Below are 144179 nucleotides of genomic sequence, written 5' to 3'. Positions count from 1 at the left end.
TGAGGGTAATGGGATGTTACTATGCTGAAAAAAAGCCACATGGTAAATACAGAGAAACAGGGAAGACCTATAAACTGATGCAGAACAGAATAAGCAGAACCAGGAAAACAAGCTATACAATGACTATAAATGGAAGGAATGAAGACAGCAAAACAATCAAAATCAAACTACATTGAACTCCTTGGCGTCTCATAAAACACATCCTACGTGGCACATGGGATAGAAAGATGAACTTTGACTCAGAAAGACCAGAGTACAAATCCTGCCTCAAGCACTTACTGGTTGTATGACCCTAGCCGAGCCACTTAACTCCCGTTTGCCTCAGTGTCCTCTTCTATAAATAGTCCCTTCCAACTCTAAATTTGTGACTCAGTGTAGGCTGTGAAATTTCAATAACCAAGGTTGACCCCAAAGAAGTTGAGGGGAAGGTTCTATGCATATGGAAGATTATGTACAATGTCCATTTTTTTTTATGTTGGCTAGTTTTGCTGAACTGCCTTTTGCCCTCTTTTTCATTCTTCGTTATAAGAGATGGCTCTCAGTAAGGGGAAATGTAAGTGATGTAAAAGCAAAGATACCAATTAAAATGTAAATTGATTTATGATGGAAAAGAGGGTGGGCAGGTCATGAAACAAGAATTGTTGTTCGTTGTTGTTTGTTCTCAAAGAGGACCTATGACATCATGAGGGTGACGTCTTAGATTGGATGTAAGTGAGGCAGGGCTGCGCAGGGTCACTAGCCTCACTGTCTCCTCCAGAGTCCTCAGAATCCAGTGCCAACACAAAAGTCAAGATGACTGGTGACGGCCCAGCTGAAGCAAGAGGGAGGCAGGACAGGAAGATGAGTTGTCAGCCCTGGAAGGAAAGCAGAACGAGGGGAAGGGAGGCCTCCTGCACACTGGGAAGATCCTCCAAGGAGGATCCTTGGGAGAACATGGGCAAGAAGCACAGAGTGTAAAGGATGGGAGAGGCGGGGCATGGGGGGGCCAGTACCCACATTGGTGAAATGGACTCCCTCTAATAGAATAGGAGTCTGGCCTCTACCTCTTCTGCTGCTGCTTCCATTCTTCCTTCCAAGGTTAAATACCGTAATAGAAGTCTAATCTCCCCTTCCCATGATATCCCTTCAGTATTTGGTGCTTTGCAGACCTTCAAACACTTGGAGGCAGCTATTACATTCTTTCCCTGTCCCTAAGTCTTGCCCTTTCCGTCTCCATTCCTCCAAGTGATCCTCTCATAGCTGTCTTCAGATCACCTTCAAGCCGAAGCTGTGCATAGCCCTGTCAATGTCCTGTAATTCTTACTGAAATCAAGGCACGCCTCCACAGTCCTGAAGGAGGAGCCGCTATCCCCTTGCAGTTGTCTTTCCTTTTCCACCAGGGTCTCTTGCTGGCTCCAGAGCTGTGGGTGGGGCCAGGGTTAGCGTTGGCTGTAAACTGAGGCTGGGTACTTTCTGTTGCATCAGGGAAAGGCTTCCTTGTTTAAAGGAGGGCGAAGTGCCAAGTTTGAGAAGCTTCTGCATAGGGAGAGCCTCGAAGCATCATGCTGAAGAGCCGAAGTCAACTACCTGGACATGGGCCATGGAGTTGAAAGTCCGGATGTGGGAAGCAGGGTGGAGAGCTGAGGGTCAAAATCCAGAAGAGAGACAGGCAGGCAGATGGACAGATAGAGAAGAGAGAAAGCAAGAAGGAAAAAGGGGAGAAAGGGAAAAGGAACAATACTAAAGGAAGAAAGAGTAGGAAAGAAATGATGAAAGAAAAAAGGAAGAATAGAGGAAGAAAGGAAGCAAGGAAGAGAGGAGAAAAGGAAGGAAGGAAAGGAAGAAAAGCTCAGCAATAGAAGAAACTTCAGATGTAGAAGGGAACATAGAACAAAATCATTTTTTGCATCTCTAGCACATACTTGAATCAGATTCAGTGCCGATACATGCTGACTCAGTGACCTTAGGTAAGTCACTTAACTCACCAGAGTTCCAGGCAGTTCTTTATGATTAACTTATAGATGAGTTGCTGGTCTGCATCTCTGGATGGAGTCCTGCATTGATGAAATCATGGATCTAAGCATACAATCAAAAATCTCACTTTCATTGGCTGTTTTTGGTAAATTATTTAAAATGAGTGTGCAAAACTATTTATTTTAAGTTTTACAGGCAAATCAACAAAACATCAATCCAATTGAGGACTTCCATTCTTTTCCATTTTAATGGAAGTTTTCAATACCTTAACATTTATATTTTCCAGTAAAACTAATTGTTTTAGCTGAGCAAATAATCAAAGTAATCAATTGATTTTTGGAATTATGTGTTCTGTATGATGGTATTCTAGTTTGTTTGTGGCTATGTAGGGCAGATAATTGTCTTGGCTCAATAGGTTGTATGTAAAATGCATCTCATTGTAATTGCATTTTGCCCAGTGTAGTTTAACTGGCAATGAAGAAATTGGAATTTGAAAATTTAAAAAAAAGTTGAAACTTTTGTTTTCACCATTAGATCTCAGAAAATCAGTCAAGGGCATAATAAAAACGAAGTAATTTAGCTTACAAGCATAAATATAAAATGCTTCACTTATTTAGCATTTAAATTAAGACCATGAGACTTAAAACTCTGTTCAATAAACCCATCAAATACTAAATTGTGTATTTCAGTTCTAAGTTGTATATCAATTAAGATAAAGAGCAGGCAAAAGAGAAAGGCTGTGAAATGGAGAGACCAGAGGCACAAAGATAGAGATTTTCATTGAGTGATACCTCTCATTAGGGTCATTGAAGATATTCCCACTAAAGACTTAATGTTGTACTATATTGTTGTGACTCTAGACATAAAGAGAAAAAATTACTTTTTGCTATAGTGCTGAATTTAAGTCATAGGTGAGAAGTGCCTCTTTTGATGAGCTTAAATTGTTGTAAACATTCTCTTGGAAGAAGAGGGGAAGGGCTAATTAGTGAAGAAGAGTGGCTCTCTATAATGGTTGAAAGAACACAAGACTGGAGCTTGGGTTCTAGTTCTAATGGTCAATAATGTGGTGCCTCTCTAGGAAACTTCCCCAATTCCATCTTGATTTACAGGGCCTCATTTCCCAAAGGGTGACTGATGGCCACTCTTCAGCATTTTAGGGATAATTCAGAAATACTAATGCTTCTAGTACTGTCACTCATGAGCCCCCATCTATGGTGTTCCCCATTATAAATTTCCCAGTAAATTTCTATTAGCTTTTACAAAAGGCATTTACTGAGAATATAACATGAACAGTAATTACAAAATTATACCCCCCAAAACTGGGGACATTATTCCTCCCTCCATACATAAGTACCTGGGGAACGTGGGCTCAGATATAAAGCACAAAGGTAATGAGTCACACATGTAGAGAATACATGTGACCAAGGGGTACATATTGACTCTTGGTCCTGGAAATCCTTTTCTTCTTTCATGGAGTCCTCATGAAATTATCCTAAGGTATAATTCTCTCACAGGCTCCGAGTGTTGATTTCTATATAGAGTCTAAAATCAACATTTTTCTCCTTTAAGAAGGTTTACAATCCCTGACTCCACCATTATCCTTAGTGATGATCTTTCTGTTTGTCTTCGGAACATCCCTTATTATTGGTCATTGTTCTGCCCCTGGTAGACTCTGCTACGGATTCCAGTTTCTGATGAGACTTCTGAGGAGATTATACACACATATACACATATGCATATAGACATATATTTATATACATATATGTATATATGTATTTGTATATATATACATACACATGTGTTTTGCAAACCTTAAAGCAGTATATAAATGCTAATTATTATTAATATAATTATTTCATGACCTTCCAGGGCTTACAAGGTCCTAACATGGATAATTATAGATACTCAGTTTAAAAGCAGGAAAGAACAATCACAATGCAAACAGAATCACCATGTGCTCATAGATACATGGTATTTAGGTGAGGAATTCCCCTTGCTTACCCTCTCCCACTTGACAAACCTCAAGGAGCTTACAATCTAATGGATTCCAACCAGGACTTGAAAAATGATCATTTCTGAAACAAGAGGTCATGTAGCCTTTACTTAAAGATTTCAGTGAAGGGTATCCTACTGCTTTCTGAGGCATCCCATTCCACTTTTGGATAGCACTCATTTTTTAAGAAGCCCTTCCTAGGGGTGACTAGGTGGTGCAGTGAATAAGTTCAAATCTGGCCTCAGAGACTTAACACTAGCTGTGTGACCTTGGGCAAGTCACTTAACCCCAATTGCCTTGCTTTTGCCACTCCAAAAAAAGAAAAAGTCCTCCCAACATCAAGCCTAACTCTGCCTCTTGGCAACTTCTAGGGGCTGTTCCTCATTCTGCCCCCTGAGGCCAAGGAGAATGAAACTAAGCCCTTTTTTAGAACATCTTGAAAATTAGGCTTGTTCGTACTCTTTTCCCAGATTTGAAGGACAATTTCCCATTTAGTCTGGAGGGAAACACAAAGGATACCTTTTCATCTGTTATATTAGCCTGATGGTGTCGCCTAATGACATCACAGCCACAACTTGGCAAACCAGTTCTCTGCAGATTTGGGAGGGAAGAAGCAGACTGGCTTCATCTTGGAAAAGAAATAGAGATGCAATTCAAACTGGGGTTTGCCACATTGGCCCTGAGGGCAAAATACAAGGGAATCTGCTTTATACTGGATTAGGAACAAAAGAGCTATGAACAAGCAGCTCCTTTAAATTCTTAGGAAAGCCGCTCCTTGGAAAATTCCGGGTGATCTAATGAATACTCGCCCTGAAAATGTAGAGTCTTCATTTTCATAGCCTTTTTTTGATAGGGGCAGGGGAGGATGTGTGTACAGGAACCTGCGCCTACTTTGTGCTTAGAATTTTCATGGTCTTCAGAAATACATTTTATAATGTATTTGAATAGGATAGAAATGATTCAAATGGAGCAGAAGTCTCAGTTTTTGAAAACATGGATACATCCCAGGCATTTCCTGATATAGGTCTCATTCTATGCCCCAGCCCTCATGTGGGCCTTCCCTTCTAACAAAGAGCCAGAGTTAAGCGAAACCAGCCACTAGAGTGAATGTGTCTGACAACCATAGGCCCCCATCTCACCAAGGAGAGAAAGACCCTTCTTCATAGGTTTTGATGGTGAGAAGAGGGAATGGATGGTAAGGTCTGTGTTGAGCCTTTAACTAAATGTGGCACCTCCGAAAGGGCACTATATTTGGCATCAGAGGACCTGGGTTCAAATCCTTCCTTGATCACAATTGCCTTGGGCAAGGCAGGTCAGTTCTCTGGGACTTCGATTCTTCATCTCTAAAATGAGGGAGTCAGACTAGGAAGCCTCTGAGATCTCTTCCAGCATTAAATCTACGATCCTACAAACTAAGCTGAACCATCAGATGCTTTGATGAGAGGGTGATTTAATAGTCAATCAACCAATAAATATTTATTAAACATCAAATAAGGGTGAAGCACTGTCCTAGGTACTTTAAAGTGATATAAAGAAAGCATTTTATGTGGTCTGGGCCTCTGAAAGAACTTACACTTTAGTTGGAAACATCAGATTGATGTGTGAAACTCCAACCTGCACCGATTGTCCTTCTGAGGGACTCAGGAAAGGGAGAGATAGCAGGGACCCAGCAGAGGTGACATCATGAAGATAGGGAGTCTAATTGGGCTTTGAAGAATCTGCAGAATTTGGATCATGGAAGCCAAAGGAGAAGCATGGACAAAGAAATAGAACATGGGGGACAATTGAGCAAGAGTGTGGAATACTGGAAGATTTGGCATCAGGAAGACAGGTTCAGACTTCAACTCATTCTTACTCGCTGTGGGATTATGGGTGGGTCACTTAATATTTCCGAATCTAGATGTCCTGATCTTAAAGGTGGGAATGATAATAATCACTGTATGTTGTATTATTTGATAAAATTGCTGTTGTTGCAGGGGTCTGGGAACCTTTCTGTTGGTTCAGAGCTACCGAGACTGTCCTGCAGACAGAGAATGAATACTGTCCACTGGTGAAGGGCAGTGCTGTTGTTGCAGGGGTCTGGGAACCTTTCTGTTGGTTAAGAGCTCCTGAGACTGTCCTGCAGACAGAGAGTGAATACTGTCCACTGGTGAAGGGCAGTGCTGTTGTTGCAGGGGTCTGGGAACCTTGCTGTTGGTTCCGAAGCCCTGAAGAAGGATTTTCTTGTTGTATGTTTACAGAAATCCTGGGAGAAGGTTTTGCTAATGTTTTCAGGGGTTCTAGAACTGTTCTGCAGACAGAGGATGAATTAATGAAGAGACTGGCAATGTATCTTGTGGCCTTGCTAAGCCTTGTCTCCCCAGGAACTAAGATTGCTGAGAATTTGCCTCCTGTCAAGATGAAGAAAAGACCTCCATTTGGTATTAAGTGCTGTGCTTAAACTTGATGTAACTCTGGGATAGATTCAATTGTGATCCAGGGGTGGGGAACTTTTGACCTTTTTGTGTTCTATGGTTGAACAAATGAATGTACTTTACTTATGTTTGGAAACTAATCTCCATTTGAGAAGATGGGTTTTGTGATGGACTAAATGAAGGTACAGCCTAGGGGTGGAGTAGTATTTAGAACAGGGACTTTGTAATTGATTGAATGAATGTAAGGTCCTGGGGTGGGGTAGTACTTGGAGATTATCTAATCACCCTTAGTAAATGCTGTATTTTGAATGATGTCATGTTTTGATCTTCTCTGTTCTTGGTTTGTCACTGAGTAAAATGGAGAGCATCTATGCTGGTATTTTGAACCTTGGGAAGTTGCCTTTCCTTGGCATTAAATTACACTAATAAAACAAATTTTAAAAAATACAACATCCCACCTTACAACTCAGTTAATATGTGGCCCTGCAGGTGTCCTTATGTACAGATTAGTGGCCCCCATTTCTATTTGAGTCTAGCCCTCTCATTTTAACTGAGGGAAGAGACATGCCCAAAGTCATACAGGCGATAACATCAGCTCATACTGATAATAGTGCAATAAGGTTAAGAGAAAACAAAACAACTCTTCCCTCACCGTGTGACCCAATGCGGCCACTGCTTCAATTATTAAGCCCATTTTCTCTCTGGACCAGAGGTGTCATGGCACTGGCATAGGGATTTCCACTGAGGACATCCTTTGTCAACACAGAATGGCAATTGTTCTGTAAATTAGTCTTCTGGACTTGCCTGGGATCCTGAGAAGTAAAGTCACTCACCAGAGGTTACAATGTGTATCAGGGACCGGACTTGAACTCAGGTCCCCTGAACTGGAGGAAAGCTGACCCTCAGACCAAGCCACCTCCTGCTCCTTTGACTACATCACGCCGCCTCCTAACTCTCCTCTGGACCCCCACAGGTGCCATGTTTCCAGGAACCTATTATCTTGTTCGCAGTGATTCTGCTTCGTAGTCAGAATCTCTCTCTTCCTGGAAGGATTCTGATGGCTTGCTCTGTTCATTCTGAAGGCATCAGCAATCTTTTTAGAGTTCTCAGAGAAAGGCCGGCAGTGACCAACTGGGGTCCAATAGAGTCCAAAAGTTTGGAAATATAACCTGTATGAGATGTGGATCACGTCACAGAAGAAAGGAAGAGAGAAAATGTGCATTTAATCTCATAGTTGGAGCTGTGTTTTTTAACCTATGCTGAGGTGCCACATAAAGTCACCCTGACATTCCTTTTCATCACTGCATTTATTAGATTTCAGCTGTTGGCAGCCTTCTATGGTATTCATTCCTGTGTTTGTCTCGGCATCTAGTAATGACTTGTTTATATGAAGGCACTGACCTCATTTCTCAGTATGAGAGCTGCCCTTCCCAGGGCTGTATTTTAAGGCAGTATAGATCTTTTGTTTTCCTTTTTAAAATGAACCACTTTTAACAGTCATGGGCTCAAGAACTGAAAACAGATGGACCCTGAGACGCCACTAAGTAGAATGTAAGATTCTTGAGGGTAAAGACCATTTTGTGTTTGACTTTGTATCACCAGAACTTAACATCATTGTTAGAAACATCTTTCAGGGTTAAACCTTCACATTTGATACTATGTAATGACTGTGTAAACTTTATATTTGCTCATCTATGTATGTGTGATATTCTCCCAGGAGAATGTAAGCTCCTTGAGGGCAGGGACAGTTTCATTTCAGTCTTTTTAACCTGAGAGCCTAGTATTTAGTAAGTGTTTGTTGAATTGAATCAAATCAGTTCATTTCCCTAGTCCTCAGCAGGGTCCAATAATGCAACCCATCTCAAATAGAAAATAAACAATTTTCTTTTTGTAAATGCACAGGGGAGATAGCTTTTTTTAAAAAAAAAAGCAATAGAATATGTGCATCTGATTTCAATTCAATTTAGCAAGCATGAGTAAGTGCCTCCTATATTCTAGGCACTGGGAAAACAAAGTCCCTTCCTCAAGGAATTTACATTCTACTGGGAAGAGCGATTATGTACAAAATAAGTAAGCATAAAGTTTATGCAAAATAGATACTGACCATAGAACATGGGGATACAAGCACAAGTTATATATACTATAATTTTTAAAAACAACCTGAAAATATATATGAAATCACAGAATAACTGTAGTGAGATATTCAGGCACCTGGTATTTTACAGAATAAAAGAATTCTCCAGAGTATTCCTGGGACCACATCCTCCTGTCCAGTTTCTGAAATAGGGACATTCTCTGGAGATGTCTAGATAATCACTTGTGTCCCCTTTTGGACTCATTAGTCAGCCTGTTCAACCCCAAACAGAAAATTCCAATCATGAGGAAAACCTGAGATGGGTTTCCTCCTTGAGCTGTCTTTATGAGAGAGCAGCTGTCTTTGTGGGGTTAAATTACGCTATTTTTCAAGTTAATGAATAGTCATGTAAGAAGAGGAGGGAAAAGGAATAGAGAATTAAAGACCTGTGATAGTCACAGTCATACAAGGTTAGCTGCTGACAGATGAATTCTGGCTTCTTAGGAAAACAAGAAAGTTGCCTGGACTTGCTTCATGAAGCAAAGAACTTTCAGTAGAGGGAGCAGAATGAAAGCTCAGAGCAAACGTAGGAAACGACGTTGCCTGACTGAGCTTAGCTAGTTTTGGCCTTCTTGGTCTATTCTGGTTATTGTTTGTCCTTCATTCTCAAAGAGGACCATGACATCAGGAAGGTGATGCCATGACATGCAAGTGAATTGGATTTAAGTGAGGGAGGGCTGCTCAGTCACCAGCCTCACTTTCTCCTCTAGAGCCACCCAGGTCCAGTGGCAAGATATAGATCAGGAAAATGGAGGTGGCCCTGAATGCAGTGAGAAATCTTGGCCTTTTCAAGCTAAAGTCTTAACAGGTCTCTGTTTGACTGAGGCAATACCCATTCAGTGACTAAGTCTATTCTTGTAGGCATTTCCTGGAATGTGCCTCACTTGACACATTACTTTTTATTCCGACTGTGGTTGGTAACTGAGACTTATGTCTTGTTCTCCTTTCCATACCTTCTCCTCATATTCAATTCAGTTTAACAAAGCATTTGTTAAGTACCTACAACATGCAAAAATGTGGAAAGCAGATGAAAATGAAAATTCCTATTCTCAAGGAGCTTATATTCTATTTGTTCATTTGACAAGCATTTTTATTAAGCTCTTACCATGTTTCAGGTATGGTACTAGGGATTGAGATAATAAAGATGAAAATCAGAGAGCTTACATTCTATTAGGGAAATATGCCATGAACATAGATAAGTATAGTGGAAGATAGAGTATGGTAGAGGACAATGGTAAATTCTCTAAGAAAATTAAGAGAGGGAGAAAGTAATGGCAGCTAATGTTCTGAGGGAAGACTACATGGAAGAGGTAGCATTAGGGCTGAGAGGGAGAGATGAGGAGGGACTGCATTCCAGGCAAGGAGGATGGTGTGTGAGAATGAGCAGAGAAGGTAGAAATGTCCATTTCATGTACCAGCAAATTTGGTTGGAAGTAATAGGAAGTAGTATGAGTGTTGAATTTGGAGTTAGAAGACCCAAATTCAAATCCCTGTTCTGCCATTCATATGATGTTGGGCAAATCCCTTCAGTTCTCTTCTTCTGTAAGATGAGGGTGTTGGGTGGGAGGAACTCTGTGGTCTCTCACCACTCGAAATCTACAGTCCTAGGGTCTCATTCTCCTGCTCTCATTTGAATTGCCCTGAAAGCAGAGGGGCTTCTAGATCTAGCTCTAGAGCTGAACGAGAGGCCCAGTAGGTAGGAAAAAAGTTTAGTTAAGCACTGTCTTATAAAAGTGATAGAGACAAGGGTTTACTTTATGTCTGGGAGGTAAGAACCACAAATGTTTTAATGACATCATGTACAATAAGTTTATAAATCCTGCTGAGTGGTAGGGTTTGCTTTATTGTACTCCGGTACTACCAGTTGGATTAAATTCCATCCCTTGTAAGAGATTGGCGAGCACTTAGAAAGCACGTTTAATAATAGGATGAATGTTGCTTATAGCTTGAAGGAAGAGAGTTATTAATGCCAAACCATGTGTCCTGCCCAAGGGAGGTGGGTCATTCTTGACTTTAATTTAATCCTTCCTCTATACAACTGAGAAAATGATTTTCCCAATGCACATGTCTTGTCATCTCACTTCCCTGATCAAAAGCCTTCCATTTTTCACCATTGGCTACAGAATAAAATGTAGGCTCTTTGTTTTGGAATTTAAGCCCCTTCACAATCTGACTTCAACCAATCAAATTGTCCTGTCAACTGAAAGAAAGAAGATCTTCGGAGGAGCATGACATGACAGCGGCATTTACGTATTTACAGGACTGTCTCCTAGGGGAGGGATTGAACATGTTCTTCTTGGCCCATAAGGCAAAACCTGGGCAGCTGTTTCAGAGGCAAATTTAGGCTTGTTATAAGCAAAAAATTCCTCAACATCAGCACAATCTGAAGTGGAATGGGCTTCTTTGGGAAGTGCCTCAAGCCAAGAAGTCATGGGTTTCTCTTTAGTTGAGGTATTCAAACAAACAAGGTCTTCAAGAGTTGGTAGATGGATTTCAAGAGCTACCCTGGGCTAACTGCCTATCAATTTGTGTCTAACCTGGTGTTGAATGTCTTCAGATTTAGGTTGGTCTAGCCCCATACTAATTAGTCCACTGTTCATGAGATGATGTATGTAAAGGGATAGGGACTAGAAATGTGATTTCATGAGTATAGGTATAGGCATAGATAACTCCCAGATGAGGAAGCTCCTTCTACCAATGCAGGTCAGTATTGAGAGGTCAAGTGTCAGAGGAAAGATTTGAATTCAGGTTTTCCTGGCTTCACAGTTGGTTCTTTTTCCACTCTGGATATGCACAGATGTACGTAGGGCATTTTGTTAACTTTAACAGCATTCTATAAAAGTCAGCTATTGTGGTTATTACTAATTACATACTAATTAACCTTAAATAGCTCAGACTGGGAAGAAGACTGCAAGTAATCCACAATGTCTTTGCGTATAGTAATCAGGTCAGGCTCAGCAAAGAGAATTAAAGATTGGCTGGACACCAGTTAAGAGGCCATTTCCCATCCACAGCTCTGCATTGGCTTTTTCCTTTCTTTTCTATCTTCACAGACACTTGTAAGAATATCTCAGATTTTTATCTATTTATTTTCTATGCTCGTATTGACTGCAGCCAGTAGGTTTGCCTAAGCAACTACTGAGTACAAGGCATCATAGGCTCCTGGAAGGCATCTAAGAGATGCCTTTTTCTTCCATCTCTGCCATTCTTTTCCATCTCCCTCATTTTAGAAATGAGAAAAATAGGACTCAGAAAAGTTCACAGTCTCATGCTGCTTGGATGCAAAGTACAAAAATTTCCAGGGAAGACACTGTGAATATAACAAATCTCAATGTTGAGAAGCCAAAAAAAAAATGAGTAGAAATGAATAAATTTGTAACAAATGATGCCGCTGCAGTGTCACTCTTGATTGTGGTCTTTTGAAAAGTTCCCTAGGTAGGTTCTAGATAATACGTCGGAGGCTTGCCTCATTTTCTTCTGCCACCGAGAGGCTCAGGCTGCCCACTTGTCATCCATTGCCAGTCCCATTGTCTTTTCCTATCATACGTTTCAGTCAGTAAAAACAATAATATTTATGAGATTATAGGTGGTGCAATGGATCAAACTTGGGACTTGGAGTAAGGAAGACCTGAGTTCAAATCCTTCCTCAGACACTAACTAGTAGTATGTCCCTCAGTAAAATTTAACCCTTCTCAGCCTTAGTTTCCTCATCTGTAAAATGGGGAAAATAACAGCACCTGTTTCCCAGGGTTGTTGTGAAGATCAAATGAGTTAACCTATGTAGAGTGCTTTGCAAATCTTAAATCTCTATGCAAAGGCTAAGCTATTATTATTATTATCTAGAGGGGAGGGAGGAAAGCAGAGATCAACTGGTCCAGCCCCCTCATTTCACAGATGAAGAAACTGGGCTGGAGAGATGAGTGACTGCCCAAGGACACAAAAGTAGCAAGTTTCAGAGGTAGAATTTGAACCCAGGTCCTCGCCTTTGGGGGATGGCAAAGTGCTTTCTAGACATCATCTCATCTGATGCTCATGACAAACTTGTGGTGTTCAATGCTATGACTATCATCTCCATTTTATGGATGAAGAAACTGAGAGGAGGTGAGGCCACTTGCCCAGAGTCACACACATTTGCAAATGTCTGAGGCCACATCTGAACCCAGATCTCCCTGACTCTGAGACTTTCTCCATTGTGCCACACTCTTTTCCTGATGCAGTCAGTCCTGTGCTTTAATTCTGCCCACTGTGGGGAGGATAGGTCAATGTGTCAAGGACCTGTGGTTTCAGGGAGAATTAGGACCAGTGGGAAGGAGTGCTTAGACATTCACCAACTGGTTTCTTGAGGAGTGGTGTCTGTTGAATCATCTAGACAAATTTGAGGACATGTGGGTGTTCCTTTGCCAGTCAAAACAGGCAGAATCCTGGGGCAGAGTGGTAGGGTAGGGCCCTTCTGCAGCAAGGCACTGGAGGCAATCTGTGCTTATTGTGAAGCAGCTAAAAAGCCTAGACCCAGTTGGAGTTCATCTCCTGATGGGGAACAGGGTGCTGCATTAGGAGCTCCAGAAGAACTGAAGTTTCCAGAGATCCTTTTTGGCCCTAAACAAATCTTTCTAGGCCAGTGGCGGGGAGGGGAGGGAAGGGGAGGGGAGGAATTGGCATCCCTAAGAAAAGCTGGTCTTTGCTCTGGCTTTTTATCATTCAGGGTGGATCTCTGACATGGCACTGGAAGATAGAAACAAAATTCTGTGAAAGGCGATTGGACAAGTGAGCGAGAGGTAGAACCAGTAAGGGAGAGGCTCTGCCAAAGCATGACCTCATCCAGCCTTGGGGGAGCTACTCAGGCACACTTGCTAGCCCAGGTCTGCTGAGTGGTTACCTTTGGACCAGTATTAACAAAATCTACTTTGATCAACCACGTGGAGACAGCTGGCAATGGCTACCACAACACTGTAGGTTTAGAGAGGAAAAGGCAGGCCTGAGGAAGCATCTTGGTTTATTTGCTCTCCAGAGGCATGGTACAAAGAAGAGAGAGTCAGACTTGTTATCAGGAAGGGCTGGGTTCAGAGCCCACCTCTGAGACCTGCTGATGGTGTGACTGGGCGAGGAAGTCAGTCCACCTTTCTAGGCCTTAGTTTCCTCCCCTGTAAAGTAAAACAGTTCATGGTCTCTGCCATCCTTTCCAGCTCTAGAGCTATCAGCCATTGAGGACAGTAATGCCCCTTGTACCTTCCTCATGGGAAGTTCCCCCCCTCACCCCCCCTTAAAAATTATTACCTAGGTGACCTTGGGTAAGTCATTGTACCTTTACCACTCTGATGCTCAGTTTCCTTATCTAAAAAATAAAGCAGTTGACTAGATGTGACCTTTTTTTTTAAAATAAAGTTGATTGATGAATAATTGAATAATCATAATGACCAATCCCAGAGAAGGCATGAAGAAGCATGTCCCTCTTTTCAGTACAGAGGAAGGAGGCTACAGGTGCAGAATGGTACATACACTGTCAGATGTGGCTGCTGTGTCAATTGATTTTGCTTATCTGTTTTTGTTCTTTTTGTTTGTTTGTTAGCTTGTTTATTATAAGGGAGGCCAGATACAGTGGGATGTATCTAGAAATGACTATGATGTGAAAACAAAAGCCAGCAATATCACTTGTTTAAAGTTTATTATTTGGAACTTGAAGTCCAAAGGAACAAAGGTTATAAAGGGTGGTTAGGTTAACAGACTAGTACGCAAAAGACATTTTAGTCAATGGTATACCTCAGAGTACTGAAGCATTAATACCCTCGCCCAGAAGTGTTCTTATTGGTGTTCAATCATTTCAGTTGTGGCTGACAACTTATTACCCCATTTGGGGTTTTCTTGGCAAAGTCACTGGAGTATTTGTCATTTCCTTCTCCAGTTCATTTTACAGATGAGGAAACTGAAGCAAACAAGGTGAAGTGACTTGCCTAGTAAGTGTCTGAGGCTGAATTTGAACTTGGGTTTTCCTGGTTCCAGGTTGGTGCTTTATCCATTGAGCCTCCCTAACTACCCTACCCATAAATACTGCTTAATAACTTTGGACCTAAGGTATTCGTATTTAAAAAACAAAAAAATCTAATCACCATGTGCACTGATGGTTAGTGGGGGATTTTTCCCCACTCTGCGTCAATGGTGAGTTCAAATTTTCACCTCTCCTGCTTTCAGTGGGGTGACCTGGGCTATGTAGATTTTGAGGTCCCTTGCAATTCCAATTGTGCAATGGAGAATCAGCCCCCCAGTTCAACCACTGATGGGGCTTCCATGGTCCGTCCAGGGGGCAAGATGGCAATGGGAATTGATGAAGAGTAAGGTATGAGGAAAGTGGTTTCAGGGCATCAAGGGCAAGGCGCCAGGGCTTCCTGCTCAGATGGAGATCTGGAAGAACGTTCTAGCCCAGTCCAGCTGCTTCCCCAATCTCCTTCTTGGTCAGAGACTCTCATGATATGATGTGCCTTAGTCCACTTGGGCTAGATGTGTTTCTCTTAGTTCATAGTTACCATGTAGGAAACTTGGGTAAACAATACCTATCATAGGTCCCATTATTCCTGCCATTCCCACCATCTTCCTGCTTCCAGCCATTCTGAATATTGCCTTCAACTCAGTAGTATATATATATATGTCCTCCATAAAGGTGAGGACAAGTCTCTTGGGGCTCATTCTGATCCTCAGGTGTCACTGGTCCCTGCTTTTTGGCTCCTTTCCCTCCCTCCAGTTTCACTCTTCATTGGAGAATGGCAAGAGCTTAGCTTTTTGTGGAAATGTTTAGCCTCGTATAAACATCAATGGAGAGGGGAGCTAGTATTGCCAGCCCTTGACTCAAAGGGCCAGTTGTATGACACTCTCTCCTTGTTGATGAAGATAGGTCACTCAGTGCCCAGCACCTGTGTGAGGGTATGGTGGAGTTGGTGAGAGCTATAGAGAGATCAGATCTCTTCTGACTTCCAGAGAAGTCATGCCATTCCAGATTCTCTTCAGATCCCTAAAGGGAGAAAGACTCTTGGAAGACAGCACGTAGCATGTAGAAGGAGCTGGCAATCTTTATTATGTCTAGCTTGTAACACTAGAGACTTGAGGGAATTTTCCCTTAGGTGAGATCTGGGACCCTCTTGGTCCAGCTGATTGATCTCACTCAAAGGGAAAGCCCTTTTCTCTGTGTAGCATACAGCATAAAGTCTCATATGTATACTTTCTCTGATTTCTGTTGGGGTAAATGGGTTTATTTGCTATGTGTGTTTAGGTGGGAAGGAAGTCACATCTAGGATATAGACCTTGAGGCGCTCCTTCACTGTTAAGGGACAGCAACCAGGAGTACAGGTTGAGCCTAAATACGATTTTCCCCATACTGATACTATTTAAGTGAGCAGACAGATATAATTCTAGCCTGACTGCCCATCCCTCTAAGGGAGGAGAATGACCAGCCTCTGGCCCCAAACTGTTCCCCTTCCTAGAGAAGGGAAGGGGGAGGAGAAGCTAGAGAAGTCTATCTAGACAGACCCATGTGGATATACATAACCTAGGTGGACAAAATAACAAAACAGCAGCACACGCATACACACACATCGTTATACCAGAAAAATAAGAAAATAGGATCATCAGAGCATTTTAAAACATGCACAAAGAGACCCAGAAGAAAGTTCAGAAGGAAACACAAGTTTCAATAAAGCAAGAGAGCTTTGAAAGTAACATGTGAATTTATTTAAAAACTCAAGCTGTACAAAACAGAGATTCAAAGTTTTATATATACACTCCCTTTTCTGTTCTGCTTTGTAAATGGAAATGTTATTTTTGTGTGTAGTTAAGATCAAAATTTTTAAAAAGGGCTTTAAAAGAAATCCTTCAAAATAGCTTCTTCAATTTGAGAGTATAATTCTAAAGAGTGGCCCTCCAGGAACATGAGTCCTGATTTTCTGAGAGAAGAATGGGGATGGATTCACTTTCCTTCATCCAGTTAGACCTCTGTTGGCCCAAAGTCACGTGGAGAGAACAGAAGAGAACAGCCATGAATTTTACTGTCAGCCAGGTAACAAAAATAGTGATTTTACACACTATTGGGTTACCCAGAAGCTCTGTGGGCTTCTCCATAGAGAAGATGATAAACCATGCTTTTCCTCAATGATCTGAGCTCCAGGAATAGAAGGGCCGGAGAAAGGAAGAAGGTGGTTATTTTGCCCTTCAGGAGAGGTGAGGAAGAAAGAAGACTTGTGGCTTATGTCTCACCTCCCTCTTCTAGCCTTCTTAGACACACAGTCCTAACCATGTTCCTTTTTACAGTGTCTGCTCCTCAGTTGCCCTGAGGGTCTGAGACAACATCAAACCTTCTGTATTACAAGCTTTATCCCAGGTCTGGAGGTACAGAGGTTGTTTCCCCTTTTCAAGGGATATCATTTTTCAGTCAATAGACTCTGTTAACAATAGAAAGTTCCCAATCCAGTCACATGGCTTATTGCAGTCTAACTATTGTTCTGAATGGAGCTGATGAGCAGGGCAGGGACAAGTTCTTATGCTCCCCATTCCAAATAGCTAGAAGGCAGCTCAATGTCAGGAAAGCAAGGAAGATGGAAGGCTGTTGTTAGCAGCATTCTCTTTTCTACAGCATTAAAACACCGACTCTTTACTCCATATCTGAAAGGGTCATTTGACTGAAGATGCTGCATGTAGGCTCCTAGCAAAGGAGGGAGGAGAAAGATACTCAGCTAAAGGTATAAGACAGGGACTATGCAAAGACTAAAACAGAACAAAACAAAACAAAACAAAAAAACAGTAGTGTGGTGGGGCATGCAGTAATTCTCAGAGGAAAAGTAAAATGAAAAGGGTCTGGGATGGTGCTTCTGACTCCACAAGTCTTTACAACAGTGCACATAGCAGGCGTTAAAGAAAGCAAACTTGGGATTTAACAAAGGAAATCAAATCACTAAGACTTGAAGGTGTGGAATCCTTGGGAATAAGTGTCTTACTCAGAAGAAGCATATATAATATAAAGTAAAAGGGTTGGTGCACATCAAGAAGTTATGCCTCCAAATTAAAAAAAAAATGTTTGAAAAAGATGTTTGGTTCCTACCCCAAAGCCTACAAACCTCTGGATAGTTGGGATAATCTGGATGAAGATGAAGGAGAAGTGGGGGAGGGTGTGATTTTGTTGTGGAAAGACACTCCTAAACTGCCAGCTTAAGGATGTAACCAATGTTGTCCTCAGAAACTTGGCACTGAGGTGAAATATAGTGGACGGAGAAGACATGAAATATCTGCTGGAAGTCTCACCCTACTTGGAGTAGAACATCTGGTGGAGTTTGTTTGTTTGTTTCTTTTAAACTCGGCATGCTTTAATCTCCATCTTTCAGATATAGAAAGCAAAGGAGGGAAATTGTTATTTTTTACCTAAGTCTGACCAATAGACAGCTAGTTGGGGATTTTGGAGACCATGCCTGAGATTCATTGGCCCATTGGTTTAGAGCTGAGAGGGACTTCAATGAGTTCAACCTCCTTATTTTTCAGATGAGGAAATTTGAGAAACAGAGAGGTGATTTGACTTGCGTAAGGTTACTCAGGGAGTCAGTAGATTTAATCCCGAGATCTGTTGCCTCTCCACACTGATTTAATTGATTTTTTTATAGTTCTTGCAGTGTAACTTCCTTCTCTTCATACCTGTATTTCTGAGTTCTTCATATTTATCAATCTTTGTGCTGCAGTAATAGCTATCACTTTCCTATACTATGATTTGTTGAACCATTCTCCAATCAATGGGCATGTATTTTGTGTATTTCCTGGCATCCTGGATAATTCATCTATAAATAACTTTTACATGTATGGTCTCTTCTTGCTTTCAGTAACCTCCTCAGCACACAGTACCAGCAGGAAGATCTTTGGATCAGATAACAATCTAGTAACAATTCTTGTAGAATTCCAAATAATTTCCCAAATTGTATGAAACAGTTCACAGTTCCTCTAGCCACGAATGAGCATGCCTCTCTTCCCACAACTGTAGCAATGAGTTCCCTATCTCTTAGCATCTTTGTCCTTAGATATCTTCCACAAGTCTCCATTTATTCTGACCTTTATAGGTCCAAGTTCCTCTTTTGTATTCCTGGTGACGTGCCTTCCTTCTATGGTGTGGGAGCAGCAGAGGAAGATTTATCTTATTATATGTCATCAACTGATTAGAAAGCAGATTCCTATACAAACTCCAGAACTACAAAAACATGTCACCCCTGAAGTCAGGCCAGCCTTGCTGTCTGGTGTAATGGGAATGTAAATTTTTAAGATCTTCCCTGCCCCTAGGCTAAAGTGCACCTGGAGCCTGGGGTGGGAGGCTTGTTTTTCAGTAGATACTTTTTGATTGGCCAGTGGGTCCAGAAGGTTGTTACATTCTCTGAGCCAGGAGAAGGCTATATAAACCCTGATTTGAGGCTTTGTTTTGGGGCTCACTTTGAGAAGTGTTCTGTGATTTGATCAGATGAGACTCTGGGAAGCCATTGTTGAGAGCCCCCTGGCTTTGAAAAACCCAGATGTTGATTTGGTATGGATGTAATGGTTGGGCAGTTTGGAAACCTGTCTACTTGATCTGTTTCTCTGTCTTGATAATTCTGTCTGTATACTCTGAAGTTTGGGGTGCTGACCTTTTCCCCCTGAACTAGGTAAATGATACATATTTGACTGATTAAAGTAAGCTTGTTAACCCATTTTGAGTTGCTTTCCTTTAACAAAGCAGATCTAAGAACCTGTGTGGGCAGCCACCCTAGGGACACTTGGGGTGCTTGCTGCTACATCTGGAAACTCTGACTCCTGTAGCATAATGTCATTTCATGTCTAAAAGACATATGGCCAAATGTCTTAGGCTGCTGGGACAAGGTTTTCCTATTGACTCCTGCTCTCAGAAAGGGCTAGATAGCCAATGTGTTGGTTTGTTGTTACCTCTGAGGGTTCTATTTTCCAAAAAGGGGGTGGGGGAATTATTGAAACATGACAGTGATGCTTTTTTAAAAAAATCACTACAACTCTTAAAAAAGATGTTGGCAAAGATTTCCATGTGGAGCCCAGAAAAAGCTGTAAATGATCGGCACTTTGCAAGTCACTTACCTCCTCTGGCTGGTTTGCTCATCTGTGAAATGAGGTCATTGGACTATCTGATTTCTTAGTCTCTTCCAACTCAAATAGTCTGAGTCTGTAAGTCTTAAATCCAACATTTTGACTATATAGACCCAGCTTATGGTGTCAAAAATAAAGATAACAAAAATCTTCTACCCACATTAAAATATAGAGTTTTACTTTTAAGCACTTTCTTTTTCTTTTTTAAAGGGAAGACAGTAATGCTTTGGAAACCTATTGCTAGCCAGAAGTGACTCAGGGTTTTTAGTGGAAACAGCAGTTGGAGGTCTGGCATCTCACCAGGATCCAAAAATATATGGTGGGGCCTTCCTTGTCTTCTCCATCTGATCTGTCTGTAGCAGCACTGGATGTGGCAGTGGGCATGGGGCTGAAGATACTGAAGAGGCTACCTCACTAGACCTGTTAAGGAGACCTGCTATGGGTCTAGGGGGATGGGAGGCATACTGGGAGGTGTGCCTGAGATCACCCAGCTTCATGCTTTCACTCTTGCCTAAGGATGCAGAAAAAGCAAGCAAGACATGCTCTGCTTATATTCTAATAAGGGGGAGATAACACATATTACATAAGGCTACTGATTGACAGGAATGGACATGCTGATTTGATCACTCTTCCTATAACTAGTGTTAGAAAGCAGGGCACGAATGGCACTTGGGAGATGGCTGGAAGGGGCATCTTGTCACTTCTGCCACCACAACATTCTTTCTCTTTCCTCTAGTTTAAGGCCTTATTACCTCTAGAAGGACTACCACAATAGTCCCCTAATTGGTTTTCCTGCTTCCAGCCTTTCTCCTCTATCTTTCCCATAGCTTCTAAACTAATATTCTTTTATTTTCTTTTTGCAGGGGGAAAGTCAGGGCTATTGGGGTTAAGTGACTTGCCCAAAGTCACACTGCTGGTAAGTGTTAAGTGTCTGAGGCCAGATTTGAACTCAGGTCCTGCTGACTCCAGGGCCTATTTACTGCTCTATTCACTGCACCTCCTAGCTGCCCCTAAACTAATATTCTTTAAACTTAGATCTGACCATGTTATCCCTCTACTCAAAAATATTCTGTGGCTCCCTATTCCCTCTAGGGTAAAACAAAGAATAATCAGCATGACCTTTAAAATCCTCCACAATCCAGCATTCACTTCTCTTTCCAGATTTATTTCACATTATTCCCCTTTGCAAACTGTCCACTGCACTCAAACTGATCTGCTCGCCATCTTTCGTGACTCACCTCTCCCTTCTAGAATTCCTTCAAATGGAGCTCCATATCCAATGTGAGAATTCCTGATTCATCCAGGTGTTAAGGCTCTTTCACTCTTGAAATTCCTTTGTACTTAGTTTGCATTTACTTCCCTGAGAATATATTGTATTCCTCACCCCTATGCTAAAAGCAGTAATTCTCAAAACATTTTGATAGTGGTTAAAAAATAGACCATAATGGGTCAGATTGGTTATGCCACATACAGAAACAAGGAAACCTAGAATCCTAATATTCAATAAACACAAAGACCCTGGGATAAAGATACATTAAGTGATAAAGACTGCTAGCAAAATTGTACAGCAATATGGAAGAAATTGGATTTAGAACAATACCTCCCACCTTATACCAAGATAAGCTTTGAATGGAAATATGACCTAGATAGGAAAGATCATATCATAAACAAATCAGAGAAACTCAGGAAAAACTGCCCATCAGGTCTGTGAATGGAAGAAAGTTCATAACCAAACAAAGGAGAGAGAAAATGGACAATTTTAACTATATAACATTAAGGTTTTGCACAAACAAATGCAATGAAGCTAATATTAAAAGGGAATCAATTAACTGGGAAAAGAATCTTTACAACATATTTCTCTTATAAGGATCTCACTTCCAAGATTTAAATTTACAAGAATAAGAGTCAGTCTCCAACTGATAAATGCACTAAATATTTGAATAGGCAATCCCAAAAGAATAAGCCTAGGCTAGCTATAGAGATAGGGAAAAAACTTCAAATCGCTACTAATTAGAGAAATGCAAATGAAAGTATTTCTGAGATTCTATCTCACACCCTCAAACTGGCAAAGATGAAAAAAAAAAGGAACATGATAGGTGTTAGAAAAATACATAAAAAGTTACTGTTTACAATGCATGCCTTTTGACTCACCTATACTACTGCAGGGTCTACACCCAAAAGAAATAAAAGAAATGGGAAAAAGTCCCATATGTACAAAAATATTTATAGCAGCCCTTTTTATGGTGGAAAAAATGAAAGTGAAGGGATGCCCGCCAATGGAGGAGCAGCTGAATAAACTGACATATAGATGTGATGGAGTGCTATTGCTCTGTAAGAAATGAGCAAAGACATGGTTTCAAAGAGACATCGAAAGATTTATATGCACTGATGCAAAGGGAAATGAGCAGAGCTAGAACAACTTGTAAAAGGGAACAATTTTGAAGATTTTTATGAATTGATGAAGAATGAAAGGAGTGAAACCAGGAAGACAATTTATGAACATCAATATTATAAAAAGGAACAATTTTGAAGATTTTTATGAATTGAAGAAGAATGAAATGAGCAGAATCAGGGGAACAATTTCTACAATATAACTGTAAAGATGAACAATGTTGAAAGCTGTAAGATCTATGATGAAGACAATGGCCACCCATGGTTCCAGAGGACCAAGGATGAAAACTGCTGTCTTCTGATGGAGAAGGGATGGATTTGAGGTGCAGAATTATATATATTACACACAGAGACACATGCACGTATGTCTGTGTGTATGTGTGTGTCTTCTTGTATACAGCTAATGAGGGAATTTGTTTTGCTTAACTAAGCATATTTGTTTCAATAATTTGTTTTTCTTTTCTGTTTTTTTCCAATTTGGTGGAGGATGGAAAAGAGAGAAAATAGGTTTCTGTTAATTTTTAAAAAAACACTTTAAAAAAAATTGAAAGTTGGAGTAGAGTTACAGAGGTAGAATGTTGCATACTCTTTCAAATGAGATCACTATGTTTTTAGTTTTGCTTAATTGTTTATTTGTAATAAGAAACTTCAAATTGAGTGGGGGTGATTGGGAAATGTTTGTAATGCATAAACAAAACATATTATAAAACTTTAAAGAAAAAGAAGAAAGAGGGGAAGCCTCTTAAAAACATCATGCCTGCAGGACCATAGTGATCACTACCAGCCCCAAGGCCTAGAATGTCTCAGCTTTTATGTGCTTTTTACTGGCAGCTTCACAGTCAGAAACTGATGCCCTCATTAAGGACATTGGCAACAGCTGCTGCCTTCCTTGACTTCAGATCCAATGGCCTGCCTACTTGAGTGTGGTAGACCATGTACATTATAAAATAAAAGAGAACTATGCCCTGAATTCCCCCACATGGGTGGAACCCTGGTCTTTGACACAACTTAAGTACTGGAACAGTGCCTTTAGGAAGGACATCTTGATCGAGATGTCCCATAGACATCTCACATTCAATATGTCCAAAACAGAACTCATCCTCCCCACCCCACTCCCATCCTCCCCTTTACTAAACTTTCCTATTACTAATGAAGGCGCAACCATCCTTCCAGTTCCCAAGGCTCAAAGCCTTCGCATCATCTTCCATCCCTCACTCACACTCACGGGACATGAACAATCTGGTGCTACGTCCTGTCATAGCTACCTTCACATCTTTCTCATGTATCCCCTTCTCCTACTCACACAGTCACCCCTCTATTTTGGCCCTTGTCCCACCTTGCCTGGATGATGGCAATCACCTTCAAACCAGTTTCATGGCACATCTCTCCCTATTGCCACTCATCCCCCACTCAGGTGCCAAATGACTTTCCTACAACCCAAGTCTCACCATGTCACCTCCTACTCAGTGTACTCCAGTGACTCCCTGCTCCTACCAATGTCAAATTTAAAGTCATCTGTTTGGCAGATAAAGCCCTTCACAAGCTGACCCTTTCTCACCTTTTTGTCTTCTAGTCTTTTAAAAAAAATAATCTTTCATTTATTTATTTTTAGTTTTCAACATCCATTTCCACAAGATTTTGAGTTACAAATTTTCTCCCTGTGTTTCCCTTAACCCCCATCCCAAGATAGCAAGCCTACTGAATACCCTTTCCCCCAATCTGTTTGTGTCATATTCTTCCCCATTCCCCTCCTAACTTTCTAGTAGGGCAAGATGGATTTCTTTTTTTTTTTTTTTAAAGCAATCGGGATTAAGTAACTTGCTCAAGGTTACACGGCCAGTTATTTCTGGATGTGGTGCTGAGTATCTGAGCCCGGATTTGATCCAGGTCATCCTGACACTGGAGCCGGTACTCTTACTTGCTGAGCCACCTGGCCACCCCTAAGCAATTGGGGTTAAGTAACTTGCTCAAGGTTACATGGCCAGGTGTTTCTGGGTGGGTGCTAAGTGTCTGAGCCCGGGATTCGATCTCCAGGTCTTCTCAACACTGGAGCTGGTGCTCTTACTTGCTGTGCTACCTGGCCGCCCCCTGCAAGATGGATTTCTATACCCCAGTGCCTGTATATCTTATTTCCTAGTTGCATGTAAAAAAACAATTTTTTTAACATTTATTTTTAAAACTTTGATTTCCAGATTCTTCCTCTTCTTCCCCCTCACACACCCTCACCAGGAAGACATGCAATTCAATATAGGTAGTATGTGTATAGCTACAAAAAATGTTTCCATAGTAGTTATACTGTGAAAGACTAACTATATTTCCCTCCATCCTATCCTGCCCCCCACTTATTGTATTTTCTACTTTGACCCTGTCCCTTTTCAAAAGTGTTTGCTTCTAACTACCCTCTCCCCCAATCTGCCCTCCTTTCTATCATCCCCCTCTTATCCCCTTCCCCCCTACTTTCCTGTAGGGTAAGATACTCAATTGAGAGTGTACGTTATTCTCTCCTTAAGCCAAATTCAATGAGAGTAAGGTTCTCCTTCACCTTCCTGCTCTTCCCCTCCATTGGAACAGTTTTCTCTTTCCTCTTTTATATGAGATAATTTACCCTATTCTATCTCTCCCTTTTCCCTCCCATTATATTCCGCTCTCACCTCTTAATTTTATTCTTTTAGATATCATTCCTTCCTATTCAACTGATCTTGTGCCCTCTGTCTATGTATACATGTACACATATATACACACACTCACATATGCATTTATACACACATATACCTTCCTATACATATATATATACACACACATATATATTCCCTTCAACTATCCTCATACTGAGAAGTCTCATGAGTTACAGTGATCGCTTTTCCATGTAGGAATGTAAATAGTTCAACTTTGATAAGTTCCTTATGTTTTCTTTTTCCTGTTTACCTTCTCATGCTTTTCTTGCTTCTTGTCAAATTTTCTGTTTAGCCCTGTTTTTTTTTTTCAACAAAAATACTTGAAAGTCCTCTATTTCATTTAGTTACCATATTTTCCCCTGAAGTATTACACTCAGTTTTGTTGGGTAGGTGATTCTTGGTTTTAATCATAGCTCCTTTGAATCTGGAATATCATATTACAAGCCCTTCGATCCCTTAATGTAGAAGCTGCTAGATCTTGTGTTATCCTTGATTGTCTTTCCACAATACTCAAATTGCTTCTTCCTGATAGCTTGTAATATTTTCTCCTTGACCTGGGAACTCTGGAATTTGGCTATGGTATTCCTAGGAGTTTTCTTTTTGGGATCTTTTTCAAGAGGTGATCAGCGACTTCTTTCCATTTTTATTTTGCCCTCTGGTTCTAGAATATCAGGGCAATTTTCCTTGAGAATTTCTTGAAGGATGATGTCTAGGCTCTTTTTTTGATCATGGCTTTCAGGTAGTCCAATAATTTTTAAATTATTTCTTCTGGATCTATTTTCCAGGTCAGTGGTTTTCCCAATGAGATATTTCACATTGCCTTCTATTTTTTCATTTGTTTGGGTCTGTTTTATAGTATTTTGATTTCTCATAAAGTCGTTAGCTTCCATTTACTCCCATCTAATTTTGAAGGAATTATTCTCTTCAGTGAGTTTTTAAAATTCCTTTTCCATCTAGGCAATTTGACTTTTAAAAGTATTCTTCTCCTCATTGTTTTTTTTGGGCCTCTTTTGCCATTTGAGTTAGTCTATTTTTTAAGGTGTTATTTTCTTCAGTATTTTTTTGGGACTCCTTTAGCAGGCTGTTGACTTGCTTTTCATGATTTTCTTGCATCATTCTTATTTCTCTTCCCAGTTTTTCCCTTCACTTCTCTTACTTGATTTTCACAATCCTTCTTGAGCTCCTCCATGGCCTGTAATCAATTCATATTTTTCTTGGAAGCTTTTGATGCAGGAGTTTTGATCTTGTTGTCTTCTTCTGGTTCCATGTTTTGATCCTTTTTGTCCCCAAAAAAAGGATTCTATGATCTGATTGTGCTTCCTCTGCTTGCTCATCTTGCCAGCCAGTTACTTGACTTTTGAGCTCTTTGCCACAGTAGATCTCTGCTTCCAGAATAGAGAGAGCTGCGTTCCAAATTGCTGGGGTTTTCCCAGTTGTTGTCAGAGCTATGAGAAGGGGGCCCTTTCTATAGGCACCACAAACTCTGGCACACTGGACACACACCCCAGGACCACCACCCAAGACTATGACCCAGATCCAAGCAGGTCAAAGCAAGAGCAATTACCCTCTGTATGGTCACTTGGTCCCCCTATGATCTGCAGGCCAAGAGCCCTGGAGCCAGTTACATGGCAGCAGCTGCAGCTGCGTGCCTCCACCACCTCTTGCCCCAGGTAGGGCAGGGCCCAACCATGCTTTTCTGTCACCCAGTTCCAACAGAGTTCCCCACTGACCTTTTACTTTGTCTTTGGAGTTTATGGGTTGAGAAGTCTGGAAACCACCACAGCTGCTGGTGATTCACTCTCCTGAACCCTGCTCTGGCCAGTCTGGGCCGCTGGTCGGGGCTGCCCCAGATCTGGGCCCATTGGCTCACGCGGGACTGCTCAGCCCCCAACTTTGTGCAATAGACCCTTCCTATTGGCCTGCCAGGCTGCCTTCAGTGGGAGATTTGTTTCTCTCTGTCACTTTGTGGGTTCTGTAGCTCTAAAATTCGTTTAGAGTCATATTTTACAGGTATTGGAGGTGGTTGGAGCGGGAGCTTAAGTAAGTTCCTACTTTTACTCTGACATCTTGGTCTAGTCTTTCTAGTCTTATACTTTCCTCCTTTCTAAGCACTCAACAATCTAGCCCACTTGTTCCTGGAATAAAACCTAACTCTTTATCTTTGCCTTTTCTGTTCCCATGCCTGAACTTTTCTCCCTCCTCACTTCCATTTCCTGTCTAAACCTCAAATCCAAGAGTCATGTCCCTAGGATATAATTCTAGCCCAACAACCTGTCTTGGAAGTGGGAGGAGAAGTCTTCCAGCCTGTGTAGTTCAGGATCCTGCCTGACTGTCCCCTCACCTAAGTTGCTGGTGAGACAGACTCGTCTCTCCCAACAGAAATAGACCAGATTTCCATCATGTCCAACTAGGCCACCCATGAGCTACAACTGAACATCTATGTACTTAGACATCCCCACATGTTGATCCTATGTTTTATATGGACCTAGTTATTTACAGTTTGTCTCCCCTATTAGAATGTCAACTCCTCATGGGAAAAGACATTTTTTTTGCCTTGTTTTGTGTCCTCAGCACTTAATACAGTTCCTAGAACACTGTAAGCACTTAATAAATGCTTGTTGATGAACTAACTGACCTTTTCTCTCTTGTTCCTTCCTACACAGTATATCTACCCATGATAGCATAGGATTGATAAAACAAAACTTATCCCATTTCCTGACAGTATGGAAGACAAAGACCCTTCCACTGACCATCAAGGTTCCTCCCCACCCAAAAAAAATAACCTTTTCCCAGCCAAATGGGTTATAGGAACCCAAACCCCACGTGGGTTATTTATTTTTATTTTTTAAGCTTACCACTTCTACAGAACTGTTCTAAAAAAAAAAACCCCAACTCTCAAGTGTTGAGAAGGCTTATGCAATCAGTCCTTGTTGGTTTTCCCTTTGGCAAGGAAAATCCTGAAAGTAATTTAAAAATCTACTAAAACTATTACTAAATTTTCTACTAAACCAGGCCTCATTGGGGCCTAGAGGTGACTCTGGGGTCTGAGAGGCTAAGTCAGGGGGGTTACAAGCATGGAAAGGCCTTACCCAGAAAGAAAAGCTTCAAGTACGAGCCTGGAGACAGAAAGGACATTTATCTTATACAAACCAGTATGAGTAACTGAGTAACATCATCAATGGAAGGTTGACCACCAAGAGAGGAACACTCAGGTACAGTAACTCATGAAGGTATGGAATGGCTGTAATGTATTTTGAGAAAGAGAGCCCATGCCAATGAAATTAGGCATCTTTGGAAGTATCCAAGCAATCAATGAGTATTTATTAAGGCCGAATATAGGTTGCTTCAGATACTTTGATAAGCACTGAGGAAATAAAAGAAAAACAGTCCCTGCCCTGAAAAAGCTTACATTCTATTGTGGGAAACTATATATACATACATATGTGTGTGTATGTGTATATATACATACATATGTGTGTGTATATATATATATATATATATAGTTATTGTTCAGCCATTTTTTATTCTTTGTGACTCCATTTGAAGTTTTCTTGGCAGAGATAATGGAGTGGTTTGCCATTTCCTTCTCCAACTCATTTTACAGATGAGGAAACTGAGGCAAACAGGGTTAAATGACTTGCCCAGGGTCATTTAGTAAGTGTTTGAGTCCAGATATGAACTCAGGCCTTCCTAATTTTAGGCATCACCTAGCTGCTGATAGATAGGTAGATACAGACCTATGAATATATAAATTCATATATCTTAATTATACCCAAAATAAAATCAAAGTCATTTGTGGAGGACACACCAGCAGCCAGGGCGGGATGTGCAATGGCTTTTATACAGAAGGTAGAAACTTGTGCTGAGTTCTGAAGGAAACTGGGTATTCTAAGAAGTACAGATGGGAGTGGGGAGAACATTCCAGACCTGGGGCACAGCCAGTGCAAGTAAGGAAATCAAAGAGTGAAAAAGCTCACTTTCACCAAAGTGCCAAACCAGCCAGTAATCTCTGTTCTGGGCAGGAAAAATACCACATTGTAGAATTACCTGCAAACAGGGTTTGAGGGGAAAAGAAGGAACTAGAATCATTCCCTAACTCCAGTCTTGCTACTTTTGGTTCCCATCAGCTACTGAGGAAGATCCACCCCCACACCCCACCCCTACTGGAGTAATCACAAGGAGTTTCACAAGGGAAGTCACACTAGATGAAGTTATAAATGTGTAAATGAGATGGTTTAAGCTCCAGTGATCTCTTTACAAGGTGATAACCTCTTTGATTGGGTCAGAAGGGAACAGCTGATAATCTAACTGGCCTCAGAGGGCTTTAAATAGCTCCAGGAATTTGTGGAGGCTAGCCAGTCTAGCAGTGAAGAACTCCAGGCTCCCAGTATCTTGAGAAGACAGACCTTTGCACCTGTGCCTGGGCATAGCAAGGGTGGGGGGAGGCAGAGTGAGGCAGCAAAGAAAGCAAAGAGAGACGAAGTAAGAACAAACATGGACACAGAGAAGTCTGTCAGTGAACAAATATGCCTTAAACTCTTCTTGGCTGGCCCGCTGCTAAGTAAGTCCTGGGGACACAAAAACAAGCCTACAGAAAGGTAGTCTCAGCCCTCAAGGAGCTTAATTCTAATAAGGCAAACTGAAGAGGGGAATTTAAGTGGGAGAAAGAAAAAGGTGCCAGTCTGTAGAAATGGTAGAGAGAATCCTGAGAGTCAGGGGAGCACCCTAGAGAGGAGAGGAATGACTGGCCTTGTTGTCCTCCATAAAATGGAGGTTTGGAGAGGAACCAGTCAGTCTGAGGGAGAGGCCCAGGGCAAATTCAAGGAGAGTAACCTCTTGCCCAGAGGAGATACTGCATATGGACTCTAAAAAGGGCTTCTAGTGATGGGAAATTATGAGTTTATCCTTTGACCAGTTAGATTCTCAAGTTAGAGTCCATATCTTAGTGAACTCTAGAGTATGATCCAGATTTTTTAGGTAAGGAAAAGCAAGGCTTGTTTAATGCCTAAGGACCTTCTTTTGTACACCTGGTCACTGCTTAAAATCTGTGACAGACTGCTAAATGACCATCATTTATTATAAGCTATGGACAATCCAGTGTCTCATAAATTTACATAGGGAGTGCTGAGTGTATTTAATTCCTTTTTCCTGGAGAACAAGCAGGGTCCTTTTTGATACCAACACCTATATAAGGTTGCTTACCTGTTTAGTATTTGCCTGGTTGGGCAACTAGGTGGTACAGTAGAGAGAGCACTGGGCTTAGAATCAGGAAGACTGAGTTCAAATCCAGCCTCCTACACTTACTAGCTCTGTGACCCTGGGCAAGTCACTTCACCCTGTTGGCCTCAGTTTCCTCATCTGCAAAATGAATGGAGAAGGAAACGGCGTATCACTCCAGTATCTTTGTCAAGAAAACCCCAAATGGGGTCATGAAGAGTCTGACATGACTGAAACTGACTGAACAAAACAATTTATCTACCTAGCCTATAAACCAAAGTTTCCTTCTGGCATCTTGACTGACCTGAAATTCTTTAAGTGTGTCCCTATACCACCTCTCTTTGGCAGTGTAGTACTTTGGGATGTGGCAGCAGTGGTTTTACTAGCAGAATGTAACATACCAACCTCTCTTAAAAAAATGAGAACACTATTCCCCTATACCTTTGATGGCGCCTCCCATTACAGGCTTCCCTGGGAATAAATTATGCCCTGACTATATCACAGGCTTGTTATCAGGATGAAAATATGTCTGTGCTTTGTGAATTATAGAAGGTGCAAAAGGTAAGGGAGGGTTATTGCAACTTTAAATCCTTTACTTTTTTCTCTCACTGTTTTTCAGTACTTCAAAGGTCCACAATTTCATTAGAGTGAGACTGCACTGACCCTCTTAGCTACAAACAGGGTAGAGGCAGGGGTGTATTGGTACATGTTTAACAACTGGCTTTTTTTAGGGGGGTGTGGAATGTACATAAAGCACACTTTTAAGTTTAATGTTCTTTATTAATATTTTCTCCATCACTTGCCTAGACAATCAACACAAAAGCAAACCAGGCCCTGATTTGTGGGGTTTGTCAATTTCCAAGGCGCCTGTTTCACATGGAAAACTGATCAGGGTTGTTTGAGCTGGCTCTAGCATACTCCACAACAGAGGTGAACATTGGGTACTTCACTCAGACCCAGTAGGCATTTATGTTAATTCTACTTTGCCTGTAGTGCTGTGTGTCCTTGTCAGACCAGCTCAACCCTTGTGAGAGTTTCAGTTCAGTGCATTAAAAAATGAAGAAGGAGAAAGCTGGTAATATCTTGAGAAGTTTACAGTAGCTTGGATGTAGTAGTCAGAGATCTCTGTGACCCTGGCTCATGGGCCACCAAGACGGCAGTAAGTCTGTAACTGCTGTGACATGCATGCTTCTTTGGGGCTCTTCTTGGTCCGTGGCTGGCTTCTGAAGTACATAGGGGCTAAGACAAAAGATACCTCTGAAAGTGGGGCTGGGCAGTAATTAATTTATCTTATAGATTTGTTCTCAGACACATGGATCTCATCCACATTCAAACCCCAGTGATAAACATCTTTTGGCAGGTTGGGACATCAGTAGATTGCAGTCTTTTCTCACCTCAGTAGACAGTTTTTAAAAAATATCGTCCCCTGGTGATGTTGCCTTCTGGGTTGAGACTGTCTCTTTTAGAGAGGCTGGTCCTTCCTTGGACGACAGACACGTTCCTTTGACGGGCCTGTGCTGAAAAGCTCTCCAGCTTGGCAAGGCCTGCCTGTACTCGCTATATACTGGCCTAGCCTCTGAGAACCCAGAGTCACTTCATGCCACTGTGAGTCACCACAGTAGGACATCAGTATAAGATTAATAGGGGAAAAAAATCACAACGAAATCAGACATATTCAAGCTCCACCAACAGACATGAAGGTGCCAAAAATTAGTCATGTTTAAGATATTTGATTATGTTCAGCAGAGTTGGCCATCATTCTATAAAAACAAATACTATTGTTGATAAATTTAATATTTCCTGTAATTGTAAAGTTGTATTTAACACTTAGCACTCAACAGAATCGAGTGTCCTTAGCAGAGTGGAAATCAGCCTTTTTGACAACTAAGGGAAAGCTTCACCAAATATGCCTGGGACAATCAGCCTGAAAGATGATCTCAGATCAATTTTTTTTTTTTTGGCTTTTGGAGGGCAATTGGGGTTAAGCAACTTGCCCAAAGTTACACGGCTAGTTTTTTCTTTTTTGTGTGTGTGTGGGTGTTAAGTGTCTGATGTCGGAACCAAACTCGGGTCCTCCTGACTCTGGGGCTGGCACTTTACTCACTGCACCACCTAACCACCCCTCAGATCAATGTTTTAAGATACAGTCAGTTGAAGGGAATGAAGAGAAGACACTGGTATTACAAATATTTAGGGATCTCAGTAGGAGAGAGAGGCTTCTCTAAGTAGGGTAAACAAATAATTTTTAGACAGGGAAACTGAGGCACAGAGAGGTTAAATGATTTGCCCAGGACCACACAGCTAGCAGGCAATGAGGTGATGCAGTGGATATAGTGCCACAGACATCTTCCTAAGTTCAAATCTGTCGTCTGCACCCTGTTTGCCTGAGTTTCCTCATCTGGAAAATGAACTGGAGAAGGAAATGGCAAACCACTCTAGTATCTTTGCCAAGAAAACCTCAAATGGGGTCATGAAGAGTATGACTTGACTGAAATAACTCAATAACGACAACAACAACATAGCTAGTAAATCTCAGAGGCAAGATTTGAACTCAGCGGATCACCAGCAGCTGTGGCAGTTTCCAGAATTATCAACCCATAGATGCTAAGGACAAAGTGAGAGGTCAGTGCAGTGTGGACTTTGGGATCCGGTAGTTTGGGAGTATGGTCGGTCTTTGCCCCCTGGAGGGAGAAGCCATGGAGGTGCCGTGGCAGCTTCATCTTCTGGCCAGCAGATTGTAGGGGGACCAAGTCACCAGGCTGAGGGATAATTGCTCTTGCTTTAACCTGCTTGGATCTGGATTGCAGTCTAGGGTGGAGGTCCTGGGGTGTGCGACCAGCTTGCCAGAGCGTGTGGAGGCTTCAGATAGGGCACCCAACCAATACCTCTGGCAGCTGAGAAAACCCAAGCAATTGGGATAAAGCTCCCCCCTCTGGTAGCAGAGTCCTACTGTGGCAAAAAGCTCAAAAGTCAAGCAATTGAGTGGTAACATGAGCAAACGAGGGAAGCAAAGCAAGCAGAGCAACCCAACTTTACACTCCTATTTTGGGGACAAAAAGCATGGAACAGGAGGAAGACAGTGAAGTCAGAACTCCTGCACCAAAAGCTTCCAAGAAAAATACGAGCTGGTTACAGGCCATAGAGGACCTTAAGAAGGATTTTGAAAAGCAAATAAGAGAAGTGGAGGAAAAATTGGGAAGAGAAATGAGAATGATGCAAGAAAATTATGAAATAAGAGTCAACAACCTGACTGAAGAAAGTAACACCTTAAAAAACAGACTAACTTAAATGACAAAAGAGGCTCAAAAAGGCAATGAGGAGAAGAATGCCTTAAAAAGCTGAATTTGCCAGATGGAAAAAGAATCTAAAAAGCTCACTGAAGGGAATCATTCCTTCAGAATTATATTGGAGCAAATGGAAGCTAGTGATTTTATGAGAAATCAAGATACTATTAAACAGATCCAAACAAATGAAAAAAATAGAAGGCAATGTGAAATATCTCATTGGGAAAACCACTGACCTGGAAAATAGATCCAGGAGAGATAATTTAAAAATTATTGTACTACCTTAAAGCCATGATCAAAAAAGGAACCTAGAAATCATCCTTCAAGAAATTCTCAAGGAAAACTGCCCTGATGTTTTAGAACCAGAGGGCAAGATAGAGGCTGAAAGAATCCACCTATCACCTCCTGAAAAAGATCCCCAAAAGAAAACTCCTAGGAATATTATAGCGAGGTTCCAGAATTCCCAGATCAAGGAGAAAATACTACAAGCAGCCAGGGAGAAACAATTTGAATATTGTGGAAACACAATCAGGATAACCCAGGATCTGGCAGCTTTTACATTGAAGGATCAAAGGGCTTGGAATATGATATTCTGGAGGGCAAAGGAGTTGGGTTTAAAACCAAGAATCACCTACCCAGCAAAACTGAGTATCATGTTTCAGGGGAAAATATGGTCATTCAGTGGAATAGAGGACTTTCAAGCATTCTTGATGAAAAAAACAGAGTTGAATAGAAAATTTAACATCCAGATACAAGAAGCAAGAGAAGCATGAGAAGGTAAACAGGGAAAAGAAATCATAAGGAACTTATCAAAGTTGAACTATTAACATTCTTACATGGCAAAATGATAATTGCAACTGATGAAACTTTTGTCAGTATGAAAATAGTTGAAGGGAATAGAAATACATACATATATATATAATGTCTATATATGAGGGTATATGGGCATATGAATACATATGTGAATGTGTGTATATATGTGTACGGGTATACTTAGAGGGCACAGGACCAATTTAATAGGAAGGGATGATGCTTACAAGGTGAAATTAAGAGGTGAGAGAGGAATATAATGAGAGATGGGGAGAGACAGAATGGGGTAAACTATCTCATATAGAAGAGGCAAGGAAAAATGGTCACAATGGAGGGGAAGAACAGGAAGGCAAAAGGGAATGGGTCAACCTTATTCTCATTGAATTTGGCTTAGGGAGGGAATGACATACACACTAAATAGGGTATCTCACCCTACAGGAGAGTAGGGGGGAAGGGGATGAGAGGGGGATAATGGAAGGGAGGACAGGCTGGGGGGAAGGGAAGTTGGAAGCACCCACTATTGAAAATGGACAGGAGCAAAGTAGAGAATAGAACAAGGGGGAGGTGAGATAGGAGGGAGGGAAATATAGTCAGTCTTTTACAATATATCCACTATGGAAATGTTTTGCATAGCTATACACGTACAACCTATATTGAATTGTTATCTTCCCAATAAGGGTGAATGACTAGGGAGGAAGGGAATGAATCTGGAATTCAGAGTTTTAAAATCAAATGTTTAAAATATATATACAGTTAATATTATTTTACATGTAACTTGGAAACAAGTTATACAGGCACTGGGGCATAGAGATCCACCATACCTTACTGGAAAGTCAGAGGGGATATGGGAGAAGATATGAGAGTGAGCAGATTGGAGGAGGGCATATCCAGTGGAATTGCTATTTTGGGGGTGGTGGATAGGGGGAAAACAGGGAGAAAATTTGTAACTCAAAATCTTGCAGAAATGAATGACGTAAATTAGAAGTTAATAAGGCATTTGATAAAAAAAAAAAAGATTTGAACTCAGCTCTTCTGTATTCCAAATCTATTGTTCCATGTGCTGCCTAAAACTGTTGAGACCATGGGAACTTTATGCAAAGCCCTCATCTGCAGCGCTTTCCATCTTCTGTCCTCACTGCCTAATTCCTACCAGTTGTCCTTGGCTGCTCTCAGAACTCAGCTATGGAACCCCCAGGGTCCAGTATGACCGGCAGTCAAACTCTGCATTTTCCCCACTCATTCCCATATTAAAACTTAACCTGAACTTTATCAGTCCTCTCCTGGGGCTGGTGGATGGAATGAGTGAAAGCCAAAGAGTTTTCATTATCTTTGAAATCATCCCACGCAGGTACTGACAATCTCCTTGTAAGGTCATTTCTAAAATCAGTAACCTTGAAACTTAAGGAGGAATTTTCTTAACAAATAAAAACTCCTTTTTTATATGTTTTATTTCTCCTATCTTTTGCCCCATACCTGTCCTTTCATTGGGTGTAGGGGATCGTGGTGGGGAAGCTACCTTCATTCATTAAGATGGTAACTTGTCCACAATTTATAGTCTTGAAGACATGCCTAAACCACCCCCAGTGACTTGTCCTAGGGTCATATAGCCAATATATGTCAGAGACAGGCCTGGAACCTAGACTCTTCAAGACTTCTGGGCCAACCCATACCTTGTAATGCCTCAGCTGACTCTCTCAGTGTAAATGCACATTGTAAGCACCAAGCCCAGTACCTGCCACATAGTAGGTGCTTATCTTGTTGCCTTGATTTAACTTGATTAGAACAGTGTATGGCAGGAGTTCTTGACTTCTGTTGTGTCCTGTGAAATTTTAATCAACCAACAAGTATTTATTTAACACCTACTATGTACTAGATACTGAGGGGAAAAAAATTACTGGATCCCTTCTCTCCGAGTATTTGTATTCTATTGGGGAAAGGACATGTGCAGAATCAACATATGCAGAATAAATATAAGGTAGTTTAATATCCAGCAGTTATGTTAGTGAGGGTAATGAAATTCCAAGCTGAAGAAAGAGCTTCTTGAGGAAGATCAGCATTTTGTTAGAGTTAAAATAGGAGGACAGACCCCAAAGCAGGAGAGCTTTGAGGGTGATTCACACAGACCCTGAGAACTCAGAACAGCAGCAGCCAAGTGTGCTCATCATTGGCAGAAGTTAAAAGCAGCCTCTTCTTGGTGAGCAGAGATAATTAGAGCAGGGAAGGGCCAGACTGGAGAATACAGTGCTGAGGAGGTAATGAACACCTAGAATCCCATAATCAGCACAGACTAGGAGAGGAGCATTGGAGGGGGTTGGCAGGTGCAGGAGGTAACAGAGGGGCTGGTGGACAGAGCTAGCTCATAACAAGAGACCTAAGCTGTTGTTTGTTTGTTTCTTTAAGTGCCAGGGGAATAAATTGGTGATCCCTCACACTGAAATCAAGTTGTAAACCCTTCAGTCAGAATCACCTCTTGTATCTTATATTTCAAGTTGGATCCCAGTTTCCTGCTCTTTCAATTTCTCCTGCTCAAACCTCCCTTACCTTTCCACATTTTGGGATCTTAATAACATTATTTTCTGACTCAAACTCTTCAGCTTTTCCTTTGTAGGACCCATGTCTTGCACTCCTGCCCTGTTCCTCTCCTGCCCCCTTAGTACAGAATTGATTGTTCCCTTAAGAGAAGCCTGTTTTATCAAATACATTTCCCAGCTATGGGTATGGCATAAATTCTTATCCAAATGTGGGATAAAATCAATTACAGAAGACAAAACAGATCCATTCAATTACGTGAAATTGAAAGGCTTTTGCATGAACAAAACCAATGCAACTTGGATCAGAAGGGAAGTTGTGAACTTGGAGAAAAAAAATCTTTGCCTGATATCCCAGCTATATAGACAATAGAAATACATAAAGCCAAAACCATTCCCCTAACAGATGGAATGGAAGGACATGAACAGTTTGCAGAAAAATCACAAAAAGATTAATGACTATATGAAAGAATGCTCCATATCATGAATAAGAGACATGCAAGTTAAAACAAACTTGAAGTTTTACCCCCCACCTAGAAAATTGCCAAAGGTGGCAAAAGGTGGAAATAATAATGTTTTGAGAGCTGTGAAAAGATCAGCACTGTGAATGTTTTTGTGGAAAGAGCTATAAAATGGTATAACTATAGAAAGCTGTGTGATATTATGAGTGACCAAAATGTCCTTATTTTCTGAACTAGTGATTCCACTGATATATACATAGCCCAAGGAGGCCAATAACATAAAAGAAAGCCCCCACCCCCATGCCGCCCCATATATGCCTAAATATTAATGGCAACATTTTATTTTTGCAGGGATTGAAGACATGGTAACAAGTTGCCTATTGACTGGGGAGTGGATAAACAAATTGTGTACCTGGAGACATGAATATAATAGAGTATCACTCTGTTGTAAGAAATTATGAATGTGATAAATGCAGATAAGCCTGGAGAAAGACATATGTGAACTGATACAAAGTGAAGTCATCAAAACCAAGAAAACAAGATATAGCATGACTATACTGATTTAAATGTGAAAAACAACAATAACAGAATAATGAAAATTAAATTATATTAACTTATAATGACCCAAAATTGGCCCAAAGAAGAGGTAGGAGAAGACACCTAACTCACATTCTTTGCAGAGGTAGAGGACCACTGTAGATAACGTTAGACTTTTTGGATAAGGGGGTTAGTTTTGCTGAATATTTTTCTTCTTCTATTCTCATTCATTATTGTAAGGAATAACTCTTTGAGAGGAGAGTGGGGGAAGGGATACAGTGGGAAATAGAAGTCATGTTAAAATGAGAGAAAAGCAATTAGCATCTGAATTTTTGCTCTGTGCTCCTTTGCCACATGAGGATAGAGGGAGATTGGTGTACTGGACTCCTAACCCTCTTGAAAACAGGGCAGACACTCTACCCCTTTGGCTTCTCCCTTTGATGGTCTGGTTTCTTCCAAAATTTCTATTTTAAAGAAGACACCTCAGTCAACCATGTCCTCATTCCTTTCCAGCTACATTCATGACTTTCTAGCCTTCCTCTACTTGCTCTCTTTTTCTCTAACCCCTTTTTTTGTGTTGTCTTCCCCCATTAGAATGTCAGCTCCTAGAGGACAGGGGCTATCTTTCTTTTTGCTTGTATTTATATCTCCATTGCCTAGTATAGTGCCTGACACACAGTAAGTGCTTAATAAATGCTTGTAGACTTTTGAGAAGGACAGAGTAAAAAGAGAGAAAGTGTAGGATAAACAGAGGTAAAAGAGAATTACTGGAAATACATAATAATCATTACTGTGAAAAATAAATTCACAGCAAATTTCTCTGATAAAGACCACATTTCTCAAATATATAGAAGAGTCAAATTGATAGAAATAAAAGACATTCCTCAATTGATAAATGGTCAAAGGATAGGAACAGTTTTTAGACAAAGTAATCAAAGCTATCTATAGCCATGAAAAAAATGCTCTAAATCACTATTGAGTAGAAATATGTAAAATAAAACAATTCTGAGGTACCACCACATACCTATCAGATTAACTAATATAACAGAGAATGGAAATGATAAATGTTGGAGGGGATGTGGGGAAATTAAAACACTAATGTACTGCTGGTAAAATTGTATGCTGATTCAAACATTCTGGAGAGTAATTGGAAGTATGCCCAAAGAGCTATAAAACCATGCATATCCTTTGACTCAGCAATACCACTACTAGGTCTATAGCCTGAAGAGATTAAGAAAAGTGCACAAATTTTTTTTATAGAAATTCTTTTATTGGTGGCAAAGAGTTGGAAATTGAGGGGATACACATCAATTGGGGAATGGCTGAATAAGTTGTATATGACTATGATGGAATACCATTGTCCTAGAAGAAATGATGAGAAGAGAGATTTCTGAAAAAAAAAAAAACCTGCAAATATTTCTATAAACTGACTCAAAGTGAAATGAGCAGAACCAGGAGAACATTGTACACAGTAACAGCAATAATGCATGATGATCTAACTGTGAATAATTTAACTAATCTCAGCAATACAATGATCTAAGATAATTCTGAAGGATTTAGGATAAAAGGTACTATCCATCTCCAGAGAAAGAACTGGCGGAGTCTGAAGATATTTTTTATTTCTTTACTTTCTTTGTTTTGGGGTTTTTTGGTCTGTGTTTTATTTCATAGCATTACTTACACAGAAATGTGTTTTGCATGACTACACATGTATAACCTATGTCAAATTTGCCTTCTCAATGGGGATGGGGGAAGGAGGATTGGAGGGAATTTGGAAGTCGAAATTTGAAAAAAAAAACAATGTTGAAATTGTTTTTACATGTAATTGGGGATACAATAAAAATATTAAGATTTTAAAAATAAAATTTAAGAAAGGGCTTTGATGCAGCTATAAGCTTCTAAGGATAGAAACCTGGAGGGAAATGAGAATCTGAAACAAAAAGTTCCAATTTCATAAACATTTAGTTCTTATAGCTGGCAATAGCACAAAAGTTATAAGCGTGTACTGCCATAGAGTATACAGGGCTGGCACTTCAGAATGGTGGTGTGACTGTGAACAAGTCACTTCCTTTCTACATGCCCTTAATAACTCTGTTAAGGTTCTAAAATAGGTTGTTCATCTACTGGAGAGAGCTAATGGAGAGATCTTCCTCCTACCAATAGAAACCACACGTCTAGACAAATAGTTAAATGACTTGTTCGTGTATTCCTACTGGTTTCCCCACTGTTCTCTTTCTATAATTTCTCTTGTGTGGTGTCAGAGAGCAGCAGTCTCGTGGTACTGTGCCTACCAACTTTCCACCAAATTTGAAGCAGTTCAGGAAAGTGTATTTGAAAAGCCGCTAGTTCTTGGGGCTGGCAGAGAGTGCGGTCAGAAGAGGAAGCAGCTCCTAGACGGGCTACTTCCCTTTAGACCCTGGGAGGCTGCCCAGACACAAATGTAGAAGGGACACAATGTTTCAGGCCCAGACACAAATGTAGAAGGGATACAATGTCTCACAAAGAGGTTTCCTTTAGTGGCCCAAAAACAATTCTTCATAGTGCTCTTTCCCCAATTCTTTTCTTGGCCAAGGAAGGGATCCTTTAAAGGACAAGATGCCTGCATGTCCCATGCAGAGAAATCACAGTGGAACATCAGAGGCTTAGGGCTGGAAGACACATTTGAGATTATGGAGTTCAACCCCCACATTTTATACTTGGGGAAACTGAGGCAGTAAGTGGCAGAGGTGGAATCTGAACCCAGGTCTTCTGAGTTCAAGCCTTTTTACCAGATCATCACTCACTTTGGCATTCTAGACAGCATTTGCTCCAGTTAGAGCACTGCACTAGCCAGGACTTCAGATAGTATAGGAAGGAAGATGATAAATCAGAAGAGTCATAGAAAAGACAGTCACTCATTTGGCAATCTCACCTAGCCACAGCACAGCCCTAAACCAGGAAGTAGGAGAAAAGAAAAGTAGCCTTGAGCTGACACATTATATCTTCTTATAAACTTAATCACTTTCATGAATCCAATGCAATAAGGGAACACCATGAATAAAGCATCAAAGAGAAAGTTGAATTCCAAGCTCTTTGCATTTTGATACAAGACAAATGTTGACCAAACAATAACTGTAACAACTTTTTTTTTTACAACAACCGCATTACTTTTCGATGATTATTTTGTCTCTTGTAATGATAACATACATTAACATAGAACCTTTTCTAGCTACCAGCTATTTTGATCTTCACAATAGTCTCTAAGATGGTACCCCAAGAATATTTTTTATTCCCATTTTATAGATGAGGAAACTGAGTGAGTCTCGGGGGAGTAAAATGACCCTCCCCTCCCCAGGGTTCTATTTGAACTTATGTCTTTCTGAGGTCAAGCCCATTGCTCTGTTCACTGCCATTCTTTTATACATTGGAGGCACTTAATGAATGATTATTGAATGAACAAGCTAAACCTTCTTGTCTTGCTCCCAAGCCTAGAAATGATTAGAAGCAGCAAGTTAAGGAAGGTGGCTGAGGACCACTAAAGGTAGACATTACTGACAATTTTAAGAAATTACTGCTGACAACCTGACCCTGAGAGAGATGGGAAAAGCATTTGTCTGAGCACCATTTAATGCAGGTGCCTCGTGTAGAAATAATCCCTGAGGGCATCATCATAATCTAACCCAGAATAACAAATAGTCTCTATTCAGACTGATAACCCTGATTTGTCAATAATAAATTAAATGAGGTGTTACATCCCCTGTTGAAAGAAGTAGGGAAGTGTGATAATATCTTTTAGAGAGTTTTCAATCCAAAATGGGTGAAATAAATTTTAATGATTAAGTAGTAAGTTTGAGTTATCTGGAAAAAATCATTTTATGGAGGGCCTAGTTCCTAGATGATTTCAGAAAGAACAGGTTTTACTGTAACATAGTTTTACTGCATTGCAATTTTAATTTCTTTAACAAATACAGGAAACTCTGCCCTGATTCCTCTTGTCAAAAGTAAAAGACTTAGTGCTCATGGAATAACATTGTGTTTTCTGATTATTATGATAAAAATCTGCCCCTGATCTTGCAGCAGCATCTCATAAAGTTCACTCATCTTTATGTCTATAAAAGATTCCTATTATTCATTAAGAGGTAAATGGCTTTGTCATTCCATTATTACATGTTGTCTGTATAGAAGCTGTCTCGGGTAGAGGAAGCAAGCATGAAAGCAGTATTTGCTGAGGGATAGATATTAAGGCAGTGGATAGAATGCCAGGCTTAGAGTCAGGAAGACTCATCTTTGTGAGTTCAAATCCAGCCTCAGACACTTACTAGCTGGGTAACCTTGGGCAACTCACTTAACCCTGTTTACCTCAGTTTCCTTAGCTGTAAAATGAGCTGGAGAAGGAAATGGCACACCACTCCAGTATCTTTGCCAAGAAAATTCCAAATAGGATCACAAAAAAATTAACACAATGAAAAAATGACTGAACAAATGTGGCTGATCAATTGATATTTAAGGGTCGGGTAAAGTTAATAAAGTATTAATTGACATGGCTACTCCACCTGATGAGACACTTGCAAAACTCTATGCAGAAATACTCAACTAGACCTAATCCTTACAGTTGAGAAACTGGAAAATTAGAATTTTAGGGTAAGGGCAGTTACTCCTTGACCATGGTGGTATAATTAGATATCTATGGAACTGGGGCCTTCTCTTGTATAGTGGAAATTCATAACCTGGAACCAGAGACCTTTGCCATAGAAACCTTTATGAACCTAGTGATTACTATGATGCATTTGGTCTATAGAGTCATTGGGATGGCTTTAGATCAGATTCATTTAAGTTGGAAATATACACGTATATATTATAGTGACTTAAAATTAGAAATCTTTAATTTTTTAAATTTCATGTGTCACATTTCATTTTTTTACAGGCCCCAATGAAGCAAGAGAAAGTGGAAAAAAGAGGATTTATTTGTGTGTGTGAAGAAATATCAAAAGACATATCTCATTAAATAAAAAATGTGATGTTAAATAGATGAGTTTAAAAGCAATTTTAAAATGAACTAAAAATTAGAATGAGCTAGTCTCTTCTCTGGTTTTCTGCTTTTGTCCAAGGTAAGAAGACAGGGAAAATATTCAGGTCAACCCATGAATTTATTTATTTATTGATGTGTGTTTGTGTTTTAAAAGAAGGAAAGGTGAAGTGAAAACAGGGAATAGCGATGCAGTAGTATAGTTGTTTCCCAAGCTGGATTTCTAATAACCAGATTTTTCTTAGGGGAAAGCAGTATTTTCTTCAAACTAAGCATAATTCTTTTTTTTTTTTTTTTTTGCTTTTTTTTTAGAGGGGGGAAGGCAGGGCAATTGAGGTTAAGTGACTTGCCCAAGGTCACACAGCTAGTAAGTGTTAAGTGTCTGAAGCTAGATTTGAACTCAGGCCTTCCTGACTCCAGGGCCCATTCACTGTTCTATTCACTGTGCCACCTAGCTGCCTCTAAACTAAGCATTATTTTAAGCTTTTTTTTTTTTTTTTGAGAGGAGCTAAAAGTTTATTTAAAAGGCTGGAAACAGGTTGTACCATATGGTATCCTGTTCCAAATGAATATCAGGAAAATCCAAACCGATCCAGTTTGTGGGAGAAGGGTTTGTTTCGTTTCCTTTCTTTCTATTCTTTCTCTGGGTCTGTGATGGTTTTAGTGAAATCTGCTACTGGTAAGAAAAAGGAGTTGATAATAATCCTCCTGGGCAGCTAGGAGGCGAAGTGGATATAGTCAAGCCTGGAGTCAGGAAAACCTGAGCTCAAATCCAACCTCTGATACTAGCTGTGTGATCCTAGGCAAGTAATTTCACTCTGCCTCAGTTTCCTCATCTGTAAAACAAGAATGGCAAACTACTCTTGTAAAAACCCCAAATGGAGTCACTAAGAATTGGACAGGGCTGAACAACAATACTCCTGCTGCTTGGGAATGGATGATAGGAAAACTCTCTTCATTGAAGTTAAGGTCAATGAAATGTCAGTGCATAAGAGACAGATGTCAACTCTTAAGGTTGTTCTAGGATAGCAGATGGGTTTCTAGACAGCCAGCACCACAACTAAGTGGCCTGGAGGAAATGATCAATGTATGCTTTCCCTTCCCAGGTGAATGGGAATGGAGGCTAGAAACTGAAGACACTGTGTGCACGAACATAAGCTGTCTGTTGGCATGGGCATCTGTGGTTCTGAACTCTCAGAATTTCAGAGTCAGGAGAATTGGGCTTAATGTGAGCTCTGACACTAACTTGCAAGGTAACTTAACCCTTCCTCTCTCTGGGCCTTGTTTCCTTATCTATAAAATGAGGGGTTGGAGTCATGATCTCAAAGGTACCTTCCAGCTCTGAAAACCTATGATCTTATGCCCTTTCACCTCCCTGGGTCTGTAAAAATGAGGTGATTGGACTCTATTATCATAAGTCCACAGATGGCTCAGAGGCCATCTAATGCAACCGCCTGGTTTTACAGATGAGGAAACTGAGGCCCATCAAGATTCCTTCTGGCTATGACAGTCTATAATCTTCCCTTTCATCCCTGAGCCTCAGTTTCCCCTTTTGTAAAACTGGAAGGGGGCGGGCTTGGAGCAGTTGACCTCTAAGGGCCGGCCCTTCGAATCTCGGAGACACCAGGGTCCCTCGCTGCACACAGGTGTGACTAGGGTCTCCTGGGTTCAGAGCTAGGAGGATCCTAGAGGTCATCGTGTCTGGTGCCCTCCAGCCAGGAGGCGCAGCGAAGGCCCGAGGACGGAGAGGGGCGGGGAGGGGGGACGGGGCGAGGGGCCGCGGCCGCCCCGACCGCACCTGAGTAGCCTCCCTATCACCGCAGCCGCTGCCGCGGCAGGAGGGCGGGCCAGGGGGAGGGGCCGGGTCCGGCGAGCCCGCCCACTGTCGTGACGTCACCGGTCGCGCCCGGGGCAGCCCCTTGGCGAGGCGGGCCCCGGGCCCCGCCCCCGGACGTGCCTCCGCCCCCGACGTAGGCCCCACCCCTCCCGTTCGCCAGGCGCCGGGCGCTCGCCTCACATCCGGGTCCCTCTGCTGCCGCCGCCGCCCGTACCTCGCTCATTCAGCTTCGCGGGAGCCGAGAGAGTCCCGACCAAGATGGCGGCCGTGGGGCGAGCCGGCTCCTTTAGCTCCTCGCCGCCGGCCCTGGCCGCCGCCAACGGCTTCGCCCCGGCCGGCTGCACGGGCGGTGGCGACAAGGCCGAGGACGACGACGGGCAGAACCTTTGGTAACCGGATCCCCAGCGGGGCGGCGGCGGGACCCGAGGCCCGACGGGGCGGGGAGGGCGGGGGAGCGAGGGGAGGGGAAGGGAATCGCGGGGGGAGGGGGAGCGCCGCTGGGAGGGGCCGCCGCCCCACCCCAACCCCCTAGGGGGACCGGGCTCTCTCCCCCCCCACAGCCCTCCTTCCCCTGTAAACCCCTTCTCCGAGGGTGGGGTCCCCGGGAGTCGTTTCCCCCCTCCGGGGGGGGGGCCCCCCTCTTCCCCCCCCCCCCCCGGGCTCGGGTCCCTCCCTTGCCCCGGGCCAGGGTTGGGGGTGTTCCCTGACCCCCAGCAGCCCCAGTAGCGGCTCCCCCTTTCTCTTCCTCGCTCCCGCTGCCAGGTCCTGCATCCTCAGCGAGGTCTCCACCCGCTCTCGCTCCAAGCTCCCATCCGGCAAGAACGTCTTACTGCTGGGTGAGTGGTGCCTGCCCTGCCCTGGGGGACCCGGCTAGGAGCGGCCTCAGTTTCCTCTTCTGCAAAATGGGCGGCCCTCCGGACCCCCCTCCAGCCGAGGCTTTTGGAGCCTGAGTCAGCGCCCACCCCCTGCCCCTCCGCCTGGCTGCTGGGCGGGGCCGCCAACGCCCAGCCTGTGCCCGCCCGCGGTGGTGTCCGCTGCAGCAGTGCCCCCCACCCCCATCTGGGGCTCCCGCCCCCCGGCCGCCGGCCCTTTTCTTTGTGTTTGGCTTCCCCAGGCCCCTCCCCCTCCTCCCTGGGGACTTGGTCACCGGGAGGGAGGGGTGGCCCCTGGGGCCCCCCGTGCGGGGACCGTTTGTTATTGTTCCCCTTGGCCGAGCTCCTCCTCCTCCCTCTGCCTGGGGGTGTATTGTGGGGCCGGGCTTGTCTGCGGGAGGGAGCCGGTCCCCTCCTCTCGATTGTTTAGGGTCTTGAGGGGACATTTTAGGATTTGGTGGTAAATTTAAAATTGAGGCGCTTTGTAGCCACATTCAGAACTGTACTGGAAATGGCGAAATTCATTAATTTTTTATGGATGACTTGTACAAAGGAGCCTGAGGACTGAACTGGGACTTGGTGATAGATGGTTTCTCCTTGTGGTGTTTGCATTTGAGGATGACGTGTGGGCAGCAGTCCTGTATTGATGCTGCCATTTGGAAGGTTCCTTACCCATTTTTTGGTTGGAAAGGGACCTTGGCTTCCCTTCCCCCAAGCAAAAGGGATGACCAGAGTCCATCTGGAAGCCGCTCTGGAGCCTGATTCTTCTCTCTTCTTCTCACTGACTGTGCCAAGTAGATGCCATTTCTTCGCTTCCCTGGTGAAGGACTAGCTTTTGTCACCCTCTTTGTAGGTAGCTCCTGAATCATGGAGGTAGAATTTTGTAAGGTTCTCCTCCATGTTTGTTTACAGTACTTAAATAGGAGATTTTTCAGTTAGACTAAATGAATCCAAAATAGTAAAATGAAATGTTTTTACCTGTTGAGCTAGAAATGTAAAAGGAAGCATGAAATTTTATAAATTGCAGAAGTAATTTAAATGTTTCTAAGATGTTGCCATTTAATATGAACTTTTTGGTATAAGGAAATCTGGTGACTTGTATTCTGGAATGTATTATTCTTTGAGCTGGAAGCAAAATTATATCATGCTTGTGTTTTCATTGTTGTTAAAAGTCTGGCGTACATGAAGTCCCTGCAAGATTTTTAGGAATAGCAGGGCTTGTTAATAGTGGATTTATTTGCCTTAAGTGAACTTCTTTCTTATCGTGATTTGTTAGGACTGTGTTTTATGTGTTCTCTTGCTGAATTTGTCCCAATAAGTTTGACATTTGTAGGGCAATTGTAAGATCAGAATATAATGGGAAACATCTGGAAAGTGTTTGCAGACCCTCTTTCATTGAATACTCAAAACAGTGTTTTATGTTTATTCTTTAAAATTACAGTAAAGGAGCTTGGTCCTCACAGTAATGACTTTTAATTAATTTAGCTTATATGGTAAAGAAGACTTGTTTTCCACATCTGTTGTTGTTGTGGGGCAGTGGAAAGTGCCCTGACTTCCAGTCATAGAGTTGATATTTAGCTTCTAGCTACTGCTAGGGTAATGCTGGAAAAGTGTGACAGAGCAGAGTTAGAATGGCCTGCTTGTGTTCACTTTTAGCCTCCAAGACAGATTGTATCCTGTGATCCTGGACTGGTCTTTAGCCTCTTAATGCTGGGGGAGCTCTCTACAGTCACAAAATCTGAGGTAGAGACAAAAAAACCCAGAACCCAAGCCTCTAGGTCACATAAACCCCCAGGGCTTCTCTTTCCCCCTCACTAGAATGAGGAGGCTACATCTGATGCCTTCTAGATCTGATGTTCTGGCATTCTGATTCTGTGACGGTGAAGTTTCTAAAGCCTCTTTCTACTGTGTGGGGCTAACTTTCTAGTGTCTTCATGATGAGTACAGCTGACATTCTGCTGGACCCTCCTGGGTGTTATTTTTTTTTTAAAGCAATTGGAGTTAAGTAACTTGCTCAAGGTTACACGGCCAGTTATTTTTGTGTGAGTGCTGAGTATCTGAGGCCAGAACTGATCCCAGGTCTCCCGACTCTAGGGCCGGTGCTCTTACTCGCTGCGCCACCTGGCCGCCTCAGTCCTTGGTATTTTTGACCCAGCAGAGACCCTCGGCTTTCCCCTTCCATTGATGCCAGTTCATTGGCCTGTATCATTGAGTGCAGGAAGGAACCTTAAAGGCGGGTCCTGCTGAGCCTTTCATTTTACTGACAGAGGAAACTGAGGCCTAGAGAGAAGGTGAAGCCACACGGCAGCAGAAGATTGGGAGAGCCCTTCTTGGCTGTCTGGTCTTCTCTCTAGAACTCTGGCTGCTGCCCCAGGCCATGAGGCTCTCTTTACTTAGAGATCTCAGACTGGTCAGTTCATCCCAGCAGTACTATGTGGATGGGCCAGCAGCATGAAGCAGCGAGGCACTTGCATTGTGCTGAATAGAGCAGGTATTCAGAGAAGGGTGGACAGGACAGTTTGAGAAAGAAGAAAGTGCTGACCAGGCAGAGAGTGTGAGTGGGGTGAGGAGAGAGCTCAGAGGCGACTCTTTGCCTGGGAGGGCTGCTGCCTGAGCTAAGCCTTGAAGGGAGTTCTGCAGTCTGGGGGGGTGGGGAAAGGATTACTGTTGATTGGACAGCCTGGGCTCGGACACAGATTGCAGTTGGCATGCTGACTTCAGGAAAGATATAGGCCAGTGTGCATGAAATGTAGGGTTGCTGAAGGAGAGTAATGTGAAATTAATATAGGAAAAAGAGGGAGTAGAAAGGTAGTGGAAGAGTGTAAATGCTAGTGTGAGGAGTTACTGAAGATTTTTGAGCAGGGAAAAGTCATTTTCAGGTGTATGTTTTAAGAATCCAGCAAGTGTCTACAATGTGTCTGACTCTGTGCTAGGGATACAAAGGTATATGTGGAATGGGCCCTGCCTGCCTCTGGGAGTGACAGAGTGTACTGAGACAGACTAAATGCTGGCTGACTTTGATGGGGGAGCCTGGCAGCTGATGGAGATGAGGATCAGAAAAGGCTTCCAAATGTGCAAGGGAGAAGGGTTGAGCCGAACCCTGAAGGAAGGGAGGGTTTCTTCGAGGTGGAGGGAAGAGAAGAGGGCATTCCAGCCATGTGGACCCCGTGTAGAGATGGCAGATGGGATGCTCTGTGTGAGAAGCCAGCTCAGCTGAGTAGTAGTTTCTGAAAGGGAATAATAGGTCAAAGGGTTGGAAAGGTTCATTGGATCCAGGTTGTGAATGGCTTTAAATGACAAACAAGAATTTACATTTGATCCTAGGGACAGAGCCACTGTAGGTAGTTGAGCAAGGGAGTGACATGGTCATTTGTGTGCATTAGTAACATTACTTTGGCAGCAGTGTGCATGGTGGATTGGAGGGGAGAACTTAGAGGTAAGAGGCTATCTTACCTCAAATAGTCCAGGTAAGGGTTCAGGGCCTGAAATTTGGTTTTGACTGAGTGAATGTGGAGAGGGGACCTGTGGAGGCTGAATTGACAAGATTTGGTAAATGCTTAGATAGGCAGGGTGAAGAGAGCAAGGAATTGAGGGACTGGAGGATGGACTTGTTGGGAATAGAGAAATTTGTAAGAGGGGTGGATTTGGGGGAAAAGATACTGAGTTGTGTTTTCAGCAGAATCAGATGCTTAGGGGACATCCAGGTCCTTTAGGGAGACCTATTAATTAGGCTGTTAGAATGTGCAGTGAGAGAGAGGTCACAAAGAGCTGAACTAGAAGAGTGGCTAAGGAAGGGAAAAAGATAGGAGCAGTGTTGGGAATGTATTCTCTCCTTATCTCTCTCTCAGAATTCCTAGTTTTCCTTAAGGCTCAGCTCAAATATCACCTTAGATTAATTGACCTTTCTTGATCTCCTCAGGTACTAGTGACTTTTCCCCAAAGTTAGCTTGTACGAATTTTGCCTGTATACCTAGTTAGACTGTAAACTCCTTGGGAGTCAATCAACAAACATTTATTAAGTGACTGGCACTGTACTAAGCACTGAGGATACAAAGCAGGCCCTCAGAGATGTCATGGTCAGTCAGGGGAGAGGGCATGTAAACAACTATGTACAAACAAGTTATATACAGGATGAATTGGACATTCTCAGCAGAGGGAAGATGGTAAGAATCTGAAGAGATCTGGAACTGCTTCTTGTGGAAATTGGGATTTTAGCCTAGACCTGCAGGAAGGCAGGAGGTGGAGGTGAGGAGGAAAATCATTCCTGGCAGTGAAAATGGCCAAAGTTGGGGGATGGAGCAACTGGGAGGCCAGTGTCACTGGATTGCAAAGTATGTGGTGGTGGTGGTGAGAAGACTGGAGAGGTAGGGAGGGGCTGGGCTCTGCAAGGCTTTGAAGCCAACCAGACTTTGATATTTCATCCTGGAGGTAACAGGGAGCTTGGTGATTGAGTGGGGATCCGCTGGTGCAATGGTCAGCCCAGTGCTTTGGGAAGGAGACTTTGACAGCTGAGTGGAGGACGGACCAGAGTGGGGAGAGACTTGAGGCGGATTCGATAGCAGGCAATTGGCATAGTCTAGCCGTGAGGGGTGATGGCATGGGTCAGAGGAGAGTAGAGGACGTCCTGGAGAGATGCTGCTAAGGTGGAATGAGGAAGACATCTAGGCCGGGCACCTGGGGGTTGGCAGGAATGTCACCCTTGACAGTCATAGGGAGGTTTGGGAGAGAAGAGGGTTTAGGGGAAAAGATGACAAGCTCCATTTTGCCCAGTTGGGTTTAAATTGTCTGTGAGACATCCTTTCTAGATGTTCAGTAAGCAGTTGGAGATGAAGCCTGGGAGGTCAGGAGAGAGGTCAGGGCTGGATAGGTAGATTTCAGCAATCATCAGCTTAGAGGTGATAATTGAATTCATGAGAGCAGATGAAATCACCAAGGGAAATAGAATGGAGGGAGAAGAGAAGAGGGCCTAGGACAGAAGGATACCCACAGACAGGGTCCAGGAAGATCCAGCAGTAAATAGGAAGAAAGGGTAGATAGGAAGAGAGCTAGGAGAGAAAACCTAGATAGAAGAGAGTAGTATCGAGCAGACGAAGGTGACTGATCAACAGTCTCAAAGGCTATAGAGAAGTCAAGAAGAATGAGGATTAGGAAAAAGCCAGAGACATAGGCAGATACGTTGGCATTAGTGAAGCACGGGGGAGATGAAAGGTGGGATGAGAGTGGGGATGCTAAAAAAGTGATCAGCTGGGGAAGATGGGATGAAATTGAGTCGGTTCTGCGGTGGTGTTGGCCTTGGCTGGGAGAAGGGCTCCCTGATCATGTGACACAGGAGTGAAGGAGGAGCCAGGGGCAAGAGGCCAGGCCTGGAGATGAGAAGGAAAGGAGAAGAGGGAGCTCAGCAAACGGCTTCAGTTTTGTGGGTACAGTGAGAGGGCAGGTTCTCACCTGAGAGGGTGGGGGGGCAGTGGGAAGTTTTAGAGGAGATGAAAATGTTTAGGAGAGGAGACGCAGACCAGGGATTTCATCAGTGTGCGAAGCCCCTGGTGTTGACTGATTGACTTGTTATAGTTGATTGGCTTTGGGAGGTAAAGGGATGGGGAGGTTCAAGGATGACTTTGAGGTTGTACATCTGTGTGCCTGGGAGGATGGTGGTGCCATTAGCTGAAATGGGGAGATTGGAAGGAGGGAGAGTTTTATGGGCTAAGATAATGGACCTGGGGAGTTGAAGTTGCCAGTGGGATGGATGTCCAGCAGTCAGTTTGTATAAAGTGAATTTACTTAGTATCAAGTGAATTCCATCGCTTGGGAACTCAGTGATTTCTCTCTGCTCTTCCCAGCATTTGCTGTAAGGAGAGCATGAATTTTTACATTTTTCTTTTAGTATTTGAGATTTTCATCCAAACCCTTTTGGGTTTAAAGAAAGAACTGAAATAGGTTTTTGTAGCGATGGGTTCTTTAACCCAACAGATGTTTAATTTAAAAAGAAACCCTTGCTCCAGATTTCTCTGAAAGCTCCAGAGCAGCTCAGTGGGAAGCTGAGTGCTGTGTTGGAGGTGAGAAAGACTTGGCTTAGACCAGGGGTGGGGAATCCTTTTATTAAGGGGATTTGGTCTGTGGAGCTTGGACCTAGAAGTCCATGTGTAGCCTCAAGGCCATAGGTTCCCCACTCTTGGGTTAGACTCTTAGCTCCACTGCTTCCTCCCGGTGGGCCTGGGGTAAGTTCCTTGGCCTCTCTGACCTGCCTGCTCATCTGGAACAAGAAGACTCGAGACTGCTTGGTCCCCAAGGGTCCCATACCACTCTCCATCTGTATTTAGTGTATAGTCAGCCCCTCATTTGGGGTGGGCTGGGAGGATCAGATAGGGGTTTCATCCCTGTACAGAGCTCCTGGTGAGGAATTTGCTTCTTCCCCAGGGCAGATCCACAGCTCTGTAATTTGTAAGTCTTAGAGCTGGGCTTCTCAAATTGATGGCTATGAACTTGTATGTTAGACTATTTTGATGAGTTAATTGGTTTCCTTTGTAATGCTCTGTTTTATTTTATGCCTTTAAAAACATTGTTTTGAGATAGGCTCCATAGGCTTCTCCTGACTGCCAGAGGAGCACAGGACACCAAAAAGAACATGAACCCCAGACTCAGAGAGCTCTTGGGCCCTGAGTGGTTCAATGACTCATCCAGGGTCACATGGTGTTTGGAAGAGGCAGGGTGTGAAGCCAGGTCTTGGTGACTTTGAGGTCAGCACCTCCTAGGTCATCCAACTCGTATGGAAGAAAAATAGCCTGGCCGGTGGGGTTTGTCGGCACCAGAATAGCTCTTTATCATCTCAAGTGTCTTTGGGCCTCAAAGACTTTTCAGTCTCGGTGTCCTAATCAACTTGGGGAGGCATATAGTGCTGCTAATAATGATGATAATATTTTACATTTGTAGAACGCTTTTTACTTTTTAAAACAACTTTCACATACACACATTTCTTGTGAAGTAGGGCTGATCTTATCTCCATTTTCCAGACGAGTCTCAGAGAAGATTGTGGTTTGTCCAAGGATATCCAGTTATAAGGAGGAAGACTTTGTGTACTAGAATCAAAAGCTTTTTGTTGAAGCATCAGGATAGCTTATTTGAGTCAACTAGAAAGGCAAACTCAGTTCTAACTGGTCCCTGCTAATATGCTGTTATGTGGAGGCACAGAGGGAAGAAATACTCAGACAGCCCGAGTTAATCTGCAGAACCATCTGGGCACAGGAGAAGGTTAATAAGGTGGGAGCTGCTGCTTGGTGGCTAATGAAGGCAGGATTATGACTGCGCCCATTGCTGTGGAAGCGTCTTTTGGGGCTCGTTTATTTATCAGCAGTAAGGGCATTCCTTGTGCTTTGCCTGCCTGGTTGAATGCTAAAGGTGAGCTCTCCCTTCCTTGTTGCTGGTTCTCCTGTGGCAGGTGGTAAACTGCGTGTTGCTCATTTGTGAGCAGAATGGCTGGTTTTCTGTAGTAGTCCTTTTCGGAGAGGTTTGACTGCATGGGCAGGAGGACCTGGGTTCAAGTTCAGCCTCTGTCACCTGCTGGCCACGTGACCTTAGGGCAAGGGCCCCCCTCTCAGGCAGAGGGAATTTCCTACCCAGATCATGGGGCAGAGCCTTTTCCTTTCTGCTTTCCATCTATTTTACTGCCATGATTAGGATGTTTCTTAGGCTCCCTTTATATGTTGATCACTTTCATACATTGACTACATTTCTCAATATATTCTCTTCTCCCTCCCAGAGAGAAATAAAAAGACATTAAAGGGAGGAAAAAAAGCAGTTCAGCAGAACTAATGTACATATCAAAAAAAATTTTACATTCTTTACCATGTTCCACATCCATAGACTCTTACCTCTGCCAAGTGCAAAATTCATGGAGGGGTCTTCGTCTGTTTCTTTTTTGGGGCCACCCTTGGTCATTATAATTTGGAAGCATTCAGTGAGGCATTAGAAAGGGGGCTAGGGGCGGCTAGGTGGCTCAGTGAATAGAGCACCGGCCCTGGACTCAGGATGACCTGAGTTCAAATGTGGCCTCAGACACTTGACACACTTACTAGCCGTGTGACTTTGGGCAAGTCGCTTAACCCCATTTGCCCTCCAAAAAGCAAAAAAAGGGGGGGGGAGCTAGATGTGGTATCTGAAGACCTCAGATTGAATCTTGGTTCTGTTGCTTAAAACCCTTGTGACTTTGAAGAAGTAACTTTAGGTCTCAGTTCCTCATCCATAAAATGAGGGACTTTGACTAGAAGGCTGGAACTCCCTTCAAGTGCTAAGGCTGTGATCCTCTAATAACGTCATGCATGTCACATACCTTATATATTTTGGATCCAGACTCTGAATTAGTGTTTCATGGTAATTTTGAAACATGTCTAGATTCATAGTTGTAAACATATTTATACAAACAGTTTTACCATCACATTGCTTCCATAAAACTTAGTGGAGGTCAGACACCTTTACTATTATAATTTTATTTTGAAAACCAAACCTTCCAAATAAAGAGGAGTCAGTTATTTAATGAAGAAAGACTGAATCAAAGACATGAGTTTCTCAGACATCCAGGTTGTATGTACTTTGTAGATGATATAACATACACCCTTTCTCTTCAATGAGCTTATGTCTAGAATTTTTTAAAAACATTTTAAAATGTCATGTCCTCTAAGGATGTAATAACTAAGAAGGAATGAGGGAAGGTGATAGGCTTGAAGTAGGGAAATTTGCTAACCTAAACTAGTGAATCCTGGTACATAGGAAGCAGTTAATAAATGTTATTGATTGGTCAAATGGTGTAAATTTTATCATTGAATTAAAGTTATTTCAGTTCTACAAATGAACCAAGAGTTAGAGGCATCTCTTTGACGAGGAAAGCAACTCACTGGACATCCCCGAAGGGAGCATATTTTCCAGAGTATCAGCTGGGAGAGACCTGGAAGAGGCCATTTAGTCCAACCACTTTAAACAGACGAGGGGATCTTTTGCTTTCTTCACCAGCCAGAAGCCATTGGAGGCCCATGGCCTCTAGACGTGCTCAGATGAGTATCGGGTTAGAACGTAAGAAATCTTGCTGGGATACAGCCTGCTTACAAATATTATGGGTGGTTAGAGAAACTGAGTTGGATAGAGCTGAAAGGGCTTGTGGGAGAGAATCATGAGAACAGCATGCAGAGAGATCGTGGTGGAAAGATGAAAGCAACAGTAACGGATAGAATTCAGATTAAATGCCATGAGCAGCTGAACAGAAGATTGACCTGGTATTTCATTGTTAAAAGAGGCCTCAGAAGTCATCTTGACAGGCTCATGCCTGAGCAAGAAGCCTCACAGTGACAAGAGGTTACCTGCTCCTTGCTTTAAGACTTCAAGAGAGGGGGAGCCAGGACTTTAAGCCACGTTTCTCCTTCTTGCAACTTTTACTCCTGGATCCTAGTTCAGCCTTCTGGGCCATACAGAACTAGAGTCCTCCCTCTCAGGAGAGAGGGTGCACCATGGATTCAGAATGTTCAGTGCACTCAACTTGAATCCCTTGCGCTTGCTTTTCTGGTCTTTCTGTTGCTGTTTTCCCCAACAGTGACTGGTACTTAGGCCAGGGATTATAAAACCTAGAGGAGGCTATAAGGTAGTGAGATAGATTGAAACCTGGGCCTTAGAGAAGAAAGCACCTTTCAGAAAAGTTCAGGACCCGAGGACCAGAGCAGCGCTTGAGAAAAGCCAGGGGCCTGGGCTTGGCACGTGCGCTGTGTGCATAGAGGGAATGCAGGGCCCTTGCCTCACACAGCAGCCACATCAGGTTAGTGGGGTTCTGGGAGGGCTGGAGAGCTGGAGCCCAGGCGTCCTGGCGCCTGCTTCCAGTCAGGAAGAGATGACGGCTACTGGGCAGAGAGCCCTTTAGATCTTCGAAGGGCTTCCCATACAAGATTTTGTCTTTGATGCTCACAACAGCCTTGTGAGACAGGAACTTTGGGAATCCTTACTTTGGGTTTGCAGATCGAGAAAGCTGAGGCTGGGAAAAGTGAGGGGGCTTTTGTCCTACTCATGAAAGTGGTGTCTGAGCTGGGGTTTGAAGCCACATCTGCCTGACTCTGGTCCAGTGCCCATGCTCTTATCTTTCTGATTCAGAAAATTGTGCTTTGTAGATGTTGTTCATTTCAATGTCTTTGTTTAGTGGAGTTTTTTCTGAAAATATCCCAGGCTGTTTGCCGACATTGGAAGGCACAAGTAGAATGTGCCACCTCTCTGTCAGTTTTTTAAAAATATCTCATTCATGCCTTTGTTCTTGCATCATAACAGCTCTCCTCTCACTCCCCAAAACATTGGACCTAGAAAATCATTCAGTAAACATTTATCAAGCAGATCCTTTGTCAGTAAACTTTTATTAAACTCCTCCCATGTGCTAGACTGTTCTAAGTGCTTGGGATATAAATAGGCAAAAAGAAAGATAGTCCCTGCCCTCAAGGAGTTTACAATTTAATAGAGGAGGGTAAAAAACAAAGGGAAGGTGCCTGCCGTTGTGGAAAAACCAGACTAGTCCCAGAGTGGTACAGAGCCAGGTAAGAAATGAAGAGATGGGGGCAGCCAGCTGATGCAGGGGACAGAGCACTGACCCTGGAGTCAGGAGGACCTGAGTACAGAAGAAATGAAGAAATGACTGAAGCTTCTCCTTAAGTGAGGTTTTGGAGTTCATCACCCCACTCTCCAATTAGAAGGGCCGAGGGACACCATGGATAGGGTGGGGTCCCCGGTCTGATGGGGAATTATGGGAAGATGAGGTTATCCCAAGAATGAATGTCTGGAGCTTGGGGGAGAAGTCAGAAAAGTCCCAAAGGAGGACAGTGCAGGGAGAAATGAGAAAAAACATGGTTAGATGCCAGAGTAGGTAGTAATGCCTTAACCAGATGTGTGTTGTGAAGAAGCCACGAGGACCTCTTCTGTTCTCATCAAGGCAAATGCTGACCACCTCTCCCTTCCTGTGACTTGTACTGGCCTCAGTGCTGGAGACATAGACAAAACCAAAACAGTCACCCTGTGTGCTAACCTTAACTCTGGAGGCAGCTGTGTTTCTCCCTCCCTTGTCTTTCTGTTATTTAGAGCTTGCCTTCCTTACTGTGATCTTTCATTCTCATTTCATTGTGTTTGTAGTAGGGCTTTTAGTTCTACATCTTTCACTCTTCATCAGTTCATACACACAGCCCCTCATTTTTCTGAATTATGCAGGTGGTTCTTAACTTTTTTTAGCGTTCTGCAGTAGATGGCAGTCTGTATTGTTCTCCAGGTCTTCATTACTTCATTCCAGAGTGCTGCTGTCAAAGTTTTGGTATATACCAATCCTTTGTTTCTGTCCTAATCTCTTTGTGGCCCAGTGCTCTGCACTGGGCTCCTTGGGTCAGAAGGATATGGGCATTTCACTTTTCTTGAATATTTCCATGTCAGTGTCCAGAATGATTGGATTCATTTTCATAGCTCCATCATCAGTGTGGTTGTCTACCTGTTTCCCTTAGCCTCTCCATTATTCTTTTGGGATTTTTTTTTTGGAGGGGAGGGAGGATGCCTGTTTGCAAGGAGTGAGATAAACCTTGGAGTTATCTTAATTTTCATTCCTGTTACTATAAATGATTTAGAGCGTATTTTGAAATTATCACTTATGTTTTTCTTTTGAAAACTTCATATCCTTGGACAGTCCTCAATAGAAAAATTGCAGTCTGTTAACACTCATACAAAGATTGCTTAAAATCATTAAGAGCACAGTGTGGAGAAATGTAAATTAGAACAATCTGAGGTTTCACTTCCCACACAACAAACTGGCAAAAATGACAAAAGCTGGGAGCAGTCAGTGTTACCTGGGCTATAGGAGGACTGGCTTGGCTGCGGTGAGTTGATGCAGCCGTTCAGGAAAGCAGCATAGGATTATGTAGAGACGCTGAATCGGGATGTGCAGCCTCTTGTTCCAGAGATCCTGCCAGAAGGCCTTGGGCTGCACCAGGAGAGCTTCTTGTCGTGGCAAAGGACAAGAGTCGAGTGGATGGAACCCCGTCATTTGGGGAATGGCTAAGCTGGGTGATCTAAAAAGGCCCTTTAGGGTGCTGCACCGAGTGGTGAAGAATCTGGGGAGTCCTGGAAGGCAGCGCAGCACTGACTCGGCCATGGCCAGCGTTTATTTTCTCTGCTTCCTACTCCTTGTGCCCATCTGAGTCTTCTTCCCTGCTCCCCCATTGAAGAAAAAAGAAAGACAAAACCCTCCTAGCAAATCTGCACGGTGAAGCAAAACCATCTGCCACATGGGCCACATCTCCCTGTCAGACTCTGGGGAGCCTGCCTCCTTGGCACTAGGTGTCTGAGATCTCCTCAGTTATTGCCTTGATCAGAGCCTTTCTGAGGCTTTTGTTGTTACAGTGTGGTTATTGTATAAATTGTTCCCCCGGTTTTGCTCATTTTACTCTGTATCAGTCTTTCCAGTTTTCTTAGAAACTGTCTGGGGCAATTGTATTCCACCATGGTCCTGAAAAAAAGGTGAGAAAATACACCTCTCTTCCCTCCTTGAAGGGTCGGGGATCAAGACTGCAGAAATCAATGAGATGTTGAATAAGCACTTACTATGTGTCAGACACGAGCTAGGGATCCAAGCGCAAAGAAGGAAACAGTCACTGCCTGCAGTGAGCTTGTGTTCTGTGGGGGAAGACAAGAAGTACATAGAAAAATCTATTTGGCATGAAGCTAATAAATACAAATATAGTTGGCACAAAGTAGTTAAATGTAAGGACATTCAGAAGAGGAAAATCAGGAGAGGCTCCATGCAGAAAACATGGCTCTTAAATTGCATCTTAAGGAAGAGAGAGACTGTCTGAGAGAAAGCATTCCAGGAATGGGAATGGCCCCGTCAAATGGGGAAGCACTTGAAAATCACAAAGGCTCACACTACCTGCCAGCCATCATCTCCTTCTAACTGGAAGCAGGCGCCAGGATGGCTGGGCTCTCCAACCCCCCCAGGACCTACTAATCTGAGGTACACAAGGTAGAGCTGGAGTGTTGCCTGTGAGGAACAGAAAGAAAGCCAATTGGACTGCATCACAAAGTGATGTAGGTGAGAGGTGTGACTCTAAAAGCCAAACCAAGAAGTTTACATTTGATCCCAAATACCAACGGAAGCCACTGCAGTTGGTTGAGTAGGGGAGTGATTTGGTCAGATCTGCACTTAAGGCCAGAAGACTTTCGCAGCCCATATGCCAGGTAGACTGTAGTGGGGAAAGCCCAGCGATTGGGAGGCCAGTTTAGGCGCTGCATGTGCTGATTCTGTTGACGGCTTGGTTAATTGCTTCAAAAGATGGCTCTCAGAGAGGGAGGAGGAGAACTGTTTAGAGCCATAAAATTAGAGCCAATACAGCCACAAAGCAGTCCTTGAAGAATGATTTAATTTTTTAAAATTGGAACAGCTCTAGTGTAAAAAGCATCTCTTGTTATTCTTTTCTAAATGTTTTTAATGCTGTGACCATTTCTCTTCAGCATGAGTGGCCATTTTGTGTGGATGACGCACAGTGCGAGATGTGGGTCTGAGCCTGACTTTTGCTTTATTGTTTTCTCAGCAGTTCTTGCTGGAGAGTCCTCGTCCTAGTGTATTAATTGATGTTCTGGGTTTCATCGGGCACTGGGCTGCTTGTTTTGGCTGCTGCTGTTTCTTGCTTGTCTAGTCTGTACTCACTGACCTACTCCTACATCTTTTAACTATTACCACATAGCTTTGCTGACTGCTACTTTACAATATAATTTGAGGTCTGGCAGTTCTTTTCTTTTCTGTTCTTTTCTTTTTTGCCCCTATTTGGATCCCCAGTGTTTAGCATGGTGCCTGGCATAAAGTAAGTGCTTAATAAATGCTTGTTGATTGATAATGCTGTGCCCCTCAGAGTTTTTCTAATTTTCTGTGAGGTTTCAATTTCAATTGAATGTTTTTTTAAATTGCTAGAGCCCTAAATCTCTTCACTGATTTAGATATTATAATTTTTGTTATCTTGGTGTGCCCCAGCCATGAACCATGAATGGGTTTCCAATTATTTGTCTTTATTACTTTAAAGAGTGATTTATAAATTGAATTTATATATATTTTGTATATTCTTGGTAGATTAGAACTCAGGTATTTTATACATTTTTATAAATGGAATTTCTCTTACTGTTTCACCCTTGATTCTTTCATTTTAGAAGGGGGACCAGTATTTCCTAGGCTCCAGACAAGTTAGGGTCCTGGATTATCCCAGGCCTGGTATCTGGGGAGAGCCACCAGGACTGGGAGGGAAAGAGAAAGAATTTAGGAGGCAGAGTATGGATAGTCTTTCAGCCAAAGGCATTTTCTTCCATGATAGGAAAGATGGGACAGCCAAAAAGTGGTTCCTGCATGGTTATAAAGTGTTATTTATTATGTTAACAATAGCAGCTGGCATTTATATACTGCCTGCTTAATGTGCCAGACCCTGTGCTAAAGCACCTTAACAGCTATTTTCTTTTGATCTTCACAATGAATCTGGGAGGTAAATGTTATTATTATCCTCATTTTATAGTTGAGGTAACAAGGTTAAGTGATTTGCCCAAGGTCACACATCTAGTAAGTATCTTGAAGTCAAGTTTGAACTTAGGTTTCCCTGCACTCTTATCACTGTGGCTCCTCTGAGCTGCCTTTCAGAGTAGTTACATGCAGTCCCATACTCAACAAGAGATCATTAAAGTCAATGAGAAACAATGAAACTGACCTATGGAAAACCACAGTAATTTCTGAAACAGCAGGAATCTTTAAGAACAGTTTACAGCTAAATCTTAAGTATAGGGAACTCCCTTAGAAGTAGGGAAGCAGGATAGCGATAAATGGGCATTTTTCTGAATAAAAAGTAAAAATTGTTGGATATTGTGGAGATCAGAGCTCAGACCATAACTAGTCAACATTTTTGTAAGTGATCAGGAATAGGAAGCAGACAGTCAAAGTGACATGTGAGCTGAGCTCTGAAGGAGACTTAACGTTGTAAGAAGTGATCTCTCTGAAGTTAGCAGATGACACTAATCTTCTTCAAGTACAGAACTAGGCCAGCGGGATAAGCTTGGAGATCTCTGCACTCTCTGTGTCAAGTAATGCATTTAAGGGGAATAATCCAAACCATTGCAGGGAGGGAGTTCCTGTATTGATGAGGTCACAAGCACATTGCAGTGGAATCTACCCTGCATTTTTAAGATGATCATTTTAAACATATACTCCAATCTCTGCACTTTCAGTTGTGACCTTGAACGTTATTTCCTGTAGCCTTGAGTCTCAGTTTCCTAATGTATAATGATGGCATGATAACTTTATTATCTGTATATGGGGTTTGATGGGATCAAATGAGAAGATGGCTATAAGTTGCTTTATAGATTACAGAGTAATGCATAAATGTCAGGCATTACTATTGTTATTTGATTCATTCAGCAAGCATTTATTAAGCATCTACTGTATGTGAGGCACTGTGCTCGGTGCCAGAGATACAAAGACAAAACAGGAGCTTACATTCTTTTGGGAAGTATAGTAGAGGAGAAGATAATCAATAAATGAATGTTTAAATATAAAATGTTAATTCATTTTGTGCCTCTAAAATTATAGTGGATAAATTTCTCATTTTTGATTGGCCAGATTAAAGTGCTTCAGTATCTTAGTACTTCAGGGAATTAAGGAATATCACTTATTTGATAAGCAAAGAAATACCAGCAAATGCCTGCTAGGATTACTTTTACTTATTTTATCTGTTGAACATGGAGGGGGGATAAACTGAAAATAGTATTTTAAGAATGGTTGAAATAACTTTGTGGATGATTGATCCATAAGATTATTAAAGAAAACAGAATATTTGGGGTACATCCTTAACTTTGGGGTATGGAAGACAATTGTACCCTTTTATGACATCTCCTGTAGGACCACTGTCAGAGACAGAAAACTGGATCTGCATGAACCTGGTGTGGCATTTCTAAAGTTGTTAAAAGAAGGTATGTGTAACTGTTTTAAACACTATGAAGAAAAAAGCTTATAGCAAAGGAAATCAGGAGATTTAGGTTCTATATTCTTGTTCTTTACGAAATGAAGAAAGAGGTAGTTTCTGAGCAAAATGTAAATACTTGTATATACTGATACAGAGTGAAGTGAGCAGAACCCAGAGAACAATGTTATATAATGATTACGGTATTGTAAAGACAAACACCTTTGGGACTCTTAAAAACTAACCACAGACGATTCCAGAGGACTCAAAACGTTCTGCCCACCTCCGGTTAGATAGACAACTGATAGTCTCAGAGTGCAGGTTGTGATAGACTTTTTTTTGGCCATGACTAATGGGGCCAAAAAGACAAAAACTAAACAAAAATGAGTTTTGCTTCACTATACATGCTTGTGACAGGAGCTTTTTTTTTTTTTTGCTTTTTCAGGTGGGGGAGGTGGTGTGAGGGAGAGAGTGCCAATTTGAAAATAAAATTTATTTTAAAAAATATAGGTTATAGTACCATGTCAGTCATTCAGTATTTATTAAGTATCTTCTTTGTGTTGAGCACTGTGCTAAGGACTGGAAAAAAAGTGAACTGGGCACTGATCCAGGCAAAAGACAATCCCTGCTTTCAGAGAGCTTACAGTCTAATGGGAGAGACGGCGTGCAAACAGATACCTGAGGGAAGCTACATACAGGATACGTGTGCAGTTGTTTCTCTTGGTCTGACTGTGTGGCCGCGGTTGGGGTTTTCTTGGCAAAGATACTGGAGTGATTTGGAACTGAAAATTAAAATGAAGTTTAATTTCAAAAAAAATTATTTCCCCTCTATACTCTGTGTGTCTGTATGTGTCTTGTATGTTGCTTGCCTGTTTTCTTCTCCATTAGGGCAGGTGCTCCTGAAAAGCGGGGGCCATGTTTTTGCTTTGCTTGATGTCCCCAGACCTCTGCAGAGTGCCTAGCACACAGAAGTGCTTAATAGATATTCACTGACTGACTGACTGACTGACTGACATTTAGCCACATTCCTAGAAAGGGGCCCCTGTAGACTTAGGGCCTCAATTTCCTTACCTCCTTTTCATTTTGAACTTTGCACTGTGGTTTCTGACCCCACCACTTATAAAGTGCTTTCTCCAAGTTTACCAATAAATCCAGTCCTTTTCTTAGTCTTTGTTATACCTCAAGTCAGCTAACATTGATTCAGTGCCTGCTCCATTCCAGGCACTGGGCTAAGCACTGCAGATAGAACAAAAGGCAAAAAACCCAGTTCCTGTTCTCCAGAGCTCATAGTCTAATGGAGGAGACCACATGCAAATACCTATGCACAGATAAACTGTAGACAGGGCAAACTGAAGCTCTTCCAGAGAGGGAATGCCCCAGCATTAAGAGAAATTGGCAAAGGTGTCTTGCAGGAAATGGGACTTAAATTATTTTTTAATTTTTGATTTTTGGAGGGGGGGAAGGCAGGACAATTGGGATTAAGTGACTTGCCCAAGGTCACATGGCTAGTAAGTGTTAAGTGCCTGGGGCCGGATTTGAACTCAGGTCCTCCTGACTCCAGGGCCAGTGCTCTATTCACTGTGCCACCTAGCCTCCTGGAAAGTGGGATTTAACTGGTACTTGAGGGAAGCCAAAAGGTGAAGATGAGGACAGAGAGAATTCTAGCCATGGAGGATAGCCAGTGAAAATGCCCAAGGAGGCCAGTGTCACTGGACCATAGAGTACATGGAAGGGAATAAGGTAAAAGAAGACTGGAAAGGTAGGAAGAGGACAGATTATGAAGTTACCTCATCTGTAAAATGGAGATAATAAAAGCACAGATCAAGTTTGGGGTTTTTGAGATTAGGGGAGATGTGGGCATATCTGTAGGCTGTAGAGAAGCAGCCAGTAGGGACAGATTGAGGATTCTTCAGAGTGGGAATGATAGAGAAGTCTCTCTGCTGAAAAAGATGGGTGTAATGGGATCCCGTGTACATGTTAGATGGGTTTATTTGCCTTGCCAAGAAGGACCACGTCTTCATGTGTGAGAAGAGTGAAGGGGGAAATGAAAGAGGAAGACATCAGAATGATGTGAGAAGAGGAGGAAGAAAGAGTGAACTGTTAGTGAGTGGTCTTGATATTTTCAGTGAAGTGTGAGATAAGGTTCTTAGCTGAGGGAGTAGGGGAAAGGGGAGCCATGGAAGGCTTGAGGAGGGATGAGATGGTCTGGTGAATTGGGAGAGAGAGTGAGTCCGTGAGGGAGGTGTAAAAGGATTACCTTGTTTCAGTGAAGGCCCAGTTGAGATTACGTATTTTGTAGAAGTTTGTAGTGGACCCAGTAAGCAGTTTTGTGATTTTCACCAGTTTCATTCTATAGAGTGTGTGGGAGATAAGGCAGAGGATGGTGGGAGTAATCCAGGACTGAGACTTGGTGGGGCAAGAAAATCGGAAGAAGAGGACAGTGTAGAGTTCAGCTGATTCACCAAGGGATCAAGATCAGTAAGGAGAGAGAATATGGGCAGTGCACGGATGATGGCCTGGCGAAGAACTGAGGAGTGGAGCAGTTTGAACTCATGACAAGGACAGAGAGCACGATTAAAGTCAGTTGTATAACTCAGAGTCTGGAACACCAGAATTTCACATCTAGTTTCAAATACTTACTGCCTCTCTGGCCCTGAGCAAGTTACTTAAACTCTTTCTCCCTCAGTTTCCTCATCTGTGAAATGGGGATAATAATAGGACTTAGCACCCAGGGTTGTTGTGAGGACAAAATGAGATAAGAGTTGTAAAGAATTCTGCAAATTTTAAGCAATGTATCAATGCTAGCTATGAGTGGTTCCAAGCAGAAGGGGAGGTGGGATGACACCAGATTGTGATCAGCTATGAGAATTTCAAAGCTCATTTCTCTGTGGGCATGGCGGGGGAGGCGGGGAATAGAGGACCAGGTCATGGAAAATGAGAAAGTTGAGGAACTATGTACGAGGGGGGGGATTATCAGTGTGTTAAGTCTCCTGGTATGAGGAAAGGTTACTGAGTAGCATGTTAGAGAGACGAGAGAGAGCGCCTGGGAATGGCAGTGAGAGCAAGGAGTCTTCCAGCTCCCCTGCCATGACCAGTGAGTGTGTTAGGAGTATGAGTAGAAGTGCAAACAAGGCTAGAAAGTGGCAAAAGCAATTGTTTTATCAAGAAGGAGTTCAGGAAAGGAAAAGGTTTAAGTTGGTTACTAATGGAATGGGCATTCAGGAGCCCAGTAGAAAGAAGAGGGAGCTCTAGAGTGGGTTTGGTGGGATGGGATGGAGGGAGCAGGAGTAGGGGAAAGAGCAGGTTTTGAACCATGACAGCTACGAGTTCAGAATCACTGGGATGGCAGGAGGGAGGATGTTAATCACTGAAGAATGAGGAGAAAGGAGGGTGGGGTGAGGTCCTTGGGCAGAAGGAGGCCCAGGTATGGAAGCAGAGTGGCGTGGACAGGCCATCATCTCCTGTGTCAGGCTGGGCAATTCACTGTCATTCTCACCTCACCAGTGCTTTACTCTCTCCTCACCAACAGAATTCTCTTTATGTCTAAAAACCTTGAGAGCTTCCCATTCTACTCAGTCTTTCGCTATAAAATTTTAGATCATGAGATCTTACCTATCCTTTATCTGAACCCTTTGAAATCTGCCCTCCTGAGAATTAGAGTGTATGTCAAACCAAGCCCAGCTTTCTCCTCCTTCATTACCACAGATTCCAAAATGGAGTGCTTACTTCCCTTTTCCCCTACCCCACGGTCCCCATCATTTCTCATTTTGCAAGCAGAAGCATTTTGAAAAACATCACAAGCCTGTCACAGTGGTAATGGGGGATGCAGTAGTGATCTGGGCGTTTTCTAGAACACTTTCTCCTTGAGCAGGTTATTGTTTCCCGCCTTCATCTTAATGATGGTCGCATCCTTTAGGAGGTAGAGGACCCAAATAGGCTGACTTCAGTTCTCTCCCTAATGAGGACACCTTGCTTCTGTTTCTGCCAGCATGGATCTTTATTCACACAGCTTCTCCCTTTTCCTTCCTACATTTCCTCAGGAGTGTATCTATTTAGTATACAATGTCACTCTACTCCCCCCTCCCTTTTTTCACTTATCCTGTTCCTTTTGCTTAAGAAATGTTTTTCCTGAACCCTATTCCTATGAGTCGTGTGACTCATCTTGCCACATCTTGTGGAAATCATCTTTCCTCCTTTCCTCAAGCATCTCTAGTTTACCTTTGTGTGCTTCTAAATAGAGAACTAGAGCCGTAGGTTTTTAGTGAAGCTGATTCCTTTTAAAATTTTGGTTTTTAGGAATTTCTGGGTATCATTACCCATTCTTTTCCTTGTGTTGTGGCTACTGGCTATGATCCTTTTACATTTAAAATCCATTTGGTAAGATGTGCAAGATTACATGCAAATACGTTCTTACTAGTCCATGTTACAAGTATTTATCCATACCAGGCTTAGCATGTCATTTCTATATTTTAAGCTGTGATTCAGGAATCCAAATCCCATTCCCAGACATCTTCTTAACCAGTTAGTTGTTCACTTCCCAGATCCTTTTGTAAGTAAACAGTTACTCCATATTTTATTTTTGTTACACACACACACACACGCATGCACACAAATTCAACATTTTTGTTTATTGAAAACATACTAGTATAAGAATGGATTATCTGTAAATGGCCTTTCAAATGTTTAGGGTTTAGCTGTCCTCGTATTAAAGTTTAAAGGCACAGTCCAAACTGGGTTTGGGAAGGACAAATAGAAATCTTTAAGGATTGGAAGAAATTATAGGAAAAGAAAAATATTCTGATACAATTAGGGACTTGGATGACTTCAAATGAGATAGAGTAGTTCTTTTGTGTGGAAATTATAGAGGGAAGAAAAATCACACTTCAAAGTCAACAGTGTTTGGCCATCAGAATGGAAATCTAGTATGTGTAACCCATAGAGGTAATAGGGCTTTGGCAGGTATCAAATGTTTTAAAGGCAGTGTCCTCTTTTAAAACTAGTTCTGACTCCAGTGGAATAAAAAATGTAATTTTTTTGACCCAGGATGGTAATTTTAAAGTTGCTCACTTCATAAACAAAGGCCTAGTACTTTATTTTCCAAATTCTAACTTCCTAGACTGACTAAATAAGCAAGATTCTGTCTTTTCTTGAGATGTAACACAGTATAATGGAAACAATGTGGAGCTTGTAGTCAGGGTGATTACTAGGTTTGGATCCCACATCTTGAACTTAATAAATGTGTGATCCTGGGCAAGTCACCTTGCTTCTCTGAAGCTTCATTTCCTTGTCTTTAAAATGGGAATAAGACCTATAGCCTTAAAGTATAAGAGAGTTTGAATTGTGAGGGCTCTCAGCAACTCTCTGCAGGCCAGCTCATACTGAAACAGCTTACATCTTGCATAATATTCCTCACAAGTAGTCATCCAGACTTTGCTCGAAAAAGATCAGATTAGGTAATGTAATAATGATGATGATAACTAACATTTCTATAGCAGCAGTTGGAGAAAAAGCATTTATGAAGTTTCTCCTATTTGCCAGGCTTTGTGCTAAGCTCTGGGGATAAAAAAAAAAAGGTAAATGACAGTCCCTACCCTCAAAGAGCTCCCAGTCTAACGTGAGAAGGCACCATCCAAACAGTTAAGTACATAGAAACTTGGTATGGGACAACTTGAAGATAATCAACAGAAGGAAAGTCTTAACGGGGTTGGGAAAGGTCTCTTATAGAAGGTGGGGTTTTAGTTGATACTTGAAGGAAGCCAGGGAAGCCCAAGAGGCAGAGTTGGTAAGGCAGAGTTTTCCAGTGAAAATGTCTGGAGCTGGGAGATAGAATGTTTTGTTTGAGGAATGGCCAGGAGGCCCGTGTGACTGGATCACAGAGTGCTTGGGAAGGGGGTGATAGGAGGAATAAGAGGAATGGGAAGGTAGGTGGGGCTTGGGTCCGAAGGACTTTGAAAGCCAAACAGGATTTAATATTTGGTCCTGAAGTTTATTGAGTGGTGGTTGAGAGGAGGATCACTTTGCCAGCTGAGTGGAGTGGGGAGAGACTTGAGGTAGCGGGGCAAGCAGTGGGCTGTTGCAGTAATTCACATGTGAGGTGATAAGGACCCACACCAGGCTGCTGACAGTGTTAGAAGTTGAATTGACAGGATTTGTCAGCTGGAAGATGAGAGAGAGTGAAGAATGGAGGGTGACACCTGGGTTCCAAACCTGGGTTACAGGGAGAGTGGTGGTACCTTGGACAGCAACAGAGAGTACCGGGAAGAGAGGAGGGTTTTGGGGGAAAGATGTTGGGTTTAAGGTGTCTGTGGGACATCTAGTTCTAAATGTCTCATAAACATTTAGAGATGCCACACAGGAAGTTAAGAGAGAGGTTAGGGTTAGATAAATAAATCTGAGAATTGTCTCAGAGAAGTGATAGTTGAAATCATGGGAGCCCAGGACAGAGCTTTGGGAGATAGCCATGGTTAACAGGGAAGATCCAACAAAAGAGACTGAGAAGCAGGAGAGAGCAGTGTCACAAGAAAACTAAGAGGAAAGTAAGGAGAAGAGGGTAATCAGGAATGTCAAAGGCTGCAGAAAGGTCATGGAGAATGAGGATTGAGAAAAGGTCATTGGATTTGGCAGTTAAGTGATCATCAGTAACTTTGAATGGTGATGTCAGAGTTCAGAGAGTGGGAGGAGAGGAGAGGAGATGCCAGTTGTAGATGGCCTTCTTCAGCAGTGTAGGCAGAAGAGAGCAGCAGGACTGAGTGCATTTAGTGAGGACTTTTGTGGCTAGGGGAGGCGGACATTTGAAAGTGGTAGGGAAGCAGCTGGTAGATAGGAAGAGATGAAAGATGGGATGATTAGGGACAATCTCCTGGAGAAGAGAGGTGTGATGGGATTGCTTTAGCAAGGAGAAGCACCCTCCCTCCATGTGAGATGGGGGTGAAAGAGGAGAGAGTGACAGACGTCATCGTGGTGACGTGAGGTGATGGGAGAAAAGAGGGAGCTCTTGGTGATTGGCCTCAACTTTTTTTCCATAAAATAGGAAGCCAGGTTCTGAGAGGGTGGGGCCAGGGGGGAGCGGGATAAGAAGGTTTGGAGAGTGGAAAAGTGAGTTAAGTAGGTGGTTTAAAAGTTGAGATTCGGTAGCATATTTGTAGTGGACCCAGTCAATGCGGTTTCATTCTTTTCTTTGGCTCCATTCGGTCGAGTGTGTGTGGGAATGAAATCCAAGCTTGGTGAGAGTGGTTCAGGGTTGAAGCCTGCCAGGGCAAGATCTTCAATGGGACAAGGAGGCAAGAGACATTAGAGAACTGGACTGATAGGAAGAAGGTTATCAAGTGGTAGTATGGGAGAGTCCGGCAAGGGCACTGGAAAGCAGAGAGTGATACAGCTCCCATATGTCGACCAGTGACTTAGTGGTATGAGTGAAAGGGCAGCTGGTGCTGCAGAGGGAGGCCAGGGAAGCTTGTAGTTATTTTGATACTTTTGGAACAGTCATTTAAGAGAGTGTGCAAGGGTTGGGCAGCTTTAAAATGGAGTTCTGGGTTGAGGGGGCTTGGGTTAAGGGAACAGGCACTGGAGGATGAGGAGCAAGGAGGAACGATGGCCCTGGAGATTGGGAATCACTGGCAGGGAAAGGGTGTGAGGGGTGGAAGTATGTTAGTGACCAATGAGTTCAGGAAGGTTATCGATGTCCATTGGGTTTCACTCCTCAAGGGCTTTAAGGTTCTCAAGATGCTTTATATGTGTCTGTCTGTATGATATATGTACACACACATATTCTCATGATTCTCATCACAGACCTGTGAAGTAGATTCTATTATTATCTCCATTTGACAGACTAAGAAGCTGTGGTTGAGTCTATCACTAGTACTTTGTGTAAAACCTAAGAAGACAAAAGGATGACAGGATACACAGTGGCTTTATTTGTAATAGCAAACAGCTGGAGATTGGCCAAATTGTGGAGTAGTAGGGAAAGGGGATATTATGATGCTGGGAACTAGTTTCATAAAATACAAAAAAAAAATTTTTTTAAGTGTTTAAGGCATACTGGTTACAAGTACTTTAAAACTTCAATTTATACATCTAGGTGAAGATGGAGCCGGAAAAACAAGCTTGATAGGGAGAATCCAGGGAAGAACGGAGGAGTGCAAGAAGGGGAGAGGAGCAGAGTATTTGTACTTGAGTGTTCATGATGAGGACAGAGATGGTGAGTAGTGACCATTGATTTATATCAATAATGTGTTTGTTAAACTTATGGAGATCCACATTGTATTCAGTCTTCTACTTTGGTAAACTTCAAGAGAATTCTGTGCTGTACATTAAGTATTCAGGTCCACAAGCTGCAGTCTTTCTTTAGACAGGGTCTTAACTTTTTTACCTTCCCCAGATAGTCTTTTCATTTTTCATCTCAGATGCTATTTAAAACTGAACCAGTGTCCTGCTGTTCTCTACCTTCTCTGGTCACTCATCTAATCTCTGATACCAGTCCCTGACTTAAAAAACAAAAATCGTTTCATCATTTTAGTGAATTTACTAAATATGTGCTTTGCACATCATCTCTTAGGTGAATTGTAGATGGGTCTGTGTATAAATCCGTTGGGGCATTTGCACATTGGTGCATGTGTGCACATTGGTGTTTGGTGATTGGGAAATGTGAAGCTGGGCAGGCAAATAGACTGGGCCTCTAGAATCTTTTCAGAGAAGTCCATTTTGTAATGAATAGATAGTTACCTTAAAGAGTCTCTTTTTACTTTGACATTCCCTCTCATGGAGAATACAAAGAATGTTGAAAAATAATGTTTTTAGTTTGCTGATGAGATCATTTCATTAAAGTTTATGTATGTCCTAATTTTCAAAGGAATAACTTACAATAACTCTATCTTTCATTTTGTTACAGATCAAACAAGATGTAACGTGTGGATCTTAGATGGAGACTTGTATCATAAAGGGCTCCTCAAATTTGCAATGGAAGCCAGCTCTCTGAGAGACACTTTAGTCATTCTGGTTGTTGACATGTCAAAGCCTTGGACTGCTTTGGATTCTTTACAGAAATGGGCAAGTGTAGTGAGAGAACATATTGATAAGCTAAAAATTCCTCCTGAGGAAATGAGAGAAATGGAACAGAAGTGTAAGTATTCTAGAAGTACTAATATAGAGACTTCATTTTATGCACATACATGCTGGCATTTAGACGTTAGTCAGTGATATTTGGAAAATGGTTATCAAATTCATGGTGTACATGTAAAAAAAATTCCTGTTCCTATGAATCATTTAGATAAGGACTTTGTTCCATTATCCTAGGAAAAGAAGCCTTGACTCCCAGGTTTCAAGGTGAAAAACTAGACCTGCCTGTGTGCTTTTATGCATGTTAAGATCATAAACTGTAATCAGGATTGTAACTCAAATTTAAATAATACTCTTTTAAAACTCTGCCTACCTTTAAAGCTTAATTAGCACATGGATTTGTTGATCTCTCCAGAATTTAGTTTTAAATCCTCAACTCCATAATTATCAAATTTTATTGTTCTCTAATAGTTAAAATTGTATTTAGTCATAGAGTCCCAATTAAAAAACAAACCTTTAGCAATCACTTGATCCAACCCAAGCATTTTAGAGGTAAAGAAGCTGAGGTCTCCAGAAGTGATGTCACCCAGCCAGGCCAGGCCTGGGACTGTGCTCTGGGCCTGCTCGGTGCCACCCCACGTGTTCCGATGGGTGCTGCGCTGATTCAGCTAACTAGACAGCAATTTTGTTTCATAAGCTCACTTCTGTAATTTGATACATTAACCAGGGAGACGCAGCATCCCAGACATTATGACTGATGGGAGGCTCCCTCTTCATTCCTGGGTCTGGGTGACTCAGTTGTTGCTATGATTGCCTTTTCTCTTAAGGATGACTATTTTACTTAACCCTGTGGGCAGCAAAGGTGAGCAGGAGGGGACTGGACAGTTACAGGAACAATGCTGATTTTGTGTATTTAGCTCCAAATTTGCCGAAGTGGGATCAGCTTCCTCAGGACAAAAGAGGAGGGGAAATGGCAGAATATGGAAGGAATGTTAGTGAGGCACTGGAAGGTGCCACTTATTTCACGTCTCTTTACAAACACCAAGATCCTTAAAGATTCATTTCACAAAATGTTCAGGGGCCCCTGAAAGGCGTTATTAGAAATGTAAAGGCTTCCTGGGATCTTAAGCTTTGTTGGCAATTTATTATGACACTCTGAGTCAGATCAATACCAAACTCTGCCACACTATAACAAATACAGTAACTCATCTATGTGATGAACTTGTTTCCACTCCCTCCCCTACTGTGTCTTGGGGAATTGGGGCAGGGGAGAGAGAAGCCGGCCTGGATGAGGGGATGAGGAGACGGAGGGCCCCAGACACGCGTTTTCTATTTTTCCCCGAGATTCCAGCAGAAGCTTAGCTTTTTTGCTTTGCTAAAAATCTTCTTTTTTTGATTCTTGTTAAAATCAGAATTAAAAAATAAAAATAAACTAAAGTAAGTATAATGATGCAAAACAAATCCACATATCGGCCCTATTGAGCAGCTGGTTGTTTAGCTGTGAAAATCACTGCTGCCTGCTGTTCATGACTTAATTAAGATATTCTGAGCTAGTTTAGAGTACTGAAAACCTCAGCTGTTTCCTGAAGCTTCTTCAGCTTAGTCCATTGGCTCCCCTGCCCAATTCCAGTCCAGAAGGAGCTGGGAAAAGGAGAAGAGTAGTCAACTCTGCCTCTTCATTCCCTCTCCCTTTCCTTATTAGAATGCTAGGCTACTGCCAGAATTTGCCTTTTCTCTAGGAAATGATGTAATCAGGGATAGATAGCTAGGAGCTAGGTTTAATTAAGATGGCATAGTGGTAAGCCCCCTGTTTTTTTAACTAAATTTAATTTTAGGTTTTCACTGTAGTCTTTCATATTAAGAATATATGAATAATCAGTTCTTTAGAAGAGGTAATATCCTCCCTTGCCAGATGAACATGTGTCTTCTGGAGTTTTCTTCACCTTAAAATCTTGAGCTATCTTTACTTTCCTTGGAAAAAAATAACAGCTCAGATTCCTGTAGAGCTTTACAGTTTACAGAGTCACTTTCTTCACACTCATTTTGTGAGTTGGGTACTACAGTAGTGAGGATGAAAAAATAGGGTCTTAGTTGTTAGGGGCTTTGCTTCTTTTCACACAGCTAGTAAAAGGGGAAGCCACGTCTTCAGACTCTCTATCCATCCTGCTCTTTGTAAGCAAGGAATCTATTTTAGGATAGGATCTAGTTCTATTTATTTATTGCTTTTTGAAGGAGGAAAGACAGGGCAATTGGGGTTAAGTGACTTCCCCAAGGTAACACAGCTAGTGTTAAGTGTCTGAGGTTGTAGTTTAACTCGGGTCTCCCTGACTCCAGGGCCGGTGCTGTTATTCACTGTGCCATCTAGCCACTGCTGGGATGTAGTTCTAAGAAATGTTATCTAAATAAAAAAACATAGCCTGTTTAGTTGTTTACAGTGCAGTGGCTGTATAACTGCCAGGTTTTGCTGGCCCATTTTAAAGTGACCCAGTTTCTACACACAGGCTTAAATGCATGTATGTATGTATGTGTGTATATGTACATGTGTGTATAGTTGGTGTCAGTAATCATAAAACGAATACATATATTTGTTGTTATTAAAATCAATATAGCTTCTTTCTCTGAAAGTGCTATTATTTGGTGTTTATTTTATGTTTATAAACCTTTCTGTTATCTTGTGGCATTAGAGTTTAGACAAAGTATGAATTAGTGATTTGTCCATAATATTTATTATCATCATTATTAAAAACCTCCTGGTAGAGTAGATAAAAGCTTTGAGGCCAGGGAGAACTGGGTTCAGGTCTCACTGATGACTCAGTGATGATGATGGTGGTGGTGGTGGTGATGATAGTGGTGATGAAGGTTTGCCAAGTGCTTTCTCTATGTTGTCACCTCTGATCCTGACACACTCACTGTGAGCGCCATTTTACAAATGAAGAAACTGAGGCTGACAGCAGTGCTGAGCCTTGCCTGGCAGTCTGGGGGCAGAGTAGAGATAAGACTCTCCATATGGGGGTGGCTAGGTGGAGCAGTGAATAGAGTACTTGCCCTGGAGTCAGGAGGACCTGAGTTCAAATCTGGCCTTAGACACTTAACCCAAAAACTAGCCGTTGTGACCTCGGGCAAGTCACTTAACCCCAATTGCCCCTCCAAAAAGCAAAAAAAAAAAAATACTCTCTATGTGGCCTTATGCCCACTGCACCCTCAACTGCTCCAGGCCATACACTGAGATCACAGACTGCAGTACGAGTTCCATTCTGCACTGGGAGGGAACTAGGGTTTGGCTGAGAGTTTCCTAGAATGACGAAGTCACAGGTAAACCTCCACCTCTCCTCTCCTTGCCTTCCAGCTGAATGGTGTGCTTGTCCTCCTAAGAATTAATATCCAGCAGCATTCTTCATTCATATCTTCTCTTTTATAAGGCAGGAAACCATTATGATCTCAATTGTGTTACTGTTTGCTTTTCAGTGATTAGAGATTTCCAGGAGTACGTGGAGCCTGGAGAAGATTTCCCAGCCTCTCCCCAGAGAAGAAGCACTTTGCAGGAAGACAGAGATGATAGTATCATGTTACCGCTGGGTGCAGACACGCTTACGTATAACTTGGGCGTCCCAGTGCTCGTAGTTTGCACAAAGGTTGGTGTCCATGTCAAGACTAGTAAGGGATACAGGATTCTTTTGCTTTGGGAGGATGAGCTTTTTCTGTGTGAACCTTGACCCTACATGACGATTATGATAGCCTAATGAGAGAAACATTTTTCAAGTTTGAAATTCCAAATTCAAATTCAAAACCTTAATCCTAGTTAGTCTTTTAAAGAGAATGTTATTTCAGAAATAAACTTGTCACAAGAAGTAATTTGCCTCTTTACTTATTTTTGTAACCAATAGCATCATCCCATCACAGAGTGGGATAACTGTTAGTAAAGTTGTTGTTGTTCAGTCGTGTCAGTCATATAAGATTCTTCATTTTTCTTGACATAGATATTGGAGTAGTTTGGTATTTTCTTCTCCAGTTCATTTAACAGATGAGGAAACTGAGGCAAACACGGTGAAGTGACAGCTTGTAAGGGTCTGAGGCAGGATTTGAACTCAGGAAGATGGTCTTCCTGCCTCTAGGCCCAACACTCTGTGGCGCCACCTAGCTGCCCTAGTAAAATTATATTTGCTTTTATCTTTGTTAAATAAAAATGAGCAAAACTTTAAAACCTCAAAAAGTTAGAACCCAATTTTTCACAGTTCATGCACAATTCAGGTTTAAAATTCACTTATGCACTAATTTTGAGATGAAAATTTGCTAAAGGAGTGATATAAATGAAATTTCAGGCTGTGTAGCAGATATCACCTAGGTTAGAGAATAAAATTTCAAGTATTTTGGCAGCATTCATTGCTTGCAAATGTGCTTTTACTAAATGATAATTCATTAAAAGTGATTTGATGGACTTCTGCTCTAGTGGACATTTAGTTCAATTCATTTATCATATCCTTCATTAAAGAAAGCTACATTTACTTTTGAAAAATTGTGTATTTAAAATTTCCCTCTCTCCTCCAGTCTAGCTATATGAACTTTTATTATGTATCAGTGATAATATGCTTAAGAATTTCAAGGCAGTAATTTGCTTTCAAGGCTTTGGTCTTAGGAAATTTAATTTTTTATCTGTCATTTTATTTTTATTTCAGCCTTATAAAATTCCATTCTTAAATGCATTACAAGGAAAGGAAAGATGACAAAATACTGAACTATCGGTACCAAAAGGAATAAACAGTTTCAAGATCATCTAACTTAAAATTGTTTTTCTCTCCTTGAAATTCTACATAGTCATTTTCTAATTAATGCTTTTTTTTTTTTTTTAAAGCAATCGGGGTTAAGTAACTTGCTCAAGGTTACACGGCCAGTTATTTCTGGGTGTGGTGCTAAGTATCTGAGCCCAGATTTGATCCCCAGGTCATCCTGACCCTGGAGCCGGTGCTCTTACTCACTGAGCCACCTGGCCGCCCCTAATTAATGCTTTTTAGCTATGTACAGTTTGAAAAAATGCATCAGTTTTTTCCACTGTTTTTTTTTTTTTTTTGGTTAATCTTAGTAGGCAGGCATTTGTGGGCAGCTCCCATTTTCACCATGATGTATTCCTGGAAAGTGTGTCCTCAGTGGATCTTATTTTCCCATAGGATCAGTGTTATAATTGGGGGGAGTATTGCAGACCAACCGTACAAGCCTGAAGTGAATCATAGACCCATAGGTTTTTAGATTTGGAAGAGGCCTTTGAGATCATCTAGCCCACCCCACTTAATGCACAGATCAGAAAATGGAGGCCAAGAGATGGTAAGTGACTAGCTAGTGGTAGACCTTGTGACTTCCAGGACAGTGTTTTTTCTGTTGTTCCATACTGCCTGTTTTACTCAGAGTTATGAATAATTTGAAATTGTGATGATGTTTTTGAAACCCTTTAAAAATGAATAGAATGGTTAAAAAGTGTGTAGTAATACACATTGATTCTACTATACTATAAAGTTTAAAGCGTGTCAGTCTAAATGTGATCTAAAACAAATAGACTGTCATAAAAATATTAAACATTTAATTCTTGCCCATCACTTTTGGGAAAATTTGGATGGCTCAGGTTTCTTTTTAAAAGCTGTAAAAGGAGTTGTGTTTAATGCCTTATTTTTTCCTTGATAAATTTCTATTTAGCAAATAGAGGCCTTCAGAATCATTCCAGTGTTCTTAGAGCCATGATTTTTAGAAGTAACCTGTTGTTTCTCTTTGGCCATTAGTTGGCATGCCTATGCTTTGGTAAATCCTCGATTAATTGAGTAAAGGTGCAGAAAACTGCAACATTGAGGTCAGTAATTAAACAAAATCATGAAGAGCTTGACCAATTTTGAAGGGCGTGAAAGGCAAGGTTTTGCTTATCTATCTAGATAGATCTTGAGTGAAGTTTAGATTCTAGATACTTCTTGTGGAAAAGAAATGGTGGAGCTAACCAATTATATGTCATTATCCTCTCTCACTTAATCCTCATTTCCCTTGAAGTGTTTCCCCCCGAAGCTTACTTTACCATACCTGTTCCTGGTGCTTAGAGTTGGACCATCAGTCTTCTAGATGTAGAGCTGTAAGATTGTAAAGACCAGAGGGCTGTGATTCAGGCTCATAGTTTTGGAGCAATTCTCAGGCTGTCTAGTCCAACCTTCTCCATGTTACAGAGGATAAGACTGAAGACCCCTGAGGTTACATGGCTTGACCAGGGTCAGACAGTGAGAGTCACACCGAGTCTTAATTTGAACCCAGAGCCACTGATTCCATAGCCTCCACTTTTCCATTTCCTTTTAATAAATAGGTCTAAAGTCTTTTCACATAGTGGACATTTTCATAGTAAACTAAAGACTTAAATAAGTTGGAGGTGGCAGATTTTCCTGACACCAGGCATAAAGAGACAGAATCACTCCCAGCACAGAAACAAGAAATGCTGGGCTCAGGGGGCCCTGGGTGCCCACCTGTGTGTCCCCATTTGTAGGATTACACATCCAAGGGATCACACCTTATTCAGGTGTTTATTCTCCTACATTCAACTTCCTGTGTTAATATCTTTTAACAATGATGGTAGCCCCAGTGCTTTACAAATAGTGAAGCTTTTCAGCACCATCAAGGACCTGACCATGGGCCATTATGCGTCTAAAGAAACATTTGGGGAAGACTTCTGAAATTTCTTTCATAGGAATGCTTCTTGTAAACCAGAAGGAAGGTCATGGGGAAAGTGGAATTTTTTTTTTTTCATTTTATCTGTCTTGTATACTCCACCATTAATTACCACCCCTCTGCACCTTACTAGGCTATTTTTACTTTCTGTGACCAAAAATTGGTTACCTCTTGGCCAGCTTATAGACTGTCTTTGGGCTCATAATCAAAGCCTTTTCTGCCCAGTACCACAGCTTGCCTTGAGCAACCTAGGTCTTGATGACGCATCAGCGTAGAAATTGAAAATGGAGGAATCTTATCACTCAAATTATTTACTTTATGCAAACATTTTACCACCTTTCCAAGAATACATTTCATTAAATAAAGGTACACATGTTATTTTAAGTGAATTTTAATCTTTTAAATATGTTTTTTGCTTTTTTTCATTTACTGTTCTTATATTGTTATTTAATACCATCTTTTCATCAATTTTGTAATTATTTTAACTCAACAGTGTGATGCCATTAGTGTGTTGGAAAAAGAACATGATTACAGAGATGAACACTTTGACTTTATTCAATCACATATCCGGAAGTTTTGTTTACAGTGTATCCTTTTAAAATTTGGGATTGCATGGTGATTGTACATATACAGCAATATCTGTATTTGCATTATAGAGGGGAAGGAATTAAATTTCCCGGCATTCTAAACTTTGAGGGGAAAGAACCTCATTTAGTAGTCTTATTTAGGGTCTCATTTGATCAATAGATCATCCGTGACTTTTATTTCTACTTGCCTTGCCATCTTGTCACCACATTACTGCTCATTGGTTCACATTGCCTTCATTGCACTTAATGGTCTACTTGGGCTGTAAAACATGCACATTAAAATGTAGTTTATGGTAAGTGCCAAATGATGGATGCCAACCAAAGCCACTTCCATTTATCCTGATAACTTCAGTGGTCTGTGAGTTATCACTAGTCAACAATATGATTCTGAAGCCAGTTGCCTAATTAAAGTCTTAGCTTTGTTTCACTAGTTATGTGTTAGAATCTGGAGCTAAGCACTAATTAAAACAGAATGTTCTTAATCTGATATGTACAGAGTACTGTTTGTAGAAAAATGGAAATAATTACCTATTAAAGAAAGTCCCTTTAGCAAGTTAGGTGTTGTATTGAAAATATCCAATTGGGGCAGCTAGGTGGTGCAGTGAATAGAGCACCGGCCTTGGAGTCAGGAGTACCTGAGTTCAAATGCGGCCTCAGACACAGATACTTACTAGCCGTGTAACCTTGGGCAAGTCATTTAACTCCAATTGCCCTACCTTCCCCCTCCAAAAAGCAAACAAAACAAAAAAAAACAACACTAATTAAAGGAAGTGGCAGAATGGGTTTTTATTCTAAAGTTTTATGACTCAGGATGAGCAAGCTAGATGAATTGGTGACCAGAGGAAGTTGAAAGGAGGATCTCCAGCATAGTGATATTTACTTTTTGTGACTTTGTTGACAGAAACTCTCCAGTTGTTAGCTCAGAGGCCTTGGCAGGGCTACCTCTGTGTGACTGGATCCCTTGAGCTATCAACTTTGAACCCAAGGAAAATGAACCCCGAGGAAGTGTAGAGAAAATAGAGCTAGGGAAGGAGGTCACAAATTTTAGGTGAAAATAATATGCTGAGTATTCCCTTTTCCCTGTGTTTTGTCCCATCCTGGGGATCTGTAACTATCAGTTTACCTCCCATCCCCATAGCAAAAAATGCCATGGATTAGATTCTTGAAAATGGCATTGATTAATGGACACTGACTCACCTAAAGATATTTTTTGTGTGTATATCAGCAGAGGTGAGTCAGAAAGGTGAGACTGGTGTTCTGTGAGGTCTTCTGTGAATCCGAGAAGTTAAGACCTCATGTTCTTTCTGCCCCCTCCCCCCAAAAACCCAACCCACAACTACATGTACTGTGCCTGAGAGACACAAATATGGAATGGCAGCTGGAGAAAAACGAGCCTTCCTTCACAGTTCACCTCACCTCATTGCTAATTAATTTGCAAGTATCCAAATCACTTAGATTAAGTGTTGGAAGGATAGGTGTGTGAAATTTGAAGGTGAATGAGGACAGCCTGTGTGAAAAGAGTTTCCTTAATGATGAAGAAATTTATTTTAAAATAATGCTTTCTATTATTACCCCAGCTTCCTCCCGTCACTCCCCTCCTCACACCTAGGTTTTTGTAGATTTAAGAAGTTTGTGTCTTCCTGTAGTTTTTGGTCTAGTAAATGTTGTTTCTATCAACTTTATTGTTGCTTTGGGGTTTGAGAAAAAATAAAGTATTCTAAGTAGTTTACATGATGCATCTGTTCATATCCAGTTTAGTTTATACTTAAGTAGTCTTATTTAAAAAAAAAAAAGAAAAAATTAGTAAAAGAAAAATTGCTATGGAATCTAATAACTAAGGGTGGTAACGTGCCAGGTATTGTGACTAAAACACATCTGGTAAGTGTACAATCTGCTCAGAAATTTCTTTAACACGTTTATTTAGATGGTGCAGCACTTATTTACACTTCAGTAAAGGAAAATAAAAATATAGATTTAGTATATAAGTACATTGTTCAGAAATTATATGGATTCCCTTTTAAGATCCCTGCTGTTGTTGTGGAAAAAGATGCAGTATTTATGTAAGTATCTCAGAGGTAGAAGGTGCTCTCTGATATTGTTTGTTTTTAAGGTGATGATACTTGATAGTGAGTTGTTTGGAAAAACCATAGTGTGGGTGGGAGTGGGAGGGGGGTGGGGCCTGGGGGGATTTTCTACCATGTATTTTTTAAAAAAAATCTGTTGTTCAAGAAGAGAATTTACATTCTCTACAGCTGCCCAGGTAGTTTGTCTCTTGGCTTTTAACTGTTTCCCAGCTGTCTAATTATACTATAACATCAAAGAATTTCAGTTTATTTACATTTAATGTATGTGAGTATCATTTGTATTAAAGATAGGGACTGGCCATGTGATTTCATTGGTATTGAGACCTCCTGGGTGAGTAAACTCCTTCTACGAAGACTGGTCAACAATTTCTTTGCCACTCAGAGGCAGAAAGAGTTGCCTCCATCCCAGGGAAGGGAAGTTAGCTGGCCAGCTGGGGTCCCCCAGGCAGTCTGTGGGTCCTCTCTCTACAACACCACACTGTCTTCTCATATTTTTATATTGCCAGGTGTGTAAGAGGCCTGGGGAGCCGCTGTTCCTAATGTGGTCATTCAGTTGTGTCCAACTCTCCATGACCCCATTTGGGGTTTTCTTGGCAAAGACACTAGAGCGGTTTGCCATTCCCTTTTCCAATTCATTTTATAGATGAGGAAACTGAGGCAAATGGTGAAGTGACTTGCCCAAGGTCATACAGCTAAGAAGTCTGGAGGCTAGATTTGAGCTCTGAAACTTGTCTTCCTGGCTCCAGACCCCAGCTGTTGTACACTTTGGTGCCACTGTTCTTAATACGTGCCTATGAATGTGACTTAGGATAAATTGGATGTTTCAGAATAAGTGACTTTGAGGAGTTTACCTATTCAAGGGGGAAAAAAACTTGCTTTGAAACAGTTCAAGACATATATTTGGACCTTAGGGAAGTCACTTAACCCCAATTGCCTTGCTTTCCCCCTTCCAAAAAAAAAAAAAAGACATGTATCTGAATGAAATCAAGAGGTTCCTAGGGTCTTGGTTACATCCAGATTATCACTAATAATGATCATATTTTATGAAGACATCTTCTATCAAGAAAACTCCCAATCACTTTACATCGTGTCCCCTATAACAAAGATCTTGGCCATTAAAGAGAACTCAAAGTTGAATAATCAGGACCATGGCAGTGGACCATAACAGATCCCTTCTTGTTGTGGCATTGGGTTGGAGGAGAGGCTGTATACCTTAAATATAAGTGATTAAGAACTGATGTCTACATGATGTTTATTTCCAGTCCAGCAGGATGGGATAATGATAAGAAAATAGGAATTTTACATGAAAATTTTCAAACATTAAAAGCAGAAGATAGTTTTGAAGATATTATAACCAAACCACCTGTCCGAAAGGTAATTTGATTTTTATTATCTGTTTTTAGTGGAAACAGCCTCAAAACGAATGTGTTGGTGTTTTACATTAAGAAATGGAACTATAAGCCCTACAGGAGTTTGCTTACTTGTAAGGAAGGACCTCTTCTATTTATTGTAGCTCTGTCTAATTACAATTTTAACAAGGGTAAACTGAACTAAAATGTAGCTTTTAGATTACTTAGATTTGTAGTATTTTTGCTTTTAGTCTCTATTTGCTCACAAATGTAAGCATCTATCTACATTCTTATAGAGGTAGAAAGTCAGATGGGGCTTATTTCATGCCATTGGAAGTTGAGGGTTTCTTAAACTTCTCAATCCTTTCCTGCCCAGAGAAACCTTTCTCTCCTTTCCCACGTTTAAGAAACTAGTTGTGCATTTAAAGGATAAAGTCAAAGCTTTAGAGCTAAAGAGGCCTTAAAAGTTACCTCATCTCCATCTCTTCTAGTTTACAGGTGAGCAGAGTGAGTCCTGGAGAAACTCAGGGTCACAGAAGTAGTAAATTGCAGAGCCAGAATTTGAACCCAGATCCTCCAAATCCAGCATTTTTTTTCCCCACTGAACCCATACAGATTTTATCAACAGTTTAATAATTTAGCAGTCCACAGTGATTCATATAACTGTGATAAGCAGATAAGCAGTTCTTGGCATCTTTGAAATTTCCTTATTGGAAGGTTAAGTGTTTATTGGGCACCAGGTAGGCCTGCTGGGCCTATTTGTTACTCTTCAGCAGTAGATTACAAGGTTCTTTTAGGGAAGAACTCAGTTTTAGGTTGGAAGAGAAGAACATGGCCTATTTTGTTGCCTCTGCAATTGTAAATACCAAAGGTGGCTCTGTGTGATGGCAGGGATGGCAAAACCACAGAACTTACTGCCTGCATTTCATCAGAGCCAGCCTTAAAATGTAAAAAATTCAGCATTTAAAAGGAGCATGGAGTCATCATGGATTCAAACCAGATGGCCTTTTCCTCTTGCTTATAACTCTGGGATTCTGAGCTTCATTAAAATTAGCAAATAAAAACCCAGTTACTGTTCAGAGGCCTAAGCGATTGTAGCCAGTCTGCTTTAATGCCTGAGAATGGGCAGTGATGAGCTGGCAGGGACCCTGAGGATCTGAGTTCCCTTCATAGAATGTAAATGCTTTGAAAGCAGAGACTATTTCCAGGTAATTTGGGGAGTTTGGGTTTTGGCTTTCTTTTTTTGTTTGTTTGCTTGTTTTTAGTCTTTGTAGCCCTAACTCCTAGCACAGAGTCTGAAAAAGTTTTAAAAATAATCATAATGATGTTTTGTATATCGGACACTTGAATGTGTCTTGGATCAACTAGCCAACATTTATTAAACTCCCACATAATACAGTAAATGGTTTGGGAAGTGGGGGGGGAGGGGATATAAGAAAAGTAAATAAAGTTTATTTTCCAGGGAGAAAGAATTACCTAGGTCAGAGGTGGGAAACCTGCAGCCTCAAAGCCACACGTGGCCCTCTAAGTCCTCAAGTGTGGCCCTAGAGGGCCACATGTAGCCTCGAGGCTGCAGATTCCCTCCCCCTTGATCTAGGTGCATAGACAATAAGTAGCGTACGTGATAAATGAAAATTACTTAATGTCAGTCGTGTCAAACTCAAGATAGAAATAGGAACCACTAAACCATATATAATAATCTCTGCAGGCCTCACCTTGACTCACAAAGTCACACAATAACACAATATGTGTTACATGTTTATGTATTTTGCTAAATATTTCCCATGGCCATGTTTGACACATCTGCTTAAAATCATTCACAAAGTGCCATGTGAGTGTTGCCGATCTATTCGGTACATAGTAAAAAAAATGCCAAAGGACACCTCCAGCTGTGGGGCTCCTGGAAAGGGCCCGGCAGCTGGAACCTGGGTGCTGGGAGACCCAAGAGGGGAATGCCCCCATTCTTGTCTTATAGCAACCGCAGTTTGCCAGATCATTCCTGCTGGTGGCTTCTGCTTGTCACTTTAGCAGCCAACTCTTTTAGACTGAAGTTAAGATCTTTGGAGCTATATCCAAGTGTTTCCTATCTTAGCCCCAGCCTGACCTCCCCCAAAATGAGACAACCAGATGGGAAGATTGAATCTGTGTCAACATCTATTCAGTACAAAGAATAAGATTGACTTTTGGAGAGATATCAGTATTTAAATACAATTTCTGATATTTCCTTATCTTTAGAGTAACTTCAGTACCATAATATATTGAAGTCACTTAACCATTTCTTGTTTCAGGTTGTTCATGAGAAGGAAATTGTAGCAGAAGATGACCAAGTATTTCTTATGAAACAACAGGTCAGTACATTTTATTTGAAAGCAGATTTAGAATTTAATGTGTAAACTTGTTCTCTAAGAATATTTGAAAATTTGAAGCAGAAATCTTATCTGTAATTATATGTGTTTAAACAGTTTTTTTTTTCATTTTCCAGTCCCAGTTAGCAAAGCAACCACCGACAGCAGCTGGAAGGCCAGTGGTTAGTATTATAAAATTAAGAAAATGCAGGAGCATATATTACTTTGGTATTTTCGCCGTGTGTGTGTGTGTGTGTGTGTGTGTATCACATGGGTGTCTAGTTGTAAAGACAACTAAAAACTTTGTCTCTTTTGTTGTTTTAAACATAGCTTTTATTCTATTTCAAGAAATAATTTAAAATTTGAAAGCATTTCTAGGCAGTCCTCAAACAGTCTAAACATTATTTAAACTGGCTGTTGACGATTTGTTTTCATGTAAAAACAATAGTGGTTAGGTTTCCAGGCTGACCCAGAGAACACATATATAATCTATAATACAGGCAAAAAGGGAGTGGGTCTTTGTGGATGGAGAACTTAGGAATTCTGGGTTATAACTGGTCCCTGATAGACATTGTGTGACTCCAGAGAGGCCGCTTAACTTCTCATTAGCCCAGGCAACCCAGTGTTCATGTATAGCAGCGTTGGTATGGGAGCTGCATTCTGGGAACAGTTACACCCCACCCCTATACAGTGTGAGAGAACATCTTCCTCCCCATCATTCAGGACTCCTCAGGGTTGAGATGGGAGGGGGGGGGTTCATGACCTAGGGCTGGGGAAAGATGACAGTGAAATGGAATTTTCCCCTCCGGCCTCACTATGCTCTTTGTTTCATAATTTGTTTTGCTAACTCTCTTTGTTGGTGTCCTGTCTGCTACTAAGTTGTAAGTTTCTTTAGAGTGGGGGCCATTTGGTATTTGCCCTAGCACCAACACAGGGCTACCCCCAGTATGTGCTTAAAAATATTGATTGGCTGGTTTTGATTCACCTTTGAGGTGAGGAGTCAGGTAGTAATAAAATGGGGAAAAGCTGGTACTTTGCATGAGAAACCTAGTCACCCCACTTTCTTTTCTTCCTAGGGTTTGTTTTCTTCCACTTTTGGTAGTCAAGAGATTAAAAACCAGATCCCTTGGTAACAAGTCTCCAAGTAAAAAAAGTTTACTAAAATAAAACTTCATTAAATAAATTTGTGCTGTTAGTTTATATATATTAACTTTGAAAAAAATTGTTAATCCCCAGATTAAACAACATAATAGAAGAAAATACATAGCCTAATAAAGTTTTCTTGTTTCTTGAGGCATCCATTTACATACAATTAAATATTAATTCTGAACCATGATAACCAGGGTTATCAAGTTATTAAAACAGTCTTGACTATTATAAAGCTCAGTCATCTTGCTTGTGATATTGTATATATTTGAAGGTGCAGATGAATCTCATAGGGTCATAAATTTAGAGCTGGAAAAGGCCTCAGACCATCTAGTCCAAGGCTCAGATGAGGAAACTGAGGCCCAGAAGGCTAAGTGACTTGGCCAAGATCTTATGGGTTTGGAATGTGCTTCTGATGCATGTTCTCTGTGATCTTGGGTCAAGTCCAGATCTGTGATTCTAAGAACATTTCTATACATCAATCTTTTCACTAATTCACATGGAGTTTTTTTTCATCCTCAGTAAGATTTGGTATCTTTAATTTTTGAAGATGACCACCATCACCTTTCCTCTCTATTTTTGTGCACAGTTAGCAAGGTTGTGGAGCAACATCCATGCTCCAGATAGTTTTCAGTGTGTTTTCCCTCAGGGCAGAGTTACTCATGAGTCACAGTCAGAGATGTATCTGTAGAGTGGATGGAGTTTAGGGCCAGGGGCAGTTTTATGCAAAACATCTCTTTGGTACTGCAAGCTTCTGTAACTGTTGGTAAACTTCACAGATCCTCCTTTTACTGTCTTGGCACAGGATTCCTCTCCACGAGTTCCTGGCGGTTCCCCTCGAACACCTAATAGATCAGTGTCATCCAATGTGGCCAGCGTGTCACCCATCCCTGCTGGGTCAAAAAAAATTGATCCAAATATGAAAGGTATCTTTTTCTAAGAGGATAAGTTTGAGGGGTTTGAAGCCCCTTTTTATGACATGCATCATACTGCTTCAATTGATCGTTTATTACACTGTTGCTGCAGTAGACATTATTTACATGTGACTAACCTGAGATGAAAGTTAATGTGCTTAGACTCTTAAAATCAGTTAAGAATTCATAGCTCCTGGGGCGGCCAGGTGGCTCAGCGAGTAAGAGCACCGGTTCCAGTGTTGGGACGACCTGGAGATCGAATCCCGGGCTCAGACGCTCAGCACCATACCCAGAAATAACTGGCCGTGTAACCTTGAGCAAGTTACTTAACCCCAATTGCTTAAAAAAAAAAGAATTCATAGCTCCTCAGCTAAAGTAGTCTGACATGTGTAAGTGCCCTTCTAAACCCTAAGCCCCAAAAGGCAAGGGAATGACAACATCTCAATTGTTTCTCCCCTGAGATGTACAATATTCAGTCCAGAGAAGGCCCTTCATGTGTGGTTCTTTTTAATTAGACTGAGTTTACCTAATAGCATTTCCCATTTAGGGAGGGATGAAGATGTTTTATTAATAAAAATATTTTATTTTCATACAGCTGGAGCTACAAGTGAAGGTGTCCTCGCTAATTTCTTCAATAGTTTGCTGAGTAAAAAAACAGGCTCACCTGGGGGCCCTGGCGTTGGTAGCAGCAGCCCTGGAGGTGGTGGGGGTGGCGGCAGCAGCAATTTACCACCATCAGCAAAAAAGTCAGGTATGGTGGACTCTAGTAAATAATTGACTTTTCATTTTTGTGGATTTTTTTTTCTTTCACAAAACCCATATTTTAAACTTGTGAGGATCTGAGACACAGTGAGATTATAATTCAATGGGAGAACTAGAAACAAAATCCAAGATTCTTGACTTGTAAAACATTCTAGACTTTTTACACTGCGCGGGTAGTCAGGTCGTAAACTTCCCCTGGGGCGGGGGCAGAGAGGAGGGGAAGGGAGGTTTCATTTGACCTTCCTGAGTACCTAGCAGATAACTGCTTTGGAAACTAAAGAACTCCTGAGCCTTTGTCCTCAGCTCTGCGCTGATTTCATACCACCTGGACCACAGCCATTCTGAAGCACTGCAGTTGGAGGTTGCATGAAGCTGCTGAAAGAGATCCATAAAGATTGATTTTGTATTTATGTTGCAAATATGGAAAGCATTTCTTTAATCTGGAAAAGGGTGGGAGAGATGAATCAATACAAGGCAAAATAAAATGTCCATTTTGCAAGACCATAGAAATCTTTTTGTTAAAAAAGATTGTGCTGCCTCTTGGTATTTCCTGTTAAATTACACTCCACTGGGGAACTTGGGCCTTTAAGGAACAGAACAGAGGATTAAATGAACCAAAAAAACACTTCCTGGCACCCTACCTCATTATCTCTAGAAACTGGTGTGATCTGGGGTTCATCCTGGAAGTCATCCTCTGCCCGAAAGGTCCAAGGCCCTTTAGGTCATCCCCTGGCCAAAGGGCACTAGAGAGAACAGGTCAGGCTGAGGTACCAGTGAGTCTGCTCCGCAATTCAGACAAAGAGCCCTTTAATCCTACAGCCTGTACTACACAGTTTTAGCAAGTATATGCAAACATGTAAAAGTCCTAAATCATATTGGGCAAAGTTAATTAAATTAGTTCCTTTGTAACCTAGAACCATACTCTCCTCTAAGCTCAAATTGGAACTTAATCAACTTATGGAAATTTAGAAAATGCTCATTTATTTTACATAATTCTGTTGCTTATCACATTTATAATCTCAGGATCGGGTTGAAAATGATGGAATGAACCATGTGTGCTAAATGCCTTGTTATGCCTACTGTTAGGTTCTAGAAATAAGAACATTTTTGTTTACTTGACTAAAATGTGGGGCTGGATTTTGATTGGTTATTCATTTTGTCTTTTTGAGCTATAATTTTTCTGTTTAGTAGTATTTGGTATTGTGTGTCATATCTTATCCATGTATCCCAGAGGTTGTTCTGTAAAAGTAATAACTAGTAGCTGACTTTATTTAAAACCATTTTACATGAATCAGCAGCTTTTGAAATGCTCCTGCTTAGTAATTCCTAAAATTTTAAATGTTTGTAATTACATAGCCTTCCTTGTCATGGCAGAGGGACTTGTGTAGCTCAGTGAAACTATGAGCTAGACTGTGCAGAGTTACCCAAGACAGACAGGTCATAATGGACAGTTCTGACAAAGGATGATACATTGGAGAAGGAAATGGCAAACCACTCCAGTACCTTTGTCCAAAAAAATCCCACCGTATTAAAAATGATAAAAGATGGGACCCCAGAAGATGAGTCTTTCAGGTGGGAAGGTGTCCAACACAGTGCCTCTAGAAAGAATGAAGCAGGTGGGCCGAAGTCGAAAGGAAGCTCAGCTATGGATGTGTCTGGTGATAAAAGGAAAATCTCATGCTGCAAAGATCCACATGGCATAGAAACCTGGAATGTAAGCTCTATTCCAGGGAATCAGGGAGTGGTCAGACAGGAGGTGGAAAGGTTGACATCTTAGGCATCAGTGAACTTGAAATTGATAGGAATGGGTGAATTTAATTCAGGTGATCATTATGCTATACTGCTGTGGGCAAGAATCCCTTAGAAGAAATGGAGTGACCCTCATAATCAGTGAAAGGGTGAGAAAAGCAATACTAGGGTATAATCTCAAAACAAATCCAAGGGAAACTGTTCAGGTAATACAAGTGGCACACACTTACACAAGTCTGTGCTCCAACCACTGGTGCCAGAGATGCCGAAGTTGGTCAGTTCCATGAAAACCTCCATGATCCTTTAGAACTAATGCCAAGAAGACATCACATTCATCCTTGGGGATTGGAAGGCTAAAGTAGGAAACCAGAAGGTAACTGAAATGATGGGCTAGTTTGGCTTTGGAGTGCAAAATGAATCAGGGGAGAGACTAATAGAATTTTGTCAAGGTAACTCACTAGTCCTAACAAACACTCTTTTTCAGCAACTCTCTATGTGGACATTACCAGATGGTCAATATCGAAATCAGATTGATTATACACTTTGAGCCAAAGGGTCAGATAAAACAAGATCTGGAGCTGTCTGGCTCAGATCATGAGTTTCTCATGATCTTAAATTGCAAAAAGGAGGGACAAGCTAAATCACTTCACTTGTGAATATGAAGTGGAAGTGATAAATAGATTTAAGGAGTAGATCTGGTAGAGTGCCTGAAGAACTGTGAATGGAGCTTCACAATACTGTATAGGAGACAGCAACAAAAGCACCCCCAGAGAAAAGTAAAGCAAGAAAGCAAAATGGCCGTTTAGTGAGACTTTATAGATAGCTACGGGAGGAAGGAAAGGGAAAGACATACCGAACCGAATGCAGAATTACAGAGCATAGCAAGAAGAGCTTCTTAAACGAGCAATGCAAAGAAAAGGAAGAAGACAGTAGGACTGGAAAGAGGAGATCTCAAGATCGAGACTTCTAACGGATGTTTCATGCGATGATGGGTTTGAAAAAAGACAAAAATGGTGGGGACTTAACAGAAGTAGAAGAGATTAAGAAGAGGTGGCAACAATACACAGAAGAACTATACGAGAAAGATCTGAACATTGGTGAAGGCCAGAATGGTGTGGTTCTGATCCAGAGCCCGACATCCTGGAGAGTGAAGTCAAGTAAGGCTTAGGACCCATTGCTAACAGTAAAGCTAGCGGAGGTGACATAATTCCAGCTGAACTATTTTAAATTATCCTCAACGATCATGCTATTAAAATGCTGTATTCAATATGTCAGCCAGTTTGAAAGACTCAACCCAGTGGCCACCAGATTGGAAAAAATCAATTTATATCCCAGTCCCAAAGAAGGGCAGTGCTAAGGAATGTTCAAATTACTGAACATTTGTGATCATTTCCCAACAACAAGGTTACGCTTAAGATTCTGCACGCTAGGCTTCAGTAATAGTGAGCCAAGAATTAGCAGAAGAGCAAGGTGGGTTCTTTGGTTAGTTTTTAAAAATGTACAATCTTATAAAACGTTTCCACATTAGTCATATTGTGAAAGAAGAAATGGAACAAGAGGAAAAAAAGACACACAAAAACATTTATTTAAGTGAAAATAGTATGCTTTGATCTGCATTCAGACTCTATCAGTTCTTTTTCTGGACATGGACAACTTTTTCCATTATGACTCTTGGAATTGTCTTGGATCATTGTGCTGCTGAGAAGAGCTAAGTCAATCATAGTTGGTCATCATACAACACTACTGTTACTGTGTACAATGTTCTTCTAGTCCTCACTTCACTCAGTATTTGTTCATGTCGGTCTTTCCAGGTTTTTCTGAAATCTACCTTCTTGTCATTTCTTTTTTTTTTCCTTTTGGAGGGCAATTGAGGTTAAGTAACTTGCCCAAGGTTACATGGCTAGTTTTTTTGTGGGGGTGTTAAGTGTCTGAGGCCGGAACTGAACTCAGGTCTTCCCAACTCCAAGGCTGGAGCTTTACTCACTGTGCCACCTAGCCGCCCCCTCATCATTTCTTAAGCACAATACCGTGTTTCCCCAATAATAAGACCTATCCCGAAAATAAGCCCTCCCCTTACTGTGTAAGATTCCTCTAAAATAAGCCCTCCTCCGAAAATAAGCCCTATTGAGATTGCTACTGTAGTGAAGGTGATCCCCTGCACTACACGCTACATTATGGTACCCTCTGTATGCACCGTCCCCTCCCCCCCCCGGGTGAAACACATGCCACGCTCTGAGCTGCATCCAATCAGAGCTGCAGCAGTGAGCGCGTCATCCTGTTCTTTATTGAATTCATTATTGAATAAAGGTACATTTTTTTGTTCACATTACCTGTTTATTAAAATTGCTGTCAATGTTCATTAAAATAAGCCCTCTCCTGAAAATAAGCCCTCTGGTGTTTTTCTGTCCAAAAAATTTAATAAGACAGTGTCTTATTATCGGGGAAACACGGTAGTATTCCATTATATTTATATACCACATCTTGTTCAATCATTCACCAATGGATGGGCATTCCCTCAATTTCCAAATTCTTTGCCAACACAAAAAGAGCTGATATAAATATTTTTTACATATGGGTTTTTTTCATCTTTTTTTATGACCTCCTTGGGATACAGCTCTAGTAGTGGTATTGCTGGATCAAAGGATATGCATAGTTTGATTGGCCTTTGGACATTATTCCAGATTGTTCTCCAGTATGATTGGATCAATTTCACAACTCTACCAACAATGCATTAGCGTCCCAATTTTCCCATATCTTCTCCAACATTTATCATTTTCCTTTTCTGTTATGTTAGCCAATCTGATTGGTGTGAGGTGGTACCTCAGAGTTGTTTTAATTTGTATTTCTCTAATCAAGTGATTTAGAGCATTTTTTTTATATGACTGTAGTTAGTTTTAATTTCTTCATCTAAAAGTTGCTTGTTCATATTCTTTGACCGTTTATCAGTTGGAGACAAGCTGGTTTTCAAAGAGGCAGAGGAACTAGGGACCAAATTGCCGACATTCACTGAATTATAGAGAAACCAAGGGAGTTCCAGAAAAACATCTACTTCTGCTTCATTGACTACATTGTAGCCTTTGACAGTATGGATCACAACAAAATGTGGCAAGTCCTCAAAGAAATGGGAATACCAGATCATTTTACTTGTGTCCTGAGGAACCATATATATGAGGGCCAAGAAGCAACAATTATAATTGAGCATGGAACAATTAATTGGTTTAAGATTGAAAAAGAAGTATGACAAGGCTGTATATTGCCACATTATTTATTTAACTTTTATGTTCCATCATGTGAAATGTCAGGCTGGACAAATCAAAAACCAGAATTAAGGTTGCCAGGAGAAATAATCAACAATTTCAGATATGCAGATGATGCCACTCTAATCGCAAAAAGTGAAGAATTAAGAAGATAGGTGAAAGAGGAGACTATAAAAGCTGACTTGAAGCTTAACATAAAAAAAATAGAAGATTTTGGCAATTGGTTCCTTCACTTCTGGGCAAAAAGGAGAAGAAATGGAAGTATTGTCAGATTTTGGGCATTGCAGATGGCAGCTGCAACCATGAAATTAAAAGACACTTGCTCCTTGGAAGGAAAGCAATGGCAAATCTGAAAGCATGCAGTAAGGCAGAGATATCGCCTTGCTGACAAAGGTTTGTATCGTCAAAGCTATGAGTTTTCCAGTACAATGTATGACTGTGAGAATTGAACTATAAGGAAAGTTGAATGCCATGGAACTGACGCTTTCAGATTGTGGTAGTGCTAGAGACTTTTAAGAGTCCCTTGGACAGCAAGGAGGTGAAATCAGTCAATACTTAAAGAAATCAATTCATACTGTTCACTGGAAGGCCAAATACTGAAGCTAAAGTTTAAATACTTTGACCATATTATGAGAATACCAGACTCATTGGAAAAGACCCTGAAGTTGAGAAGGATTGAAAGCAAAAAGAGAAGGGGATATCAGAGGATGAGATGGATAGATAGTGTCATGGAAACAACAAGCATGAGCTTGGATAGACTTGGAAAGATAGTGGAGGATAGAAGGGTTTGGAGTGCTATAGTCCAGTGGGTCATGAAGAGTTAGGCACCACTAAATGACTAAACAACATTTACATATCCCAGTACATGTTGTAGATCCCACCACTACAATGCAAGCTTTTTGAGGGTAGGAGCTGCTGCCTTTCTATCCCATGTACCTGATTGTAACAGCAATGTAATATTCACAATGTCCTCGGTGACAATAAATATAATAAATATGTTGGTATAGTTGTGAATCACAAAATGTAACAGGCTCTCCATGTGAAGGACCAAGCCAAAGCATTTATTCAAATACCAGAAAGCTGAGTCCCTGTATCAGCAATGCCATATTCACAATGCCTATGGAGATTACAGATATGCTGATATAATTATCCATCACAAAATACATCATGCTTGTCATATAAGGGAATAAGCTGGAAAATTTATTAAGATACCAAAAGACTGAGTCCCAAAACCAGAAAGTGAAAGCCATCAGAGTAGTTATGACATTGGCACAGGTAGATAAAGTAGAAAGCACCCACATTTTCAAGCCTTTAAAACAGAACAGGCTACCTCAGGCAAAGGTCCTCCTCTCCTCACTCACACTCAGCCTCCGCACAGCTTGCTCCCAGCAGCTCCAGTCCCCCATAGTTCCCATCCCCAGCAGTCCTCAGCAGAAGTTCTGGCTGGCTCTCCAAAGAAACTCTGCCACAGCTGCCTCTTGTATCTCTGCTGCTGCTGCTGCCGTCACCGCTGCAGCCAACACTGCTGCTGCCATCACTGTCACTGCTGCTGCCACTTTTGTCTCCACCTGCTGCTGCTCACCACACTGGCTCCAGCCCAGCCCCTGCTCCTCCCTGCCCCACCCCCTCCTGCCATGTCAGCCAGTTCATCCCACTGGGAGATTTACAAGTTCTGGATCTCAATACCTGACACAATTATGAACCCGAAATTAAGTACTAAATACCTGGCAGCCTCCCATACAAGAGGCATGGAAGATATTCAAGTCCCATTACCATTCCACTGATACAGAAGCTTATGCATTGTAGACTTTTAACTCCTAGTTGAATTTAAAACTAATGGGAACAGAGACCAGACCCCCAAATAGTAATCAGTGAGTGTCTGTAAGTAGTGTCCTGCTGCCGTCTTGTTACTGGTACTAAATGCATTCTCTCTTGTCCTTTCCCTGGGGCCTTCGCAGAAGCATCACCGCTCCTCATGGCGTTTAACGATTAGGTTGTAAGTGCAGACAGTCACATTCTTTGGGCCATATGGAAAGGTGACTGGAAACATTTTTGTCAGACACTTCAGTTTTTGGTCTTCAGATTTTTGTGCGTTGAGTATAGATCCCAGAGAGAAGCTGCATGGATTGGGGGATGGTGTGAACTCAGGGACACCAAATGTTACATTTGGCCCTTGTCGCTTATTGGCTGTGTGACCTCAGGTAACTCTGCTCACTTGTAGAGGGGTTGCTGGATGAAATTGCAAATCATTGATGGATAGATTGTGAGGGAGGGGGACAGTGAAAGGGAGAAGACAGCCTTGTCATCTTTAGCTTCAGCAGATCCATCAGCCACTTTTAACAGGTTTGTTCTTTGGCACTCTACAAAAAACTCAGTTTGAACAACCCTTAGGTAACAGACAAAGGCTTCAAGTTTCATATGGTTAATCCCCTATGTGGATGATCCACTCATAGATTATTTGGTATTGCTTAGAAATTAGTAAAACTTTGGGACTCTGCTCTATTGGATTTATTCTAGTTGCTATTGACAAGTCATATGAAATAATAAACCCTAAAAGTCTGAGTGTTGTTAGAGGGATTACTTCCATGCTGGAAGTTTCAAGTTTGACATCCTTTTGGTAGATGGGACCTTTTTCAACTGAATATTTGGCATAACTTATTGTGTGAGACATAATTTTAAGTTTAGTTGATGATTAGATTTTTATTAGGAGCATTAATGTAAATGAAGTACTATTTCTTGTAAACTTACCTTTTTATTTTTTCATTTTTCTGTAGGCCAGAAACCTGTCTTGACAGATGTTCAGGCAGAATTGGACAGAATTTCACGAAAACCTGATATGGTTTCTCCTACAACACCAACGTCCCCTACAGAAGGTGAAGCATCTTGAAGATACCAAATAAAGCCATTTATTCAGTTTTCTGAGATAATGTAAACTTGCCTCTGCCTTTTCCTTCAAAAGTGGAACTAGGGAGTTGGAACATTTTTTCAGAAGCATAAAATTGATGTCTTTTTTGTTGCCCAATCTTACAAAAAGGGAACTGTACAAATGGAAAATTAAACTACACTATGTTGGACTGCCGTTTGCATTGCCACTTTGCATAAGGAAGTAATTTTGAACACTCAAAATAATTCTAAAACTGCAATCTGTCCATTTGATCTTATTCTAAATGCCATTTGGGTTGTTTTTTTTTTTAATGGGAGGGTTTGGGGATGGGTGGTAAGCAATATGCAACATGGGCAGTGGACTGACTTGGAAGTCTCTGTCTGTTTTAGAGTTAGGGCTGTTAAGATGGTAAATGAATTAACCTGTTAGTTTTCCTGGAAGACAGATGATGATCATTTGTTCACTCTTGTGTGCACCAACATGAATGAATTCAAATTCTATTTACTGCCACGTGTGGAATGTGCTCACCAAGCTACTGGATTACATCTGGGCCCGTAGGCCTCTTGAAAGTTGTGGGGCAGTGTCCTCTCCCAAGTAGATGGCCTAGAGAAATGTTGCCCAAGTTGGATTTAATTAACTAGGTGGAGAAGACAGCCCACTGCCTAAATATGTAACAAAGAAAAATGCAGAGGTTATCAAAATGAAATGGAAAAACTATCTCCATATTTGTTTCTCAATGGCCCAGCCTTAATACTCCCCTTTATGTTTTCCCTGTTACCGTGATGGTTTTAATGATCAGTCTTTTAAACTGTAATCAGTTAATAAAGTATTTATTCTCTGCATTCAGATTTAAATAATCCATTGCATTTTCTTATGTTTAAATTTCTATTTATTAGTTAACAAAAGATAAAGTCTGCTAGTATTTTTATGTTTGATTCATTAGGATTATTAAGCATACTGATGATTCCCATCTTTTCATCCAAATTTTTCTGAGACAAAACTGGGTAAGTTTACTTCAACTTCCTTGATTCTGTCTACCAAGGAACTCTCAGGAACAGTGGTGGTTTACTTGTTTCTCTATGGATGGAAAGTTTTCACATTTGGGAACTTTCCGTAGCATTCAGCCTCAGAGATGATTTAATGTCAGAGGCTGCTTTTTCACATTTGGCCAATATGCTCATGGTGAGCTGCCCCTTTCCAAATCAACACTTGCATCATTTCCCTAGTGATTATCAATAGCTGGGATTTTAGAACCTAACTATAATACCATTAAATTAGAGAATATTTTCATTGATTGATTGATGACTGCAACTGTGTTAGGCCAGCTTAAGCCAATTAGGTTATTATTTTAAAATTGCTTTCTTTTAAATGACACCTCATTTTCTAGGCTTTAAAGATGTGTTCTATATTCCAAAGATATTCTTTAGAAGTCCCTGAAAGGCAAAGAAAAGTCATCTTTCAAAATCAATTTAGATGGGGTGGCAAAGTGGCTCGGTGCTGCACTGGCCCTGCAGTCAGGAGGACTTGAGTGCAAATGCAGCCTCAGACACTGTGTGACCTTGGGCAAGTCACTTGACCCCAATTGCCCTGCCTTCCCCCCTCCAAAAAAAAAAAATCAGTTTAGTTATAGGAAAAGCATTTGGTTTACTGCATATCTGTAACTGAACACAAATACTAAAGGGGTATGAGCTTTGTAGCTTCTTATATAAGGGAGTACTTGGGGAGGAAAGGATGTTTCTTCATGTTGAAAAGTCATCAATTTGAAAAAATTTTCTTAAAACGTAGACAAAAGAATAAACTTTCAGCTCAGTAAGTGGTTATACAGATATGTTGTAATGATACCAATTTTTCTAAACCAGTACTTGATACTAACACAGAATGCTACAGAACCAATAACATTGGTGCTCAGTCTGCCCATCTGTACACCTTGAATATCTGCTTCTGGGTTTGCCTGCCCAGGGTAATGGGCTGTTTCCTGTAGGGCATGGGGATGGACCACAAAGCCCTGGAGGAGAAGCCATTTCTTTACATGCTGTCTGGGATCACCGGTGCTGGTTGCTGCAGAGCAGAAGTGTCAAACACTGTCCTGAACCAGACTGAAATGTACTTGGGACATATTTAATAGAATAAAAATACAGTAGAACATAGATAATATTAACATGTGGTTTTCTAAATATGATAAGTCTAGTGACCCCATTTGTATATGAATTTGACACTACTGTTCTGGTAGGTTCTTACCTTCAGCCTGTCTCGGTGCTAAAACTATTTTTGTACTGATCAATGTTTGCAAGGAAGGCGCTTTGTTTTTGAACATCTCAGCGTCCATCTGAATCTGCAGGTACCAAATTTGGAGACCCTTTGTGAGACTGGACAAATGGTGCATATATTAAAGAAGTGCTCATTATACGTGTTCCTTTTTCTTTCTTTTTTACTTTTATAGAGAATCACTTTGCTTTTTTAACTGTTGAAATCACAAAATGCCCTATTTGCCCCCATATAGTTGTCTCATTTAAGATGTTTATGCCGTATTAAATTACTTTGCCCCTTTTTATGAATTCTTTGTATAAGCTAGTCGGATTGAGTCCTCTACTGAAGAACTATGTATTCCTTAGTTGAAAGCTTCTCTATTTGCCTTAATTTAAAGAAATGTGTAAAATGAATACAAGCAGTACACTTAGTGAAATGGGTTAAAATACAATAAGGAGAACCTTGCCTCAAGATTATTTAAACCCTTCACTTAGTGACCCTTTTGGCACCAAAAAATAAAACAGTATCATGGATAATTTGGAGTAAATGCCTTATCCATGGGTTTGCAAATATGTGATATGCAAAACAGGTTTTTAAGTTACTCATTTGCCATGTTTGAAACTAAGTAACAAAATCAGTTTGGGTGTTTTTTCCACCTCAAGGCCACCATCTATTAGAGAGTGCCAATGATATGACAACACAGTAGTAGCAAATACAGGACCCGTTATGCTAATGTGTGTAATCTTGAAAGTAGAGGTACCCCCAACAACGGGGGGGGGGGGGGGAGGGAGAACAGCCCATCCTAGGCAAATTTTGTTGCAATTTAAAAAGAGATGCTCTGAAAGTTATAAGGGAAGTGATACTAGTCATTACAAATGAGTATCAACAATGGTGAATTGTAATTTTTCAAAGAAACTATTTACCAAAAATGTATACACTGCTACTATATGCTCTTTTTGGTGCCTAATAATCAGAGCATTGAGTTTTCTTGTAACAAAGTGGCAATATTTTTGTTGAAGTTTCTGGAAAAAAAAACAACTGAAGTTTTTATATTCACCTTACTAACACCCTTGTATATGTATTTTAAGTTTTTAAAAACATCCTAAGCAATGATCAGGTCCCAAATTAATATGTCAATTAAGAATATTTTAAAGTATTCCAGTCCTGGAAAAATTGGAGGAAATAAAAAAGCTCGTGTTTCTTTTCCCGCCCTTTGGGGGATAATAACCTTGCTCCTTAACTCTCAGATTTCTGTAATAAGTGGTTGATAGTATTGAATGAGAAGAACCAAGTGGAATGGCACGTGTAAAAAATAGTTTAAAGGTTTAGTTGTTGAAAAGGCATTTAGTAAACTATTTTAAAATTAACTAACTACTAAACAGCTATACTTCCTTGATACGTCAGTGAATGTGTGATCTCACTAATATAGGAACTTCTCTAAGGGTGCACATCATAACCCATTTGTGCCTTCTTATCAGGTGAGAACCTTAACTACGTCTTTCCCTTAAATCCTCCATATGAGTTTCACCCAATGTCTTGAAGGACACAGAGGATATGTCATTTGTTTTTCCTTCACTTATTCCTACATTTATCAATACATTGTCCATGTCTGACACTTTACCTCTTTACTTGTCTATTTTCCACCATCCCTCTGTATGAAGGTATTTTTCATAGTGCTCAAAGTCATGATTGGTCACAGCATTGGGCAAAATTTTCATTTCTTTCAGTGTTGTTTTCCTTTATATTTTTTAAAATATAAATTTATATGAATTCTTCAGTCATAGTTTCTTTTTGAATTTAATTTTTCATTTTGTGAAATTTTTTCTTTCTTCTCTCTCCCAATGGGAGAGGGGAGAACCTTTGTAACATAAATAGTTTAGCAAAAGTAGTTCCCTCATTAGCCATGTCCAAAAGGTCTATGTCTGCACCAAGTCCATCCCTTCTCTCAGGAGATGGTTAGCATTTATCACCAGTCCTCTGATTTCATGCTTGATCATTTCTTACTGTTGTTGGCTTGATCTTAGTCCTGAAATCTTTCAAAGTTGTTTGTTGTTAAGATGTTATTGTATAAATTGTTTTCCTAGCTCAGTTTTACTTCATTTTGCATCAGTTTATACACATTTTCCCAGGTTTCTCACAAACTCTGTTTTATCATTTCTTGTAACACAATAGCATTCCATCACATTCATATGCTTCCTTTGTAAACTGCCTGTTTGTATCATTTGAACCTCTATTTAAGGATTAGCAAAGGTTTTTTCCTCCCTTTCAAGATGGCTCCTCTTTCTGACTATTGATTTGGTTCACTGCACAGTTCTTCATTGATAATATACTGCAGTGCATTCTTGCCCACTGGATGTATGTTCTGGGTGATCCACAACTTTAATTTGTCAGAAATTGTGGTGTTCCATGACTTTCAGCCATACAAAATCACTGCAAGAATATTGGTATTAAAAAACAAGTGAACTTTTGTCCCAAAGTCAATCCAGTCCACCCCTTTCCAGTTCAATTCTGAGGTCTAACTGCTTATTCCAGTGTCTTTGGACTGTCCCCCTCTCCATCCAGCTGCATATTAGAGTCTGGACAATAGGAATTCTTCATCCATTTTATTAATCAGAGGATCATGACTCAAAATAGTTATTGTATTCTTCAAAGAATCTTATGTGACTTTACATATGCATGATAAGCCTGCATTTTTGAAGGTAGTTTGGTATAATGGATTAAGATCTGGCCTTGGAATTAGGGGTCAGGATTAGAAAGACATTGATTTAAATCCTGCTCTGACACTTGATGACTTTGTGACCCTGGGCAAATCACTTAACCTCTTAGGACTCTAGACAATTCTCTAAAAGTTGAAGCCAAGGTGCTGATGCATTGGTGGGGGAAGTTTCCTCACCTGGAAGTTCCCTGTACCAATGAAATCTTATTCAGTCCTTATTACCATGAGAAACATTTTATTGCATGTGAGCCTATAAGTCAGCATTGTGCTTTTGGGAGTCAAATGTGGTTTTTTTTTTTCAAATAGTAAACAAGTACAGTGGGAATTTGTATGACTATAAATAGATGTAACCTACTATAGACTCACCTGTGGCCACTTTGTTCTCCCCTCCAACCCTCCAGGATCCCCTCAATGTGTGTGTAAATTATTCTTACAGAGAAGTAGAAAAGTGAATGCAGGAACACAAGGTTAATTGTAGTAGATATTTCTTAGTTTGCCAAAAAAAAAAAAAAAGTCAATTGATTTTTTTCCCATACATTTAGTTTAGTGTCATCATCTTGAGAAGTGACCTGTCAGTACCCTCCAAGGAGTGGCCCCTCTCTCTAGAAGAGCCCTCCTCTCCATACAATGTACATGGGATTGTCACCCCACTCTCATTTTCTTCAGTGATGTTTCTCCTTCCGAATGCATGTGCTACTAGATCTGTTCAGTTGTATTGGTTAGTCTTGCTTAACTATTTCTTGGTTCCAAGAGTGTTCTGCTGATACATGGTACTGAGATTTTTTTCTAAGGAATCATGATGTTGAGTCCAAATGTGGCTCCATTGTCCAAGAAAAGGAAGCGTTATCAAAGTCTCAACATGTCTTTTGCATTCTTCCTTTCCTTGTCTTTCCAGTTTAATCCTTAAGTGATTGCCTTTGAAACAGTTTGGCAAAATTTGACTCACCAGTTGGAAAAGTAGAATCAAAGTGTTACAACCCCCACCCCTCAAACACACAGAGTTACCCTAGTTTGCTAGCTTGATTTGGTCAGCTGTCAATTTATGGGACAATTCTGGTTTGTATGAACCAATGCAATATAACATACTGTCTCTGTCCAGACCCTGAACTTCATTTGGTTGCCAAAATCACCAAGCTTGTTTTCTTTCTTTTTTTTTTCTTTCCAGTACTTTTATTCTCTACCTTGAAGAAGGAATAAGGCATTTGTTGTTCATTCATTTCAGTGGTGTCTGACTCTCTGTGACCCTATTTGGGGTTTTCTTGGCAAAGATACTGGTGTAGTTTGCCATTTCCTTCTCCAGCTCATTTCACAGATGAAGAAATTGAGGCAGACAGGGTGAAGTGACTTTCCCAGGGTCACATAGCTAGGAAGTATCTGAGGCCAGATTTACACTCAGGAAGATGAATCTTCCTGATTTCAGGCCCTAACGTGTATCCACCACTAGTTACCATAATAAGGCAGATAAGAGTTTTTCAAAAGGACACTGTAGCAGGAAGTACATGTTGGGGACAATCAGAAGTAATATGATGTATTGAGACATTGGTGCTTAGATAGAGATTATGTATGAGAGAGAGGGAGGAAGAGAGAGAGAATATGTTTATTAAACACTATGTTTGCCAGGTACCATGCTGAGCAATGTTGGCTTCTACGGATATAAGCCAACAAGACAGCCCCTACCTTCAAGAACTTATATTCTAATTGGGGAAAACAACTCAGCAAAGGCAGGGTGTGGAGCTGGCTAGAAAGTGGTAGCGTGAAAGTCTGCTTATCAAAGCGGGGAGACCCAGGATAGAACCTAAGGTTCCAAAGACTAAGAAGTTAGGATGATGGTGCGAGAATGTGTTAAATGGTGAGGAGCTGGCTAACAGATCCTCAGCTTTGGATTTACATTCCCATTGCCTACCATTGTGGGCACTTCATAAATATTTCTTGATTGATTTTTGTACTCTCTAAAGCAATCAAGGATAATCTCTAAATTCAGCCCTTCACCCTCCTATCTCTCCCAATCCATCTTTCCTACTCCTGCAAGATTCATTATCCTTATGTCACTTGTCAGAAATCTTCGGTTTATTCTCTGTTGCCTACTGAATAAAATTCAAATTTTCTTGTGGCATTCAAGGCCTTCCTTCATCTGCCACCAACTTTACCAATCTTACTTCATTATTACTTTCTTCCACATACTTGCTCTAGCCAGCCAAAACATTGTTCTTTATGCCCTGTGTTTTTCTGCTTTCATGCCTTTTTTTTAGTACTAGATATGCCTTGGGCGTAATGTTCTGCACTACGTTTTCACAAATATTTTCCAAATGAGTGAATGAATGAGAATTTAGAGCTTCTTAGATTACTGCAAATAAATCCTTAAAGAATCATTTAGGGGGCAGCTAGGTGATGCAGTGAATAGAGCACTGGCCCTGGAGTCAGGAGAACCTGATTTCAAATCCAGCCTCAGAAGCAACACAAAAACTAGCCACGTGACCTTGGCAAGTCACTTAACCCCAATTGCCTTGCAAAAAAAAAAAAAAGAATCATTTGGGCATCATTTCTAACACAAGTTATTATCATAGCTCATACTGAGATAGAACTTTTTGTTTTGAAAAGTATTTTTCCAATGTAACACCAATGGATATAGGTGTCTGAAGCTGGTGGTGACCAGGGATAGTCTGGTTTCGCTCCCTACTCCTTTTGTCTCTGGAGATTTGATCAGTCAGTCACACCCTAGTACAACAATTAGCTCACTTTTTAGCCAAGTCCACATGGTTCCCTCTCCTGCTGTTTTATGGATTCTAAAATTAAAGGAAAAGTTAGCAAAATCAAAATCACTCAGAGCCCCAAGTTTAGGAAAATCCCTAACATTTAGACAGATGTTTTGCTGTCTGCCTTAATTTAAATAGATATTTATCTCTGGCTATCCCCCAGCCTCTTTATGGTTGAGGCAAAATTCAGTTTACCAAGTAAAGAAGCGTTCAAAGTATGTTCCAGTGTCTGCTAATGGCCAACCACCAGGAAGGGATGCTGGAGAAAGAGCAGACCTCTTCTTGGAACTTTCCTCAATCCTAGAAGGGTTGAGTAAAACTGGTGACTTCAGTCTGAGTCTTCTGCTCTGAGATGAATGTAGTGTGGGCCCAGGGCCCTCCTTGAACCCTCTCTTCTTTGCCATAGTGCCATTCTATTCTTTGTGGCTTCTATTTACTATCACCCTAGTGCCACCAATCCCTTCCAGCTTAGCTGGTCGAGTCCTGGGCAGGACTGTAGAGGATGACCCCATTGCTGCCGCAGCCACTCTGCTATTGCTCACTTTCCTTCTGTCTCCTCCCCCAATAGAATTCTAGGGTGTGATTCAGTTCTACCTCCTGAGCTCAAAGATCACACATAGCTCTGGGGATTACTGGTAAATGTTTAACCACTGGCTGAGAGCAAATGTAGTCAGGACATACTTTTAAATTTAAGCTGCATCTTTAACATTTCTTCATTAAGTCTCTTAAGTCTTGACTAAAGTGAACCATTTTGAACCCTCTCTTCTCCCCCCTCCCCCCCATTCCCTGAGAAAGACCTAAAGTCTGGATTCGTCAATCAGGAGAAAGACATTTTTGGCCCACTCTGAGCTTAACCTACGATTTTGCCTTGCCTGCTCTGGCATAACAAACATGCTTTGCTTTGCTCTCTGAGTGAACCCCAAAATGCCCCTTCCTTGGTCAGCAGCTAGAAGGCCAGATGAAGCTGATCAGGAGCCTTCTGTTTATGACTGTCCATAGCAAGAAGCCATAAACTGGACATTATCTTGATAGTTTATGGACACATGTTAATATATTATATATATATATCTATATATATATATATGATTGTATGTATATTGTCATGGTAATGATAAAGAAAACACAAACATCCTGGATCTATATTTTCAATTGACACTTTGACATTTTTCTTAATGTATTTACAATCTATCCTATTAAGAAATTCCTTTCTCATACTATGGTTAACACATACAGAGGCTATAATTTTGTTTGATACAGGCAGCCCAAATTGGGATTGCTCTAAACCTATAAAGGGGCTCCTTCAGCTTGTTTACCTCTGAGTTCACAATTATTTACCGACTCTCACGCAATGCTTGATTCTCTGGCTTAATGAGAATAAATAAGCATGTACAGCCTGATTCTGTTTGTTCCTTTGTCAAACCTTTGGTTAAGAGGTGGACCCCACTCTTTTTGGTTTTATTTTTTAAATTTTTTGATTTTTGCTTTTTGGAGGGGGAGGGCAGGGCAATTGGGGTTAAGTGACTCGCCCAAGGTTACGTGACTAGTAAGTATTAAGTGTTTGAGGTCGAATTTGAACTCAGGTCCTCCTGACTCCAGGGCTGGTGCTCTATTCACTGAGCCATCTAGCTGCCCCAACCCCATTCTATTTCTTTGGAGAAACTGATTCTGTTTCTTTGGACTGAACCTTTGGTAAATAGTTGACACAATCAACAAAACAATAAATTAAGGTCCTCCCCCTGCCATTTGTAATTTGCCAGTTTCCGAGGTGTAAATAAATATTCCTATTAAAAATTTCTCAATGGCTCTCTGGTGCCAATACCACCTAGCTTTAGCACATCCCTGTGATAGCCCCAAATCACTTCTTAGGTGTAGGAGGGGAATCCTTGTCCTGGTCATGTGAACTACAATATCTCAATACACTAGGTGGTTCTCAAGTGCTTCCTGTTACAAATACAATGACCCTTTAATACTATGAAGAGCAGCATCACCATTTTATACGGTAGCTGAGGTGGTTGAAGCCCAGTTCAAGCTGAACCTGAATTCTAGTCCCTGTCTCCACTTCCTCTCCAGGACTCTTTACCCTGCCAACACTTTGTTGCCTCCCATGAGAGAGTTCATCAGTGGCTTTGCCTGATTTCCCTAGTTGCTAGTTGGTGACCTCCATCCCAACCGATGACAGTATATATTTTGCATGTGTTCTATATGTACTTAGTCTCAAGAATAAAATATAAACTCCCTGAGGTCAAGAACTGTCTCACTTTTGTCTTTGAATTCCTAACATCTGTCACGCTGTTTTGCATATGGTGCACATTTAATAAATGTTTGTTGATTGACTCTCTTCCACCTTTGAAATTCTACAATTTAGTGAAGGCTAGTGGGTGTTTATGTTCATATGTAAACAGTAATTTGTCCTTAGGATTTTAACTTTCAAAAATTAAAAGGGAAAAAACCAGCACCTGTCTTTTCAGCTGACACAAGATTGCCTGTTTCCACACTCCAATCTGCCACCTTCTGGCAGTCTATAGTAACTACAACTTGCAGCTATTTTCTATAGGGATATTCCTATCAGGATTCTGTCCAATGCAAATGTTCAAACGGGAGGGGGCGCACTATGTTTCTATTATGAAGTTTGAATTTACAAAGGGACTGCATTTCCATTACTTTGCGGGTAAAATTTGTCTCCCAGGCCTGTGAGGTAGGATGGGGTCCGACCAGAGGATCATACGTTGCATTTTATAGATGAGAAATTGATTGTTGTTCTTGGTCAGTTGTGTCCAACTCTTCATGACTCCGTTTCTCGGCAGAGGTACTGAAGGAGTTTGGCATTTCCTTCTCCAGTTTGTTTTACAGATGAGGAAACTGAGGGCAAACAGGGTTAAGTGACTTGCTCAGAGTCCCACATCTGAGGTCAGATTTGAACTCAAGGAAGATGAGTCTTCCTGACTTCAGGCCCAGCACTCTGTGCAGTACGGTGCCACCTAGCAGCCCACAGATAAGTAAGCTGAGGCCCATAGAAGTAAAATGCCTTGGCCAAAGTCACACAGGAAGGAAATAAGAGGTAGAATTTGAGCCCAGGTGTCCTCTGACTCCAAACCCTGTACCATTGCTACTCCTATCCTTGAATTCCTGAAGGAAATGCAGAATGCTGAGTCAATGACATGGTTTCACATTGTTTCAGTCTGTGGTGATCCATTACTGGCTGCTTCTCAGGAATGCCCCTACTCTCTTCTCCTTTCTCTCCAGTCTCTGATTAAAGATAGCCTTTAATGTTTGCCACGGCCAGACATTTGCCTTGGATCTCATCCCTTCTATCTTCTTCAGCAGATTACAGCCTCAATCATCTCCCCATCTCTCTTTAATTTTCAACTTCTTCCTATTTACTGACTCCTTCCCTACTGGCTTTAAACATGCCCAAGTCTCCCTCCTGCTTAAAAAAACTTCTACTAGACACTACCATCACCCCATGCTATCATTCTTAATCTCTCCTCCTTTTCTTGAAAAAGCTAAATACACAGCCATTTTTCCATTTCTCCTTTCACTCACTCTTGGCAACTTGGCTTCTTTTCCATTCTTTGCCTCATTTTACCTAGCCTTAATCACTGATTGGGCATTGCCTCAGTCAAACTGAGACCCATTAAAGACCTTAGCTTAAAGGCCAAGGTCCCCCACTGCATCCTGGGCCATCTCCTGCTGTCCTGATGAATATCTTGCCAATGGACCCAGATGGCTCCAGAAGAGTGAGGCTGGTGACTTTGCCCAACCCTCCCTCACTTAAATCCAATTGACTTGCAAGTCATGGCAGCACCTCACTGATGTTATGGTCCTCTTCAGGAACAAAGAACAAACAACAATCTTGACTCTTCAACTCCATTGAAACTACTCTCTCCAAAGTTACCAAGAATCTCCATTTGCCAAATTTAATGGTGTTTCTCAGTCTTCATCCTTCTTGACTTCATTTGTTGCTGAATATTTCCTGGATACTCTTTCCTCTCAGAGTTTTCATGACACTGTTCTTTTGTGGTTCTCTTTCTACCTGTGAATATAAAATAAGGGTCAATCCCAGACCCTCTACCTTCTCCTTCTCCTCCTCCTCCTCCTCCGCCTCCTTCTTCTTCTCCTTCTTCTCTTCTTCTCCTTCTCCTTCTTCTCCTTCTCCTTCTTCTCCTTCTCTTCTTCTCCTTCTCCTCCTCCTCCTCCTCCGCCTCCTCCTTCTCCTTCCCTCTCCCCCTCCCCTCCCCAGTAACCTCATGAATTTCCATGGGTTTAATTATGATTTCTATGCAGATGATGAGGCAGCTAGGTGGCCAGTGAATAGAGTGCAAGGTCTGGAGTCAGGAAGACCTGAATTCAAATCCAGCCTCAAAGTTATTGTGTTTGTGAATTTTAAATGAAAACAGTCAATACAACAAAATGGAGTTCTTTAATCAGGGCAAGTGAACTTCAGCTCAAGGTACCCCAGAGCAAGTGCTGGGGTACCCCAGGAGGGGGCTGGGAACAGCATTTTTACTAAGGTTACTGAGACAGAAAAGTACTAGGCTTCCGGTGGGAGGTGTTAACCCTCTCTCAGTTTCACTTGGTAAATTGTTTTACATAACAAGCAAAAGTTCCTAAAGAAAGCTCCGGAATATCCAGAGTGGAAGGTTTGAGAGATCTACAAAATAATCTGGGGCTGGAAGTGCCAAGTCTGGTTAGCTCCAGGCAATTTATTGGTGCCTCCAATCAGCTCTTAGTCTACAATGTTTGTCACTTACTAGCTGTGTGACTCTGAGCAAGTCACTGTTTGCCTCAGTTTCCTCATTTGTAAAGTGAGCTGGAGAAGGACATGGCAAACTGCTCCAGTGTCTGCCAGGAAAACTCCAAATGGGGTCATGAAGAATTAGAAAAGCAAGAGAAATGACTGAACAACAAAAACACAGATGACAGGTTTATCTACCCAGTTCCTTCCTAGGAGAGAGAGCCTTTCCATCTTAGCGCTGTCTCACTGGACACCATCAGTAGTCAAACCAGGAGCAGAGGAAGACCCAGGGGCAGGAGCTGAAGGGAATGAACTGCTGGAGCCTACTAAGGCTTTTTAAATTCTACAACTATAGCCAGAGGCTTCTGTTCCATATGTGGTCCCAGCGGCAGAATGTGCCCATGACTCCCCAGTCTCTCCAAAGCACCTCCAATATATTCTCCAGGAGGCAGGCTACCTCCCCCTTCCACATGGGGAATTTGCATCAGTCAAACATGCTGGTGTAGTCTGTGCAAACTGAGCCTGTCTCCTTGTTACCCTGTCAGATTTCATTCATTTATATTCAAGCAGTCTGTCCAAAGAACTCTAAACTTGGCATTCCCAAGAACCCTGAGGCAGAAAGCACAGGACGCATGGAAAGAGAACCCCGAGGGAGAAGTGTCCCGGAAGTCAGCAGATGGTCTGGAGGAAGAAGGCTGAGAAAAGGACTTGGCATTTACACAGATAAGAGGAGGCTGGTATGCTTGGAGACGGGGTGGGAGTGAGAGGCTTCAGCAGCCAGATTGGAAGGGATTGAGAAATAAGCGAGGAGGGCAGAGTCTGGATGTTTGCCAATGTAAGGGAAAAGGCCACAGGACAATGGCACGAGGGAATGGCAGAGGTCAATGAAGAACAATGGGTTCGGAGCAGACACCCCGGTGTTTGTAGGCAGTTGGCTAAGTTCGCGTGAAGAGGAAGGATTGAAGGGGAGGGAGTGCATGGTCGGGACGAGCTTCTGAGATGAGGTCCAAGCAGAGGATTTGTCTTAGACAAGGAGGAATGCCGCCGCCTCTTCCTCCTCCTCCTCGGAGACGAGTGAATGAATGAATGAATGAAGAGCGGCTTTGCACACATCTGTTGGATTGAACTGGATCAGACTGAGAGGAGGGAGGAGGAAGGGCCTGCAGGGATCAGAGCACCGGAAGAGGGCGTCCCTCTCAGACTCGGTTTGTCTGTCTGTAAGACGGGACGATTCACTAGACGTTCTCCAAAGGGCCCTCCCGGCCCTCTTCACGGCTGGGGGAGGGTCTCCTAGGAAGGTGTGCAAACTGCCTCCCGGAACGCATTGCTGAGAAGGGAGCTATGGCGGCGCTCAGCAGGAGGGAAGAGAGCGGCTGACGGAGACTCCGATCTGGGCAGAGCAGGGGATAGGGGAAGGGGTAGTGCTTTTGAACTGGGCGGGGTCAAAGGGGCGGGACCTCAGACCTTCTCGGAGGGGGCGTGGCTTTCCTGAGGAAGGCGAGGGCAGGGACAGTGGGCGGGGCCTCCGGGTTCCTCCAATTGGAGTAATGAAGAAGCGAGTCTCGGGTCTTGAGGGGAGGAGCGGGGTCTCGTAAGTGGGCGGGGCCTGCAGATCTCGGGGAGGGGGGGAGGCACGCCCCTGGACAGAGGGGCGGGGCTTCCTGCCCCAGCCCCGGACGTGTCGTGCAGTGACGTGCAGCTCCGGCAGTTTTCGGCGGCGTGAGCCGAGTCCGGGTGCGGAGCTGCTGCTCTTCCTCCTCCTGCTGGTTCGGAGGCTCCGGCTCGGGGGCCCCTCCTAGTCCCGCCTCGGCCTCGCCCGCGCCCTCCCTGCCACCGACCATGGACAACGGGGAAGTGTACAACCCGACCACGGAGAACGACCCGGCCCGCGGGAACGGCCCCGGGCGCAGCTCCTGCAGCTTCTCCCTGGCCCGGCCCAGCCGGCGCCGGGCCCCGCTCAAGCTGGCCGAGCTGGTGAGGCGGCCCCCCATCTCCCCGCTCCGCGCCCCCCTCCGGCCCGCGGCCCCGGCCTCGCCCCCGCAGCCCCTCCCCCCCCCCATTTCCACCCCGCCCGGAGGGAGGGTCACCGGTCACCGGCGACTTTGAGGAAGTGGCCCCGCGGCTCCTCCCCGCCTTCGCGGCTCCTAGAGGGAAGTGTGGGCTGGGGAGAGGCCCGCGGAAGGGGCAGGCTCCTCGCCTTCCCGTGGGCTCGGCCCCAGGCCCGCTCCGCCCCCTGTTGCGGCTTTGCGCCCCCAGCCCCGGCGTGTTTGGGATGCTGAGCATTCACTCCCGTGGGTGGGAGGCGCGAGAGGGCACCCACCCCAGACCGTCAGGGCCTGGGAGCTGAACATCCGGTCGGGCGTGTTCAAGAAGTGGCAGCTTAAGGCCGAGTCGGGCCGTTGAGCCCCCTCCCCTCCTGGGGTCCGGGTGCCCTTCCCTGGCCCTCGTTTCCTCCCGCACCCGTGAAGGCTTTTTATCTACCTCGTTGTAAACGTTGTGATACCACACGATCCAGGTTTTGTCAATCTGCCGAGGTTTTGTATCTTTCAAATTATTAGCTGGATTCCTTTGGACCTCAAACTACGTAAACATTCATAAGGATAGCTTGACATTTACTTAAAGCTCTAAAGTTTGCATTTAACCTGCGCCATCAGTTTTGAGCTAAAACCACCTGTGAGGTCGGCAGTCCAGGTAAACCTATTTCTTAATGAGGAGATTGATGCTCAGAGTCAGGCATTTGCCCTGGGTAACAGAGCTAGTTGGTTTCTCACTTGGAATTGGGAGATCCGAGTTCAAATTCCACCTCAGAGACTTAAGAATTAATGAAGGGGTTGGGAATATAAAGACAAAGATTGAATTATTTCTCAAGAAGATTATGTTTTAATCATAAGAAAGGGCATGTGCCCAGATGTGTGTGCATGTGTATATTTGTAGGGAAGGGCCAGCAATGTGGAGGTGGATATATCAGGAAAGAGGCCAGGGATAGATATTAACATGATGGAAGTGAGGAGAGAGCATTGTGGGCATGAGTTTGTGAATGCTGTGCAGGAGATGTTGAAGCCCAGGGGCTTGAACAAGGGGGTGGAAAATCCTCTGTATTTAAAACCTACTTTTTTTTTTTTTTGGTTTTTTGGGGGGGGGGGTGGGTAGGGCAATTGGGGTTAAGTGACTTGCCCAAGGTCACATGGCTGGTAAGTGTAAAGTGTCTGAGGCTGCATTTGAATTCAGGTCCTTCTGAGTCCAGGGCCAGGACTCTGGTCACTGTGCCTCCTAGCCACCCTTTATTTCAAACCAAGTTTAACTTCTTTCTTGCTTCATTGCCTTTCATGTCCTCTTTTTAAAAATGCCCTCCCTCCCCCCATTGCTTCAGAACTGGTGAACTGAACTATTTCTTATTGAGATTTGTTCATCCTCTATAAGAATTGACCATAATCACGGGGCGGCCAGGTAGCACAGCGAGGTATGATCACCTGGGGATCGAATCGGGGCTCAGACACTCAGCACCCACCCAGAAACACCCGGCCGTGTAACCTTGAGCAAGTTACTTAACCCCGATTGCTTTTAAAAAAAAAAAAGAAAAAAGGAATTGAACATAATCAGTTGTTGTTTATAGTCATTATGTTTTGAAATAATTGTCTACATATTCTTCCTTCTCTAAGAAAAATTGGGACAAAAGGGGGCCAGGCTGGAATTCTCCGCCCCTTCTCACGCTTTTCTAAAGTAGGAAACATAGTTGCTCTTCTTGCTGGGGTGATACAGTCTGTTTCACTTTCATTTGTTCTTGGAATTTTGTGCTTGGTTCAGCCTTGCCCTTGATATTTTTATTACATTGTATCGTGTGTTGTCAGAAATCCTAGGAAAATCTTAGTTGTATAACATTTATAAAGGATAGGAAATGAGAGCCCTGATACCTGACTTAACAAATCTGTAGCACCCCAAGCTCACCCAGAGAAAACAGCTCCACGTGGATCAGAAGAATTTAGATCTTCCTGCATCGTGCAGGACAAAGGCTCTGCCTTTTAATCTTGGGGCTTTGCCAGTTACTGCTGACATTTGAAAAAATTGTTACCTTGTCTATCAACTTAATTACGGTACCAAATATTCCTTCTCTACCCATTGAGCAATCTCTTATAGCAACAATTTTATTTTATTTTTTTTAAGCAATCGAGGGGTTAAGTAACTTGCTCAAGGTTACACGGCCAGTTATTTCTGGGTGTGGTGCTGAGTATCTGAGCCAGGGATTTGATCCTGGAGCCGGTGCTCTTACTCCCTGAGCCACCTGGCCGCCCCTAAGCAATTGGGGTTAAGTAACTTGCTCAAGGTTACACAGCCAGGTATTTCTGGATGGGTGCTAAGTGTCTGAGCCTGGGATTCCATCTCCAGGTCATCCCGACTCTGGAGCCAGTGCTCTTACTCGCTTTGCTACTTGGCTGCCCCATATAGCAACAATTTTAAAATGAAGAAAACAGTCTAGCAAAAATGTACCAACAGGTCCCCTCAGTCTGGTCCTATCAGAATAGTCTGTATTCTACACCCACTCCAGACCTGTACTTCTGCAAAGAGAAAGCCGCTTCCCTGAACACTTGTGTGACCGTAGGTGCATCATTTAAGTTACCGGGGCTTGAGCTCTGGATCTCACCAGCTTTAAATCTGTGGTTCTCTCTCTATGTCAGCGATTACTACAGGGAAGATATGTGATGTAGTTGTCTTTGTAGTCTAGAAATCCTGAGTTCAAATTCAGCCTTAGACACTTAGTTTAACTGTGACCCTGGTCAAGTCACTTCTGTCTGCTTCAGTTTGCTCATGGGGAATAATAATAGCACCTCCCTCCCAAGGTGGTAAGGGTCAGATGAGATCATATTTGTAAAGTGATCTGCAAACTTTAAAGAAAATATAAATTCTCACTATGATTATTACTGTCCATTTAGACACAGATATCTAAAGGTTTGAAACCAAGTCAGGAAAAGGGAAAGAAGAGTTTGGAGTGTGATGATTCTAAAGCTAGTTAGAAAGTGACAGGTCAGGGGCTGCTAGGAGTCGAAGTGAATAGAGCACCGGCACTGGAGTCAGGAGAACCTGAGTTCAAATCCGACTTCAGACACTTACACACAAAAACTAGCCGTGTGACCTTGGGCAAGTCGCTTAACCCCAGTTGCCTTCCAAAAAGCAAAAAGAAAAGAAAAAAGAAAGTGACAGGTCACACCAGGCCTGGAGCCTTGTTCTCCTGACTCTTGGTCCCCAGCTCTTTCCACTAAATATGGTGCCTCATGCCACCTGCAGCTGTGTGGTGCAGTGCACAGAGTCAGGAAGACCTGAGGTCAAATCCAGCCTCAGACACTTACTTGCTGTGTGACTTGGCAAATCACAACCCAGTTTGCCTCAGTTTCCTCATTTATAAAATGGGCTGGAGAAGAAAATGGCAAGCCACAACAGTATTTCTGCCAAGAAAACCCCAGATAAGGTTGCAAAAAGTCAGACACAACTGTAAAATGACTTAACAAAAAGGATGTCACCTGCGATCGCTTTTTCCTCATAGCTTCCAGATGTAGGCAAGGACAAGAACTTGATTTCCCAGAGTAAACATTCAGGTAAGTTTCAGGCAACTGGTCTGTCCCAGAGATGTACACGTGTATATGGAATTTTAAAAAAAAAGAGTTTTTGGATTTTATTTTGTTTGAGGAGAGAGGGTTCTTATGTTCAGGTTTGCAGTTTGATTTGTATAAGCTAGTAAATGACTTATAGTACAGTGACTCAAGATAGTTAGAATACACTTGTCAGCAGACTCGACATTGTGATTATGGTACCAGTTAAGTGTCCTCTTGTTTGGACAGCACCATCATTGTGGTCACTGTCCAGTTAAGCCGTTTGCTTTAGGATTCCCCAGTGATGTCACTTTATTAACTGAGAAGCAATGCTGCTGTTCTTTCATGGCAAGAAGCAAGTAAATTAGAGTTTTTAGGCATGGCTTAATATTAAGTAGCTGCTGTATTTGAACTGCTGCCACCATTTGAACTTGCGAATGTGCTCGCACTAATGGAAAGTGCTGTGTTGAATATTAGTGCCCTATGCGAATCACCAGAGCAAAGGATTCTTGAGGAGTGATGGTCAGCATGGTCATTGGGGATGGAGCCCATATTATATCCAACCCGTCTTCTTGGGGATAATAACCCATTTTATTTTTTACTTCATGGCTCATAGTTTTAGAAATGCAAGTTAGAAGAGGATCACCAGCTTTCCTTCCCCTCCCCCAGTTGCCTTGTCCTTTGTTCACTAGTAAGCACTTCCATCCTTTCCTCTGTCCCTGCACCCACCTCTAGGTCCTCTTTTCTGTCTTCACCTAGACTTGATAGCCATCCCCTTTTAGTCACCTCTCGCCTGGTGCTCTGATCCCCCCTTCACACTATAGCTAGGGCAGTTTTCCGAAGCTTGGGCTGTAGTTGTCTTTCATTTACTAGGTCTGGGCTCTTCTGATTGCTGGCAGAACACAGTACAAGCTCCAGATCCTGGCATTCGGTTCCTGATACGGTCTGGTTGCAAGCTGCTTCCCTTAGGTATTCTAGGTTCCAGCAAACTGGACTGTTGGCTGTTCTTGCAGCACCATCCTGGCATCAGGATTCCATTCCCTCTGTACAGATGACACCTTCATTTCAGACTGGATGGCCCATGGCATGTCCCACTAGGCAGGTCTGAAATAGGATCTCTCCATTTCTATCAAGATCACTCGGCAGTCAGGCTCTGACCATACTGCACCCCTGCTCATTGAGGTCCAGTGACCCCTGTTACCTCCAGGATCAAATGGAGACTCCTTGGTGTGGCATTTAAAGCTCTCCCTAATGTGGTTCCTTCCTGCCTTTCCATGAACTCTAGAAACCAGCTTTATGGCCCTACTGTGTGTTCCTCTAGGCTGAGATTGCTCTGGACCCCTCCCAGTCAAATCTTTATTTTTCTTATTTCCTTGAAGGCTTGGCTCCCTTCTTTCTCACCTCCAAGAGACCTTTCCTAGGACCCCTCTCCTTCCTCTCTGGGACCACCTAGCTGCTATCTACTTTGCACATATCCGGGTCAAGGACTGTGTGTACCTTTCTTTGCCTTGTGGTGCTTGGCCTGGAGCTCACACTTAATAACCAATCTTGTCTGTCTCCCTACCTGGCCCCTTTTCTCTGTGCTTGGAATAGGTTCCCGTCTCCAGCTGTGAAAAGTTGTTTCCTTAAAGACCCAACTTAGTTTCTGTCTCCCTTCTTGTCTCTCTGCCATTGGCATGTGGTTTCCAGTTTCTTCCAGTGCTTTGCCCTGCGCCTTGGGTCTGAGTCATTTGGGTGCATGCCCCTTCCTCCCACTGGATAAGCAGAGATTGTGTCATATTAGTCCCTTGTAAATAGAGGCTTGCAACAGACATTTGGAATTGAATGTTTTTTTACAGAGTTGGAACAGTGTGGTAGAACAAGCATTGTCTCAGAAGGAGCTCTGGCTTCTAGTTTGGACTCTCCTTTCTCTTAAGAGAGTGCTTAGCACAGGGCCTGCTGCTTTGTGGTTGTTCAGTTGTGTCCGACTCTTTGACACCCTGTGACCGTGCCATGACAGTACTCTCCATGTGGTTTTCTTGACAAAGGTACTGGAGTGCTCTGCCATTTTCTTCTCCAGTGTATTAAGGCAAATGGAGGTTAAATGACTTGCCCAGGGTCATATAGCTAGTGTCTGAGGTCATATTTGAACTCAGGTCTTCCTAGTGCTGGAAGGATTAGATTGGGGAACTTTGGGCAACATTGCTACTTTTCTTGACCTCAGTTTACTCATTTGTAAAGTAGAGACTGAAAGAGATAATTTCTAAGATCCTTTCTAGCTTAAAAAAAAAACCCAAAAACTAATTTTAGAACTAGGACCTCACAAATAAAAGTAATAAACTATTCACGTTTATGAAGCACTTAATAGTTTTATATAGTCTATCATTTGATGCTCACAGCAACACTGTGAGGTGGACGCTATTGTAGTGACTGCCCAGGGTCACAAGGCAAGTAAGGAAAGGCAGGATTTGAACCCAGATCATCCTGACTCTTAAGACTGCTGTCCTGTCCCCGATATTAAGCGATTTGGAACATGTGTTCTAGTCTTTTATAATATTTTATTTAAAAGTATTGATAAAATTGATAAGGAATTTCAACTTTATTTTTCTGTCTCATTCTTGTCATTTCTGCCTATATCTCTCTTCCTTATTGCGGTGAATCATCCTTTGTAACAAGACTTTTTTTAATTTGGAAGGCAATTGGGGTTAAGTGACTTGCCCACGGTCACACAGCTAGTTTGTGTGTGTGTGTGTGTGTGTGTGTGTGTGTGTGTGTGTGTGAAGTATCTGAGGCTGGATCTGAACTCAGGTCCCTCCTTTAATTGTCTTCAATAAGCTCAAAATGGCTGATGCTAACCCAGCTATTTTCTGAATATACCCACTGTTGTGTGTTTCTTGGAAAGGTGGTGGAAAAAATGAGTTGTAAAGGGGTGTGGTGGAAGAGGAGGGATAAAAATGTGGAGTCTGGGGACCCACTAGTGGGGCAGGCAGAGAACCTGAACCCCAGGGCCGGCGCTCTATTCATTGTGCCACCTAGCCGCCGCCACTGCCCCCCCCCCCCAATAACAAGACTTAAAATGTAGGAAAGAAGCTCACCAAAGCCACCTAACACCCAGACCAAGTCTATGCAGTATTCCAGCCTTATTATTTCCCTCTCTTCAGTGACAGGGAGAGGGGCACTGACATCTTCAGCTCTTCTCTACCTTCAGACTTGATCATTATAATTTAACCAAATTTAAAAATAAAAATCTCACAGGAAATGAAGAGGAAGACAGTGGGGGTGAGGGGATGTGGGGGAGTGTTCTATAGGCTTCTGTTCCCTTAAATAAGGATGGGAGGAAGTCATCTCTAAAATCTCTGAAGTTTTCCTCATTATTTCACTGTATTCCCAGGTAATTACAGTAAGTCATGCTGTAAGTTGTCTGTGGAGAAGCCAGATAATTTGATTGAATAATATTAGCTCTTGATGCCAGGGAGCACAAGGCTGGCCAGGGTGAGTTTATCGCCGTTGTTCTCTTGAGGGTCATCGATGACCTCCATTCTTGGTAAATACCATGGCCTTTCCTCTAAGCAAGTCCTTTTTGATCTCTGACTTCTCTTTTTTCTTTTTCTTATCTTTTTGTTCCCCTGCTCCCTTCCAGACAACCTTCCTTTATAAAGAGGAAGAAAAAGAAAGCCCTTGCGAAACCAACCTATCACAAAGTCTGAGGCCCGTCAAGGGATGTTCTGCCCAGGGTTCCCCTGCCTCTGCAAAGAAGGAGGGGGAGGGGTTTCCACATCTGGGTTCTTTGGGGCTGAGCTTGGCCATTGTGCTTTCATGGTCTTCACTTTCAATTGTTTTGTTGTTGTTTCCATGGTGTTTATTTTTTTATATTGTAAAGTCATTGTGTTTGTTTTTTTCTTGGTTCAGATGGCTCTACTCTGTACCAGTTCATGTAAGTCTTTCTACACTTCTCTGTATTCTTACAGCATGGTATTATTACATTATGTTGTAAATCACGGTTTGTTTAGCTATTTCCTAGTCAATGGGCAGTCCTCCACTGAAGCCATCTTGGGTGCAGCCCGTCTGTCATGGGCAGGACTCTGGGTCCTCACAGGATCTCAGGGGAAGACAGCTGGCAATTTCCAGCTCAGACTGGAACCCCTTCCAGATCTGACCAGCAGCACACTCATGTGAGGACCAACCCACCTACCTTGTCTTATGTGTCACCAGACCAAGTGGCTGGTCACCACCTGATGGACTTTTTAGCCATTGAATAAGATAAGAGTTGTAATTTACATTTGTTGGGAGTAGTCCTATTGATGAAAACAATTTTCAAAGTCTGAATTAAATAGATGTTTATGAACTAACTTGGAAATTGCCATCTGTAACATTATTTCTATGGTTTAAAAAAAAAATGTTAACCAGTTTCAAATAGCTTGTGTTAGGGATCAACATTTGGAAGGTAACCCATTGTAAATTAGAAAATTCTTATATATGCACATGCAAAATTCTAGGCACTAGTTCAGGCTTCTTCAACTGTAGAGAAGTTTTACTTAGAGAATTCTCTAGTTATTAGAGCCTAAGACCCACCCTTCCCAACCTAATTCTCCAGAAATTGTATTTTCAACACCCTGCTGCCCTGAGGCCAAGCAAAAACTCAGAGTTGCTATCAAATCTGTTTGGTTCTCTGGTTTTTCTCCTTCAGCCCAACTGTACCACCCTGGGGCCTTCTAAAGGGCATTGTCACCAGTCCTTTGAGTTTCCGGTTCTAGGATACTGTTTTCTGTTGGCTCCTTGTCACTCTCTATTCACCTTCACCTTATACATGAATATGACTGGGTTTGGCCCTTTCCCTTCCATCTCTCTTTTTAGATCATTTTTAGCCTCTCTTCCTTTTGTTTGATAAGATTCAGGGGGAGGGGGAAGGATGCCTACTTTCCTAGCTCCCCTTCAGTTCCATTCAGTTCTTTTCAAACATTTAATTGTCTTCAATAAGCTCAAAATGGCTGATGCTAACCCAGCTATTTTCTAAATATACCCATTGTTGTGTGTTTCTTGGAAAGGTGGTGGAAAAAATGAGTTGTAAAGAGGTGTGGAAGAGGAGGGATAAAAATGTGGAGTCTGGGGACCCACTAGTGGGGCAGGCAGAGAACCTGGTGGCCCTGACATGTATATTCTGCCCCTAACTGTGGAGCTCAGAACCGTGCTGAAGTGTACCGCCTTACAGAGTGGAAGCACCTTTCCAAGTTCTCCACTTTGGCAGTTAAGGGCACCTGGGTCTTGGCTACTTCTCCCTTGGTGATCTCTATGCAGATGACTCCCAAGTCTACATACCAACCAAGTATTTCTTAAATTAAAAATTAAGCAGTCTCTGGACTCAAGGAGCATAATTCTTTTGGGGGAGGGGAGAGATAACATGTTTGCAGATACATTTACACAAGGTAATTTGGTGGGGAGCCACTAGGAGCTGCAGGATCAGAAAATTCTTTCTTACATCTTTGCTCCTTAACTACAGTCCTGCTGGCTAGGCCACATGTCTTCTGCATTTGAGATGTAGACATCTCAGACTTAATACATCCAGAGCATGGATCCCTTTCTGTTGAGGGTGCTAATGTGCTTCCATTTATCCAGGTCCAAACCTCTCTACACCCCCTCCCCGGAATCTCATTGGTTGCCAACAGTTCTGGCAGCATGGTGGCTCACTGGCCTTGAAGACACATAACTAGCTGTGTGACCTTGAGTTTTTCTCTGGGTTCTGCTCAGTTCACTCTGTATCAATTCCTACTACCCAGGATTCTCTGAAATGATCTTTTGTGGCTCATTAATCTATTAGATTCACCTAACACGCTTTGTTCAGCCATTCTTCAGCTGATGGATTAGATTCTAGTTCTGTATTGTTCTTTTTTCCTCTTTTAATCCCTCTCTTTGAGGATCATGAAGTTTGTTTTGCTTGGAACTATTTCTGCCTTAGTATTTTCCCCCTCTTACTCCTTCCCCAACCCAGCTTATTCCCTTGTTGAGTTCAGTGTATCCCCACACCAAACTTTGTGTACATGTAGGTGATTATCCCTCCTTTGCACATTCCCCCCACCTCACCTCTGTGTTTGCATCCTCTTCCCATGAACTTCAGTGATGAGAAACAGCATGTTCTACTCCCTCATTTCTTTCTACACTCCTATGTTCCTTTACTCTCTCTTGTCCCTCTTAAGTCCTCAGAACAGGACCAATCCATCCCCAAAGAAGATCTGTTTTTCTTATTTGACTCTATGCCCTTCAAAGGGGATGTTTTAGAATGTTAGAACCTAGCTATCATGCAATACAAGCCCTTTGAATTGCCCAAATCAGTTTACCTTTCTAGGTTTCTCTTGGCTGTTATGCTTGTATTTCAAAGTTCCTAGTCATCAGAAATCCTCCAAGGACTGTACTGTAGGATTGCACTCAGCTTTGCAGATTGTTATTCTCGATTGTAATTTATGTGTCTTGTTTTTTGGGATATTGAATCTCAAGATCTCCCATTTGTAGCAGAAGCTACCTGGTCTTTACGTCATCCAACAAGTGGTTTCTTGTGTATTTTTTCAGTATTTTTTTCTTTTGGCCAAAAAGTCCTGGATTTGGCTGTGATGTTCCTGAGACTTCCTTTGGAGGTTTCTTTTAGGTGGTAATCAGTAGCTTCTTTCTCTCTTCACTTTTCCCTGGGCACTTTTCATTTATGATTTCCTGAAGTCTAGTGTCCAGACTTTTTTTAAAAAAAATACTGATTTTCAGGGAATCCAGTGATTACGTTTTCTCTCCTTAACCTGTTTTCCAATTAAAGTGACCGACCTCCTTTGCTGCCTCCTCTGTACAGCATTCCTTGTCCAGCCTTTGGGGCCCCTCTGTGGCAATGCCTTCCTTTCTCCCTTCTCCCTCATAGTGTCTAGTCTCCTTCAAAGCCTTTTCTGCGCCTCCTGGTCTTTCTTGACATTTCTTGGTCATGACTCATCCACATATGTTTTACGACCTTTTGGGCCCTCCCAAGGGAGATCATTTGAGGGGAAGAATAGGAGTTTTCATTTTATGTTTTGGTTTTGCAGTCCCCAGTAGTAGGCTCAGAAATATTTGATTTGCACTTGAGTAGGAACACAGCCAATATTTTTCTTTTGGACTACATCATTCATAATGAGTGTGATGTAAGATAGAAAGGGTTTTCTCTTGGTCAAGGACAAGAGACTGAGCAGGAGGGGAAAAATAAGTTTCATTGTATGCAAAAATTGAATAATGATCATAATAGAAATGTTTTTTTAATTTTACAGTGAAATAGGGAAGAGAAACTTCTAGCTGCAGATAAAAGAATCTGAAATAGTAGATGCTTAGGGTTTTAGTATATTAGTCAGATTTTTGAGACGGTCACTGCCAGCACATTCACAAAACTGCAGTTATGACTTAAGAGAATTGATGGGGAAGCAAGGAGAGGGTTGAGGGGTGGGCGGATGTTCTATGATGCATCAGGGTGTGGCCCAGATCAGATGGTGTGTTACTGAGCCTTCTGTGGAGCAGGGTAGGAGACCTGGTGGGAGTATGGGGAAATAGCCATGACGGGGAAAAAAAAAAGAAAGAAGCTTCAATAAAACATTTACAAAGAGGGAGGACCCCAGAAGCAGGTGGCTTTTTTGTTTGTTTTCTGGGGTTTCCTATTCACCATATCCTGCGCTGCTGTTTTTTGCTGAATTCATCCAAAGGACACATAGTTTTTGCATCCTGTGTATTTTGTACATTAAATGGGAGCTGAGGATTGTGAACTCCTCAGGCCGGGATCTTTCTTTGCACCCCATCGTTTGGCACTAACTCTGGCACATAGTAGGCACTTGATCAATGCTTGCTCACTTAGCTTGCCAGGGCCCTTAGAAGTCCCAACTCTGTTTTTTTCCCAGAGATGTGTTCTTTTGTTTTGGCAGAACCTGGGCTTTCAGGATTGCTTGTAGGAGCAGTGGAGTAGGGCAGATGGCCTTTTCCGGCAGTGCCTTTGCAGGGGCCAGTTGAATGTGACCTGGGCTCATCTTCTCGTGGTGACCACAGTGTGACAGCCTCTGCTTTCAGCACCGTGCCTGGATTTGGCTGGTGCTTTTTTGCCTCATGAAGCCCTTCTCAGTCTGTCTTTTGGACATGGCGCCCTCTTGGCTCCCACTCCTTGGCTGTCTCTCCATCTCTGGTCTTTTCATTGTCTCTGTCTCACCCTTTGCCGCAGGTGCTGTCTCTGGTGGCCTTCATCTGTGAGGAGGTCGTGTCCCGCTGCACACAGTGTGGAGGCCTTTACTTCTTCGAGTTCATCAGCTGCAGTGCCTTCCTCCTGAGTCTGCTGGTGGTCATTGTTTACTTTACCAGTTTGTATGACAAAGTGGATCAGAACAAAGTGAAGAAGTCGGTGAGAGCTCCTGTACCACCTCCCCACCCAGCACTGGGGGAACCCAGTACAAATGGCCCCCTAATTAGTGGGCCTTCCTTGTTTGATTAATAATGGGTTTTTAGTGGGAGCTGGGCTGTCAGTAGAGATGTTTTTACATGTTTGTCTCTTCCCAGCCTTTCCCTCTGCCATGTGGGATGAATGATGGAAAGAAGATACACTGTGAGGGCAGTGGAGGGTTTAAGATGAGGAAGGAAGCATTATACTGAGAGTGTATTTTTTAATATTTTGGTATTTGCATGCATCACATTCAGAAGGAAATTAGAATTGTGGCCTTTGGTATTTTGGTATTTTTAGGGGGGGTTTGTGAGCCCTGTGGCACTCTGGCTCTATTCTCTATGTGGCTGCCATTTTAAGGACAGCCCCTCAAAAGGAACCTTCCTTAAACCTGTTGTCTTGACATTTTCACCTCTCTAAGAGTCAGTCAATTGGGATGTTTGAAATTGTCTAAATAATTGTGGTCTGTCAGCCTTTGGGATTTTGATCCTTTGGCATCCTTTGCCCTAAATGTTACAGCATCAGTCTAGAATATGTACTATTCTGGAAAAGACAGCCTAGATAAAAATGGTGGTCTTTCAGTAAGAAAAAATCTTGGCTATGCCCTGTTTTCAGTTTCTCTGATAAGACTTCCCTCTTAGAGATGCAGCTCTCTGAATATGCTTGAAGAGGGATTCTGTCTTAGTAGATCCTGAATGTTACCGCCAGGGACTAAAACAACAAAGGAGAAAAGCCAGTGTCCCATGGCTGAAGACTTAGAGCTTCAGCCTGACTGAGACCTCGAAGGGAAACTGAGGCATTTTTGTAGGCTGTGCCCCCAGATCGGCTTCTTTGAAGGGAGATGGAATGTGAGATTGAATTTCCTCTTGAGCTGATTGTGTGTTTCAGATATTATGCCCTTAGGTAGTTACTTTGCAAAATGACAAAGCATTATTAAAAGGAAAAAGTCGTTTTTATTATATAGTGAGAGAGAAGCATATTTAAAACCATACTCTAGGTGGGCAGGCAAATGACCTACCGTAGGCAGTCTGGAATTGCCTAAGCTGTGTGGAGGCAGCAGACTCCGTTAGTGGGAGTGGAGGCTTGATTAAAAAGTAAACCTCAACACAGTTAATAACTGCTTCTTTATTAAGAAAACAGTAGAAATGATGGAGAGTAAGAGCTTAGAATAAAAATGAAAAAGGAAAGATCTTTTTAATGGAATCTTGTAACCCTCTCATTTTACAGAACAAGAAACTGGAGACCACAAAGTGAATCGTGGTTTTAATTCTAATTAGAACCTGGGTTGGAACTCAAATCCTTGGGCTGGAAATCCAGTGTATTATTTTTCAGTGATGCTTCCCCACCCCCACCCCCCTTACTTACACACATACACACACCCCTTTTGTTTTTCCTTTCAAGGAGATTTCATTGTAGGGACATGCTATAGTTGAACCAGTATAATCTAAGTGACTCAGAAAATGGGTTGCTTATCACTGTGTCAATGTAGGCCTCCTGAGGGCTCTGGAAGTCACACGTTGTATTATGGGTGGGGGTGGGGGGGAAAGCTGGTTGTGTGTATTGTGGATTCCTGTGCCATCGTTTTCTGCCCTGCTTCATCTATGGAAATGCCCATATGGTTGGTATTTATTAATTTTTTTTTTTTTGCCTTTTGGAGGGCAATTGGGGTTAAGTGCCCAAGGTTACATGGCTAGTGTTTTTTTTTTTTTTTAATGTGTTAAGTGTCTGAGGCTGGAACCAAACTTGGGTCCTCCTGACTCCAGGGCCGGCACTTTACTCACTGCACCACCTAGCCGTCCCTATTAAATTTCGAATAAAAATAATTTTTTAAAAGAGAAATCCACCTTGTAAGGAAGCTTTAACACAAAGTGCTGGGAACCCCGGGCTTGTGGTGGTGCCCCTTTGCCTGTAGCTCAGCAGGAGTTGATCTGCTTCGGCTTCCAGGCATGAGCTGAATACCTGGGGAGAAGCCTGGCAAGAGGACTAGTCTCTGTTGAATAAACCTGGTCTAAAAGTTGAATAAAGCTGTGGGAAGGCTGGAGATCAGATCCTTCCCCTTCATCACTTTGTGGGGTTTGTTTCTTGTTAAAGACAAATGCTGAACTTGGCTTTCCCAAATGTTCACCTTGGTTTCTTTCCCTTTGGCTGTGGCCCTAGGATGTCTACATCACTGCGGTAACTGGGGTGATGTTTCTGATAGCCTCGATAACCTTTGCTTGCACCAGTGACCGGACCTCGCCAGAAACGGCTGCAATTGTAAGTCCATATATTTTCTCCCTTGTCTTCTTTTCCTAATGAACTTATTTCCATTTTTTGGTCTCCTTGAGAAGTTCCTTTATCTAACATGAATCCCTACAGTCAGCTTTTTAAACAGTCCAGCCAAAGCCTGACAGGGCCATCAGCCCTTTGCCTTCCTCTCCTGGACTGTGTGATCGTCAGAGTCCTAGGACTTGGGGATATACTGTGGACGATGCTGTTGACATGGATTTCACTGTTGTCTGCTTCCTTTGGTTTTGGGAGCAGTGGGGGGGACTGTTTGAGGCGCTGGCAGTAAATCCCTTTTCATCTTTATTGTGCTGCTGTTGCTGCCTGGCTCCTCCCATCCCCCAGGGCACCCCCACTCCCTTTACCTTCTCTGCCCCTGTTCCTAGGTGTTGCTGCTGATGGGGTCCTTGCCTTCAGTGGGCCCTCCCTTTTTAGTGGCCACCCACTTTTCCCCTCTCAGTGATTTGCTGCTCCATTATCCATGGCCACTCTTACATTCTCTGCTCTCTTCAAACTCCCAGCTTCCCCTTCTCTCCCTCTTAGCAGAAAACTCTGCCTTCCTGATCTGTTGAAAAGAGTGCTCTCAACTGTGCCTCCTCCCAAAACTTCTTCAGACTTCTTCCATCCTTTCACTCTGAGGAGAAGGGATGGCTCTCCCTCTGCCCTGACCTTTCAAGGTCTTGTTCTGTCTTGATGTTCCCAGCCCAGCGCAGTGGGTAGTTGTTGAATAACTGGGTACTTACTGGGTACAGAAGGGCTGCCAGGGGGAGGGTGTTGCTTTATTTTATCTGTTTTGGGAGACAGTTTTGGGCAGAGATATGGCAGGGTACGGTTATCTTACTTTCATGACAATGGTGAGAATTCAGGTCATCTCGTCATTGACTACAGACATCTGGCCACACAGACCTTTGTCAGCCCTGTGCCCAATGGCTGTTTTTCTGTTTCCCATGAACACTGCTCTGTATAAAATGCTTCTTAGTTTTTGTCCTCTTTGGATTTTCTCTTATTACTTAGAATATTAGGCACAGAAATGACACTAAATTATTGGTGCTCTCACTTAGTCTTATCTGAGTGAATTCCAAGTTGTTGTTAAAGGTTATTATGGAAAAGATCTTCTGGTTTTATTCACATTTTCCCAAGAAAACACATTTTGATTTTTTGTAATTTCTCATGGAACAAAGAGGTTGATTCTATTGTCTGCCATCCTTCTGTTCTTCTTTTATTGCCTTTCACCTCAAGATCAATGGCAACAGGGAAACTGGAAAATGCTGGGCTTATGAATAACTGGATTTGGGAGAATTGAGCACTTGGAGAAGGTTCCCCCTGGAGCCCCAGCGAGTTGGTGTCTTTGTATCATGGTAGAGGGAGAACGAGCTCTGAATCACTGTGTGCGTGTGTGTGTCTGTGTGTGGGATTTAGCATTTCCTTCAATTACTTGAAAACCTCCTTCTGAGATGGGCCCATCGGTTTCCCCCTGCTGCCAGAGGGGCTCATGAGATTAAAAGGGTGAAGACCGGCTTAAAGGTGAAGTCCTCTCCAGGACTAGCAGACATTTTTTCATTGTCAGGCATAACCCATTGGAGACCCCAGAGATCCATCCTCAGGTTCTGTTCGCTGCTCAGCTCTGTCTCCTCAGGAGCCCTGTGTGGGTACCCCTGCCAGTGGCTGGATGGTTTTCAACAGGAATGAAAAGGGTTTGGCATTTGGTTTACAGAAGCGAGTAAACAAAAACCGATGAGTTGTTGTGGTGCTTTGGCAGCTCAGTAGTGCAGTGGGCAGGATGCCCAACACAGAGACTTGGGTTTTCCTAGCCCTGTGGCCCTGGGCATGTCACTTAACTTCCTCACCTGTGAAAAGAGGATAATAATGGCCCCCATCTCCCAGGGTTGTTGTGGAGGTTACAGGAGATCATATTTGTGAAGAGTGTTGTGAACATGCTATCGTTGTTAGATCGACATTGTCAAATTCAAGTTAATTCGAAGTCATCATTGATGCCTGTGTGTGGATTTGAATTAGCTTTCTCTTTTTACTTTCTAGGTATTTGGATTTTTGGCGAGCATTGTATTCCTAATTGATGTTGGTTTACTGAAGCTTGAAAATGATCGGAAGCCCCAGACAAGGAAGCCTCAAGTCGCAGGAACCACTCTCACCCAGCCACTGAATGGTTAGGAGAAAGATGAAGAAGGCAGGGAGCAGAGGATGACCAAAACAAGTGGAGAGCGCTTATGAAATGGGATGGGCTCTGCTTAGACTAGCTCTCTGTTTACTCCCTTGTGGGGGGCTTAGGGGGAAGCATGAGGGAGCACCTTGTTAAGCCAGCACCTTCATCACAGCTCTGTCCAGGTTGCCTTTTTTCCAACTACTGCTAAAGTGTGTGCCTTAATGAAATTTCTTGTTGCTATTTTTTTCTTTAAAACCCATTGTCCATCAAGGGATGAACCTTTATGTGATGTTATGACAAGACCCCTTTGACTGTGTTGGCTTTCACATGGCACCTTCTGTTTGTGTAAGTGGGATGAAATATTCATCTGATTGACCCTTGCTCGTCTTGAATTAATTTGCTTATTTGAAATTTTGGAGGAGATTTAAAAGAAGAAAAAACTAACCTAAACATTGAGTGACTGCATTTTACCTTATTGAATAATATTATGTAACATATTTAAAAGGGAAAAAGTGTCGAACTTTTCAGATACAGGAGTCTTGCTTTTCTCATTTAGTATCATATCTAGGTGTGATTGTAGCTCAGCCATGAAGCAAAATAATCATTCTTCTCCAATAACTCATCCCCACCTTGGAGGTCTTTGGCTAGCCCGCTGTAACCCCCTGGCTTTGTCTGTATGGCTTCAAACAGTGAGAGCCTGTAGTCCAGAATAGACTTTGGGTGTCTTCACAAGTAGGAAGCTACTGCCGCCTTGTTACTGTCGGCTTGTGAGATGAGAACCCATCACCTGGTGGGCAAGAAGAGACATTTGCCACCTCCTCTCTTGGGAGCTCCCTCCATTATCTGCAAGGCTGAATATTGTAACACGCTAACAGTAGATTTGGCATTGTTAGGCTCCCAGGCACACAGAGGTAAAGGGCTGCCACGTGGCCATTGTTGGCTCCCTTTTTTGAGTGCCTGCCTAATTAAATTGTCTGTATTGAGAGCCGCTGGAATGCAGTAGCATTTGCTTAGGACAAACTGTAACAAGGAAGCTTAGCTGTCACCTTTAGAGGGAAATCCCAGAGAAGGAAACTCCCTCTACCAAAGCAGGTGTAGGCCTGCCTGTGGTCTTAGGGTGCTGCCTAGAGCCTGAAGAACTGAAGCTCTTTACCCAGGGCTGCATGCCCAGGACATGGTGGAGGCAATCTTCAGCCCAGCCTGACTCTGACTTTTACGCCCTGGCTGTGGCAAATGGTACAAATACTGTTTCTGTGTATGCTGTTTCTAGCCCTACAGAATAGGGGGCCGAGTACACTCTGACCACCCTGATCAGTAGAAAAGGTACTGTATGGGTTTGCATGAACATGCTGGCCTGTCAGGCTCCTGAAGGGCCTGGGTCTGGGTCTGGGTGTGTGAGAGAGAGAGGACTTCAGGAGGAGGGCTTGCCGGGTTTACGCTGGCATTGTAGTGACTTCCACTCATTGTGATCCTGCTCAGGGTTGGCAGGGCATTGCCCTCTTATGGACTTGTATCCTCCCCAGGTCATTCTGGGGTAACTTTCCTCCTTGCGAACATGGATACGAGATCCACAGGCTGAAGTTATGAGTCACTCACTTTCATTGGAAGATTGCATTGTGCTAGGAAAGAGAGGAGCTGTGTCCTGGTGAGATGGCCTGGCACCTTCGCAGTTTCCTGTACCATACTGCTTGCTGCAGTGCTTTTCTACTAATATGTAAGTCTTGAATAGAAAGACAGACTTCTCTTATTCATTCCTGTAGATTAAGTTGTGGCCTGTGGGTCAATGCTAGGATGAGCTCCGCTGACGACTCGCTCCTCCCTGGCGCCTTAAGCCTTGGCATTTCTCTGTGAAAAAGGGACAGTGGATCCTGGAGTGACTTGCTTGTCGATGGCTGTGCCCACCCAGTCATGGTCTTCGTCCCTATCTCACACTGGTTTTCTCCTTGGGCGCAGTGCTGCCTTTCCCTCCCAGAAGCCTGGTTTGTCACCACAATTCTCACAGGTGGCCCCTCGGGATCAGAACTACCCCGGCCCTTATTTCTTGTATATGAGTCATGTTATTTTGTATTGCAACATAACTCTCGGGTCCCATGAAGGTAGATGTTGTTTGTCCACCAGATGAGAAGTCCCTTTTGAGCATGAAGCTCTCATGGGAACCAAATACAGGAAGTGTGACCTGATCAGGCCAGTTTGGAAACTCCCTTTTGGATATGTGGGAACAGACACATGGGTGCAATTTTGTGTGTGTGTGTTTATTAAGTTTCAAGACCAAATTAGAAGCTTAGACTAAAGCTTCCAAGTGTGCCTTAAATAGTACAGAGTGTGTGCACACAAATCCATTGTCTCAAATAGAGAATACCCGGCTCTTTGTGCCCAATAATGAGCTTTCTTCTGAGGCAAATTAGGTGACTGGATTTTGGACTCTCTGCTAACTCAGTGTTCTGGGTCATGGTCTTAGCAAAACTCTTATTTTCAACGTGCTTGTTTTTGAAACTTTACAATTCTTTTGAAAGATCTAGTTATGGCTTATTTAGTAACTTAATTTATAATCTCTTTTGGGAGGGTGTGAGGGAGTGGGGAGGTCAGGGAGTTTCTTTCTGCACTTTCAAGCTCAAACCACTGCTTTCTCAAGTTTTCCACTTCCCAAGCCTTTATGTTTCTTGGGATGGCTGGGTCTGGCCATTAGATTAGGGTCCATGTTGAGGTTGAAGGCAATGTGGAAATCCAGTGCCTGACTCTGTGTGGATGGCACATAAATTAAATCAACTTAATTTTCATCTTCACTGACTTGAGTGATCAGGATTTTTAAAAAAATTCACTAATTAGACCCTTCATTTGTAAATCTCTAGCATTCCAAGTGGTTAAGGTGCCACAGATTTAAGAGTTAATGGGATAAAGACAAAAGACTTCCATTTGAAGATGCAAAAAAAATCAGAAACTTGAATATTAATGCCCTTAATGAAAAATCCGTTAAAAGGCTTCTTTACATTTTTGAATTTCCAACTTCTGTTGATGTAATTCCCTTTTCTCTTCACTTTCTGTCTTAACTTAAAATTTTATTTGTACTCAGTATGTGTATTTAATGTTATTTGCAACAGTCTTTTGTATATATGTTACTTTTTAAACCTGTGACCTTTTTATCTGCCTAGTTTTTTGTGGTGCTTTTTACAAGACGAAGTAAAATTTTGTAATTCTCTTTGAATAAATTCATTTTACTAAAATTGTGCTAGACATTTGATGCCTCTTTTCCATAGCAATCTAAAGTGCAGATGAAGGCTCACTCAGGATGTTTGGTTGGAATTGGCATTTTTGATCCCCTGTTCAGAGCACTGTGTAGACATCATGGGAGGGCACTGAGCCCACCCTCCCCATCTCTTTCCATCACCCTGGAAAGACATAAAACAGATGAGCAAGTTTAATAAGTCACATAAAAATGCAAATGAATAATAGTACTTGAGTGAAGTATGAAGTTCGTGATTTGTACCTGAAGTCCAGGCTCCCATCCCATTTCTCGGAGCCAAATTCTAGGGACTCAGTAACATCAGTCTTTTGGGGAGCTCTCAAGTTCTCAGAGAAGAAAGAAGGGACGGCTAAGGTGCCTTCCATTTCCAATCTATGATCTGAAGCATCCGTATTTGGGTGGCTTTGGCACGGCAGCAAGTATTTGTGTCTACATGCTGCTAAATTCTTTCCTCCCGTTGATAGGAAGACAACAGAGCCTGTGTAACTGGCCAGAACTCTCTAGAACACTGACATTCTTCAGAGTTTGTGTTTGTAACTAAAAAAAAAACCCCAAAAACAATCAAACTAAGGGATGCTGCTGTGTGTAGTTGAGCCCGTCTGCTTCGGAAATGCTCATTGGCTAGGTCTCAGCACAAGATGGGAGGCTGGTGGACTGCTGGATTATTTTTTTCAACATGAGAAGGAAATTTTTTATTTTTGCCCTTTGCTTTCCTTTGAGGGCGGACCTTTACATTTGGCCCTGTTTTCTTGGTGTAACACACTAAGCATTGTCTTAAAGATTATACAAGCTGGGGGCGGCCAGGTAGCACAGCGAGTAAGAGCACCGGCTCCAGTGTTGAGAAGACCTGGGATCGAATTCTGGGCTCAGACACTTAGCACCACACCCAGAAATAACTGGCCGTTTAACCTTGAGCAAGTTACTTAACCCTGATTGCTTTAAAAAAAAAAATTATACAAGCTGATGGATAGCCACAGTGATTGGGTGAGTGTGTGTATACACACACATAAATACATGTGTATACACACATACATGTATACACATGTATTTATTACATACACATCGATACATGTGTGTGTGCATTTACTTAGCTAAAATGGAACTATCAAAGCATGTTAAATTTCACATTTACAAAATCAGCACCACAAACACTTCATACTTTGTGTAATAGACTCCCAAGACATAAATACAAAAAAACTGGAGTTTCTCATGAAAAGTAGTCATAACCACTAGCCTTTATTGAGGACCTGCTACGTGTCAGGCCCTGTACAAAGTATGGGGAATTGAAACAAAGTCTGACACAACATTACATCTATCTTATACCAGTAAGAAAATGTGGCCAAATGAAAGGGTCTCCAGCCCTGGCTAAAACTAAAAAAGTGCTATTTCTACCTTCTACTGAACAATAACAAGCCTCAGATTCCAGTCTTCTTTATTCTAAGAGGCAGCCAGGTGGCTCAGTGGTTACAGCCCTGGGTCTGGAGTCAAAAACCTGGGTCCAAATCTGATCTAAGACACTTATTAGCTGGGTGACTTTGGCAAGTCACATAACCTCTGCCTGCCTCACTTTCCTCAACTGTAAAGTGGGAATCATAATAGCATTTACCTCCCAGGGCTGTTGTGAGGATAAAATACTATTTGTAAAGTGTTTTATAAATCTTAAAATGTAATATAATTATGAGAGACCCAGCAGGATGAATATTTCCTAAAGCATAGAGTTAGGACTTGGATCAGAAGTATATATATATGTAAGAAAGATAAGATTATGATTTAATTTCTCAACTGAAAACTATTCTTATTTTTATTCCTTTTGGAGGGGGCTGTTTGAACTAAAACCAAAGGGGGGCCCCCATTTCTGGAGCTCTCACAGGACACGAGAGGCATACTCTGGGGAGGTGTCTTATTCCTCAGACTTTTCCATCCATATAACAAGGGAACTTCTTGACCCACTTTGTCCATTATGTCCTTACCAACTTCCCTCTGGAAGCTTATCACTTGAGAGGCTTAAAGAATGGACAGGTCTGTTTACAGGTCAAAGAACCTAAGTGGAGTTTCATATAAGGGCCCATAGAACATAGCAAAACGCCCAATAAGCCACCCTCCCAGCTGCCCTGCCTAGGGGCATCCAGACTGATGCTTCCTTTCATGGAACCTCTCCTATGTATGAAGTCCTCCCATGGCTTAGTTCCTCCTGGGAGCCTCCGTTTTGGAGATGGGCCCAGGTCACCCGTTTTTCATTTCCCTCTCAGATGTCCTTCTGAATGTACTTTGCCATCACCCTCCCACTCAGACATCTTCCTTCTCCCCCTCCGCCTTTACATTTTCCTACTATGTATTGTCTTGACTCATTAGAATGTAAGCTCCTTGTGGGCAGGAGCTCGTCCCCAGCATAGTGTCTAGCACATAGTAGTATGTACTTAAATGATTGTTTCCTACCTACCGCTGGCACTCAGTGAAGAGGGAAACACTTGAATATCCTATATTCTCTGCTTGCTCTTAAACATTGTTGCTGTCCTTACCAATTATACTCATCTTTACATTTTTAAAGTTCACACAAGTTATATACTTTCATGGTACATATTATACGTAAATAGCAGTTTGCATCCAGAAGACCTGCATGTCACCTGTGTGTGCCAGGAGGCATCTCACTCCTTCCCTGCATGAGGTAATGCACATACATCACCCCAGGTCATTGGGTAGGTTATTGTTTAGTTGTTTTTAGTCATGTTGACTCTTAGTGACCCCCTTTGGGGTTTTCTTGGCAAAGATACTGGAATGGTTTCCCATTTACTTCTCCAGGTCATTTTATAGATGAGGCAAATGGAGGCAGACAGGATTAAGTGACTTGCCCAGAGTCACTCAGCTAATAAGTGTCTGAGGCCAGATTTGAACTCAGGAAGATACTTTGAAGTCTCTGTCTGTCTGTCCTCTGGGGGAAGAGTGCTGCATGTTGGGGGGTGGGGGGGTGGGCAGTGGGCCTTGTTCTGGACCCATGACCACCTGAGAGGGACTGGGGATATCTGCTACCCCTAGGCTATTTCAGAGCTGATTTGTTTTCACAATAACCTGGTCTGAGCTCAAAAGATGGTTGATTTTCAGCCAAAATGGAGCTGCAGACTCATACACATCAAAGGAGATGGGGCAACAGTTTCTGCCTGGCTGAGGGATGATAGGGATTTTGTGTCCACCAGAGCATTGGCTTCCCAGGCAGCCACAGTGTGGAAAATGCCCAGGATATGAGATGATCATGCTTGGGTTAAAATGGACCTTTCTAATTGCCTGGCAGGCTTCGATAAGCTCTCCCATTTTCCCTTCATCATCTCCACAATGACAATTTCCAGTTTGGGAGGACTGAGAATAGACTCTACTCCACCCTGTGTGTGCTTCAAGTTAAGACTCATGACCTACTTTGTAACTGATCCTTCACTGAAGGTTCTGAAGGCTGTTCCTCCCAGAACCCAGGCTGGCCATTCTTCTGGCTCTGCTGCTGACTTCCTGGGCTTTGCTGCCATGTGCCAGCTCGGGCTTCTTCCCACTTCCCACCTTTTCAGCTCCCTTCTGGCTGTTGACCTCTCCCATTAGAATGTAAGTTGTACATAAGAGAGCTGGAGTTTCATGTACAATCATCTTTTTTTTTTTTATTATACTATGTTTTGGAAATGCTTGTTTTTAATTTATTACTTATTTTTATTTATTTATTTAATTTATTATTATAATAAAAATATTAGATAATTTATTTAAATTATTAAAATAATTTTAATTTATTCCACAAATTAAAAATAAAATAAATCATCCCTCCTCCTCTCCCCCCAAAAGAAGTAAACTTTTTGAGGTCAGGGACTGGCTTTCTTTTTAACTTGGATTGGTATTTCCCAGTGCAAAATACAACACCTAGCACTAATAAGTACTGAATAAATTCTTGTTGTTGACTTGGAGGTAGTGCTTACTTCACAGGGTTGTTGTGAGGATTAAATGAGTATAATTATAACATTCTGTCATTTCAGTTCCATTCAGCTCTCTGTTTATTCCATTTAGAATTTTTTTTTTTTTTTTGCATTTGGGGCTTTCTTGGCAGAGATACTGGAGAGGTTTGCCATTTCCTTCTCTAGCTCATTCTACAGATGAGGAAACTGAGGCAAATAGGATGAAGTGACTTGTCCAGGGTCACACAGCTAGTAAGTGTCTGAGGCTGGATTTGAACCCAGGAAGATGAGTCTTCCTGACTTCAGGCCCAGCACTCTATCCTCTGTGCCATCTCGATGCCCATAATTATAATAGTTCACGTTTATCTATCGCATATTATCTCATTTGAACCCTGTGAAAATAGGAAACATGATTCTCCATTTAATGGTTGTAAAGATATCAGTAAACAGAAAGTGTGAAAATTGACAGTTACCCTATTAAATCTCACATTCTAGCCTGTCAGGATCTTTCAGGACCTTCGCCTATGTAATCTGATGTAGTAGGGATTCCAGATTCTAGTCAGCATTGTATCATCTGAAGGTCTGGTAGGCATGGCAGTCTCTGCATCCCTGCCTTTCTCTAAAACATCCATAAAAACAAAACACAGACCAGAGTCAAGTCTGCATTCCTGGTGCCCTCTCTGCTAGACCTCCCTGTCAAGCTGACATTGGTCTATCCACGATTCCTCCTGGTGTCCATTCATTCTATCAGACCCAAATCTCCCAGGAGTGGATTGTCTCATCCACTTCCTCCCAGAGCCTTTTATCAAAGGCTTTGCCAAAATTAAGGTTAACGACAAACAACAGGCGCCTGCCCTGCCAGATTTATAACTCTGTCAAAAAGGAAATGTCAAATCCAGTGCGACCTGTTTTAGATGAAGCCATGCTGGCTCTTTATGGCTGCCCTTTCCTTTTTGACGCCCACTAAAACCATCCATTTAATAATACTTGCTAGAACTTTGCCAGGAATAAAAGTCAAGTACTCTGACATATAATTCACCAAATGTATTCTTTCTCTTAAAAAAAAAAATCAGAACATTTGTCCTTCTCCAGTTTCTTAGTAACTTCTGTGTTCCATGATCGTTCAAAGGTCCCTGAGAGCAGTTTAGCCATGACATCTGTCAGTTCTTTGAGGACCCTTTGGACTCAGCAAAGCTAGCTCTCTAGGTGGGCTTTCACTCCCACTGTTGCTTGGCTATCAGCTCTCTATTAACCCTATTACTCCCACCCTTGTTGGTCTGTTCTTCACTGTAAACAGGAGCCAAACAAGATCTACCTTTCCTCTCCACCCTGTGCAGCATCCTTCTTTGGTTTCGTTCTTCCCCCTCCCTCCCAAACTCACCAAACCAACCTTCTTTGTTGCTCTTTCCTCTCCTGCCTGCCTCACCTTGTTCAGAGTTTGGCCAGCTGGCCACTCTTCTTATAGGACCACACTTTGGTATTCTTCTTCTGGTCCTGGCTTTGCTTCTAACTTTTGTGTGTATATTTTAAAAAGATGAGAGGGGGAGGGCTAAGCTGGAATTATTCAGACAGCATCAGAATATCGTAGTGATGGGAGTCATGGGGTCCTTAATCTGGGGTTTGTGACATCTTTGAATTTTTTTAAATCTTAAACATAATCATTGACTTGACCATCAAGTGTAAGCAATAATGATCACAATCTCATAAGTATTCATGTATTAAAATAAATGCACATCAGAGTTCCCACCTAAAACTGGATCACACTCCCATCAATGTACATCTGTGAGGAAGAATGGGAGTACATAGAACAATTTGCTTTTTTTTTTTTTTGAGGGGGGAAGGTAGGGCAATTAGGGTTAAGTGACTTGCCCAAGGTCACACAGCTAGTTTTTGTGTTAAGTGTCTGAGGCCAGATTTAAACTCAGGTCCTCTTGACTCCAGGGCCAGTGCTCTATTCACTGAGCTACCTAGCCACCCCCATAGAACAACTGGCACAAAATCACCTATGTGCTAAGTGGCAGAGGGATTCCAATCCAGGGTTTTGCCAAACTGGGTCTCACTGTTCTATTATATGTAATGCTGCACACAGGTCCAAGGTCCAAAGAAAATCAAACAGACTCAAACTAAATATTAATAAAATTATTTTATCTTTCTACTATCTTTGGTAAGAATTGTTTTTATGTAGCAGAATTTTGTTATGGTTTCTGAGCCAATCAGAGAGCAGTAGACAAAAAATAAGTATCACTAACAAACGTGTTTGTGTGACCAAAATCAATTTTAAAGCTACCTTTAGGTAGCCATGGGCCATGGGTCATCTTGGATGTGCAGACATCTTTTTTTTTTTTTAAATGTAATAGTATTTTATTTTTTCCAATTATATATAAAGGCAGTTTTCCTTTTTTCTTTTAGATTTTAAAAAAATTTTATTTTAGACTCAAGGGCCAAAACACAAACACAGAGAATAATAATAGAGAAAAGAAACAAAAACACATTGTAAACTTAAATACTGGAGCTTAGATACAAAGAAAGAAAAAAAGCATCTCATGTGCGTAGCAGAACATGAGAGGACTCAAAATATGTAGCAATACATTTTCATTCCAAGAAAGTCTATATGATAAATAATACACATTGTGTTAAGAACTGTCCACCTTTTCGTAGCTTCCATATAAGTTTTCTTTTGTTCTCTGCTGTGCACTTTTTTACTTTGTCTTTTTTTCTCCCTTCCCCACCCCTCCCAGAAGGCTACAATAAAGTTTAGATATGTTTCTCTATAGCTATATGTATACATATCACACATACACATATATAGACATATACTTTCCCAAACATAATCTTCTCCTGATCTTTGTTTTTATGATTGTGTATATCTCTTGTTTCCTGTCCCTCCTGCCTCCTCTACTTTACTTTTCCCCACTACCTTGCCCTCCTGTGACTTGCCTACCCCCTCCAAGAATCCCTCCCCATCCTCCCATTCTCATAAATCTAAACATCCTTCTATACTCTTATTTTACCTATTCCCTCACCTTTCCCTCTAAAATCCCTCGTTTGTCCTCTCCCCCCTCCCTGTGCCCCTACCATTTTATTTCTTGTGAATTTAGAGGATTTTTAAAGGGTATATATAAAATAATATAAATATATATATATATATATATAGAGAGAGAGAGAGAGAGAGAGAGAGAGAGAGAGAGAGTTCCCTCTGAAATCCATTCCCGATGAAAGTAGGTTACCAGAGCTACCAGCCCTCCTCCCCATCTAATTCCTCTCTATTGCTTCTTCCTCTTGCACCTTAAAATGATTTTCAACAATCTTTTTTTGAAAGATTTTGAGTTCCAAATTTTTCTCCCTCCTCCCCCCCCCAAGATGGCAAGCAAGCTGATATAGGTTAAATATGTGCAATAATGTAAAACATCTCCACATTAGTCATGTTGTGAAAGAAGATACAGAACAAAAGGGAAAAACCCGAAGGAAAAAAAAACCTAACAAGAAAGTGAAAAATCCTGCTTTGATCTGCATTAAGATTTCATCTGCTTTTTCAATGGATGTGAATAGCCTTTTACATTATGAGTCTTTTGGAATTGTCTTGGATCATTATATTGCATTATACTGAGAAGAGCTGTCAATCATAGTTGATTGTTGTACAGTGTTACTGTTACTGTATACAATGTTCTCTTGGTTCTGCTCACTTCACTTAACATCATTTCATGTAAGTCTTTCCAGTTTTTTTTCACAGTTAAAAAAATACATCTTAAGAACTATTTCAATAGAATTGGTTTCCTTTGTAATGCATTCTGAGGTATCTATAGACTTAGACTGCAAAGAAAGGTTCAGAATGTCTAGACTATTCTTTCTGCAAAAGCAGAGGGAATAATACATTCTTGTCTTGACAATAAAATCTTATAAAATGTGGAGAAATAGGCATTCCACTGTGGACTTGATTCTCAGCAACTTGGTGCTTGGGTAGAAATGATGGGGAGTGAGGAGGAGAGCGGCTACTCTGTTCTTGAGTAGGTGATAGAAGAGAGGAAAGCCAGGAATAGTCTGACATGTACCCTAGATTTTAGAGGTTTCAAGGAAGCATATTTAAAATACCATAGACTAAAATGAAAAGTTAGCCCAGGAGGGATGAGTCCTTTTTTTTTTTTAAGCAATTGGGGTTAAATAACTTGCTCAAGGTTACATGGCCAGTTTTTTTTTTTTTGTGTGTGGGTATTAAGTATCTGAGGCCGGAACCGATCCCGGATCCTCCCGACTCTGGGGCTCTTATTCACTGTGCCACCCAGACACCCCGAGGGATGAGTTCTTAAAACGGAAATTTTAAGTACACAAAGACCCAATTCCAATGAAGAGGGAAAAGGGGGAGCTGATAATGAGATCAATGTGTGTATAAAGGTAGCTCAACAACCAGCATAGATTTTTGAAGATATTCGGAAGAAAAGACAGGTTAGTATACTATAGGCTTTTTTTTTTTTTGACATGGAGAGCATGCCATGGGCCTTTAAGGAGTCTGTGGGGTAGATTTCAGGGGCATCGGTGAACTTTAGTGAAAGAAAAATCTTTATTTTCACCAACCTTAAATAAAAATTTAGCATTTTCTTTAATTTATAAATGTATGTGACGAACAACAGTATTAGGTTCCCCCAGTCAAAGGTCCATGATATAAAAAGGGTTAAGAATTGCATGTTATAGTATGGAAATATGTTTTGCCTGACTTTACATGTATAATGCACATCATTGTTTGTCTTCTCTATAAGTGGAGGAGGGGCTGGAGAGAGGGAGAAAGTTTGGAATTCAAAATAAAAAAAAAGAATGTTAAAAAAATGTTAAATTGAAAAGAAACAAAACAAAACACATCAGAATCCCCTGCCTAGCAGGCCAGCTCTTGAGATCAGGAAGACCTGGTTTGAGGTCCCCCTCCCATCAGGTTAGTATGACTTGGATTTGGGAAGATCATAGGATCTAGTCGAGTCCCATCTTCTTACAGAGAAGGAAACCACTGCCAAGAGAGCCTAAGTAATTTGCCCAAGGTCGCACAAGTAGTTTAATAAGCAGGGGTTTTTTGAGTCTAATTTAATTTTTTTCAATTAACAAAAATCTATTTCTTTCCCTCTCACTTCCAACCCCTCCCCCCAACAGGAAAAGAAATACAAAACAAACTCTTATGACAAATATGCATAGTCAAGGGGAAAAAAAATCCCACATTAGCCACATCCAAGTTAAAAAAATGTATGTTTCAATCTGCACCCATTACCTGTGTTCATTGCCAATTATCATTAAACTCATTACCTGTTAGGAACTGGGCAGCATATTTCAACATGGCTCCTCTGGAATCATGGCTGAGTCACTTTGATGATTGAAGGTGTTGTCTTTCAAAATTCACTGCATCAATTCATGAAAGTCTTCTCAGGTCTCTCTGAACCTGTCCTTTTAAACATTTCTCATATGGCACACTCGTCCTGTTTATTTGTCTATCATAATTTGTTCAGCTACTCCCCAATTGATGGGTCCCCCCTTAGCTTTGGATTCTTTACTACCACACATAAAAAAAGCTGTTAAACATATTTTTGTACATATGGGTCCTTTTCCTCTTTCTTTGATTTGTTTGGGGGTATAGGTCAAACAGGCAGAAGGCATACACAACTCAGTAACTTTTTGGATAGAGCTCCAAATTGCTTTCCAGGACAGGACCAGAGCTCTACCCAGAGTGCATCAGTTTTCCTGTTTTCCCATAACCCCTCTAACATTTGTCATTTTTCCTTTTGTCAGTTTTGCTAATATGATGCATGTGAAGACAGGCCAGTCTTCTGACTCCGAATCTGGTACCTTTTCTTTTCTTTTTTTTCTTATTTCCCTCTGAATCAGTTCATTCGAGCTTCTCTGAATTGTTCATAGTCACCATTTTCTGTAGCAATCATTTCCTTTTGTTTTTCTTGTTTCTTGTTTCTTGGTGTCATTGGCTTCCACTTGCCCAATTCTAATTTTTTTTTGGGGGGGGCTTTTTGGAGGGGGGAAGGTAGGGCAATTGAGGTTGCGACTTGCCCAAGGTCACATGGCTAGTTTTTGTGTGTGTGTGTGTGTTAAATGTCTGAGGCTGGATTTGAACTCAGGTCCTACTGACTCCAGAGTCGGTGCTCTATTCATTGCTCCACTCTCTGGTACTTTTTCCAGTGCTGTGGGAATTTTCTGTCTTCTCTGCCCTTCCCACCGACCCACACTGGCCCTGGACCAGTCACTTAACAAGTGCTCTCAGTTTTTATTTCCTTATCTATAAGACGTGTTTAATAACATACCCTCGCTTGCAGGGCTCCGGTAGGATCAGAAGGCGTCATGCTCATGCAGTAACAGCGCTTGGCAAAGTTTGCCCATGCTATATGGAACTGATAGCTAATAGTATTTGGACTACCGGGATCACGAGGAGGCAAGTTGCAGTGAGGCCCTTTGGCCACAAGAGGGAGAGCAACGCCCACTGCTCAAACAGCGAGGGAGGCAGGTTTTGGTCCAGCCTTTCAGTAGCGATGCTCCCCATCTGACTCCTCATCCTTTGAGGTTTGGTTTTAACAAGAAATAAGCCTGCAGAGCTCACCGTCCAGAGGGAGGAGTCAGAAGAAAAAGCCGTTTTGCAGAGAAAGACCGCAGCCCCGACGATCTCTCTGACTATCTGACCTGCACCCCGCCCTGACCCCTGCCCCGAATCTTGCCCCTGTTTCCCCCGCGGAGGCTGCCTCTGTTGTTGTGGTTTTAAGGGGATGGGCTCAGGGAGGAAGCCGCAGCTTCACCCTGAGCTGGCTGGATTTGGAATCAGAGGCCCCAAGTTCAAATCTAAGCTTTGCCACCCTCACATTTGTCAAGAGAATTTAGTTTCCAAGCCTCCGAGTTGGATGAAATGGTCTTGGGGGGGCCCTTCCAGCTCCAAACCAGTGATCTTTGGGTCGGGGCTGCAATAACAACAGCCAATATTTAGAGAGAGCTTTAGGGTGTGCTGGAAAGCACTGTACATAGCTTATTTCATTTGATCCTAACAACAGCCCTGGGAGGTAGATGCCACTCTTAGATCCATTTTAGAGATGAGGACACTGAGGCTCAAAGATTTTAAGTGATTTGCCCAGGGTGACATAGCTACTAAGTAGATGAAACAAAATTTGAACTCAGGTCTTCCTGAGGTTATCCACTGTGCCACCACCGGCTGGCTCTGTGCCTTTAAAAACCATGAGGTCCTAGAGGGCTTATGGGCCATGTCATTCAGCAGTGAGCATGGGGGTGTTTGAGAAAATGGTTCCTGATCAAGGAAGGACTGATGTCTTTCTAGCTTTAGAGAGCTTACTAAGCAGCCACACTTACGGAGAGCCTTCTGCCCAAGGCCTCTGAGTCCCTGGGAACTTCCTTCCTGTCCATGGAGTTGGTGGTAACTCTGTAGAGGATTTGGTTTAAACTAACCAGTCTCAGAAAGGGCAGATCAGCTTTGGCTGTGGTAATGAAGATGGTTCCTTACAAGTGCATACAACCCCATTTGAGAGTGGGGCATTGGAGAGAGTGTTAGATTTGAAATTGGAAGGCTCAGGGCTCAAACCCTGCATGGGTCATTTATTACCTGTGTGACCCTCAACTCCATGGGCCTCCATTCTCTCATCTATAAAATGGGAGGGTTGAACTTGGTGACTTCTAAAGATTTCTTCAAGTTCTGAATCTGTGATCCCCTCAGAGAATCAAAGGAGTTCAACTGGGAGGGACCTTACTAATTGTGTGCCCTGGGGAGTCATTTAATCTCTCTGGGCCTCACTTTCCCTGCAGATCTTACTGTGTGTTATTGCCCAGGGTCACATGATCAGGATCTGATCCCCTGTATTGACTCCAGAGACAGCACTCTTTCTATTTGCTCCCCCAAAGCAGAGATTATTCTTCCCTTTTTATATCTGCAGGATAGTACTGAGCACACAGTAGGCGCTCAATAAGTGCTGGTACTGAGAGGCAGCCTATAGAGCACAAGTAGAAAACCCACTGGCTTTGGACTCAAGATGACCTGGGTTCAGATCCTGCCCCCCCCCACTGTAGGAGCTTAATTAAATTACTGCATATAGAATTAATAGAGGAATGAATTGAATTTTTTAGATAATATAAGACATTTATTTATTACATTACTAGACTACCCTCCATGGCCCTTTCCCAGAAACTGACACTCATAACTCTAGGGAAAGAGTTTGCACAGCAGGGGGTGGGGGGTAGATGGAGATGGACCTGGGCAGATTCCTTGGCTCTTAACATTCCTTCATCCCCAAGTTATAAGCAGGGCCAAAGTGAATTTGAACCCAGGCCCCCAATTTCAGAGCAGTCACTTTGCTCAAATCCCACCTTTGATACTTCCTTCATCAATAAAATGGTGAGGTTGGGTTACATGGCCTCTGAGATCCCTTCTAGCTTGTGGTCCACTATGACCCTGCATCCTTATTCCATAAGATTAGCTTTACCATCCTCATTTTCTCCCTAGCCTCTTTCTTGCTGAACCTCATTGATTGCTTCTGCCAAAGGATGGGGGTGACCTCTGAAACCTCTTCTCTAAATCCATGGTCCCATCAGCTGAACAGGTTGATGGTTATAAATAAAGTCTTTGGAGAACAGAGAAAAGAAAAAAAAAAGACAGTACAAGGACTCCACCAAACAGCTTCCTGCCAGAAGTAAGACTGGTGAGAAAAACACCTGCTAGGGCTCCACCCTCCTTCCCCAAGGACACTCCCCACCCCCACCCCACCCCAGACATATACCCACAGCACAGCTGACTGGAGGTGTGGGAGGGAATAAAGGGTAACCAGGATTGATGATGAGCAAGCTGGCTCTCGGAATTTTGAGACAGTATGGGGGAATCCCCCACCTCCCCACACATCCCACCCACACTTCAACAGTCTCACTGAGAGGCTGAATCGTCTTCTTCTTGCCTGAGCTCCCAGGTACAGGGTTTGGGCCTTGGACTGAGTAAGTGGGACTTTAGTTAGTTTGGGGCAAGAGCTGCTCAGAAGGGCTGTTGGGGGTCTCTGGAGTTACTCATGGTGTGCCCCAGACTGGAAGTTGGGTCAATGAACTGAGAGATGGAAGGGACTCTTGGAAGCAAGTGGGACCAAGCAGGGGTTTTTGAAATCAGAGGGAGTGAGTTGGAATCCTGGCTATGCTAATTAACACCCATATGATCTAGGGAAAGTCACTCAATGCTTTGGTGTTGGTCTATGAGATGAGGAGGCTGGATTGTAGAATCCCCAAATTGGAGAGTTTGGAAGGACCTTGGTGGGCATCCAACCCACTCCATATATGAAAGTCCCCGAGGTGAATCCATCCTCTGCCCTAAATCTATGCTCCTAGCTTATCTGAAAGGGCCAAAGGGACCTTGGGAGTCTAGTCAACATCAAGGAAGCAAAAGATCCCAAGGTCACACGGGAAGTGGTAGTGTCAGGATTGCAACCTGGTCTTCTAATAGATATGTCCCATAAGTCCCTTAACTTTACTTGGCCTCAGTTTCCTCATCTGTTAAATGAAAGGGTTGCACCAAATTATTTCTAAGGTCCCTTGTAGCTCTAATGTTCTCTGACTATATTAGACTTGTTCTTCTTGGCTCCAGAAGGAACAAGGGGTAAAAATTGCAAGGAGGTGAAGTTAGGCTTTTTAGGAAATGGCAAGCCACTCTTTATCATTGTAAGGAAAACCTCAGGGGGAGTCACAAAGAGTCAGATATGACTAAATAGATGGAAGAAAATTAAAACAGATGAAGGAACAGAAACCAAAGGAAATTTTTAAATATGAAAAACCATCCAATGTATGGGAAAGCCTGGTGGCCAGGGAGGAAAAGGAAGGAGTTTTGGTAGGGTGGAGAGGAAGAGGTGTCCCCTAGCCTTCACAAAGAGGGCCCTTTATTTCTTCCATGGGCAAAGAGAGGCTGGGAAGGGACTGGCCCACACAATTCACTTCACAGAATCAGGATCTCAAGAATTGGAAGGAACATGAAGCCCCATACCTGAACAAGAATGCCCTTTACAAATTTTGGACAAGTGGTCACTGACCCTTTCAATTCATTTCAAAAACAAGCATTTATTAGACACCTACTGTGTGTGAGGCACTGTAAAAGATAAAAAAGTGCGATGACCCCCACCCTCCAGGAACTTTAAATGGCAGAATCAGGAAAGATTTAAACCCAGGTCCTGTTACTCCAAATCCTCTGGGCTCCTTCTCTTCTCTGTACGCACCACGTTGCCTTCTAGGCCCATCAGTCATTTTTCTAACTTCACTTGGCTCTGCGAGTCTCCTCTCATGGCTGTCCTGTGTCTAGACTTTTTGATGAAAGAACTCTGGCTTGGTGTCAGAGACTGGGCAAGAACCATTTCAAGCTCATTGTTCAATTGTTTCATCTTGTCTGACTCTTTGTGACTCCATTTGGGGTTTTCTTGGCGAAGATACTGGTTTGCTCTTTTCTTCTCCAGCTCATTTGACATATGAGGAAACTGAGGCAAACAGGGTTAAGTGACTTGCCCAGGGTCACACAGCTAGGAAGAGTCTGAGGCTGGATTTGAACTCAGGAAGATGAGTCCTCCTGACTCCCGGCCCAGTGCTCTGTGCACTATTGCATCACCTAGCAGCTTCCAATTTCAAGCTCATGCTTGAACTCATGCACAGCCTTAGAGGGATAGAGTTCCCAAGAGAATGTGGAGTCCCAGACCTGCCCCTTAGAAAAAGGAAGCAAAGGCCACCCAGATTACTCCTACACATCCCACCAGTGTGGAAGGCAGTGCCTCTCAAGTTCCTCAGACCTTTCCTCAGTGTCCACAAGTAAAGATGCTTGGCACCATCTGAGGCACTGAGGCTGGTGGTGCTGCCCCCACGTTTGTAATCTCTCGGAGATATCAGATGGATGTGGCCCGGATGAAATCCTAGCAGAGTCCATATTTTAGAAAAAGCTTGTTCAGTGGGTCTGGCAAGGGAGCCAGATGGTTTAGCATTTTAAATAATGCTCCTTGGTCTATTTATTGATTCTCTGATTCTTTAGGCTGTGCATAATTTAGATGGTTTTCAGCAAGTGTGCTGCACGGGCCATGGGTGGCAGGTATTGATTTTTTTAAAGTGATATATTATTTTATGTAGAAATAGTATCCATTTCAGCCTTTGGAGTTGTTTTATTGGGAGACACAGAGAATCTCCGAAGCACCCTGGATAGATCTAAAAGGGATTCCCGTTGCTTCAGAAGGCAGGTGTGGCCCTATCCAACTACCTTGGCTTCTATTTTATTTTTATTTTTTGGAGGGGGGAAGGTAGGGCAATTGGGGTAAAGTGACTTGCCCAAAGTCACACAGCTAGTAAGTGTTACATATCTGAGGCTGGATTTGAACTCAGGTTCTCCTGACTCCTGGGCCAGTGCTCTGTTCACTGCACCACCTAACTGCCCCTAACCTTGGCTTCTAAATGAGAAATTCAAGGCCTTTCCCTGGTGCATGGGGGGGCTTCATCTCAATGCTGACTGGCTGACCTTGCTTGACATGGGGGTCCCAAGGTAGGGTGGAGAGTAGCTAGGGCAGCTGGGATATTGGGCAGGTCATAAGCACCAGGCCAGGAGAGATGGGGCTTGGGCGATGACTCAGGAGCCTCTGACAATGGGCTCAACAAAGGCTAAGAAATGCTAATACTCCTTTTAGCTGGAAAACAGTGAGGCTCCCACAATCTTGGACGGCCCACTTGCATGCAATTTCAAGTTCAAGGACGGAGGATCTTTATTCTTCTCCACTTGCTTTGAAAATGGTCCCTGAAGATGTTTTTTCCCTAAAGGGGACAGGGGGAGCGGGGAAAGAAAGGTATGAAAACTGCTGGGGAAATAAAGGCCACAGGCCACCAAGCCACCGTGGACACCAGCAGCCTCAGGGGGTCATGAAGAACACAGGAACTATTTTAAGGCATTGTATGCAATAAAGTGCGATAATGAAGTCAGAATGGACTGGACGGTCTTATTTCTGTAATTCAGGTTTTTCACATTCACTCCCTCTCATACTGAGACCTCTCTGTAGACCTAGACATATCAGTGAGCAAAGCAAATTCCGCCAATGACCTAAGATTCGAGAATCAAATATAAACTCTGCTGGCATTTGAAGCTCTTCCCAGGTCAAATGAAATATTTTTTTGTTGTT

The 144179-nt window shown here is 42.2% G+C and overlaps 2 protein-coding genes and 1 non-coding gene across 3 annotated transcripts; 2 read left to right on the top strand and 1 right to left on the bottom strand.

Annotated features, from left to right (window-relative positions):
• The first annotated feature begins 44504 nt into the window (after nucleotides 1–44504).
• On the top strand, nucleotides 44505–94854 carry DYNC1LI1 (dynein cytoplasmic 1 light intermediate chain 1). The gene is made up of 13 exons (XM_069088578.1): nucleotides 44505–44731; nucleotides 45105–45178; nucleotides 69272–69391; nucleotides 70082–70312; nucleotides 73714–73880; nucleotides 77429–77522; nucleotides 79447–79582; nucleotides 80869–80980; nucleotides 83244–83303; nucleotides 83438–83482; nucleotides 85252–85372; nucleotides 85956–86111; nucleotides 93903–94854. The coding sequence occupies exons 1-13, from the start codon at nucleotides 44601–44603 to the stop codon at nucleotides 94013–94015; spliced, it is 1560 nt and encodes a 519-aa protein (XP_068944679.1). The 5' UTR covers nucleotides 44505–44600; the 3' UTR covers nucleotides 94016–94854.
• LOC138162003 (U6atac minor spliceosomal RNA) lies at nucleotides 56066–56193 on the bottom strand. Its single transcript, XR_011168513.1, has one exon. It is a non-coding gene; the product is annotated as a U6atac minor spliceosomal RNA (small nuclear RNA).
• A 13285-nt stretch (nucleotides 94855–108139) lies between the features above and the next one.
• Nucleotides 108140–128090, top strand: CMTM6 (CKLF like MARVEL transmembrane domain containing 6). The gene is made up of 4 exons (XM_069088576.1): nucleotides 108140–108437; nucleotides 120231–120407; nucleotides 122601–122699; nucleotides 124746–128090. The coding sequence occupies exons 1-4, from the start codon at nucleotides 108303–108305 to the stop codon at nucleotides 124875–124877; spliced, it is 543 nt and encodes a 180-aa protein (XP_068944677.1). The 5' UTR covers nucleotides 108140–108302; the 3' UTR covers nucleotides 124878–128090.
• The last annotated feature ends 16089 nt before the right edge of the window (nucleotides 128091–144179 follow it).

The sequence above is a fragment of the Petaurus breviceps genome, unplaced genomic scaffold (assembly GCF_028583685.1).
Source record: "Petaurus breviceps papuanus isolate PSGF00001 unplaced genomic scaffold, PetGlider_PUasm1.0 185, whole genome shotgun sequence".
In the NCBI taxonomy this organism is placed as follows: domain Eukaryota; kingdom Metazoa; phylum Chordata; class Mammalia; order Diprotodontia; family Petauridae; genus Petaurus; species Petaurus breviceps.
Note: the sequence above shows the minus strand (reverse complement) of the source record. Positions and strands in the feature narration are given on the sequence as shown.

Coding starts and splice junctions, on each gene's coding strand:
- CMTM6 (XM_069088576.1), top strand. CDS start 108,303: ATGGACAACGGGGAAGTGTACAACCCGACCACGGAGAACGACCCGGCC. Junction 108,438..120,230: donor CGCTCAAGCTGGCCGAGCTG/GTGAGGCGGCCC, acceptor CCTTTGCCGCAG/GTGCTGTCTCTGGTGGCCTT. Junction 122,700..124,745: donor CGCCAGAAACGGCTGCAATT/GTAAGTCCATAT, acceptor TTTACTTTCTAG/GTATTTGGATTTTTGGCGAG.
- DYNC1LI1 (XM_069088578.1), top strand. CDS start 44,601: ATGGCGGCCGTGGGGCGAGCCGGCTCCTTTAGCTCCTCGCCGCCGGCC. Junction 45,179..69,271: donor CAAGAACGTCTTACTGCTGG/GTGAGTGGTGCC, acceptor TTATACATCTAG/GTGAAGATGGAGCCGGAAAA. Junction 80,981..83,243: donor CCAAACCACCTGTCCGAAAG/GTAATTTGATTT, acceptor TTCTTGTTTCAG/GTTGTTCATGAGAAGGAAAT.